Raw genomic sequence first — 123,814 nt, forward strand, 5'->3', positions numbered from 1 at the left:
CACAGCCGAATATAATAAAACCTCCTCGTTTTTTGGAAGTCGGTTAAAAATATGGTGTGATGTCTTTAGAATACGCGCTAGACCAGTCTATGTCGTCCGCATCGTAGATAACGCGTTCTTGGGCGCTGTAGAGTTCTTTGTAGAAATCTGTTGCAATTTTAATAACAGTTGGTAGCATGATATTATTAACCATTAAATATTCGAAATCGACTATCGTGCACAAAACGTGTGGGCAACAACGGCATATCATTCGGCATCAGACAACACAAATCCACAGGCACAAACATAATACGTACCACACGCATTTTCAACACACAGAAGGCAAACTGGACTCAGTGAAGGCAAACTGGACTCAGTTTCGTGAGAAACTGACCCAGCTAATGTCGGACAGACAAATGACTCCACAAGCGATTGACTCAATACGCAGCACACAACAGATAGATGACGAAATAGACAGATACACGCAAGCCATAACACAAACATGCAGAGACACTATGCCGACCAAAAAACACGCACAGAAATTCACGTTGTCGTGGTGGAATGATGAGCTCGCGCAGATGAAGAGAGATGTCGCTACGAGGAGACGCAGGATCCGAACCGCTGCACCTGATCGCAAAAACCGCGTGGTAGGACTGTACCTGGAAGCGAAAGAGAAGTATGAAAAGGCAGTGAAAGATGCTCAAGTGGAGAGTTGGAAGGAGTTTTGCCGGAAACAGGATAGGGAGGGCATCTACAGGGTGCTGAACAGAGTCGGAGGGAGGGAGGAAGATCTGCCCCTAACAAGGGGCAGTGAAACCCTCGACGCCCGAAGCTCTGCAGAACTGTTGGCGGAGACCTTCTACCCCGCGGACCTGGAAAGTGATGAAAGTGAGGAACATCGCGGACGCGCCGGCGTGCGGAGTCCCTGGACTCCGAGCCGTCGACGGGTCCGGATGACCCTCGTTTCATCATGGAGGAGTTAAAGAGAGCCGTAAGGTTCTTCAACCCCAAGAAGGCCCCTGGAGCGGATGGTCTCACAGCCGATATCTGCCAGCACGCTGTAGAATGTAACCCGGAATGGTTCCTTGCTCTGCTGAATAAGTGCCTGACTGTCGCTTACTTCCCCGGACAGTGGAAGCAGGCGACAGTGGTGGTGCTGAGAAAGCCGGGCAAGGAATCATACCAGGTACCAAAAACCTATCGACCGATCGGCCTTCTACCTGTTCTCGGCAAAATCTTCGAGAAGATGCTGATAGCCCGACTCAGGTTCTACCTGTTACCCAAAATAAGCCCCAACCAGTATGGCTTCATGCCCCAAAGAAGCACCGAAGACGCCCTCTATAGGTTGGTGAACCACATCAGAAGAATGAGGGAGGAGAAGAAAATTTCTGTTGTGGTATCATTGGCCTTTGATAGTGCTTGGTGGCCGGCCATGAAGGTTCGGTTGGATGAAGTTGTGTGTCCGGAGAACCTGAGGCGGGTTCTCAGTAGCTACCTGAGTGGAAGGTGTGTAGTGGAAGGTGTGTGAATGTTAGATATGCCGGAGTAGAAGTGAACAGGGGGACCGACAAGGGGAGTGTACAGGGATCCATAGGCGGTCCTATTCTGTGGAACCTCTTGTTGGACCCCCTGTTAAGAATGCTAGAGGAGATGGGTGTGTACTGTCAGGCCTTCGCTGACGACATCGTGCTCGTTTTTGAGGGAGACTCGGCTTTAGAGGTAGAGCTTAAAGCCAACGAAGTGTTAAGCGTCCTCAAAAACTGGGGCAGAGCCAATAAATTGAATTTTGCGCCGCACAAAACCTGCGCATTACTGTCGACAAGGCGACTAAAATATGACACACCGCGTTTGAGAATGGGGAGTGTAGAAATTAAATACTACAGCGAAATAAAGATTCTGGGCCTTATAATCGACAAAGGCTTGACGTTTAACGCCCACGTCAGCAGCATTTGCCAAAAGGCAATCAAGCACTACAAGCAGCTTGCCAGGGCCGCTAGAGTAGGTTGGGGGCTTAACCCCCAAGTAGTTAAGGTTATTTATACGGCGGTCATAGAACCAACTATTTTGTATGCATCGGCAGCGTGGGCACCCACCGTGGAAAAGATGGGGGTCCAAAAAAGGCTCAACTCCGTCCAACGGAGTTTTGCCCTGAAGATCTGCAAAGCATATCGAACCGTCTCCCTGAACTCTGTGCTGCTGTTGGCTGGGATACTCCCTCTTGATCTCAGAATACTTGAAGCATCGAGACTATATGAGATCAAGAAGGGAGTGTCGTACCCGGCATTGAGGAACAGGGAGGTGGAACGAATGGCTTCCGCGATTGAGGACCCACATCCGGCAGAGCAGGTAGAGTTGAGGTTCGGGATGGTAGATGAGGACTCGTATGCTGACGTGGTTGACAGCCACATCCATAGGATCTATACGGACGGCAGCAAGATTGAGGGTCGAGTCGGAGCCGCTCTCTCCGTATGGAAGGGTGAGGCCGAGACGAAGGCCGTCAAGCTTGCTTTGTCGCCGTATTGCACCGTCTACCAAACCGAACTTCTAGCGCTCCAAAGAGCAGTAAGTATAGCCTGCAAGAGTGGAATGGCGAAGGTCGGTATCCTTAGCGATTCCAGATCGGCTCTCCAGGCTGTCACCCTAAGTTCCCTTCATCCCCTGGCAGTGCAAACAAGGGCGGCCCTCCGAAAAGCTGCATTGCAGAGGCGGGAGGTCTCCCTGTTTTGGATCAAGGCGCACGCAGGGTTGAGGGGGAACGAGAGGGTTGACGAATTAGCCAGGGATGCCGCGCTGAGATTGAGAAGAAACCTGACTACGATCTGTGTCCTGTTTCATTCGTTAAGCGTATTTTGAGAGAGGATACGATTGAGGAATGGGACAGGAGATACGAAGTGGGAGGGACGGCCGGAGTTACGAAGCTCTTTTTCCCAAGCACTGCTGCTGCATACAAAATAGTCAAAAAGATAGACATCACGCACCACACCACACAAATTCTGACTGGACACGGTGGATTCGCCTTCTACTTGCAAAGATTCAAGCTGAAGGAGGATCCGTCGTGCCTGTGTCAGCCAGGAGTTGAGGAGACGGTTCCCCACCTGTTACTCAGAGTGTCCAATTTTTGCTAGCAATAGATATGATATTGAGCAAAAATTGGGCACATCGATGACGGATGAGAATCTACCTGCCATTCTGGGGGGTAAAAAGAGAGATTTGTTCCTCTCTTTTTGTAAGAGGATAGTGTGTGTAACAAACAAAAGAAATTGTAGTAAATTATTGTGATTGTTAAGCTGTGATATTAGGGTAGTTGAACGTTGTGCTGTATTTCATATTAATTGTTTTTAATTTTGACATTTTTAAATTGTAATTTTTATCGGAACGGAATTATTGAATCGTCCTAATATTCTGGCTGTAGTCAATTTTTGAAATTTTATATGTAAGTTAAGAACTTTTATGTAGTACCTATGTTATAATAATTGAATATTTTATGGTATAATAAGTATGTAAAGATAAAAGATAACAACAAGCCCTGACAACGTTAGGGGGACAAGAAAAAAAAAAACGTGTGGGCAAGTGATCATACAACTTCAAGAAACGTGCTATTTTGTGTTCCCTCCAAAACTCCATCGAAAGTTTTAGTAAAGGGTCTACCACTTTACTAAAACAACTGACTTGACTCGTTGACTTTACTGACTACTTTTTTAGACTTTTGCTAGACTTCCGACTTGACGATAATCTGGAAAAACGACTTTAAATTTTGTAAACTTTTTACGAAACATTTTTCTCCCGCCATATTGTACTTGATACTGGCCATGGTTAAAACTAAAAGCCGAGCGCCACAATAAGAAAAAAAGTCAGCTGTCAACTGTCAAGTCAATCTTGTTATGTTTACGAAGTGCAAGTTCTGTGGTGCAATTGTTTACCAAAAAGTTGTTAAATGTAGTTTCATTTTCACTTAAATTTAAGTGAATTATAAATTAAACTAGTTTATTTCGCAGCATAAATAAAGATATGGTGAAATGTGTTGTAGGATCGTGCAAAAACACATCAAATACTATTTATAAAAATAACCGGAATTATAAAGATGCGATTTCATTGCATCGGTAAATGAAAACTTTTCAAATTATACTAATTTCAACCATTACAACATGCGCATAGTTTATTCTTTACTTCTTTTTGTTTGTGGTAAATACTTCACCTCCCATATCCGGTAGGAGTATTAGTGTTCTGTGCCTCCCATTCCCAGCCACTTATTATGATCACTGTAAACTGTAAAGCATTTGTGTAAAGCATGTGTGCCCACAAGTAATTTTTTTGTTGAGCTGTGAATACAGTTTTGTTCTAAATTGTTGTTTACTTACAGATTTCCTACAGACGAAGTTAGGAAACGAGAATGGGAGATAGCTCTGAATTGTGAAGAACAGTCAGACAGTGCTGTGTGTTCTGAACATTTTGATGTTGGGGATTACTACTACACTAAGAGTGGTTTACGAAAATTAACAGCAGATGCTGTGCCCCGGATCAAACACAACAAAGTACATGTAAGTAAATAAATATGAATATTTTTCCTTCGATCGCAGATTCTTGGAAATACTATTGTATTCTATTTGTATTCTATTTAAGTCGCGATCACTCTTATGAGGCTTGAAGGAATAAAGGAGGAAATGTATGTATGGTTGTTTACATGGAATAAACTATAAAGATTAATAATTTTGCTATATTTTTGTGCAAGTTTTTTTATGCCAGTTCTTCTTGCCGTGTTTGTTTGTGTTTTATTCTTACTGTATTATTATAAAGCAGTAAATAAACAAAATGTTCAAATTCACACTTAAAATAAAAATAAATAAAATATGAAGTTGTCTGGTTTGCTCAATGATTTAACTGTAATATTACAATTTTAAGATGATTGTTTTCTTTTTTTTTTTTCTCCCCTTGGACATCTGCAATCGGCTAATTATAACCATAATCAGATATTATCTATTATTGAATTGGGTTTTATTTTAAGTAAGTCCAAGTTTGCTGTATTGGCCATTTTCGCCTTATCTTTTGTCAATATCCAGTATATTCCACTTTTTTAATCGTGATTTAGTATTACTAGTAATGAGAGCTCTTGCTAGTGTGTTCACATGTTCATATAACCTCTTTTTGTACTCGGTACTGTGTTGTTTAGCTTCCTCTTTGACACTTAAGATGTTAAGATGCTCGTGGATTTCTGTATTGCGTGTGAACCAAGGTGCATTGGTAATGGTCCTTAGGGCCTTGTTTTGAAATCTTTGTAGTATTTCAAGGTTCGAGTTACTTGCTGAGCCCCATAACTCTATTCCATAGGTCCAGATTGGTTTCACAATACTTTTATAAACTAGTATTTTATTGTGTACAGATAGCTGCGATGATTGTCCAATAAGCCAGTTAAGATAGCTGCAGATTTGCCTCGTTTTTCTTGGTTTTCAGGTGTGTGGTGGACCACACACCTGAAAACCAAGAAAAACGAGGACTTACCTGGAGGTAAGTCTCCTATCCAGAGTGAAGCCCAGATATTTGACGGTTGTCTTGTGTGGTAGGACATCTCCATCTAGTGTAACTGGCTTACAGTTTTCTTTACAGAGAGTAAAGGTAATGTGGGTAGATTTAGTGCTACTGGCCTTGATGCGCCACTTTTCCATCCATTTTTGTATTTTTCCTATGTGACCTTGCAGTATGTCTGAGGCTTTATTTGGGTTTTTATCACTCGCGAGGCAGGCTGTGTCATCTGCATATGTTGCTGTTTCTACGCCATCAGAAGTTCTCCCAACTTCAGCAGCAGCGAATCAGCAGTGAATAAGGAGTATAGGACTGGTCCAAGTACAGAGCCCTGGGGTACAGATGCTTCTATATTATATTGCTGATAGTTCTTCTTCAAACTTGACTTGGTATTTTCGATCCTGTAGGTAAGATCTTAGGATCATAAAAAGTGTATTAGATAGGATGCTTTTTAGTTTAAACAATAGTCCTTTGTGCCATACTTTGTCAAATGCTTGTTGTACATCCAAGAACACCGCTGAGCAATATTCTTTGTTTTCCAGGGTCTGCCTGATTTTATGGACTACACAATGACGTGGGAGAGTCATGCTTCGGCACGAATGGGCCGGCTCGACCGGAGAAATACCACGTCCTCACAGAAAATCGGCGTGAATCAGCGCTCGCGCTGTGTTTCGCCGAGTGAGTGAGTTTACCGGAGGCCCAATCCCCTACCCTATTCCCTTCCCTACCCTCCCCTATTCCCTTCCCTTCCCTTCCCATTCCTACCCTCCCCTATTACCCAATTCCCTCTTAAAAGGCCGGCAACGCATCTGCAGCTCTTCTGATGCTGCGAGTGTCCATGGGCGACGGAAGTTGCTTTCCATCAGGTGACCCGTTTGCTCGTTTGCCCCCTTATTTCATAAAAAAAAAAATTAACCTGTTCTATTGTGGAATGTCGAGGTCTGAAGCCAAATTGGTGATCTGGAATTGCTTTGTTCTCTTTGATTTCAGATTGAAGTCTTGTTAGTAACACCTTTTCAAATACTTTAGACAAGATGGGCAAGAGACTTATGGGTCGATAGGAGTTTGGTTGTGTTGGTGGCTTTCCAGGCTTCGGGATCATTTTTACTATGGATACCTTCCATATGCTTGGAAAATGAAGGACTCTCATTATACCATTAAATAGTATTGTTAAGAATACAATGGCTTTTCTGGGTAGTTTCTTCAAGATTTCTCCGGTTATCAAGTCATATCCAGGTGCTTTCTTATTTTGTAAGGTCTTAATAGTTCTTACTACTTCCGCTGGAGTCGTTGGTTTTATAGGAAGGCTTAGTTGTTGGTAACTGTTTATTACTTCATCAATTTCCTTCTCAAATTCAGCTGCAGAGGACTGATTTGGAGTAAATACACCTTTAAGATATTCTGCAAATGTGTTTGCTTTGTCGATGGGTTTCTGTGCCCATGTACCATGAGGTCGTCTTATTGGCGGAATATGTTCTAAAGGTTTTTTTTAGGTTTTTGGTCATTTTCCACAGGGAGTAATTACTATGTGCTGTCGCAGATAAATTGGTAAGTTTTTTCTTGAGTGATTCATCTTTTTTTTTTTTTTTTTTTTTTTTTCAGCGTCCTTAATTAATTCTCTCAATTGTCTTGCACATTTGTTTAGAGCAGTCTTGTCTTCCGACAGTCTGCTGAGATGCCATCTTCGCCTGATCCTCCGTTTTTCCTTTAGTTTAAGTCTGATATTTAAAGGAATATCATTGTTACGTTGTTTTGTGTTTATTTGAGGAGTAGCTTGCCAGGCAGCTTCTTGTATTTTATTTGTAATATAAAGCGCTGCTTTGTCTATGACTTCGTTTGTTTTTAGTTTAATTTTTACGTCAATTTCTTTATGTAATATATCTGCAAACTCATCCCAGTTAGTGTGTTTATTACATAAGGTAAGTGGTTGTTCTTTTTCCATAGGGACATTGCTGAATACACCGATGACTGCTGAATGATCCGACGACGTATCTAGACAAGATTCTAGTCTGATGTAGTGTTCTCCTATGCCCTTGGTTACGAAAAAGTCGAGGAGATCAGGAATTTTAGCTAGATCAGTTGGCCAGTAGCCTCCTACTGGTTCACCCGTTGAGAATGTTTTTAATTTTATAGCATCAACACACTTTTTGAGTTCTCGTCCTCTAGTCTAGAGGACGAGAACTCAAAACTAGCCTAGAGCCCCAATGTTTGTGCTTGCTGTTCCAGTCACCTCCGCTGATAAATCTTGCTCCAAGGGTTCTAAAGTATTCAGTGAACATTTCTTGTTTAATGTTATGTCGAGGTGGACAGTAAACTGAACTTATTTTTATGCTACCACCATGCTTCTCTTCAACAGTAACAGTGACAGCTTGTAGAAAGTTTTCCTGATATTTATTTTGTAGGTAATGTTTGATACTGTTTTTGATAACTACTGCAGCTCCAGCATGACATGTTCCATCGGGATGATTTGCAAAGTAAGTATTATATCCTTTAACGTTAGATTTTTGTTATCATTCATATGCGCTGTGACTTCTTTAAGTCATCTGATACGATATTTGTATGCTTTATCTTTTGATCATTTTTTACTATTTCGCTGTAGCGTGGTCTACCAGGGTATAAGTTATTTTCTTTATTGAAGCATTCTTCAAAAGGTGTGCTGGGGGTGGTTACTTTTATATTATGATTATAATTGAGTAGGTTATCTTGAGCATGTGGTTGTGCTTTTTTTGTGATGTGTCTGTCTTCCTTATGTTTAAGTGGGGTTTCTTTTTAGATGATTGTGGTCTTAAAATTGTAATATTACAGTTGAATCATTGAGCAAGCCACAGTCATTTAGTCACAAATGTAATACTATGTAAAAGCTAATTATCCATATTCATGTTTTTCAGCCTCACCAAACGAAGGGTCCAAAATTATCTGTGTCTTTGCCACCAAATATAAGACCAACCGACTCACAAGAAGTTGTGAAACTGAAGCACAGAGTGAGAGGATTGGAAGTTGTAGCGGCAAACAGAAAAAAGAAACTGAACCTGATGAGGCAAAGTAACAGAAGATTGAAGGATAAGTTAAAGAGGATGCAAGTAGTAATTCTAAATCTAATAAGGAAGGAAGGGAAGGATAATGGGACATCAATTTAAGCTTTATTATTTATTCTATATCAGGAATAAGTAGCTAAATATAATTTTTGTCATGATAGTACCTGGTACTTTTAGCTTATGATATTGATTCAATTTGTTTTTTAACCGACTTCCAAAAAGGAGAAGGTTATTAATAGGTATCAACAAGTGAGAAGTATAAAGACTGATTATTTAATTTATTAGAATATTATTTATGAAATACGAGTGTACATTAGGCATCTAAGGTAATATCATGAAGCTAATACAGAGGGTAATATTATGAGGCTATCTGTGTTCATAGATGATAGATATTAGCATAAATCTCTGTAGACAACTAGATAATAATGATTACATCATTAAAACTGAAAGTAAATTATAATATACTATAATTTTCAATAATGTTACAAAACTGTAATATAGGCAGTGACTGGTATGCAATATAATATAACAGTATTAAGTTAAATTAATATTAAATCAACATTTTCATTTATTTATTTACTTTTGGATATTATATTTTAATAATAACTAGGCTAGTAACCAAATAAATCACGAAATGAAGTAATTTGTTTATGATTTTTATTTGATCGCATGTCGCAGCTATCTGATTCTATCGGCTATTTGATTGAATGACTAGCGTGTTCATTGAGTGACAACTAGGCTGAATGTTAGTCGAACAATTATCACTCAACATTTAACTAGTACCTTGAGTGATTATTGTTCGGTCAACATAACATTTAACTATATATCTTTTGGTTGCAAAAAACGAGAACAAAATTTGTATGTTTGTGAGCTATGGTGCTACAAGCCAGACACGTAAACAAGTCAAACTTACAGATAGAACTCCTTAGTAAGTTAAGTAGTCTTCCTTAGTAGTACCATGTAATACATAAAACTTAACGTAATACTAGAACCGATTTCCATGCATCATAACTGTAACTACTTTGATATAATAGTCGAGCAGTTAAGATAATGTCCACAATAATTACGACTCTTGTACGGTACTCGGGCAATTTGGTTGACCGCAATACTTATCTCGCGTCTGGTGGTTTAGAAACGGGTGCAGCTGACTGTTCAGTATTATTATGCCTCTGATACGACCCTTATATCAATGGCATAAGAGTTATAGAAAGTCCAGTACAGCTGTTATTGTTTTGGAGCGTCCATTGAAGCCTTGCGCGCGCGCAGTGGGGATGGCCAATCGCGCCAGTACCTTCGCTTCAGCGACGAACGACGCGCGTGTTTATTGTGAGCGTACCCTCAAAACTCGTATTCCCAAACGTGTCCGTGCTATGCTAATCGTGTTATTGTGTGCTTTAAAATCGAACGTGGATTTATTTTAAAGGAAACACCGACGAAAATGTGACTGCTGACAGTTAAAATGGCCCCCGTTGACTCCAAATAGTTTTGTAATGTGCCCCAAAATGTGGGAGTTTGTAAGGATCACCTTGGTGTGTGTGTGTGCGTTGCTGCTGGTGCACCATGGATTTTGTGATGATGAGAGGTCCTCGGAGGTGCTGGACGACTCGAGGACGGAGGACCAGAGCGAGAAGACCTTCAGGGCTTCTATACCAGGTGGGCCTACTAGCAGCTTTGGATTTATGTATACTGTATAGGCAGTATAGGCCATGGCCCATGGCGTTTTAAAGCTGCCTTAGCGTCGTAGGATGGCGGCAGTGTTTGTACATAGGGACGGCATTCGGCAAAATAAAAGCTATATTCATAAAAAATATAAATCCGTCCCTATCTACTAGTGGCAGCTGTAAACAGCACCATCCGAGTACTGCAGAAAAAAAGTTCATCATTATCGTCTAGACCAAGGGTGGTCAACACAATATGCTTTATCTACATAAAGTGGGGCTGACTTTAGAATAACGTACTTAGCGCCCGATAGCCGCGCAAACTTACCTATATTTTTGCCGGGAGGACGCGGCAGCCACGGGCCCGGGCTGCGGCCCGGGGTAAAATTCTACTTCCGTATTTTGGCCCAAGTTTCGAAAAGGTTGGCCACCCTTGGTCTAGACTCTAGTGTTATCTTCATATCGAATTGAGATTTTTTTACTATCTAGCACTGCAAGATAGCGGCACTGTGTGACTTGAAATAACAAAGGACACTAATGATGATATTATGTACCTATAATTTAGAACATAATATCAAAAACATCGGTCATAAAAACAATACTTGTTTTTGTAGGAATTTCCAATACGCATACAGCTGGAGATAATAAACAAATCACAAAACATCTCACCTCAATGCCGAAAGGTGTTAACGGTTACCGTGGGATTCACTTCCACGAGAAGGTACAAAGTTCAAGAAAACCAAATCCATTCATTCTGTTAATGATAGGAAATTGAATAATAAACCGGTTTGTTGCATTAGGAAAGTTCTTCGGATGTTGTTGATGCTATTAAGTATTAACGTTATGTAAACTTTACAACATTGTAATATACAATAACAAAACATCATATTCAGCAAGATATTGAAATCGTAAGTTTCATCGTGCTTAGGTAAGATCGTTCGAAAGGTCAATAGTTTATTTGAAGTGTCTTTGGTTTTTCCTCATAATATTTCGTTGGACGCTACTTCTTGAGTAACAAGTGATTAGGGTGACTTAAAGTTATTATGGGTCACAACTCACAAAATAATTTCTTAATAACTTATAGATTTCGAAGTAAGAGATATTTTATGACAGAAAAATAATATTGCCTACTGGAAGGATTAACAAAAGACTAGCGTAAAATGATAGGCTAAGTAGGCGCCTACATGGGAAAATGCTATGCATCCCTGCGGATTGGCAACATCGACTGGAACATACAATGGGACTTCCCAGGCGCCGGGTCAACCTACTAAAACTCTTGATGTTCCACTCCGTGCTTATGGAACAATCGCTGAAACCGTGATAATAAAGTACATCATCAAAATAACACTTAAGAGGAGTCCACACCGCCGTTTTTCCAAACAAACGTTGTCCCCTGTTTCCTCCCTGGATAATGCCGGTAGAGTTATGATTATTAAAAAAGACAAGAACGTCCAAAAACCCAAAAAATGGCCAGATTTTCCTCTGTGTTCAAACACCCAGAAAACAAAACTGGCTAGAATATCCTAAAAAAAAAAAACATAGGAATACAGTTCAAGCCTTGCTTTAATTCTTAATGAAAAAAGTACTTAAATCGGTTAAGTTTTGGAGAAGGAATCAGCGGACAACAAATCGAAGATTTTCTGTTCTTTTATTAGAACTTTTGTCGTGTTGTCTCTATCGCGCTCTGCGGTGGGAGGCTTGAGATTGGTGAGATAGCAATACATTTTCAAATACCTATTTTCAATTTCTCTCACTCTTGGTGTATCCTCTTAAGAACAAGCTAGAAAGTGCAAGACTCTACCATCATGACTCCACCTAATATTATCGTCGTTAATGTCGTTATTCTACCATCAAAAACCATATTTAAGGCATTAAAATGCAAACATGGTTGTGACGGAGCTATTACATAAGGTGATTTGCATCTACTGTAGAAAGTAGATAGGGTCACGGGCTTATTCTCAAAACTTGTATGTTTAATTAACTGAATGTAGGTTGTTGATATCCGTTTTAATCTTGTTTTAATTTAATTAACTATTTCAAATGGATCTAATTCAGAGCGAGCGTTAATCACCAATCTATAATTAATTGACAGAATCAAGTTTTTAAATTAAGTTCTTAGAGATGTTGTTTAATCTATAGAAAGATAACAATATGCAAAACGATCTTTCTATAAATTCAACATCTTATATTCTTCTTCTATTTTCTATCATTAAACCAACCAGGTTTCCACCAATCCTTTACTCATATTAACAACTTTTACTCATAGTAAAAAGGCTTTGAATTCCTAAGTTTACCTAGGCTATATGTAACAACGACATTTATCTAAATAAATTGTAAGAAATTAGTAATGCCTGGAGGAGCTACTGGTCCATGAAGACGCTGATGAAGGGGGATTTACCTATCTCCCTGAAGCGAAGACTCGTCGACATGTGTATTCTGCCCGTCCTAACCTACGATGCATAAACTTGGTCATTGACCGATTTGAAAAAGTCCTAACTCGGGGTATGCCAAAGAGCGATGGAGCGCAGTATGTTAGGAGTTAAACTACATACTGCGCTCAAAAACGGGAATCAAGGACGTAGGAGTAAAGACGGCAAAATTGAAATGGGATTGGGCAGGACACGTAAGCCGCATCGTCACATCATCCCGACCGCTGGGCAAAGATCTCAACAGAGTGGGTACCGGAAGATGGACGCCGCCGACGTTGCCGGCCTAGAAAAAGATGGCGCGATGAGCGGGAAGTATACCAGCCAGGCTGGCCAGCGGTGGCATAGAAGCGAGCACAATGGAAGACCTTGAGGGAGGCCTTTGCCCAGCCGTGGGACAGCACAGGCTAGAAAAAAAATCAGTAATCACTCCAGCATTCCTAGTCCTTAATCTAGTGAAATTGAGTCTCAAATTGACCCGATTCTCAAACTATTTCCCTCATATAATCCATTTCAAAATTCCTGTCCCTTTTATCGCTACCTCTAGATCCACAATCACCTTTGCCATTGGTCGTTGGTTGTGTAACCCGACCTCAGTATATGTGAACATCGTTCGCGTGCACAATAAAATAAATACGCTTCCTAAGAAAGCGTATAAATATTTTTGTTTGCGTGAAAGGAAGTATTTTTTGCATGTGCAAGTAGCGGTATAAAGTTTATGTAATTTCTATTATTATAGAATAGAAAAAGACAGACTTTTTAGGTTGATTGAAAACCGATGCGGAAGAGTGGCGAAAAAGCGATACAACATGCTTATCCGATGTATTATTTTGCTTTATGATTATTGATTATGTTCCTGACTATGATGAAGAGGCTGCTCTTTTTTGTCAAACGTTTCAGTCAATAGATCTGTCGACTGCCAGAGTCATACATTTTTCGCGGTTCGCTGCGTCGGTTAGGTGTGCAAACAACCTACATGCAAATTCATAAAGGCTTTTGTAGCAAGGTACTCGTTGACTGTTTATTAGTAGCTAGTCTCTTTTAAGGTATAATCAAAATAACTAGGCGCAGAAAAGACAAAAAAATTGGCTTTAAAGTCCCAAAGTTTTTCTTTCTCTACATGAGAATGTATTTTGTAGAATCAAGATGCTGTAGCAATCATCAGGAAAAAACGTGCATCACCAAGTATAGTATCGTCAATATAAGTGACTAATTCATGTCTAAATGCTAGACAGAGTACCTATTGTTTTGTCATAAACATACTAATATATAATTATCTACAGTTACAATGTTACTTAATGTCATTAGTAAGTAATATCAGCCCGTTGTCGATTGAAGCCTGAGTAGGTGACAACAGTTAATATCGTTAGCAACATTCTATGATGATTTATAGGTTCTTGATACAACACGATTTTCTCCTTAAATCAACATTAATTATTCTAAATGAGAGTCTACTTCTTTCTGCTGCAATCTCTGCAATGTATAATGTATTATAATTTACTATTCATAATTCATTATAATCATCTAAAAAGCACATAGGAAAAAAAACAATTATTACTTACTTATTAGTTGTGACGTGGGAGAGCCATGCTTCGGCACGAATGGGCTGGCTCGACCGGAGAAATACCACGGGCTCACAGAAAACCGGCGTTAAACAGCGTTTGCGCTGTGTTTTGCTGAGTGAGTGAGTTTACCGGGGGCCCTATTTAATACCCTCTTAAAAGGCCGCCAACGCACCTGCAGCTAGTGTCCATGGGCGACGGAAGTTGCTTTCTATCAGGTGACCCCTTTGCTCGTTTGCCCCCTTATTTCATGAAAAAAAAACTTATTTTCAGAATTACAGCTGAATGCTGATGCGACTTTGAGATTTCTCAAAAGAAAAATAACTTAGGCACTTCTCTGTTAAGTAAAAGCGTTGTTATAGGTAGAGGCTAGAGCCCACAGAAAAGCGAAGTACTTTTCCTATTAATTTTGTATTTTCTCTAGTTTTGTCTTTACTGAATATATAATACTCCTCGTGTCGCAAGGTTTACTACTTACTACTCAGGCCTTAGACCCACGTACGTGCTGAGAATATCAAAGGAGCCATAACGTTAGTACCACATTATTAATAACGGTGCGTTACGCAAGTTCGCCAGTATGTTTGCGTCGTTTCGAAATAAGATTTCAGATAACATTAATATTACTCCAATTAGCGAAGTGAAAAGATCGTGTTCATCGCTTAATGTTGTAATTGCACATAAAAGCATTTTTGCCGGTCAGTAAAATATAAATACTAAGTAAGAAGCTTTGAAATTTCGTAAACCGGATCAATTTGAAGTAAATAATTAACAGGTACATTAAGTTGATGGGTTTCGACGGTTGAGACATGCTCAACTTTTTCAACGTAGCCACTAAATATTTTAAGGCATTGATGAAATGGCTGAATTTTAACTTTAGAAGACCTCCCATAAATAATTTATACAAACACGAGCTTTTGCCCGCGGCTTCACTCGCGTTAAGAAGTTTTATTATATACAAACTTTCATCCCCTATTTTAACCCCTTGGAGGTAGAATTGATCAAAATCCTTTCTTAGCGGATGTCTACGTCATAACATCTACCTGCATGCCAAATTTCAGCCTGATCGGTTCAGTGCTTTGGGCTGTGCGTTGATAGATCACCATGTCAGTCGTACGTTTTCCCATGTGTTAACAGGTTACCGGTCATCTGGTTGTAAGGCCGAACCGTGAAGGCACACCCTTGATAACTCCATGAAAATTTTGTGTATCAACTAACAAATTACACAACCACATATTATTAAAACTAATTCAGGGGTCTAAGCTAGACTTAAACGTAATAGGCAAACACACTTTCGAATCCACAATATTAAGGATTTTTATGAAGGCTGGCAGACTGCCATAGAATCTATGGAAGTTTCACCACATCTCCGGCAAAATAACCTCAAAATTTTCAACGATCGGTTGCAAAACAATCAATTACCTATTGTTAGGGTACTAGCCTTCGCACGTCAAAGAAATTCTGTCCGTCTGCCATTACATTGTGAAACATGGTCACCTTGTTCCATCTGCTTGATCGATAGTGATCAAGTACTTATGCTATTTAAAATACGCCCAGAATTTGAATATTTCGCCATATGATTGCGCTATCAAAGATTGTAGGTCCCTCAAAATCTTATCTGCATTTTAGCCATCTAAAGGTGCAAAAGCTAGAGAAAAAGTACCGGGTAATATTTAGAAGTAAAAACTATTTTTGGAACCGTCGTGTTCTTATTTTAGGATGGGTAAAATGGTTAAAACTCGCGTCCAAAAGTAATAGTTTATAAAAGAAATAAGTAAACTTTTTTTTTATTGTTGTATTGGTAATGCTATGTGTATGTAGGTTTTTAAAAAGCATAATGCCGCAAGTCTACAGAGCGTTTTGCTCCCTGCTACTAGCTAGGGCTTAGGTATATGGGGAATTAGTACCCCGGGCTAGCCTTCGAATGTAGTTCCGTGAAGAGCTCTGTTAGAGCAATGTGCTGGGAGAGCATCGGAAGTTGTTCGATAGAGTCCCGTGGCTCTCCCACATATCCTACCAATGTATCTTTTTGAAGATATTCCCTGCGTCAACAAAAAAAAAGGTTTTTAAAAAGCATGCACACAAAAAGCACAATTTCAGTAACAAATTTTAATGAGGATACTAGACGACGTCGGCAACTCCGTTGCGCCAGAATTTTGGTGCGGATTATCACGCGTGTACCGTGCATTTTTCCTGGTTTAGAAGTATCCTATGTCCTTTCCCGAGACTTAAAGTGTTTCCATACTTAGCAAAATCGGTTTAGCGGTTTGGGCGTGAAGAGCTAACAGAGAGACAGACATATTTTCACATTTTAATACTGTATAGTATAATATAGATTGCTTTAATTTGACTTGCATATAGCTACAACTCTGCTGTTTAATTTTTAGAGCTAGTTGGTGTTATGCAGCATATTTTTTGCATCATATCACTGTTTAATGTTTATATTCCACTTATCGGCCAACTGCACACGAGTTCGTTTCCGGCTTGCTGTGAATACTAAATGCTTTCTATACATGACATGCCAGAATCGATCGTGCGATTCTCTATTTACTGCATTATACGGCTTTGATTTTTGAGCTACTAAAAGAGCTGTTTGATAATAGTTCAATAAAGGGTAAACTCAAAAACTCTACCAAACGATTATTATAGAGATAAAGTTTTGTGTGATAACAAGAATGATGAGGTGTCTAATTTGAGGAAAATTATCTGGTTGTGTTATGTAATAATTATTGATTAATTTTTAGAGTAAATTAAAACGTAGAGCATAGCTCAGTCCAATTTCTGCATATATCTTTTTTGCAGACGATTGGACCAAGTTTTGTCTTTGTTCTTTGTAATTACAAAAGAAGTTATGAAAAAATGGTACATGCAACGCTCTATGTTTGCCGTCTCTTACTAGTTACTATAAATGGTTTTTACAATGTGTGAACCAGTCCTAACTATTTATATTGCAGTGTGAGCGCAGCCTAAGTCCGTGCGTGTAACAATGAGTCTGTGATTGAAAAGCCAGAGAAAACGCTCCCATACGATTGTGCCCATTGTGTGTAAACACCGCATGCCTGCGCATGCGCATACTCCGGCTACCGTGCATTGTGCACTTGTACTTACTATAGTTAGTAGGTATTTTTATATATACAGTACAGAAAAAAACTGTATGATAATAAACAAAATAATTTTTACAATGGAATAAGTATTTTCTATATTCCAGAGTTTATGACATAAGTACATAGATACTAGCTGTTTGACCGAGCTTTGCTCGGCATTCGATAAAACACGAATAAAATTACATTTTCTAAAAATGATTCCTAGCTAGATTGATTTATCGCCCCTGAAACCCCCTATATGCCTATTAAATTTCATGAGAATCGTTGGAGCCGATTCCAAGATTCCAATTATATATACATAAACAAGAATTGCTCGTTTAAAGATATGAGATTATAAGTAGGTAAGTTATGATGTTCATACATCGATGACTTACTTCAAACTTTAAGTGAATAATAATATAATATTATATATGTATATAGGTATGTAGTAGATCCTAACAACATAATATTATGAATAGTTATGATTCGATAGTACAAAAGACATCAACGAGATCCATTTTATTTTGAAAACAATTTCAGAGCATTTTTCATAAACATATTCGCCATTAATTTTATTGATTGACGAAGATTTTGACATTAACTCCATATTCTGTCAAACTATTCATTAAATTAAAATTAAGTGATAATTAAATGTCTTTAAGTGTGGCCGGTAATTTTTTGGGTAAAGTGGAGTAAAATATGAGAATGAAAGACGATAATGCACCCGTTTGATGCCAGCTGCAGCTGTAGTAATAATGGTAACCCGAAACATTGCGTTAGGTGTAACTCATACGTTCCGTTCACTAGTCAACCGCATTGCATCAGATTCTCAAACCGAGAACAGGGTTACTTGTAACCCGTGTTATTTAGTAACTAGATGACGCCCGTAACTCCGCCAAAAGTAGTTTTCGCGTCGAAACCGTACATTTTTCCAGGATAAAAATTATCCTATGTCCTTTTCCGGGACTCAAAGTATCTTCATACCTCAGCAAAATCAGTTCAGTGGATTGGGCTTCACAGACAGACACACTTTCGCATTTATCAGAGATATGGTGACCTCTGTTTATGTTCAAACGCAGGAAAAGGTCGTTGATTTTCGGCCATGTTGTTTACTTTGATAGATAGTTTTTTTTAGTGGAAATTGTCGTTTAGAAGCGTCTAGCTTTATTTTACCAATATTTTACTCTGGATAACGTTGGCTTATAGGACCAATCGGAGGTAAGAAAACTGAAAACTGTTTTAAAGTAAACAATAATTATTTAAACTTACTGAATTAATATTCCTAAAATAAAGTCACATTTTCAAAACCTAAATATGAATTACGACACGTCATGAAAAATTATAAAATATTTATGTACTTACTTCACATTTTAAATTCTTAGATACAATAGGTATACTACGTATTGCATTGCATAATATTACATGAAATAGCAAAATTATTGTTTCCTGTTCCACATGGCTGACTTTTGATATCATACTGTATACTTAATGTGACATACGATAAGCCTCAATAAGATTTTCTGTATATACCTAGGTACTAGGCATATTCCTCTGTATTCACGTAGTAACACGATCATTAGACCCAGTTTCATCAAGCAATGTTAAATAAATAATGGCTTGTTAAATCAGTTAATGGCCTGTTAGAGGTATCGAGCGTTCCACCATGCCCTAATGTCATGTTAAATCACCTAACACGATGTTAAATTTAATTCCTGCTATGGAGGTCCGTTAAATATTTAATAGGCTATATGAGTCAAAATAACAACTTTCAAAGACAATAATATGCAATATCAATAAAAGAATCTGTTTTGACTTTTGAGTCTTTCCGCCATGTTTCCGCTACGTCTTTATTATTCATTATTTTCATGGTTATGAATAATTATTTATTTTCACTTTGCCAAAAATTCAGCCCTCGGATTTTCCTTGACATTGCAAATATACTAACTTGTATCAAAATTACCAAACCGAAATATGTAAATAAAAATTTGTATTATGATTCATGTTTTCAGCTTTGACAGATAATAATTATTAACCTGGTAAATTAAGAAGAACTATTATAGCGTAACAAATGTATGCGAACAGTGATATTTTAATTTGGTCGCATTATCTACTATTATACTACTATGGAAGAAAGTGACACATTGCAGCAAACATGTCGTATTAATCTTGTACATTGCAATTTCGTCGCCTTTTAACAAGAATGAACGAATTGATAGTTGTTCACATAACATTGCATTTACTAATCCGCTGTTAAATTTTTACTGTGGGACATAAGAATTTTAACAGTCTGTTTAATTTTCTAAGCTCCGATAAGTAATGCCTCGTTAGGATTTAACAAACATAGGTTGGTGAAATTGGGTCATAATATGCTTAGCAATTAATCACCAAGAAAGATGTTTATTTCTACGTTATAGAAGACAAACTTACAGGTTGACAAAGGAAATCTTTCAGTGTTTCTATTTTGCATATTTTCTCTAGTGTGACTGGTCATGCTAAGCCTGCTAGAACTAACTAAAAGTAAAAGATTTATTGTAAAAAGTGTACAAGGTAATTTGCCTCCATTTTCTGTACCAAATTTAAGTATTTATTATAATTTTTCAGTGTCATTAACTAAAGTAATCGCCGAGTAATAAAACTTTCTGAAATAAAAGGAGTTTAAGCTTTCTTTCAATTTTATTGCTATCGGACCGAAACGGTACGGAACTGGCTACCTACTGCAGTAGGTAGCCAGTTCCGTACTTACTTCAGTATTATTTGATATACGATACTGGATTTGTTTCGCCGGATTTATTGTAGACGTAGACGGAGATGAATTCAATCTGCATTACAGACAGCAAAGTTAGAAATCAAAAATGTATGGGATTTGACATAACGAAGCCTAAGCACAATAGATATAACGACCAGTAGTTCGACTGCAAAGAGACGGACGGTATCATTCTGTCTACTCTGGCCTAAGTTACGTAGCAACTATTTTTTTATATGTAGCCTAAGGCTCGATGTACGACTACGAGTACAAAAAGTGTAACAAAACTAAGTGATAATACTTCAGAGTGTGTACGTGTTCCTTGTTGAGAGTTCACTGTGAAAGTAGCAGCGCTGAAAGACCAATTTTTTTCACTTGTATGGGCAAGCGCCCCAGCGTCACGAGTTTCCCCATACAAAAGTGAAAAAAATTTGCTTTTTCAGCGCTGCTACCTTCACAGTGAACTCTCTACAAGGAACACGTACACACCCTAAAGTATTATCACTTAGTTTTGTTACACCCTGTATAAGTCCGCGTTAACGAGCGGTTTGGCTACACCGTCGTCACATATTTCGTGAATTGTGATTGTTGCTCGCTCGTTCAAATATAACTACCTAAATCTATCCGAAGTGGATTTTATCTATTCAAAAACGATGCTGATCGGTTGACATTTTTTTACCCCCGACAAAGAAGAGGTGTGTTATAAGTTAAGCGTGTCAGTCTGTCTGCGTGTATATGTCTGTCCATCGCATCGTATCACCTAAACAGATGGACCGAATTAGGTCTAGTTTTCTTTGTTTGAATCCTAAAACGATCGAGAGTGTTCTTAGCAATTGATAATTATTATCATCAGGTTTTTAGTCTAATTAATTTATTATTTAGGTATTCTATTAAAAATAAATATCCGTTTATTATTATTTTTGTTATTTATTATTATAGAAGGTTTCCGTTATACAGCCTGGCTCTGTCGCACTGGACCGAGGTCGACGAGTTTTGTCTTCACTAATACTCACATTAATATTCCTACTAATTTTTATTATCTGTATTGATTTTGATTGGAATTTCGTATTTATCAAGAATTTTGGTAGCATCAAAGACAAACGTGTTGCAAGCTACATCATTTATCTATGTATCTTTTTCCTCTTTTACTTAATTATAATTGTGAATAATTATCTTTAATGCATTAGGTACGTTTTAGGCTCCGTTTTTCTATTTCTATCTTCCACAGTCCACTTTTTTTTTCTTTCTCTTTCTTTTTGTATCTATAATGAGATACACTTAACCTGTATGAAACTTAATAATAAACATAATTTTAAATCCTAATTGAATCTGTGATCAAAATAAAGAGTTAGAAAATTTTAAATTTAACATTTTATATAATGTTTAATTGTACTTCGATTCGCTAACATGGACTTATACTTATATAATGTGTTAGGTGACTGACTGTATAATAATCACGTTAAATGTCGATCCTTGATAGATCGAAACGCGACCTTGCGATCCTCGCCATAGTGGGCGAACGAACTTGGCGCACCTGCTCGCATGTGATTCAAGAGTATGTAATAGTTAATACTATTAGCATGTGATATGTCCTTATTGTTATTACATAAAAGGTCGTAGTCAAGGCAAACACTATACATTTTCCAATTATTAGAGACCGGTAAAATTAAGTACACACTAAATATTCATTAAACACTTTTTTTATGAAATAAGGGGGCAAACGAGCAAACGGGTCACCTGAGGGAAAGCAAGTACCGTCGCCCATGGACACTCGCAACATCACCAGAGCTGCAGGTTGTCGGCCTTTTAAGAGGGAATAGGGGAGGGTAAGAAAGGAAAAAGAGAAGGGTAGGGAAGGGAATAGGGTAGGGGATTATGCATCCGGTAAACTCACTCACTCGGCGAAACACAGCGCAAGCACAGTTGCATACTTTGTTGCGACTGTGGACTGTCATAATAGTAAGACCTTACTATCTAAATTTTTTTATATATAAAATAATAATATATTATTATATAAAATTAATATAATATGTAATTGAACTTTACTAGCATTCATAATATATGTGTAATTTTACTCTTATGTGAGAGTCTCTACTTTACTTACGTAAAGACTAGAGACCATGACTCTACTCACACTTGGATCTAAGAAACTACTTTTTCAAACCATAGACTATAAAGCAGGGGTTCCCAAACTTATTTTATGTTTAAGACTAAATTATGTTTTAGCGCCCCCATTGTTCCAATTTAAGATGCATCCAGATGAAAGAAATCACCCCCAGCCTCTACCAACGCCCCCATTTTTTTTTCAGGGTCTCACACCGCTCCCCTTTAGACCTTCAGCGCCCACAAGGGGGCGTTATCGCCCACTTTGGGAAAGGCTGCTATAAAGTATACACCGTGAAATTTAGTATATAGGGCGTTTCGGGGGCGATAAATCGATCTAGCTAGGAATATTTTTTAGAAAATGTCATTTTATTCGTGTTTTATCGAATACCGAGCAAAGCTCGGCCAAATAGCTAGTATTATTTATTGGCGCAAATCAATTTGATTTATAAAGCTCAGTATGAAGCTTTATCAATCAAATTGAATTGAAAATGACACATAATAATGTTAAATGTAGAGCTACACAACATTCCTCAAAATGACGTATCAATTTATTATTATTATCTATTAAACACTTATGTACATATTATGCATTAATTTGAGCATTTTAACATTTTCTCAACACGTTTCTAAGCTGTAAAAATTCCTTAAACGGCATCTTGCTCTACTCTTCAGTAAGCAAAGGAAAAACAATATACATAACATGTGGGTACATAATATGAAAACGAAATGCGTAATTTCGTTTACCAGTATCTGAGGTGACCTCCAAAGTCCATCGCACCACGTCCAAAACGCAAATATTGCTTTTGTAAACATAATATCGTCATGTGTTTTTGACCTTCGCGTCGTTGGTCCATTTGAGAAATATTTTTCGCTGCTGGACTAAGATTTTACTTCCCAAATGAGATGTAATGAAAAAGAAGCAATATGGAAATACTTTTAGAGAGCCCAAAACTGCAGTATCACATCACGTAAAACTTGACTCTGTGTTGCAAATGTGTTTTCAAGAAGAAGGTTGATGCAAAATTCCGTTAAGTACGGATATTTTGAGCAGAAAAAATATTGTTCTCTACAAAAATACTCTATACGGTCTAAAGACAACTATTTTTTGTTATAACGTCTTTAATATTATAAGTATTTGCATTATATTATATATAATATGTAACATATTACTAATTTCCGGAGAAATACCACGTCCTCACATGTACGTGGGAGACCCATGCTTCGGCACGAATGGGCCGGCTCGACCGGAGAAATACCACGTCCTCACAGAAAACCGGCGTCAAACAGCGCTTGCGCTGTGTTTCGCCGAGTGAGTGAGTTTACCGGAGGCCCAATCCCCTACCCTATTTCCTTCCATACCCTCCCCTATTCCCTTCCCTTCCCTTCCCTACCCTCTCATATTTCCCTATTCCCTATTAAAAAGCCGGCAACGCACCTGCAGCTCTTCTGATGCTGCGAGTGTCTATGGGCGACGGAAGTTGCTTTCCATCAGGTGACCCGTTTGCTCGTTTGCCCCCTTATATCATAAAAAAAAACTGTATTGTGTGATATAGTTTAAACATTTTATTTTACCTCAAAACTTTTAAAACATTTTCTTGTAGTGTTTATAAGAGCAAGAATCACGATTATTAACATTTCTCGCGTGCAATAATTATAATGTTGTGAAATATTCAACCTAAGGTTTTTGCCTCGGAATACCTCCAAAATTATTGAACGAGTTTGGACGTGGAATGCTGAATTTTTTTGCTTTTTTGTTGAAATACAGGTAAAGTTGCAAAAGTAATACAGTAATTTGTAACTGTTAAGAGTTTTTATTTATGAGATAACTTAAGAAAAAATTAAACTACTAAAATAAATTACAAAAAATCTTATAAAATTACAAAAACCTATCGCAAAATCCATACTAATATTATAAATGCGAAAGTGTATATCTGTTTGTTCTTCACGCCCAAACCCATGAACCGATTTGGATGAAAATTGGTATGCAGAATGGAAATAATTTGAGACTCGAGAAAGGATATAGGATAGTATTATCCCGGAAAAATGTACGATAATCAGTCGAAAAACAATTATTATTGTCGGCGCAACGGATTTGCTAGTGGGTAATAAAAACGTACAGAAATGCTGCCTACTCCGCTGCGGAACATTATAAAATGCGCGTATAATCTACAGCTTCATAATATTATGATTGTGTCAAAACAAAATTTCCATTAACTTCTCGAATCTTCATATTGCTAAACGATTTTAACCTTTACGCCGCCCTACAAAAGGCCCGAGCCCTCCGATCGTAGTTCGAAGGTCGAATTTTAAACTCTGCCCACAGTAACTTGCATTCTTGTCGATCGTTAAGTTGTTAATATTGACAACGTTAACAGATTAAGGTCGAAACAGGAAAACTGTTTGTCATTCGTTAATTTATGAGTCTGTTAGAAGATAACCAAGACTTACTTACTTACTACGATGGCTCAGCGACTCAAAGTGGATCTTGGCCTCCGACACGAGTTTGCGCCACTTGTCGCGGTCTTGCGCAGTTTCTTGCCACTCTGTGACTTGAAGATCGCGCAGGTCCGACTCCACGACATCTAGCCACCGGTACCGTGGACGGCCGACAGGTCGTCGCCCGATCGGACGTCCAAGAAACGCCATTTTAGTGGCGCGATCCTCCCCCATTCTTGCAACGTGACCGAGCCATCGAAGTCGCTGGGATTTTGTTACGCCAATAATATTGGGCTCGGCCATGAGGTCTTCAACTTCAGCGTTGGTTCGGATTCTAGTTCCTCCATCTTCTGTCTTCACCGGGCCCAAGATCTTGCGGAGGATTTTTCTTTCAGCTACCAGTAATTTATTCTCTTCATCGAGTGTAAGCGTCCAGGTCTCGCATCCGTACATAAGTATTGGCCTTATTACAGACTTGTAAATGGCGATCTTAATTTTTCTACTTCGGAGATTGGACACTAACACTCCGTGAAGTGCCGCGCTGCATCGTAAGGTGTTTTGGATGCGGGTGTTTATTTCCTCCTGTCTCGTGTTGGTGTCGGTAATGGTGTAGCCTTAGTATTTAAATTTGTCCGTCCCTTTATAAGAAATCCCTCTCACATTCAGGTCTTCTAGTTTTGTGCGCGTGTTTTTATAGCGTTTTTATAGCGTGTTATTATAGCGTATTCTGTTTTCTTGCGGTTTATATTTAGGCCTACCTTAATAATAATAATTTTATTTGCAAAATATGGTAAAATAAGATTTACAATTTGTCTCACATATTTTGGTCGATATTTTTTCGACGTGCAAACATTAAAATTAGAAATATGAACAATGGTCACAGGTCAGGATTCAAGTTGGTACTTTGATGGTGTCTCTTGTTGTTGTCCAAATATTATCTATATTTGTGTCCTCTACAGCTAAATCGTTAAATGTATTTTTTAATTGAATTTGAAATGTTTTCCTTGTGGCATCATTCTTAAGATTTTCTATATTTATTCCTAAGTTGTTGTGAGATTTTTTATATGTCGTAATTTTAGCTTTTATTTTAATACCCGCGCTGGGCCTACACAGCGTAGGGGGGCGTCCCCCGGGTGGCGGATGGGGGGAGGTCGGTAGCGCAGCCTAGCTAGCTACCCGGCTAAGTCATATTGACTCGCCGACCAACGTAGGATGCGGTCCTCCAGCATTTTGGGGGTTGTGCGGCGGGTTAACACCCCGCCCACGGAAAAATCACACGTTCGGAAACCGACTAAGAGAAATAAACGATCTGATCCAAATACCGATGACCCTTGGCGAAGAAATACGGACTTTCGATTGGCCTCATGGAATGTACGTTCTCTGTTTAGACCCGGTGCTATCTACCAAGTAAATAAAGAGATAAATAGATATGACGTAGGTATAGCAGCCCTCCAAGAAGTAAGATGGCCTGGTAAAGGTGAATGTAACATAGATAATTTATAAATGTAACATAGATATTTTTTAGCCTCAACTTTGTTTTACGGCGGCGGTGAATCTGGATGCCATACACGCGGCACGGGCTTTTTAGTTGCAAATAGGCTATTAGGGAACGTGATTCGTTTTGAAGTAATATCTGACAGAATCTCAACTCTTCGTATTAGAAGTAAATTCTTTAACATCTCTTTAATCAACGTGTACGCCCCTACCGAAGTAGCTGACGAGAACGAAAAGGATGAATTTTATGAACTCCTCGACTTAGTTTACGATCAGCTACCAAGGTATGATACAAAAATTATGTTGGGCGATTTTAACGCTAAGATTGGACGTGAGGTTATTTTTGCACCAACCATTGGGATGCATACCAAACACGAACAATCTAACGAGTAACGACAATGGCCTACGACTTATAAGTTTTGCAACATCCAAAAATATTGTTATAAAGAGCACTATGTTTCCACATAAAGATATATATAAGGGCACTTGGAAATCACCGGATGGAAAAACTGTCAACCAAATCGATTACGTCCTTATAGAAGGAAGACGCAAAAATACGATTCAAGATGTAAGATCCTACCGTGGCGCCAACTGTGATAGCGACCACTACATGGTGGGTATTAAAAATAAAAGAAGATAACCAAGAGGACACTTTTAATCATGTTTATGCAAAGGTGTATTAAAAATTCAATAATATGTATATTACCAGTAATCATAATGTTAAAAAATGTGATGTCCAGATATTACAGTTAATTGAAGTAAATGCTGAGTGTGAGAAGTAGCACCTTTCACAGTGAGGACTTTAACTAGATTTCGTATAACAATGAAAAAATATAACGCCCCTTGTGTCAAAAAAAGTAACTGACACATATTCAATAACTATAATATACTTTGATGTATTCTATAACAATGACAAATACTATAATGGAAGAGCCAATACAGAAGTAATCACTGAACAATTTTATACTAACTTAGGATGGGATTAGATGACGCAAATCATAATGCACACTGCCTGCCTTGTACTACTATGTGTTATTAAATATTATAATACTAGATGATGATTGACGTGGGAGAGCCATGCTTCCACGTCCTCACAGAAAACCGGCGTGAAACAGCGCTTCCGCTGTGTTTCGCCGAGTAAGTGAGTTTACCGGAGGCCCAATCCCCTACCCTTTTCCTTTCCCTACCCTCCCCTATTTCCTTCCGTACCCTCCCCTATTCCCTTCCGTACCCACCCCTATTCCCTTCCGTACCCTCCCCTATTCCCTTCCCCACCCTCCCCTATTACCCCTTAGAAGGCCGGCAACGCACCTGCAGCTCTTCTGATGCTGCGAGTGTCCATGGGCTACGGAAGTTGCTTGCCATCAGGTGACCCGTTTGCTCGTTTGCCCCCTTAATTCATAAAAAAATAAAAGATGACGGCCGTAACTCCGTTGCGCCAAAACTCGTTTATCGCGCGGGAACCGTACATTTGTCCGGAACAAAAAGTATCCTATGTCCTTTCCCGGGACTCAAAGTATTTCCATACCAAATTTCAGCAAAGTCGGTTCAGCGGTTTGGGCGTGAGGAGGTAACAGACAGATAGACAGACAGACATACACACTTTGGCATTTATAATATTAGTATGGACTATGGATAATTTGATTGCGGAGCTATTATTTTGTACATTGATAGAGAAAAGAGGCTTCCTATGTAATATTTATGGTTTTAGCACAATATACAACCTTTACTTCAGGATTTGAATTCCCACATCTTGTAGACTTTCTAAAACGACCTACTAAATAATCAACTCTAACTACACGATGTAGAGTTTAAAATTGCATAACTTAGCTTTAGATTGTTCGTTATATGTGTCTAAGTTATATTTATTGGCCTCTTCCTTCGAGTAACCTCGTTGATAATATCAGAACTTAATTGCAGCAAGATATCCCGTATTGCAATGCAGTAGAGTTCATTTTACCGTCTCCAAAGTGTTCAGGTTTCACATCATCCGGTTTCCTGGAGGCTTACTTATTTAGCATAAAGGCAGGGATCAGAATTGATGATGGAACAAGCTGAATGGTAGATGTATCTGCTATTTCCAATGCATTCAAAGGCAGCCATTATTGACGTATCAGTAAGTTGCTTATGCCTGATCGGAGGTTTTCCAGGAGTTTATCTATTCAAAAACGTTTACTTTACCATATTTATCTTAGCCAATCCCAAGCAATAGTGAGTAGATAAACTCCTGCAGAAAACCCTCAACCCTCCCTTCTTCATTTTTGTAATTTTTCATGATACGCTAGGAAATCATAATAATTTGTTGTTTCTTTGGTCTTAACTCTTAATTAAGAACTTACATAAAATTAATTTTAAAATAATAAAAAAAATCCCGACACAAAAAGCTTAACTACTCTTCAAAAAGTAAAAAATAATAAAATAAAATTAATCCTAAAGTACCTAAAAGTTCAAAATACGCGCTAAAAACATAACCCTCCTGGCAGTCGGGTAAAAAATACGTCGCGTCGCGTTGGATACTATTAGCAGAGTAGACAGAATGATACTGTTAGGTTAAGTTACTAATTAAATTGTTAGGTTTGGGCGGTCCCCCAACTCGAAGTATTTTTTTGAAATATAGGGTAGTACATCCTAAACTCTAAAGTCTAAAGTATAATCACTTAGTTTTGTTACACCCTGTACATAGTATATTTTTTTATGAAATAAGGGGGCAAACGAGCAAACGGGTCACCTGATGGAAAGCAACTTCCGTTGCCCATGGACACTCGCAGCATCAGAAGAGCTGCAGGTGCGTTGCCGGCCTTTTAGAGGGAATATTGTAATAGAGGAGGGTAGGGATGGGAAGGGAAGGGAATAGGGTAGGGGATTGGGCCTCCGGTAAACTCACTCACTCGGCGAAACACAGCTATTTCACGCCGGTTTTCTGTGAGAAGGTGGTATTTCTCCAGTCGAGCCGGCCCATTCGTGCCGAAGCACGGCTCTCCCACGTATAAATATGGCTTCGCTTCGTTGTTATAATGTGCGCTGCTGTCTCGTCAGTTCCCACGTGGCGTTGCGCCAGTCGCGACAGACTGGAGGTGATCAACATTCGCTCAACAATCGCGATAGGTGTTTCTAATCAGTTTCTGAGAAACAGGAAACGGTTTGAATTAGCGAGGTATTCGCGCTAGTTAGTACCTCCAGTTTTAGTTGCGACTTGCTAGTTACGATATAAGTTTTTGAACTGTACGATACGATGTTTTAGCCGCATGGATATATTGCAGTTTTATTTTTGGTTGTGAGTAACCAAAACTGCAATATGCTGTTGTGAGTAATATTAGTTTTTGTGTATTACGATACGATATCTGTTCCGATCCGGTTGGGTATAGATGGACTATTGTAGATTCGCAATAATCAAACATTAACTGCAGCTGTCTACTTGTTACTTATTTACTTTAAAACTGCTTTTATTTTTATATATTTTGTTTGACAAAAGATTCCGAGGACAAACATATTAGGAAATATCGGATTAGGGCATAAATTCTGTCTCTACTTTAGTAGAGCACCTAAGTAGGTATAAAGTGTTTTCTACGTTCTTTCTTTAACGAAATAGAAGTATTCCATGTAGTTCTACGGAACCCTAAAAAACTTATTTTATACAAACATGCCAACATTAGATATAAATATCCATAACATAATAATAACATCATAGTATAAAGTCGTAAAAGTCGTGTCGTGTAAACAAGTCGAAGACGGAAATTAAAATATAGGACGTAGGTGTTAGCTGGATCATAATTGATGAAGTATACATTTACTAATACACCGTGACGTGAATAAATAGACGTAGTCAAAACTTGTGATGAGGGATTAGTCCATGTAGAGATCACAATAGAGAAAACAATGTTGATAAATTAAAGATCTACCCACTTGGTAGATCAATGTCAAAACGAATTAGTCTTGAATATGAAGTTATAGAGGACAATAATATTATTCTAGTAAATCTGCGATGATAATGAGAATCCCCAAGCCATATCTGGTTCAAGAAGACCTTTACATGGGCAAACTTCGGCATTAATGGGTTGGTGTGACCTGAAATACTAAAACCATCAGAGAAATTGGTTCATATGTCCACCATCTACGTAAGCGTAATGTCAAGCCCAGCTGGATTCACGATTAATATGAAGTTGATAGAAGCCGACCAAATTACGTTCCTTCGTAGGTCAGCTATCTATCCATACATCTATACTAATATTATAAATTGCGAAAGTGTCCTTTCTGTTACCTCTTTACGCCCAAACCGCTGAACCGATTTTTCTGGGTATGGAGATACTTTGAGTCTCGGGAAAGGATATTTTATCTTGGAATAATGTAAAACGTATAGACATCTAGTTATAAATAAATTTCATTAATAGTACGAGGTGAAGTCATGAAATCTTTTTTTCATAAGGAAAAATTATTTTCAGTAAAGGTATCACCATTGGAGGTGATGATAATACTGACTACTGACACACCCAAAGGCAGTCAATCTGGTACTACCTAGGTATAGGCAGAATTTCATACCAGTTTTTACATAACCATAAAATCTGAAACTCGTCTTTGTATGTCTTACATAAACGTATTTAATTGCTCAGTTTTTGTCCATCATAAAACTCGACCCGGAATATCAAATCATTGTAAATATCAAATAATCTTTTCGCTTCTGTTGGCGTCATACTATTTCATAGAAATCGGCAGACGATATTAAAATTCGGGTTAGGTATTTGAGTTTAGAAATTGTGTATTCCATAAAATTTCAAATCGATTTCGTCCAAAATTAATACTTGGAAGATAGTTCAATACTAACTTGTGTATCTGTGTGTGTGGATGCGAAAAAAGTCTCAATTTTTTCCGCATCTACAGTCCACACACAGATAAATAATTTTCCAGGTTTTTTTCACTGTATCTTCAGTGCTATTAATCGAAGTGTGATATTAGATAGCTTAAGTAAAGCCTTTCTGGTAATCCAATGAATGCAATTAAATTCAATTTACTAAAGACCTTAACGGTAAACAGTGGGACAGTGAGCATTGTTGGTGGTGGGACAGTATTACAATGGCTGGCATTGGCGATGCCTTGACCCGTCTCATGGGACTGCGAGTGCTGGTCGTTAGTATTGTCAGCATCATCTTGTTTAAGTGATGGTTAATCATCATTAATATTGTCAATATCATCGTTATCAATAATTGTACTTAGATGTATACTTGTGTATGTAAGTTAATCATCATCACTGTGAATACCAACATCATCATTACCGTACGCATAACTTCATCACTATTGTCTGTATCGTTATTAAGTTTGTATTCTTTTTTTTTTTTTTATGAAATAAGGGGGCAAACGAGCAAACGGGTCACCTGATGGAAAGCAACTTCCGTCGCCCATGGACACTCGCAGCATCAGTAGAGCTACAAGTGCGTTGCCGGCCTTTTAAGAGGGAATAGGGTAATAGGGGAGGGTAGGAAAGGGAATAGGGGATAGTAGGGAAGGGAATAGGGTAGGGGATTGGGCCTCCGGTAAACTCACTCACTCGGCGAAACACAGCGCAAGCGCTGTTTCACGCCGGTTTTCTGTGAGAACGTGGTATTTCTCCGGTCGAGCCGGCCCATTCGTGCCGAAGCATGGCTCTCCCACGTATTCATTATTTAATGAGGACAATCAGTCCTCATAACTTTCGTTATTATAATCCTAATGATTATAATCATTATTTGCTCCAAGCCCCTAGTTTTGTTTGTTTCGTCACTCTTACAGTATAACGATTAGTAACTACGGCCAATAATCCTATAATGAAATACGAATGTAATACGAAACCTGATTAAGACGAAAATTACTAAAATATTCGATAATTAAAGATTAATTTCATTATCGCGGCCCGTGATCCGTTACGCGTGTAATTTCCGATCGAATCTGTGACATAACCCAACGTAATAAGGTCCAAAGTGGGTTGACACGAATTGCGAAAGCATAAACCATCGTTGCACGCAATTAGATGTGCGCGGGCTCCTTTCCCGACTTTCTCGCGCTGCACGCGTGACGTTGACAGAACTGTATCCGTCCTTGTCTTTTGTTTGTTATTAATATCGTCGTCTCAAGTTCGAATGAGACGATCATTGATTGCTGTTGCAATTAAAATTTCATTAACAATTAGTTCAATGCACACCAGAGGAATTCGTTGATTGCTTTAGTCATTTCAGATAATATGTGTTGTTACATGATTTACAATATGGCTTTTAACATTCCTTTTTTTTTCCCGCCCAAACCACTGGACCGACCGGGCTGAAATTTGGCATGCAGATGGTATGACGTAGGCTGCATCCGCTAAGAAAGGATTTTGATCAATTCTACCTCCAAGGGGTTAAAATAGGGGATGAAAGTTTGTATATAATAATTAATAATACTTTTTAACGCGAGCGAAGACGCGGGCAAAAACTCGTATTATATAATTTGTCAATCAAAGCTTCCAATAATTATTTGTTTGGACTAATTTAATTATTAGATATTAATTATCTGTCTCTTTGTACTTGTACAGACCTTTACTTACGTATGTACTTATAAACAAATCGACGGATTTAAATTTGGTTTTTAAATATATATTCCTTCACTGGTGTTCTTTTTTGGAATTTACCTCAAATCTGCTTAGACTACAAATCAAACTTTAAATAAAATCCACGCAGAATTTAGTCATAGCTAAAATCTAGCGATTTGATAAACATACATAGTTGAATTTCTGAGAAGTACGTTAGTTGTTAGTGTAGATACACTATCTTAGAAGCACATGTCAACCATATGACTATGATAATAAGGTCCAAAAGTGCTACACCACTTATGACTCCGACTGTACATGATTAATGCTGGTGTCGCAAACATCACGTCTTCAAATATAGTCACGACTGTGCGATAAGGCATGCTGTGTACGTGGCCAAGTGCGAACCTGTTATTACCTATTAATTGCCGAGGTTTTATTTTAAGCATCATCGCAACATAGTTTTGGCAGCAAAATTTGCAAATCGTGCGGCAGCCATTTTTCTCGTGATAAAAACTACTGTATGCTTTGCTGGGTCTCAGATTTTTTCATACCTACTTAATTTCACAAAAAAATTAGCGGTTTTAGCGTAAATGGGTAACAGTAAGTCGAGACAGACTGACATACAAAGATACACTTTTGCTGCACTTATTTAAAATAGTTTCAGTAAAATAGTGAAAAAAAACTTCAGCGTATTAACTCAATATTGTCATATCAGTACAATTTGAAGACAGTATAGTAGGTACCTACTTGTGAGAAAAATGTTTTTGTAATAATGTTTTAGTTCGTTAGTAATTAAAAAAATAGACTTTTCGTGAGACTTTGTAGGTTATATACTCTATAGGCTAGGCTAAGACTCCATAATTCACGCTCTACTTACAAATGGCACATCAAAGCCAAGTAGGACTTGGCATTAAACATTCGGCAAAACCCGTATGTTTTGTGTGTTGTATACAAAAGTGAGACCTACTGACCTTTTCACTAAATCACTGTGTCCTAGTGCTCTCGATGCACTAGGTGAACTGACTTAATACCTAACTGTGAAAGGAGGAAAATGTATTTTTTTGTCTTTATAATAATAATAATAATATCTATGGACGCTTCACACCACGTCAGTCTGGCCCCGTGCTAAGTACCTAAAGGACTTGTGTTACAGGTACCAGACAACGGAAATATATTTAATACTTTTATACTATACTTAATATATTTAAGATTTTTATTATATGATACACATATTTAATACACATCCAGACCCGGGAACATTGAAAACTTTTTGTTCCGTCGGCGGGATTCGAACCCGCGACCCCCGGCTTGAGCTACCAACGCGCTCACCACTGAGCCACAGAGGTTATATGTGATGTGACTTCTCTGTGTTTTGTTGGTAGAGCAGAATGCCCGTCCTTTGTTTATGAAAAATACTTTTGTTTTTCGCCGGTTTTGGAAGATTACATCATCAACATCTTCCTTTGCTTAAAAATATTATTTCTCCACACCTGTTTTGTTAAACCAGAATATTCATCCTTCCTAGCTAAAAAATCCTCTTTTCCTCCTGTTTTTTGTCTGAAATTTTCTATATACTTACATCAAAGATGAATGAATCATTTGGAAATTTCTCATTAATCAACAGAATTTATCTTATCATTTTTACTGCCTTTTAATGTGAACATTACGTAAATTTTTTTATGATTTTATGCTAAAAACTTGCTAAAATGTATATTCAGCTTACTTTTGCTTTCCAAACTGAATACTAAATGCAAACGTTATGTTAATATTGTCGTTAGATAAGTGCTAAAATAACTTTATTAATTTCTTAAAAGCGAAAGTTTTATAATAATTTATGTTTTTATTTTATGTCATTTTGAGTGTCTGCTAATGCACATGCTGGTTGATAATCGGTCAGAATATGTATGGCGACTTGCCAACCTCCTTTAAAAAACAAAAACTGCAGGCAATCTTTAACTAAGTAATGTAAGTATTATAGTTCACTTACCATTAGATACTCAATAAACTCTTTAATCCAGATATTATTTAAGCTTAATATAACGTAACGACATTTGCGTCGGACTTTCACCAGTGAAAGTAACCGGGCTAACTTGTCCTACAAGTTTAACTCGCGACTCGGCGCAGACCGGCCTCAGATCGCCGTAGCTTGCGACCGCTAATAAAAATGTAGCAGGGTTTTGAATGCAAAATACCAATATTCCCAACCAAATAAATAGTATTGGTTACGAGTACTAATCTGGGTGTAGAATTTGTTGGATATTGCTTAAAGGACCCATTGCATAAAACATATTATTATAAGTCGCTTGCCGCTGCCTGTCCCTGTAGCTTTAAAACTGCGCAACGAATTTTAGGGCGTTTTTTAATAGATAGAGTGAATCAAAGGAAACCGGAAAGGTTTTTTTTTAAATGAAATAAGGTGGCAAACGAGCAAACGGGGCACCTGATGGAAAGCAACTTCCGTCGCCCATGGACACTCGCAGCATCAGAAGAGCTGCAGGTGCGTTGCCGGCCTTTTAAGAGGGAATAGGGTAATAGGGGAGGGTAGGGATGGGAAGGGAAGGGATTTGGGGAGGGTAGGGAAGGGAAGGAAGGGTAGGGGTTTGGGCCTCCGGTAAACTCACTCACTCGGCGAAACGCAGCGCAAGCGCTGTTTCACGCCGGTTTTCTGCGAGAACGTGGTATTTCTCCGGTCGAGCCGGCCCATTCGTGCCGAAGCATGGCTCTCCTACGTCTAAAAACAAAGTTTGCAAGTTTAGTTACAAATAGAAAGAAGTCGCTGGCGGTCGTGGTAAAAGTGGCCCGTCTGCGTAGCTCGCAGTTAAAAAGACCAGTTAATTGAGTTAACCCGGACGCCGGCGCAGGATGTTAGGAATTGTTATGATTGACGTAACCTCTAGTTTTTCTGAGTTTCCAATATTTCGAGGTTATGTTTACGTTTTTTTTTTATGTGTAGTAACGTTCATAGACCTGAGTATTACGTAAGTTACTTAGTCGAGGTTTTTAATATAAAGTTGTTAATACTATGTTTTCTAATAATATCTCTATATTTTCTAATAGTAAGTTTGTACTGTCTAAGTACTGTTCATTTCGATCATTCGATTTTTTGACCGACTTCCAAAGAGGAGGAGGTAATACGTACCGTACGGTTTGGCTGTGTGTACCTTTTTTGATAACAAGAAAATTAAATCCCCTTTATATAATTTATATAAACTGTTTAAAACTTTTATCTACGCATATTTTTTGTTTACATTAAGTTGATAATCGTATTGTCCATGACTGCATCGTGTCTGTGGAGTGTGGGGTCAAAGTATGGAAAACACGGAAACAACAATTTCACATGGGCGCGGAATGCCGTCAATGCCAGCGGGTTGACCGCTCGTTTTGATGGAAATTAATCGTACCCGGCAGTGCACAATTGCGCACACACAAGGACGACTTAGCCCTGCAATATTTGTAAGTAGCCACCATAAATTATAACTACTAGTAGTAGTAACTGAACCGAGTTTTTCAATACGGCTCAACTTAACATTTTTAAAACGTTTAGTTTAAAACGTTTAAAAACTTAACGTTTTTAAAACGTGTTTTAAAACGTTACATTTTTAAACGTGAATTTTCGTAGTAATTCTTTGACTTCAGCCAAAAATCTTCGGAAAACTATTCTTTTTAAATCAATTAATTAGCAATTCTTAAATCTTGAATAAAATATGTCGTTTGTTTTTTTATAGTCTTTGTTTTTTTATAGTCAGAAAATATCTTACACATCACTTTCTGTCGGTTGCTTTCTGTCCATCGAATTCGGTCCAGTCGTCCTGAAGCCAATGCAAAGACTGTTAGGAAACAAACGACAAACATTATTTAAGATTTAAGAATTGTTAATTTAATTAAATTTTTTTACAAAATAGTTTTAGTACAGTCTCTATATTTGAATTAATAAGTAAAGAACATTGTCTCAAACTTATAATCAGATTACAATGATGCATCGCTAGAGATGAACGTTTAAATATCATCCACTGCGCAGTGTATAGAGTAACTAGCTCTGTAGAGATTTAGGTCAAGATAGAACGTAGAGCTGACATAGATAAATAATAAGCTAAAATGGCTCTCAATAGAAAATATTGTTAATTTGTAGTAACTAAAGGGTCATGTTTGTGCAATGTGCTACTTTGAAATCTTGATCTGATTTATTTGAAATCTTTATCTATATTATTTTTCTGAATCTCTAATGTTCTGGATTTTGAAATTTGGTTATTATTATCATTACAAACAAATATGGAAGCCGCTTAAGTATAGCAACAGCAGCTGAAGCACAGAATACATATGGCTGAAGGGAAAAATTACATGTTTTATGAGTATTATGTGTAATATTATATTGCAGTATGTGCTATAACGCTGGTGTACAATGCACTAGCATTATTCTTATTGTCATCAAGATAAATTGTATTTATTTATTTAATAACGAGTGGCAACCCTAATGTATGTCATTGAAGGCTTTGTATGTCGCATGTATGTGGCGTGTTCGCGGTGTGCCTGCATTCATCATAACTCGAAACTTCACGTCACGAACTTAGAAAGTTGGACTTTCGAGTGTGGGATTGGGTATCCGGGTCCTTTAAAACGAAACCTTTAAAAGGACTGATGAAAGTTTGTTCGGATATTTTGGAGCATTTCTTACTTAACAACGTGACGTAAATCAACTAAACAAACTTAAAAACGGGTCTCGTAAACCTAAGAAATCATCAGATAATAACCAATAACCAAATGTTATTAAAACGAAACCTTCGAAACATCACAAATGACAATCGTAGGCCAATGCACAATAATAATCATTGAACTTTTCTCAGTTATGGGCTCAAGAGTCAAGATGCCTGAAATAAACGATGTTATCACGCTAGACTTCAGCACCAGCATAGTAAGTAAATAAAAAGCTTTGTACTACACTTGAATACGTTTCTGTCAATATTCTGATATGACATATTGTGATCTCGGGTTTTGGTCGGATTATTTACTGCATTATTTACTGTATGTGCCAGTAGCGCACCATGGTCCGATCTTTGCGTACTTAATATTCCCAATTTAATAAATTTTTTCACTATTAAAATTACTTTCATTTAGCATCTTAGTAAATTTTTATTTTTTATTTCATAATTATTCTATTACACATACTTACTTTTATTTAGCATCCGACTTAGTTATTTTTTTATTTATTTAATAAGTATCCTATTTAGTAGGTATATTATTGACCTCAATCTACACCTAATCAGTGATCAGGTTTGTGCATAACCTGATCTCCCCTCTCTTAAAGGTTAATGAGTCAAAAAGGCCGCCTGTAAGAAAATAATACTCACAATTAGTCAAATGTTGTAAAATGATAAACATTTAAAGCTGGCGCCTACGAATCGATTTTGTAATCTGCCTACACAAACTAAACATGTGGAAAACGTGTAAAAATCGAATAATGAAGAATGATTATTCTGGTATTATTATCAGCTCAAAGACAAGAGACAAATGAGGTTACCACAGAATATATAATATTAGTTGACGTTACCACTTACAATTATGAGCTCTATGTAACTTACGAATTTTCGTATATTTTATAATATAAAATAATCGATTATGAAAACATATAAATACGAGAGCAAAGATTGAAAAATAAATAATACTATTCTAATACTATATTATGTTACTTATCACTCTTATCAGCATCTTTGAGGTAACAGTATATTTTACTCTCAATAAAATCTGTCCTTTGTAAAGGACATGATACTATTCGTTATAAACAAAGTTTCAAATTTTATAATAATAAATTCACTGGTTTAATAGTGTACAGGTAACAGTAAACATACATACTTCATATTATGCATACAATTATCTTATACTAGATGACGCCCGCAACTCCGTTGCGCCTAAACTCGTTTATCGCGTGGGAACCGTACATTTTCCCGGGTCAAAAAGTATCCTATATCCTTTCTCGAGACTCAAAGTATCTCCATGCCAAATTTCAGCAAAATCGGTTCAGCGGTTCGAGCGTGAAGAGGTAACAGACAGACAGACACATTTTCGCATTTATAATATTAGTATGGATTATTATTGATAAAATCACAGACCAAACAAATCGTGATTATCACGATTATTTTAGCCGGAAAAATATCTTAATTTTAATACAAGTAAAGGTTAACCGAAGATTTAACTGACGGTTCAAGGTGTTGAGTTAATTAATAATTATTAAGTTAATTAGGTAATTATTGTACGTCCGTGTATCGTTACTGTATCCGGTTGTATTCGATGGTTTAGTTTTGATACAGCTTCGATCGAGTCCGGATAGTATAAAACAAGCAAATAGTCTTCTTATAGGACGGTTATTATTATCAGAATTTTGAACTTTGAACAAGCTTTGACAATTATTGATGTTGGATTAAAATAATAATTATTTTAATCCAACTATGATAATTCCATCACACTCATACTGTTTATGTTTCTAAATGCCGAATTCCAATAATCTCCACAAGGTTTATTTAGAGGTAAACAGAAGTATGATACTTAGGTATTATCCTAATGCTTTCTTAAAACACCTTAGTTCATTATGTTGCAAGGTAAATAACCTCATGTCCACAAAATCAGACAAGAATTAACTTTAATATAATATTGTGTAGTACAATAATATAATTTCAACAAATAATAATAAAACATTATGTTCAGTTTGTTGCAATATATTTAAAGCTACTATGTCAAAATTGCATTCAAAGTTTCGCTCCGCGCATTTTTGACTGTCCTGTAAAATTTTCGTTTTGGCAGTTAATGTTGTATACCCCTGAGGTACAGAATTACACACGAGTCAGCAGTTTGCTACCTAAACCTAATATTAAAAGCAAACTTTTAAAATCATGTAAAATAAAATAAAAAATCGTTTAACGCCAGGAATCGTGCATTTTTCTGGGATTTAAAAGTATCCTATATTCCCGAGAGTCAAAATATCTCCATGCCTGCAAATTTCGGCAAAATTGGTTTAGTGATTTGGGCGTGAAGAGACAACAGAGAGTCATACAGTAAAAGAAAGACAGACACACTTTCGCATTTATAATATTAGTAAAGTACCCATAGCATATATATATATATATATATATATATATATATATATATATATATATATATATATATATATATATATATATATATATATATATATATATATATATATATATATTTAAAACTATGACATATTCGCTGGACTTCGATTAAAATTGTCAGAATCCAATTTTGAAATCTTTATTCTAAATATTTAAAAATAAATTATATCAGCCAGCGCGAGGCACATTCCGTTCATAATCCTAGTGAAACCCGACGAATTTGACAGATATTGAAACCTGTCCGTTTCTTTGCAGTCGAACTACTGGTAGTTATGTCTATTTTGATGGAAGTATGGACAAGGTATATGTTATTAAAAATTAAAATTGAATCAGAAGTTAAGGCCCCACGATTAACAAACACATACAGAGTCGGATATTATACTGTTTTTGTTAGCTGTTTATTTTTTGCTCTACGTAAAGATAGATGGCTGTTGATAACAAAACATAAGAATAGGCTTATGTAAGCCTCATGTTACTTGAATTCAACATGTTTTTATGTTAAAAAGTTGTTGATAGACATAGAAAAATATGTGTTTTCGCACCAACAACATGTTTATTTATATTGGCTGAAACGTTATTATGTAAAAAGTAGATCTACACAAACTTTTGCCGTTATTTTATATAGCTTATTAATATAATCTGTAAAATTATAGAACTATAATATGCTTAGGCTATAGTATACCTACTATCAGTAATTCTACCGCATGCGACACGGTCAGTGACTTCTCAACGGAAGTGCACCGGGAGCAGCACACATCATCAGTATAATGTCAGCCTGACCTTTCCCTGGAGGCGGAAGGTCGAGATGCATCGACCTGAAACATCATCAGCCTATCAACTATCCCCCATCTTGGGCAGCCTTTACCTTTCTTCAAAATATAGTAAGAGTTTATGGGTGTAAGATACTTTCAAATTCTTTTGAAATTTCAGATTCTTTTGAACGATTCAAAATATTTAACGAGTTTGATTAATTTATGTTTCGCTGTATAAGTGAGTTAACCTAAGACTGAAGTGAATATTAAGAAATAGGAACACAACTCACAAAAACACAAGAGTTACGCGTTTTCTTAAGCACTTGTTTTTTTTATAAAATAAGGGTTCAAACGAACAAACGGGTCACTTGATGGAAAGTAACTACCGTCGCCCATGGACACTAGCAACATCAGAAGAGCTGCAGGTGCGTTGTCTTTTATGCTCTTTTCTTGCATTATACTCTTCTCTTGAAGGTTTGTGGGTCGTATTGGTCCGAAAATACATGCGACATTGACAGTTTGTTTAAGTTATTTTCAAAAATATTTTGTCATTCCAGTTATAAATCAGTGCTGAATCCGCCGCATTCACAACTCATATAGCTTCCTAATTTTTTGTTAATCATCTTCATATTAATAAAGTTCACTTTTGTCCACCTTGTATGACGTACATTAAAAATCATCAGAACTCAATCACACACTCCGTATGCACAACTCACGTCGCTTCCTAATTTTTTGTTAATCATCATAATATTAATAAAGTTCACCTTGTATGACGTCTATAAGTTGTAACAGCTACAGCTAAAGCTATTAGCTCGTGTCCCACACAAACGTTTATTCAGCCATCAATCAATATTCTCAATGGGTTTAATTAGCCGATTAAAAGATCGTGACGTCCTACAGTACATACAAAGATTAATTGAGTTGATTTGATACGAAAATATTGTATGTAAATGCTGTACAATTTTTAAATTTTATGATAGTTACTTATGAATTAGGTTTAAGCATAACTTGATGTAACCATGGTATAATCTATACATCTATACATATAAATAAAATTAGAGTGTCTGTTTGTAATATTGAAAGAACCGTTTTTTACACATGCATAATAATGTTTATAGGGTACAGATACCAAAACAACATTTTTTACAATTTTTGTCTGTATGTCTGTCTGTCTGTCTGTTTGTTCCGGCTAATCTCTGAAACGGCTGGAGCTATTTTGACAGGACTTTTTTAGGCACGTAGCTGATGTAGTAAGGAATAACTTAGGCTACTTTTTAACCGACTTCCGATCCGATTCCGGTATATTTAACTTTTTTATAATGGTTCGCGGACATCCCGGCATTTGTGGACCGATTTCCAAAATCCTTTTGTTGTTGAATGAGATGTAGCCCAAATTTGATAACATGATCACAAAAATGGTGATCTGATGATGCAACCCATCAGAAATCGATGGGACTCCTTGAAATTTATATGGAAACACATAATAATTTTACGCTTTTCTGAAGGATTTTAAGCTTAAACTACCAAAAAATAAGAATTTGCGCCGAAGTATACCCTGGTTCCGAAGGTGCTGTACAGAACTCTTGAATCCTTATACCTCTAGCTACGGCATACCTGTTCGGCAATTTCGGCGTTGTTTCAACAACTAAAAGCATACTTAAATGTCAATGTGTCAATTTAAATATCATTACTTTTTTATCATTACTATAATTAGGCCGTGTATCATCACGTTACATTAGGTATTATAAAAACTCTTGTCTTTGATTATATTATTGATTAACCGTTTTTTACTGATTTTCAAAACTGTTTTGTAGCTGTATATGTCGTATATATAACCTGAATTTGGTACAATGCTTACGAAAGTGGTGATATGATAATGGGGCACAAATAGACGCGTCAACTATTTCTGTAGGTATTCGATCTTCATAATTTTTAAGTCGGTAGCAGCTAACTTCAGCGTAATTTCAATATAAAAAAAAATGTAAGCATAGCTCCTTCACCTTTAAGGATAGACATAATATTCTAAGGCGAGCTTTTTTTGTAGATCTAGAAAAGGAACATATTTCCGCCATACGTTCTTTTATTATTACATATGTCTCATATCATAATTCATAGGGCTTAATTTTTTCCGACAACTGGTTACTCAAATGCACACAGAAACTAAACAAATTAAATATGCCTGAACCTACCGAAAAATCATTATTTCGATTGAAAAGAGCATGAAAATCCGTGCAGTGGTTTTTAATTATAAGTATACCACGATCAGACAATGTCTGTATGTCATACAGACAGACAAAACTAAGGATTTTGTTTTATAGCATGTACTTAGTGATTAAACTGATTAATAAAATTTAAATACGTATTTTGTAATCACATTGACGGCAAAAGGCCAAATTAAGGCATTTGTTGTATGGGAGCCTCCTTCAAACACTTTCTTTAAGTATTTTGTCTTTAGTGTTTGTTGCTGTAACGGCAATAGAAAAACGATTAGTTATGTCAACTATCTAGCTAGCGTGGTTCTTGAGATACAGTCTGGAGACGGACAGACAGACAATCTTCAAAGTCTTTGTAATAAATTCCCGTTTGGGTAAGGAACCTTAAAAAGGGAAAATTTATTCTTTTTCACTAGCTGTAGCCCGCGACTTCATCCGCGTTAGGAAAATGTGATAACAAAGATAATAATAAGTATAAGTAAATAATAGATATTATAATATACTCAATAATAGGTTTTCTATGAATCATGATCTAGCTACTCTATTAACGTCCATAAGAACAATTTTTGTAATGTGTATTTTCAATTGTTACAGGTAAATCAATTTTGCAACAATGCGAAGCAATCTCCATATCTTGAAATCTCATTCACACCCCAATAAAATCCTTCGTAGAGGTAAACTAGTTATTAAGTTAGTTTTAATGCAAATGTTCGCCCAAAATGGATGGAATTTTGTATGATGAAAAGTATCCTTAGATGTTCTTTCTCGGGATTTTAAGCATATTCTTCATATTAAATTACAGAAAAATCGGTTCAGCGGTTTGGGCGTAAAGAGGTAGCAGACATACACGTTTTCGTATTTATAATATTAGTATGTAATTATGTACACCAGTGGTCCCCAAACATGTTTAGATCTTGGTGTCGCGGGCCGCAACAAAAAATTTCTAGAGTTAAAAATAACGTTCTTCAAAATATTACGATTTAAAAGTAGAAAAAAAATTCACGACTTTAACGACGACTTTACATTATTTTGCCGGTGGGCGTGAATTTCAATTTTTTAAACATCACGCGGGCCACAGATAAAGTCCCGTCGGGCCGCGGGTTGGCGATAGCTGATCTAGACGCAGCCACCACGCCGGCCCAAATCTTGATATTCTGACTTCTGAAGAGCAGCTTCTTTCGCTAGTTATCTAACTGATCAACTAGCTATGTAATAGTAACTGTTATAACTTTTTTACTAAAGTGTGTCAAAACGTAACACGTAATGGTTTTCCTCTTTCAGTCAAGACGAATCTGTGTGTCTAAACTGATCGAGCGTATTATTAGAACGAGTTGTTAGTCATTACTGGCTAAATAACCTGTGATTTGCTTAACGATTGACTACTGACTATTGAGTTTACCCCGTTTAATATATTTTTAACCGACGACCAAAAAGGAGAAGGTTCTATGTTCATTTGTTGATATTTTGTTTCTAAAGAAAAAATTACCTGATGGCAGTCATAAGATTCTTCCAATTCAATTCGATACATTTTTCTCCATTTAATATTTTTAAGGTTTTATACTGCAAATTTTTTTAATTTTGTTAGGTTGACGAAATTAGAAGTCACAATTATGATTGTCACTTGTTATAAAGCTCAGTATAGGCGGCTATAATGCTACCAATTTTAACGTCACATGGCAATTATTTTGCCATGCCATGTCTATTATACGGCTACAGCAATACATAATGATAGATAATTCGAGTTATTCTGCTTCGCAACCCACACCTCACAATAAATGCGTAACGCACCTTTCTTACGCGCACGTTCTTGCATATTATGCTAATATAGACTTCAGCGGTACACAACCTCTGTTTTATACGGACACAAACACGTTTTAGTCTTAGTATCGCGGGCCGCAACCAAGATTATTTAGAGAAAAAAATAACGATACTCAAAATCAGCGATTTAATAGTGGAAAAAACAAAGTAGGTACTAGGTAGTTATGATAGAATTAAAAATTCCGAATAAACAAATTCAAAACAAGTTAGTAGATATAACCAGCAAACAGAACGACACCCATTTATGCAGAAAAGGATACCTTCCTGACTTCTCTTTCTGGTAACACTCACTGGAATGCACCGTGGCTATTTACCTACATTTTTTTCTGCACGTGCGTCTTCTCATTGCTGGTGGGCACAACATTTAAAATGCTTTACAATTATTTTTCATTTCATTGGCCCACTTTAAAGCCGCGTTGTAGAGGGCCGCATACAGCCCGCAGGCCGCAGGTTGAGCATAGCTGCTCTACTTGCAATACAATCATGCAATATCACTTGAAAAGCGACAAGGTAGCAACTTTTATTCATTAAAAGTAGTTCTAATAAGTGGGTACTAGGCGAGACCAAGTTATCAAAGTAGACAGTTCGAATATGTTCGTGTGTAACTTATTAGCAAGCAAACTTGTGACGAAAATGCCGTACTGTCGTATACTTCGTCATCAACTTGACTATTCTCTATATTTTAATAATATAATAACTAGCTATTTGACCGAGCTTTGCTCGGTTTTTGATAAAACACGAATAAAATGACATTTTCTAAAAACGATTCCTAGCTAGATCGATTTATCGCCCCCGAAACCCCCTATATACTAAATTTCATGAAAATCGTTGGAGCCGATTCCGAGATTCCAATTATAAATATATTATAATTATATACAAGAATTGCTCGTTTATATATTAGATATAAGATATGTATAGTACGGGAGCCCAGAACAATTTTTTTGTAATTAAGTACTTACTATCAAGCAAAATTTTTGTGAGTAGCTTCATTTTGGTAAGATGCGATGATTTCTCATCGCATCTTACCAAAATGAAGCTACTCAAACTACATCAAAAATCTCGAAAGTGGTAGCTAACAGAGATAGGAAGGATTTCATACTTTGAATTGATGATCCTAAAATATGTAAGTACTGTTTGGTATCCTTTCAACAAAAAATAAATCAATTTTCAGTTTTACGTTGCTCTAGATGTAGAGAGTGCTTAGTAAGGCTTTAAAAGTTTCGATGCTACTAATTTTAATTTTATTATTTTTACCAATTAAAAGCTTAAAATAACTACTTATATGAACATATAAGTCACGTTAATTTTGTTGAAGTACAATTTTGTTTTACATTAAATCCATATTAATTGAAATGTAGCGGATTTATTTATTTCCAAATTAAATCTACTCTAATCTTTTTTTTATTTTTTTTTTATGAAATAAGGGGGCAAACGAGCAAACGGGTCACCTGATGGAAAGCAACTTCCGTCACCCATGGACACTCGCAGGTTCAGAAGAGCTGCAGGTGCGTTGCCGGCCTTTTAAGAGGGAATAGGATAATAGGGGAGAGTAGGGATGGGAAGGGAAGGGAATAGGGGAGGGTAGGTAAGGGAATAGGGTAGGGGATTGGGCCTCCGGTAAACTCACTCACTCGGCGAAACACAGCGCAAGCGCTGTTTCACGCCGGTTTTCTGTGAGAACATGGTATTTCTCCGGTCGAGCCGACTAATGGGCCGGATTCGTGCCGAAGCATGGCTCTCCCACGTATAAAAATCTGATCTAAAATTAGTACAAAACTATCTAAAGTCTACTATATTGGTAAGTATCAAGCCATAACCAGCGTAGGGTCGCGTCGTAAAAACCTATATTGCTATTGCTCTTGTATTTGCGCTACGTCGCGCGACGCGCAGATGCATTGAGAAATGCATTTTTACCGGATTGACAGATTTCAACTGCGTGCAGCGTGAGACGTCTGTCAAATCCATACAAATTTAGAAATTCATCTACGCGCGCGTTGCGGTCTGAATTTACCTTTAGATAAAACCACTTAAGTCATGTCCAAGCCTCAACATTTCCGTTTGGCACGTACCCCATTGCGATTACCCATCTCTTACATCACCAATTACAAGACGTGAAATTGTACAGATCTCTCATCTCGACTCACTCCCATTAAATTAGCCACGCCCAAGTGGCGTAAGATGGGCTAGGGCTGAGGATAGTACAGTTCAGTGCTATAAAAGCAGAAGAAGGTACTTTAGATAGGTGAAGCATGATTTCATCTCTCTAATAATTTTAGGAAAAACCGATAGACAATTATGGACGTATCGCTTGCTGCTAGTAGACTTACGTACAGTATACTGTCCTTATTCCTAACTAACATTTTTGAAACTCTTAATATTTTTGATTAGTCTATAAAAATATAATAAAAACGATGTAATATTTACTTTAGATATTAAATATACACACTTTAGATAACATTTTAAATATTAGATGCAGATATTATCGTTATAGAATGTAGATTATATACTGTTTGTGACTAGATCATAATAACTGTACCACTGAATACTGTTTAATTATTATGATGTTTCGTGTGATGCTGGAAATAAAAGTATTCTTATTCTTATTCTTATTATGTTCTAGTTACAGTTAGTAGTTACACGACATAAAAGCTTTTCTAATAAAAAGCGTTCTAAACTCAAGAAATAACTTCCGAAGGTATAAATATTCAACTTATTTTGGCAAATCTAGATGCGCAATGGCAACCCTAATAACAAAGATTCGGCCAAAGCTAATGAACAACGAAATAGCCGTTTTTGTCGATTAGTTTTACCACCTATAATCTTCACAGCATTGCAGATTGTGAAATGTAATTCAGTTTCCATTTCATAATGATACCGTCGGTGCCATGCAAATTGAAATTAGATTGATTTTTTGTGATTATAATCTTTAATGCTGACCAGTTTCTGTAAAGGTTTTACATTGAATCGACTTTCAATGAGCTGCTTAATTTGTTTTGTATTGCTACTTTGTAATTTTCATCTGACTACGCCATAAAGTGGGTTATGTTTTTTGGATTGTATTATTAAGTTTATTGCATGTGATGATGTGACATGTCTGGCATGTTCTGTAGTGCTTAAGTGGCTTGTCGAATTCGAGCTTGAGAAGTATTATTACAATATTTATTATAATATTATGTAAATCCCATATTAGTCTAAAAATAATCCATATTATACGAGTAGATGACCAGCCAAAGTATTTAATACTTCAACTATTAATAATATTATATGATAAAGGTTTATTATTACCACTCTTAGTTCTGACTTGTCTCGTCATTTGGACCTGTATATAAACATAATACAGTAAAGAACTATCACTTTTATTATTTTTATCGGCAAAGTATGGCTTCAGTTCATCGAAAATTGTACGATCGACCGAAGTTTGACAGCCAACTTAAAGTCCGAAAGTACAAACAAATCAAGGTGTGTTTTTGACTCAGTTACTCTTCTCTTGTGATTATTATTCGTAGCTTGAAACATATTATATGCCAATGTCGCAAACATTTCCCAACATATTGTCTCAGCCGACATCCGCCGCCGTGTCGGTTGGCCAACTCTTTGTTGTATTGTTCTATCAATATGCACTTCTTGTGCACTATCCGATTGTTGTCGTTTACATTCATTTCAATCTAAAATGTGAACTCAGTATGGATGGCTATAATGTTTTAAGTATGTCACGAATTAATAACGACGCAATAAATGGATTTTAATCATAATTTGTGTTTTAAAGTTTTTTATACATTTACGAGCTGTCCCGGTGAACTTCGTGTCACTTAAAGACGTCCCAATCCGTTCAGCCGTTTTCGAGTTTTAGCGTTACTAACACAATTGAAAATCTATTTTTATATATATAGATGACGAGCTTTTGCCCGCGGCTTCGCTCGCGTTAAGAAGTATTATTATATACAAACTTTCATCCCCTATTTGAACCCCTTGGGGTTAGAATTTATCAAAATTCTTTCTTAGCGGATGCCTTTGTCATAACATCTATCTGCATGCCAAATTTCAGCCCGATCCGTCCAGTGGTTTGGGCTGTGCGTTGATAGATCACTATGTCAATCAGTCAGTCACCTTTGAGTTTTATATATATAGATTAAGAGGAGCAGTTGACAGTTTCTTTAAAATCAAGATTTATGACTCATCTTTAGACGATAGGCAAACAGTTGGCAAAAGTAAATCTTAGGAAAATGACAAAAATCAGTCATACGAGCCTTGGAAAATATCCATTATATCAAGTTGTTTATAAAATGACAAGTTTAGCCCCGCATTCATTCTTCAATGCCCGATTCCTCGAAGCTTATCATTATAATTTCTGGGCTGTTAGCCACTTTGCTTTATTAATTGTACTGTCTTAGGTCGAAATCAAAATTTTATTATATCCACTATATTATGTTAATAATAGTATATCCCACAACCTGAGCACTTTTGTGGTACACTTTACGGAAAAACTATTTGTGCTTTAACATAGTATTTTTTATTTAAATGTAGATGTGTTATCATCGGTCAGTCAAGGTTTGCTTACTGTTAAAATATACAAAACTGACTTAGATTATTACCACGCAAAAAAACGACGCGAACCCTCACAAAACTCAACTTTTAGCTAGTGATGTTCGATATTATGGCATCGCATGACATGTCATTTAGCGATTTCACGCCATCCTAGCTTCTTTACCATAGCTTCCCCATAAAGCCTTTATTACAATGGCTGCCAACAATTATCAGACCTTGGCCCGTCAGTATTTAATTGGCACGATGGTCGTGATGAAGCCGCGTCTCTACAAACACGCAGTCGGCATAAAAATTAAGACGGTCGATAAGGAGTCGTGACGAAATCTGCAATGGGTCACCAATAAAAATATAATCCACTCACAAATATATATATATACATATTTGCTCGTTTAAAGATATAAGATTAGTTCCTTGTACTGGGCACTAATATTATAATGATCTTCTTTCAAGTTCGAATATGTATTAGGGTATTTTTTTGATAGAAAGAGTTTAGTTAAAGTTTATAAAAACGAATCAAAAGTTATTAATTATTATAGACATCATGGGCATTGGGCATGTTGCATAATAATTAATTTACTATCGGGGCAATTATTCCATTTCATACGAATTCGTTTGGCACGCTTGAAATTCTGTTATTTCTTTGAACACTTTTCCTTTGGCAGCATCTATTGTATTATTTTCTCTAATTATTCTAGACATCTTGTTAGTATGCACCTTAATTACCTGTGACCTGAGTTACGAGTTTACGACTGACCGCACTTCCGACTTGCACAATTATTATGTAATTATAATTATCACGTAGTTCATAGTTGATTGTCTTATCCTTACATAACTTATTATTTAATAACGGGCACACCCGCTTTTTCTATGTCAGCGGTAGTAACAATTAATATAATCATCATTTATGCAACTTCCTTTGTGCGTCCTCTTCAGGAACGTGTTAGAAATATTCATTTTAAATGAGGACCTATATTTTCTTGTATCTATACTAATATTATAAATGCGAAAGTATCTCTGTCTGTCTGTCTGTCTTGCTTTCACGTCAAAACTACCGAACCGATTGTAATGAAATTTTGCACACAGATAGTCTAAAGCCTGAGAAAGGACATAGGCTACTTTTTAACTGGAATAAAGGGTTGTAAGGGGGTGAAAATGCGTAATTTTGTTCAAATTAAGTTACTTCCAAAAATTCATAATAGATGGCGCCGTGCCGTCTCCTACATCGCGCTGACGTTTACTCAAACATCTTTCTTTAGGAGGTGGTATCATCTTGCATTCGATTTTCGATTTTTTCGATTGTTACTTCTTTATTGCGTTATTAATAATTAAATAACTCAGTACTTTATCTATGCAGTGGTACGTAACCTTAAACCTATCAATGATAAATACTAAATAGTTTATGGGTAAAGTTGTGTTATATGGAGGGCTAAATTATACTTTAAAATTTGGCATAAATTAAGTTTAATTTAAAAAAATTAAATAAGTTATGTGCACACTGCACAACTGTTTTTGGGTGTTTTGATTTAAGGGGTACCAGGGTTTTTTTAAAAGCTTTTGACACCAATTTTGTTGACATCGCGCGCTATAAACTGAAGTCCACGCGGACGAAGTCGCGGGCAACAGCTAGTTCATTATATAAACAGAATTGAGAGGTAGTTACCTTTTGAAAGGTATGTGTAATCATAGCAATATTCCAAATGCCAAAGTGTGTCTGTCTGTCACCTCTTAACGTTTAAAACGCTGAAACGATTTTCTCTTTGGTATGAATATACTTTGCGTACCGGGATAGGACATAAGACACTTAATATTCCAAAAAAATTACGGTTCCCACACGATAAACGAATTTTAACCCAACGGGCGACCTATAGTAAAAAATAAACGTATTGACTTATGAACTTCCTCGGGTTTTTCCGTCGGCTTTAACCGTCGGCTTTAAACATATATTTCTTAGTTGTGATGTGATCTTTATGTGCAAAAACACGTCTTTATTATCACAAAATATGATTCCTAGGTACATCCCATCCTCAATAGATAAGAATAATGGATGATTCAGTATGTTTTCTCACGTTATTTGTCTTAGCGACCTTACTGTATACGGCTGTAGGTTTGCATCCGTATCTAATTGTCTATTTACTTTATTAATATTTTTTGCATTTTTCACATGACGTATTAAATTATATGGTTCAAATTGCAACACGAGGTACAAACCATAAAAAACGTCAAAAGTATGAGATGTACTCGTAGTCTCCTCTAGTCGTTAAAAACTCAGTGAGTTTTGCAGGAAAAAATCTAAAGGTGCTCTTGTAATGTAACGTTACAGAATCGAGCATTACATCAGTAAGGGAGGAGAGCCGAGCGTTACAATGCGCACCTTGTAATGATACAAAACCAAGCATTACAATACGTACTTTGTAATGATACAGTGTGTAACATCTTGATACAACTTGTATGTCATTATGGAATCAACTACCTATAGAATGCTCAAAGTCGAATCTAAAAATGTTACATTACAAGTGAATGCTAGCGGTGAGGGAGCGCCATTCGCCATTTCTTAATCAGTTCTTTCGACAAATAAAATTAATTAGTAGATACTTTGATATACACATCACATGACTAAAATGAATCGAAGGCTTTAGGCTATATTATAACAATGTCACGGTGTGACCAATAAGCGAAGAATCAGCAGAAAATGAGGAAATAAAAGGGGAAAATTATGAATTGGATGCGCTCAATCAAAAAATGAAAAAAATCTGTCCCTTGTCCTTCACGAACTACGGTTTTTATAATATTTGGCACAAAGGAGTAGACCACGGAAAAAGGATATAGGCTACACTTTGCGGTAAATTGTATGTTTCCCACAAAATACTTTAAATACTTTATTTTCGCGGGCGGAGCCGCGCGCATCCTCTAGTCACTAGTGCCTTCATTAATAAATCTCAAAAGATATTCACTACAAGTGACTACAATAAGCTGATGAGTTGACTTATGCGTAACCTCTGTCTCAACTTCCTTGTCCAATCACCGTAATTATAGTGCCATGATGATGGTGGAATATGGCTTTTAAATTGTTCTTGTCTGTAATTGTTTAAAAATCTCGTAGTTTGTTATTTATTGTTATTTTAAGTGACACTTGAGTGTAATTTGTGCAATTTTCATGATTATTTAGTCCTTAAGCTTAGTTAAACCGTAAAATGAGAGCTTAGGTTCAAGGTATTCAGCTTGTATACTTTATAAGAATAATGTTTTAATGGTTAAAAGCGACCGCAGACTCACAATTTCAAGTTGGCCAACTAAATCGCATAGCTATAGCGACTTATAAGAGCTCGCACATTGCATCCAACTAAATTGTACAACTAACTTTGACACCGATCGTATAAGAACCGCGATTTCTTTCCGATTACATACCATAGGAAACATCCCTATGGCAGTAAGTGCACTTAACCATGATAATGCCTAGTGTAAACTGAGTCTGATTATGTAATATGGTATGAAATAAATGCATTAGGAATTAAATGAGACAGTAAAATACAAATAAACATGTAAGTACGGGAATTTTTTTTTTTGCAAATCCTTAAGTTTTTGATTCAGACCTCGTTTTCCTATGACCAAGACCCTTAGGCCTTAGGTTATTGGAAAGGCGCAATGACTAAGTCGCCCTTATATCCATGATCCATGTATGATCTAAGGCCTGATCTAAGCTATGCGGAAGATCGTGAGTAGCCCTCGTGATCGAGTCGGCGACATGGCGGTGATATAACTGCGCCTATAGGTGCACCTTATCATATAATGACGTCATTGTCCTTTCAAAACCTTTACTCGATTTGTTAGTAATTAATATCAATTGTGGTAATGAAACTGTAGCGTGTCAAACGAAGCGTAGATATTTGAGATGTAGACTTTAATTTTCTGCGATTCGAATTTTATCAAAAAGTCCATACGCATCAGAATCTAAGATATTATTACATCCATTTTATGTATGTTAGCTATTATCCAAACCATGGTCCTAGTGAAATATATACAGCTTAACTGCTTGCTGTCGTTCCAGAAATCAAGTTTACCTACACAAGCGGAGATGACTGACAATTTTGAATTCTTATCTCGGTTAAAGAAACTAAAAATCGCGTCAAGGAAGACGTTTAAAAACAAGTTATGAACAAACGAAGACCTCGCACGAATAAAAACAAAAAACTTGACGAAAAACATTACCAATCCGGGCAAAAAGTTGAGGTTAGGTTGAGCAAAAAACGTAAACTGTTTCTATACATTTTGTTTATACCACATGGTCCATGGCGATAGGCTTCGTTGGTGATCTACCACGGCCTTGTACAAAACTGACAAAGCATTGTATCTAAGTACCGTTGGAGAAATTTATTCAGATAGACGTGGGAGAGCTATGCTTCGGCAAGAATGGGCCGGCTCGACCGGAGAAATACCACGTTCTCACAGAAAACCGGCGTGAAACAGCGCTTGCACTGTGTTTCGCCGAGTGAGTGAGTTTACCGGAGGCCCAATCTCCTTCCCTCCCCATCCCTACCCTCCCCTATTACCCTATTCCCTCTTAAAAGGCCGGCATTGCACCTGCAGCTCTTCTGATGCTGCGAGTGTCCATGGGCGACGGAAGTTGCTTTCCATCAGGTGACCCGTTTGCTCTTTTGCCCCCTTATTTCATAAAAAAAATTGACATACGTTACTTTGTCTGGACAAATTACATGGGTTTTCTCGTTGGTACACTTCCCTATTTATATTTGCATTTAGATTTTACATTTTAAGGAAATTTCTGCTTGTTATGCTTATAAGCTTAAACTGTTGCAACGATAACAAGACGTGAGTGGAAGAATAAGGTAAGTTACATGAATAAACTTCCCGTATGGAGGCTTCAGGGCCGGAAAATTATTTGAAGTAGAAAAGCTGTGGATTACATGTGTAACCAGATATATTAGCCAGGTGATGAAGTAGATAAATTACAAGTTTTATCAAAATAATAAGGGAATTAAATGAGTTATTGTCCGTATATATTACGAAATGTTACTTGTTCGATTCTTCCATTGAAAATTTATTTGTAGAAAATATAATGTACTTTAAAGTCAAAGGTGGTAGAAATGTAATTCTAGTGTCACTTTTAAGGCTGGAGTCCCTAACAAATAATCGAATTTCGGTGGAGTTGGGGACAGCATCTATTTGCAGTAAAAAACTTTTTTCTTTTCTTACTTTGGTTGGCTTCATTCGATAACAGTATTCAAACCGATAACGCGGTTTAATAAAAACCAGTTTATTAATTAGCAAAATTACCTAAGCATCAGGTTTGGGGTCAGTCGAGGAATCTGGGTCTCAACACATCGTCACACACGCGACAGCCGTGACCAGGGTGCTTAGACAACTTGCATCCAATAATTTCGACAACGAAGTTAAAATCGACATTAAGTGCTGAAATATTACATAGCGTTTCCTCTACTATAAGAGCACTAAATAGCCTGTAATAAAATTGTATTCAAAGGTTCGAAAAAAAAATGGAAATAAAAAAACGTATGGGATTTGATATCGCATCGCAAACTCCCACTGCGTCATATTATCATTATTCATATCGTATTCATCTCTGATTTGTAACTACGCTATTTAAAGCACTAAAGACTAATCAAGTGTGATCAAAATTTATCTGTGCCCTTTCCTCCTATCTGTACAAAATTTCATCTAAATCAATTTAGCGGTTTCATTATATATCAAGATGTAACTGACAGACATATGCTAGTATGGATTGTAATTTAATTATTTCGTAACTCAATTTAATTTCTCTTTAACTGACATTACGTTCTATAGTATGAAGTGATGCAGCAATATCATCTTTATTCATCTGTCATGATTAAAATGTCTCATTAATACTTTCCAACATGATTGTCATGACGAAAACTGTTGCCTGTTGTAATATAGAGTGTATTACGAATATAATTATGATAATACATCCATTGTCGTCCTAACAATACCTTTCGTATGAAGGGATAATACTATCTTATACAATGTGTGCAAAGTTACCCAATCGATTTTTTTACTTTAAAATCTTCTATACGGCTCTATGGCACGACCATGGGTTGTAGTCAAGTTACAATCGTACATTTTTATGACGATGTTAATCAAAAATGTATGCAACTTGACGTAAAGTTCGCATTGGCTTTAATAACTTTGTACCAAATAATTACTATTTATAAGCGGTATGAATATCTACTTCATATTATAAGACTGAAAGGCTTTATTTACAAAATATTGAGATTCAAAACTAATCTAAATAAAATAACCGGAATACAAAGATTAAAAACTGATTTCAACAAAAAAACCGTTAATTTCAGATTTCCGTTCGCCCACAATAGAGCACCACAAAAACCGTATTACCGCAACTAACGTAAAAATTACTCAATAAACATTATATTACTTGAGAATTGAGATCCCAAAAATAATAGTTGGTTACCGGTTCTATCTTTTTATGTAATAGTATTGCAAAGTGTTACAGAATTTCAGTAATTATATGCCTTTCCTTTGATGATGGTTAGTTAGTCTCTATTTTTCTATTCTATTACGACCAGACAAATCGAAAAAAAGAAACTAAAGAACGTTTTTGTACTTGTGCATTATATTATGAAGTCAACGATTAGGTAATAATGATTGGATATATTTTTTATTAATAATGTGATACTAGATGACGCCAAAGATTTTTAATTAAACTGAGGGATGCTTCACTTAAACTTCGTTGCCCCAAAATTCGTTTATTTCGTATCATCAGCGGGGCTAAAATGGTCGCTTTGGAGAATCATATTATGAATCATAACATGATTTATTTTTTTAAATCACAGAATGGTCACTGGGGCCTTACTCCCGAAACTGATATCGATTTCGATTTTCGATTTCAATGGTTTTTGACACTTTAGACATCTAAAATAGCGTTATTTTAGATGTCTCAAGTGTGCTTGCAATTATTCATGTCTAGTAATTCGTACTTATTTGACATTCGTCAGTTTGACTGTTTTGACGATTCAGTTTCTGAATTGATTTTAGAGGAATTGCAAAATGCGACCATTTTAGCCCCGCAGATCGTTCATTTTTCCGGGATAAAAAGTATCATATATCTTTTCCAGGGATTAAAATTTCTCCAAACCAAATTTAAACAAAATCGGTTCAGCGGGTTTGATATGAAGAAGTAACAGAAAGATAGAATATACACTTTGGCATTTAAAATATTAGTATGGATAATGGATAATGCGTTTCCATCTTTTTTTCTAAAGGACGGCCTGAGCCAGTTTTTGATGCCAGTTCTTGCCAGGCTTACTTGATCGGTCGGACCCTTTCTTGGGTGAATGCCCGAAATACCTTAGCCCCAAATTAACATTTTCAATTTGTTAGTTACTATGGCCAAAGTTTAAACTTCGGTTGGATACTACAAATAAGACAACGCGTTTAGTTATAGCAGCCATAATATTACGTTAAACAACCGTTAAGTCAATGTTTGTTCACAATAAAAGGAAACAGAGACATAACAGAGAAAATGGCGAGACCAATCAATTATTATGTGGGATTACTCAACACTCAACAACAACACGATACAACACAAAAACAGACATCAACGACCTCAGTACCGTTCTGTTGCTAATTCAGTTTATAATGTTGAAGTTAATAAAGTTAAAAGTTATAGTAGTAACTATAAGTTTGTTTACTTTTGAGATCTCGGATCTTTGTTTTAGTAATTTAAAACAAAGCAATGAGTATACATAATATTATTATGATAATAAGTTTAATAAATAACTGTCCATCTGAGCTTTACCTTTTAACGATTTAACAACTAAACCGATTATGATGGATATGAAGATATTTTGAGTCCGAGGAAAGTATATATGATTATTTTTATCCCAGTAGGAGTTGTACCCATAGTAGTTATCATTACTTGGACATGCAATAAACCCAAAATTGTGCCATTTAGCATAGATACGAGTGACATAAAAATGCTCTAGTTGCGCAACCGACCGGCCCAAATTGTTACGCTTTGTGTAAAAATGCGAGGTCGCTGTGTGTCAAATACCTCACTTCCTTCTCAAGTTTGATATTTATGGACATCTATGGTACATAAGGTATTAGAATTTTCCCGCGGCCCCAAGGTCGTAAACTTTTTTAAAATTTTCAAAAATTAGAACATTATATATATTATATTATACCTATTTTAATAAAAAAGGGGCAATTAACTAACAAATGGGTTACCTGTTGGAAAGCAACTTCCATCGCCCATGGACACTCGCAAAATCAGAAGAGCTGCAGGTGCGTTGCCGGCCTTTTAAGGGGGAATAAGGGTAGGGGAGGGTAGGGAAGGGAATAGGCTAGGTGATTGGGCCTCTGGTAAACTCACTCACTCGGCGAGACACAGCGCAAGCGCTATTTCACGCTGGTTTTCTGTAACTTAAATAAGGTATTTTGCCTATCTTTCAGTATGATTGTTCAAATATAAACTGACAGTTTTTAGATCCTTCTTCCAAAGGATAACTTTAGATCCCTACTTTTTATGGAAGGAAAATCTTAAAATTTATGTCCATGGGAAATTGCGATTTTTTTGCAGTTTTCCTTAAACCGATGATGACTAAATCGATTAAGTTAAATGAGTCGAATAATGCCGGTGACATAACAAGAGCAAAATGTTAATGTACAGTCGCGGAATTTTGCGGTTAACCACTTTTATGTCTTATTGTTATAGCAATAAAGTTGAATTGCTAGCATTATCAGTGACATACATTGCGGTTAGATCAGTGCTATTAAATTGATGTAAAAAAGTTAAACTGTATTTTATTATTACGTAAATTTTAAATGGTCGTTGGCGCCAATATTCGGTTTGAGGTATTCTTGGACCAAAACGAATAACCATGATTGCGAAGCTCTCAATAGCATATTATGTACATTAATAGGGAATATATTTTTATTTTATTTATTTATTTAAGTTAGGCATCTTGGCCCATATTATAAAACACGTATTGTCTGCGACGTGGGGCGCGACGTGTTCGGAAGTCGTCATTGAAACCTCCCGTAGACAACTCCAATCGGTCAGAACTTCTCCTTCTAGAAGGTCGGTAGATGATGCATCTGGACTCTCACTACAAAAGAGCTAAAATTCACTTTGTGGCGGGACACCTCCAGACCAAGTTTGTCTTGTTCCTGACGTAGAAGGAAGTTGCTCCGACCTTTATTAATATAGACTATAAATAAAGGTCGGAGCAACTTCCTACTTCTCCTATTTTCTTCTGATTAATTTCGTTGCGGCTGTCTTGGACAGCTTTAGCATGTCCCTCGGGCTCCCTGGGATCATATCAAAGGGTTTTCGTGGTTGGATACCGTTGTCGATCCTGGCGACACAGGAGATACAGTAGTGGGAATGTGTGGTGGGCCAGAGCTCGATTAATAAAAAAAAGTCGGAGCAAAGGGTGCTACTAGCATGTACAGTAAATAATCCGACATTACCCACACGTCATATCAGAATTAGTTAATTAGTAGTTACTGATGCCTCCGTGGTCTAGTGGTATAGAGCGCGGCTCTTGACTCGGAGGTCGTGGGTTCGATTCCCGCGTTGGAAACATGTTATTTCCTTTCATCCCCTATTTTATCCCCTTGGGGGTAAAATTGTTCAAAATCCTTTAGTAGCGGATGCCTACGTCATAACGTCTACCTGCATGCCAAATTTCACGAAGACATCGATCATCGGCAATCATCGACAAATATGTTCCTCTCTGCTCTACGTCTAATATTGGTTTATCATGAATAACTTGGACATATAATGGTTAAATCTCTGTTGTTCTTATTTCAAAAGTTTAAAATCATATTCTTTTTTCCAGGTATGTCGCCACTGTTTTGATGCGGAAAGGTAATTACAATACTTGGAGAGCGGTCAGCCATCTTGTTTTTGCACTCAACGGTACTTAAACATTCAATTTATAATTTTGTAAGACGAGTCGCAACAGACAGCGGTTTTTAGAAGATTTGTTAACATTTGCGCAAGGAAGTTTCTATTCATTATAGGAAAATATAAATAAACTGGGAGTTAAAATTGACTTAAAGATTAATTTGGATAAACTAAGAGTAGGGGGATTTTTTTTTACTCTGCTAAGAAGTTGCGCTTTATGTCAAACACATTATGTGTATGTGATATTTTATAAAAGAAAAAAAAAATCCACGTCATGGTTTGAGGTTCTTGACAGAAATTTATCAAGGCGAGCAAGGGAGCCCTAGTTAGTATATCCCATAACTTGAGTACTATTGTGGTACACTTTACGCGCATTAAAGCGCAATCAATACGCGCAATCACCTATTGATTTGTGCTTTAACATAGTAATTTTTATTTATATGTAGATGTGTTTTTAATCAAGGTTTGGTTTGGTTTCTATTAAAATATAAAAAAACTGCCACGCAAAAAAAGGGCGCGAGCCCTCACAAAGCTCAGCTTTTAGCTAGTCCATTAACTAGCGATTTTGATTGGCTGTGATCAAAACATTAACGGTCTACCACAAAAGATTGAAACATCATCATCAACATATTATTATTATTATTATTATTATTATATTAAATCTATTGAACAGTTGTTTTGAGACCATTATGTACCTGCTGATTTATTTTCTAATCAACTGTTCAACAGGTGTTTAAATCTTTTGTAGTAAGACCGTAAATGTCTTAAAATGTTTATAAGCGGACTTATGCTAGTCAAGTAACAGGAAAGGAGGGCTATGTCAAAAGCTTTGACCTTTTGTTACCACTATCTATATTATACAGTATATAGTAGAATATGACAAAATATCGGAAATTTATCCAGCACATAATCTGCACATATAATATTATGATATAATACTAGTCACGAAAACTCACGAATTCGTGACACTGGTGAAGTTTTTTTTTCAATTATGATTAATGGGCAAAATACTTAACGCGGTTTTGTTTCGTCGCGAGTGTTAAGTGCGTTACGATTTGACAAATGGTAGCTTAAAGGTTGATTTATTGAGTTTTAAGTAGCACAATACGGCGGCTTGAGCGTTGCAAAACTGACAAAGAGATTGCCAATACAAAGTACAAACACTGAAATATTAACAGTAATCTTTTAAACGACTTCCGAAAAGAAGGCGGTAGTTTATGCGCGTAGTGGATGTTCAGTTCAGTGGAAAAAAATTACATGATTTGTTTTGTTTGAAAATTACAGGACAGTAGGTATAATAATTATAACTGTAATATTCATAACCTTCAAATTGTATGTTTATAAAACTTCTAAGCAATGGCTTTCGTAAATGCTACTTTTTCTTCCGTAAACAGACCACGTGTTAAACAAAAATACACAGTTAATTGTAATAATTTTACAAACGGCGTATCAGCGCAAAATCTACGCAAAAAATTACGTGCCAAACACATTATTTTCCCGTTACGGCGCCAGCGAAAATAATATGCGCTTTCGAACATAAGATGCTGCAAAATGAAATGTCCTGAATGTCTACATAAAATATACATATTGTAGACATATATGTCTACAATATGTATACAATATACAATATGTCTATAGGGAAATTTCATTTTGCAGCATCTTACAATGCATTTTGCTGCCCAATACTTACTAGCTGTCTGTTCCTTTAAATTCATTTAAAAACGCATCTCGACCCATTGCTATGTTGCAAATTGCAATGCTTCAATGCAATCACTTATAAAAGCTAACGTTGACGCTTAGAAATGCGATGGCATAATGCTCAGAGCTATTTCCTGATATTGTAACAGCCTTCTAAGCGTTATTCACGTTAATTCATTTCACAGGGTTTAATTTTCTTCCTAGGCTTGCAGTGTATTATATATGTAAATCAATACGGGCTTTCTGGAAGGGTTCTCATATAGGTCGAGTTGACGCGGAACCACCGCGCTAACGGGCAGGTAACGGTGCAGCCTGCGCACGCGCATGCCACCGTGTGCGATCGTATCTCGTATATCATATTCGCACGTCAATCTGGCTAAATGGTTAAATAATTTTGACATTTTGAACGGGGCAGAGATCTTGTTATTAAATTAACGATAAATTGTTATTAAAACAGAATTAACTATAGAATATGAATCACATATGTGATATTAATAACCTAATTATGACAACTTTCATAAAATTTATATAAATTTTATGAAAGTTGTCATAATTAGGTTATTAATATCAAAAGCAAATCCCTATTCTAATAGATTGATAATTTTTCGCAATGTCGATTCACCTCTATTGACAAATCTTTGTACGTTTGACGCTGTCCATAATGATTGGCCAAACAAGATACGAACGTGGAAGAACGTATAGCAAGCGATATTCGTCTATGATTGCACGTGATCTAATTGTGCTTGCTTTGCAGCTTAGCAATCATGGTGACAATTACTCATGTTTCTGGGACCACAACAACGTGAAGAAAGACTTTAGTGCCCATAAAGAACCATCTGTCCAATAGTAAATCTCAGTGAAGTAAGTTTAACGTTTAAGTGAGTGTTTAGAAGGGCCGCTCTGTTTCCTTCAACTCGCGCGCACGATGTTGACATTTCTGCCTGTCACCTCCGGCGGTAAAGTGGGGGTATACTGTGTAAATGTGTATAATATAAGATTACGGAAATCCATGCTAATAATAAATGCGAAAATGTGTCCGTCTGTTACCTCTTCACGCTTAAATCGATTTTGTTGAAATTTTGTATTTTTTTACTTCTAAAAGGTATTTTTTTGCGGAAATCTTTAAAAGGTGTTATGATTAATTTTGAATGTAAAAATACATCCTAGTCACCGAAAACATGAATTCCGTCCATTCTCGGTAAAAAGATGTCACCTCCAAAATATTATTTTCCACGGCTCATTTTTGTCTTAAAAAATAATCTTTTTACTTTTAAATATATATTGAAAATTAATGAAATGTATGTATAACTAGCTGTTGCCCGCGACTTCGTCCGCGTTAGCATAGTAGATTACATGACACATCCTAAGTATTATTTATTGTACAAAAATATTCAATGTACAGAATTGAATTTCCTACGATTTTATTACATAAAGATGTTGCGCGCGGCTTCGCATGCGTAATTTAGGAATTTCACGCAACCGTACATTGTTCCGCAAAAAATAGCCTATGTCCCTTCACGTGGTCTATTCTTCATATTTGCCAAATAACATAAAAATTGCTCCAGTAGTTCTTAAGATTTCATATAATTCATAAAATTTCATATAATTTCCCCCGTTTTTCCCACATTTTCCTCTATTTCTTCGTTCTTTTTAGTCTTAGCGTGATAAAATATAGCTTATTACCTTCCTCAATAAATGGGCTACCTAACACTGAAAAAATTTTTCAAATCGGATCAGTAGTTCCTGAGATTAGCGCGATCAAATAAGCCCTTTCATATAATTTCCCCCGTTTTTTCCACATTTTCCTTTATTTCTCCGCTCCTATTAGTCTTAGCGTGATAAAAAATAACCTATGGCCTTCCTCAATAAATGAGCTATCTAACATTGAAAGAATTTTTCAAATCGGACCAGTAGTTTCTGAGATTAGCGCGTTCAAACAAACAAACAAACAAACTCTGCAGAATTATAATATTAGTATAGATATCTTCGCTATCAGAGAAAACTTATAGACGGACCTACTTAACTGGTTCGGGTTATGTAATTATAACCTGTGTGGCTTGACTAAACTCAATCGACGTAAAAGTCAGCTTCGTGTCAGCTACACAATACATGATAAATAATTTAGTAAATATTAAGTACTACTTATATTGTAATTTGTCGCTGACCACTTCTATAGTATTACATATTTTACATTAATTATCCAATCTATGAAAAACTCTCCAAACATCAGAGCTGTCGCAAGAACCGAATAACTGAGTAATTAGGCAAGCTATCCTTATAAGCCTAGGTATTCTAAGTAGTCAAAACTAGGTGGTCAGCAATCTGCATTCTAGTGTCGAAACATGTGTGCCAACTGCTAGTCTAATTATTTCGAATACTTTAAATGAGGTTACATTAACTCCGGATGTAGACTAGACTTGTTTAGGTTCTAAAGGTGGCTTGTCGATCCTCGCGGCAAGTGAATGCGACCGACAAATATAATATTGTGGTAAGTTTTATTAAATAATAAAAAAAAGGAGGATAAATAATACTATATTTTCTGAATAATTCACTAAATGTAATATTATTATTTTTTCTGGGTTATTAAATTCCATTAAAACTTACCTTAAACGTTTATAATTGAGACTTAAATTACAGTGCGTTATATAATGCACATAGTCTATAAAGATTATTCTTTTATCTGGAGCTGAAGCAAAATTAAAATTCATTTTCATTCATTTTTAGGGTTCCGTATTAAAATGAAAAAACTAAACTCGAGAACTCGAGAACGGTTGAACCGATTTGGCTAATCTTAGCCTTTAAATATTAGCGGAGGTCCAGTTAAGGTTTATATTATAATTTATAAGATAAATGATATATATTATGATATCGTTCACCGAGTTGTCGAGTATTATAATAATTATGTATTATGATATTCGATAAAGCGATAGGAGCTACGTCCATAATAACACCAGCTGGGCTGGCACGGCCACCAGTAGAAATGCGAAAGTATAGACAAACTGTGGAGATAAGCTTAAGGTGATGTTCCGATCTTTTTTCGTTCCAAAAAATTAAATTAAAATGCCACTCTATGACAGAATATAGTCCTAAAAATTCAAATAATATATCCTACTTTATGGCAAATATAGTATAGTCTGTCATAAAGTGGCATTTTAATTGAATTTTTGTCGGTCGCGATAAGCCGCGGTAAAGATCGGAACGGACTTTAAGTTTATGTCCACAGTTTGTCCATACTTTCGCATTTCTACTGGTGGCCGTGCTAGCCCAGGATAACACTATAGAACGTTCTTTTAAACGATGCCTTATGAGTAACCATAGTAACAAATATAATTGCAAAATCATTGCGTAAATTCCTCGAAACGTCCAAATATGAACGTAGAACGTACCCTTGCCACGTATACGTTGTGCAACGTACGATTATCTACGTTCAATGACAAACGAATTACCGTTATTAGGTAAAACTATCACAAACGTAATTTGAAGACGACCTAGCCCAAGCCTATTCTGGGATTACGTGACATTAAAATAATACATGACAGATTGTTATCCTTCGTAAGCAAATGTTCATAAAAATAGTCGTTTTTCTATGAGACTAAGCCCCAATTTCACCAACGACTGTTAAAGGTAACACTCGAATTAGTATTACGTTACCTCTTTCGTTTTTCTTATGAATGAAAGAGATGACATGAAATTTTAACAAGCTGTTAACACTAACAGACGTTGGTGGAATTAGGGCTAAACTTTACTAATATTATAAATGCGAAGTGATGTCTGAAGTGACTTTAGATACAATGTGGCAAAAAATACATAAAATAACTAAGAGGATATAATATGATAGTCTTTATCCCGGAAAATATGATAGGAAATTAAGACGAAAAAAATGAATTTGAAAAGAAAAGCCAACTTGGAACCATACGAGACATTTAATGATTGTTTAACATTAATTGGGAGTTTGAGAGTAATGTGTAAAATGTATAACTATGTCGAAATTTCCAAAAAATTGACGTTAAGTATTTTTAAATCTGAGTGCGAGACTCTCATTCAGAGAGTGCAAAAGTGTACTTACCCATACGCTGCTTTTCCCACACTCATACACCTCGGAGACCTAAATAACCTAACCACTAAACCATGAACATTACAGTAACAGTAACCTCAGCAGTCCGCACACAGTGAAAGTAACACAGCGATCACGTAACACGCTGTAATGTTCTATGTGGACGTGCTTACTTTAGAGGTTAACTTACTGTATGAATTAGAAGAAATCCGCCATGGACCATGGCTTTCTCAGACTATTTGGTGAAGGAAATACAGGCACGAATGGGTACAAATTACAAAGATCTTGCAGAAAAGTGGAGTGAAACAATCTAACGATGTGCTTTGTCTGTGTAAGTGAGTGAGGCTATCGGGGGTACAAAGAACCAGTGGACCAATCTTATATCATGAAAAAAATTGTCAATGAAATGTATCAAAATCTTTTCAAAATTAAACTTAAAAATAAAACTACACAGGACTTTCAGAATTATACCCCTTAGGAGGACAAAAACGTCAACGTTTGCTTCCCAGGAGTTACGTACTTCACCAGGGTAAAGCTGCGTTTTAAAGCAAGTCTACTATAAAGTTCATCATGACTCCCTTCGTGGTTTAGACTGAAGAAATATCTTAATCGGGCAATAGCCCAGTACAACTAAACTCAATAATATGACGTCAAGTGGCATATCTATGTAGGTTAAACTAGTTGCAGGTTGAATGGTTCATAAAATAAGTAGTTTTAATAATAAATCATCTCGGACCACGCCCGAATGCTCAGGCATTATGCATAGTATAAATAAATACAGTAGTCCATCTCTATACTATAAAATTATTAACTAAGTATATTGAAGGCATACCTTAGGCATACACATTATTTCCTGATGAGTGATTACAAATAACTTTAGAGAACAGAGTTTCAGTGTAAGTTTTAGTCACTTTACACGACTTTAACAAGATTTTTGGTAGAGTTTTAGTTGTCATTGTTAGTTTCTTAAGAAATCATTTAATTCCTAATATTATCACAAACTACAAAAGTTTACGGTTCTTCTCAGTGTGTCATGAGAAGTGATAAAGACTACACTTGACACACTGAAAAATCAAACATCATGTCGCGTACACTTAATACAGGTTTAAAATAAAACTACAGATTTTTTTAAAGAAATTTGATGTGACGAGTTACGCTACTGTATCTACTATCACTGTGGCATTAAATTTAAAGGTGCGGTGTACATGCACCAGCTATTTAACACTATTTCTGGCGGAATGATAAAATATGGTTACGATTGTATTGACAGCAGCAATGTTGGTGGCATTAAGGTGGTTTGAGAACTGGAACGGAATTTAGGGCGTAGGAAATTAAAAAAATATTTCAAACTCCGCGTGGGCAAAACTTAGTATACTACGGAAACACTGCAAAATTTTTGGAATCAAAGGTAGGTATCATAAACACAGAGCTTAAGCTATCACGTACATTTTTTGCGTGTTTGCGTGAACAAGTAACAAGTTACCATCAGGGCCCGCGTTAGGGTTCCTGGCGCCTGGGTGCAAAAAATAGATTTTGGCGCCCCTTTAGGCAAATTTTTTGGGTCCTTGGTTTTGGCGCCCCTAAGGATGGCAATTTGGCGCCCCTAGAGGATGGCGCCCGTGTGCATTGCACACATTGCACATATGGTAGCGGGGGCCCTGGGGGGTTACCATATACATAATATTACATCCCACCAAAAACATTTCTTGTAAAATGTTACCGAGACGACCACATAAGGCTTACCCTATGAAAAAGATATGAGATTTGATGTAGAGCCAAGCTTCTGAATCTACAAGGCCTAACTCTACTGACCCTAACTTAAACAAATTCTACATACCAGTAAATATATACATATTTACTGGTATGTAGAATTTGTTTAGTAACAAAACAGCCGAGCCATACGGCTCGGCTGTTTTGTTACTAACTTCAGATCAGAAACTGAAACAGATACTTAAGGGTCGAAACAGATACAAAAGGGGGGCTTTTGTCCCGACTCCCGAGGCGTCCACCACTACGTGGCCATGGAAAGAAAACTTAGCTGTTTATGATGATAAGAGCTAAGCTGAAGCTCTTTGTCAAAGCTACGGGCCATTATCCACAAACGACTAGCAAATCGGCACATTCTTATGGCGAAATGAGATACCTAGATTTTGTGGTTCTGCTGATGTTGGAGTAACGCTCGAGGGCGCAGGGAAAGCAGCTGCCGGAATGAACACCAACGGAATAGAAACCAACACTCACGCACGCCGCATGCGCCCGCGCACCAAGCGCCTCTCCTAGTACGTTTGTTTTTTTTATGAAATAAGGGGGCAAACGGGCAAACGGGTCACCTGATGGAAAGCAACTTCCGTCGCCCATGGACACTCGTAGTATCAGAAGAGCTGCAGGTGCGTTGCCGGCCTTTTAAGAGGGAATAGGGTAATAGGGGAGGGTAGGGATGTTAAGGGAAGGAAATAGGGGAGGGGATTGGGCCTCCGGTAAACTCACTCACTCGGCGAAACACAGCGCAAGCGCTGTTTCACGCCGGTTTTCTGTGAGAACGTGGTATTTCTCCGGTCGAGCCGGTCCATTCGTGCCGAAGCATGGCTCTCCCACGTTTGTGTAATGATGTTCCTTGTATATCCTAGTCGCAATACCAATCTGTTTGTTGTCTACTACTACCTACTACCTACCTACGCGTCGTTTCAATTTATTTGAATGTAAAAAAAATATGTGCTAATGAATGTTCAACAGTTTTTTGTTATAGCTGCCCATACTTAATGTGATGAAACTAATGTAATATAAGGGAAATGCTTATTTGCATGGAGTGTGCATTGAAACTACAGGATCGATTTGATGTTTAACGTGGATAATTAAACAGTAAACCAAGAGAAAGGAGATTGACTACCTTTATCGCGAGAAAATGTACGGTTACCACGCAATAAACGATACAAGGTTGCGGGCAACATCTATAGGTAAGTAGTATCATAGGTAAGAGGCCTATGGCGTTCATTGAGAGAGGCCTATGTCCAGCAGTGGACGACTATAGGCTGATATGATGAAGTATCAAAAAGTTAGCTCTTGAAGTCATAGCCTCGGGTTTTTTTAACAAGCGTTGGTATTTTTTTTTTTATGAAATAAGGGGGCAAACGAGCAAACGGGTCACCTGATGGAAAGCAACTTCCGTCGCCCATGGACACTCGTAGTATCAGAAGAGCTGCAGGTGCGTTGCCGGCCTTTTAAGAGGGAATAGGGTAATAGGGGAGGGTAGGGATGGGAAGGGAATTGGGGAGGGTAGGGAAGGGAATAAGGTAGGGGATTGGGCCTCCAGTAAACTCACTCACCCGGCGAAACACAGCGCTAGCGCTATTTCACGCCGGTTTTCTGTGAGAACGTGGTATTTCTCCGGTCGAACCGACCCATTCGTGCCGAAGCATGGCTCTCCCACGTTTAGTTACAACTTACATCTAAGCTTGTTGAAATGCCTTACCATTTGGGCGTTTGGCCTTAAAGATGGACCTCAGATGTAGAGTTAGGGTATCGCGCCGACCCATCTCGTTGTAACAAGACGTGACATTATACCGTCATGTCTGACCGTAGAGGTCAAAATCTGATAACACACATAAATATTTAGGTGCGTCAGAAAACTGAAATATAAGCATTATCTAGTTATGCACTACAAACAAGATTAGCCCTTCTGAACACTACTTTTCAGAGTACATATTTTATTCCAGGAGGAAAAGGTGTTTTTTAGCTTTATCCATATTGTACTTTTTCAAGATAAAATTAGCTTATGTGATAAACCAGATTCTAAGCTACTAATTAATTTGATTTTTTAATTAGGATAATTGGAGCTGTTTTCTATAAGCTTTTCGCCCATATTCTTTGTTTGTCATTATTGTTTTTCGCCCATTATCCTTTGTAATTATAATTAATTTGATAGAAATCCATTAAGTAGGATATTAAGGAGGGCGAAATATTACAGATTTACTATTTCACATTGACCTATATCAAAGTGACGTGGTTTGATGTTTCTTGCTAAAAGTGAAATCATAATCTTAGTTTATTTAACGTTTAAATAAGGCTATGCAAATTGTCTAGCTCCCACTTAAGGGCTTTATAGTTAATAAAACCTCATTTGGACGTGTGGTGTAAACAAGAGCCCCCTTATAAAGACATAAGTAAAAGTTATCTAAAATAACAGTTTATGTCGTAACTGCTTCCCGATCCGGTTTATAACGAAAGTGAATCGCGTAAACGCAAAAATATTAATTACATTCACTGTATTAATTAAACTTCCTTTTAGTCATTGATAAATAATTAAGAAATCCTTTATTTGTTTTATTGGAGTTACGCGTGTTTTAGTTTCAGGTGTTATGGCTAAATTAATAGTGTCGAAAATGGTTTAGCGTACAGAAACTCTTTTGCAATCAATCTAACCCATGTCTTTTGCCGGGACACAACGTTCCCATACTAAATGAAATCCAATCGGGTTCAGCTGTAGTTAAATCAGAAATGGTATCTATTTGGTATCTATTACCTCTTCACTCTGTAACAGATAGATAAATAGATAAACAGAAAGGTAATTTTTTGTTCCGAAAGGTATAAATAGGATAGTCGCCATATTGGTGCTGGCATTATTGTTCCAAACGTCGAACTGACAAAGTGTAATAATTAGTTACCAAAGTGTTCGTGTATAATAAAAGTATTGATCTGATTTGGGTTTTACTTTTTCAGTATCTATTCCCTCTTCACTCTGTAACAGATAGATAAATAGATAAACAGAAAGGTATTTTTTTGTTCTTGAATAATTTTTATGAGTTTTGAACGAATTCAGCATAATATTATATTTTATTTCTAACTTAATCTACCCTGTAAATATTCGGCTATGTTAATCAGCACCGATTAGCTATAATTTCTGTGTAGTAAAGTATGATTCTCATAAAAGAGGTATTTGTTTTAATCTATTTCCATTGTAATTTTGTTATGACCTATATTTAAATATTTGCACGTCGTATGTGGCAGAATGTGTCTGAGCTATTATATATTTTTAAACATCCTTTCATACCATATTCTGGCAAATAAATATTTAAATTTGAAAAAAAAAATTGAATTTGAATTTGGAAATTGAATTTCTCATGAGTCACTCTAGCCACAGACACATAGGTTGCTTCAAAATTAAAAAGAGTCTCAGAAAATAACTTATAATTTTACAAAATATGTTATATAATAAAATTGGTTGGAGCCAGCCACTTAACGTCGTAAAATGTATATCTCACGAGACAATTTGTATGTCAGCTGTCTCGTTATGTTAGAGTCATATACATAATGCCTCCTATCAGTACCTCATTATGTAGTTTACTATGATACATTGTTGTGCTATGTGTTATTTGAGTTATCTATACTTATATTATGAGGAAATGTTTGTTTGTTTATATCGAAAAAGTTGATACCCACAGCTCGCTAAGGATTTCGTTTGTCGCGTGGGAACCGTTAATTTTTCCGGGATAAAAAGGATCCTATCTCCTTTCCCGGGTCTCAAAGTATATCTATAAGAAATTTCATCGAAATTGGTTCAGTGGTTTTAGCGTGAATACGTAACAGACATATATACAGATAAATAGATAGACAAACTGGCACACTTTCGAATTTACACTATATTAGTATAGACTATATATACTATATCGAATATACTATGATGAAAAGCTTGGCTGGGGGCTGGGGCACTGCCGTGCCCCCAGAAACTACTCGATCTATTTTGATAAAATTTGTCACAGATATAAAGTAAACTTCGGGAAAGCACATGGGCTGCGCTCTATAATAATGTACGGACGAATAATGTATGGTTCTCGCGGCATTTAATTTGCATATCTGGAGTTTTTTACTTGATATAATACGGTCGGCGGTTACATAATAGAGTGGTTTCAAGAGCTATCGTATTTACCTGCTTGTGTTATATTGCAATACTAGCTGTGGTTTGACATTCTAAGATACTAAAGTTACGAGTTTACGTAACCTATTATCTATAAATTTATGTTTTTCAATTTATTTAACTTAACGACAAAGTGTGTTGCAATTGATGAAAAATATGGACATTGATTTTAATCTGTGTCGCGCGTTGAAATCTTTTCTTCATAGAAAATTAAAGCATTATATTTCCCACAGGTTTTTTTATGGCTTGGTGATAAAAACTATTCTATATTATTTTCTAAGCCGGAAAGTATCTTAAACCGAAATTCATCTAAATCGATAATGCACCGTGAGATGACAAGCAATTGTTTAGATATAAATGATCGTTTCATATTATTTTTTGGTCCGCTCGTTTGCGCGGACGCGTATAACGAAAACCTGCCTAACTATAAGTACTGTTATATTAACTTTAGCTTTAGCACAGTATTTACTCACCGCAAATAAATTAGTTGTGTATTACATCACAATAAGCTGTTGATACACCTGATAAGGCGCGGCCGTATCGATTACAATCGGATCCCACGACCGGTTCTATAGTGATAGCACAATGGTGGCACAACGGTGACCTGGGCTGGGCATGTTTTGTTTGATGGGGTGTATACTCTTTGATGTTCACAATTCTCTGCCCATGGAAAAAGGCACGAATATGTATAATATTATGTATTCTCATATGTGAAAACTTTTTAATTGGCTTTATGTTTCTACTAGATGTCCCACGCGGCTTCGCCCGCGTAAATTAGGAATTTAACAGAAACCGTACATTTTCCGATAAAAAATATTTCCCCCGTTTTTCCCACATTTTCCTAAGTTTCTTCGGTCGTATTAGTCTTAGCGTGATAATATAATATAGCCTATAGTCTTACTCGATAAATGATCTATCTAACACTGAGATAAGTTTTTAAATCGGACCTGTAGTTCCTGAGATTGACGCGTTCAAGCAAACATACTCTTCAGGTTTATAATATTAGGTAGGTATAGATTTTTTTTAATTATCGCTTGACAAACTCGAGTCTCGATCTAAAAGACTATGAAATGGTATAATATGGTAGTGATGATGATGATGATGATGAATGTAATTTGCATAGTAGCATATGCTTTCCGTTCTTAAAACAACGCCGAAACTCCCAAACTTGTATCTATAAAGAATCTCTTTAACTTAAAACTTGTATCTATAAAGTTCTCTCAGCACCTTCCGAACCACGCTATATACCAGGTATATCTCGGTGTAAAATCTTACTTGTTGGTAGCATATGCTTAGAATACTTCTCACGAAACCGAAGTCACCACATGTTTCCCTATAAGTTTTGAGGAGTTCCCTCGATGACTTATGGATCCTTCATCAGATCACCACCCTACATACCCTACATACCAAAAGAAAAATTTTGAAAATCGGTTAACAAACGGCGGAGTCATCATTGGCCTTTACGTCTGTGCCAGACGATTTACGGCGTATTGGTCTGTGTAACAACTCTTTTCATGGCTGTGCAAGCCGATACGCGAACGACATAGACGACCACAGTAACGACAGGGGAAATTAGAGGTTGATGGTACAGAACTTTGATTTTTGTGTTTTTTATCTTTCAGAGCTTGGAACCAGGCATCATCGCAAATCTTACTACCCTCCATTATCCGTTTGCGCCAATCTGCTCTGTTTTCCGCGAGCCTCTCCCAGTTGCGGTGATCAATTCCGAAAGCCATCATGTCGCGCTTTGCACAATCTTTAAAGCGAAGTAACGGCCTTCCCACATTTCTTTTAGCATTCCATTCTGTACACGTGTCCAAGCCAGCGTAGACGTCGCTGCTTTAGCAGTGCCGTCAAGCTAGGTAGCTGTACGGCGGAGTAATCGTTGAATATAAGAAAACGAACATAACACCTCCCCCATTTTGAAAGTCGGTTAAAATTGTAGCCTATGTGTTATTCTGATGTATAAGCTATATTATTGTACAGTTTCATTAAATCCGTTCAGTAGTTTTTGCGTGAAAGAGTAACAAACATCCATACATACACACATCCATACATCCAAACAAACTTTCGCCTTTATAGTATTAGTAGGATAATTTGTATCCTTACTGAATTTTTTGGCAAGCTGTAAGTTTTCTGAATAATAAAAAAATAAACATCAAAGTTGACACTTGGCTACTTATCAACTTGTTTGGATATACATAGGTTGAGACCATGAAGGAAAATCTTCCGACCGAGTGGGGTGCTATGCTTGTTTATGCTAAAGCCTAGCCTAGCCTGTCGTCATTTCAGCCATTTGAAATCTCAGAAACTTCCATAGTGCAATTTAATATGGTATACGCAGTTTGACTCCAATTTGACCCAATGAGGTATTTTAAGTGCGTGAAATATTCACATAGTATATTGAACTAGACGTTCCGCGCGGCTTCGCTCGCGTAAATTAGATATTTCGCAGACAAATTAGTCCATAAAAAATAGCCTGACGTGGTCTACTTCTAATCTGTGCCAAATAACAGAAAAATTACTCTAGTAGTTCGTGAGATAAGCCCTTTCAAATAATTTCCCCCGTTTTTCCACATTTTCCTCTATTTCTACTCTCCTATTAGTCATAATGCAATAAAATATAGCTTATATCCTTTCTCGATAAACGGGCTATCTAACACTGAAAGAATTTTTCAAATTGAACCAGTAGCTCCTGAGATTACCGCTTTCAAATAAGCCCTTTCAAATAATTTCCACCGTTTTATCCACATTTTCCTCTATTTCTTCGCTCCAGTAGTTCCTGAGACTAGCGCGTTCAAACAAACAAACAAATCTTCCGCTTTATAATATTAAGTATAGATACGTAACAGAAACCAAAACTTCTTCCAGTAGGCTTACCATGGCCACCACCAATGTCAGTTTGTCCGCAAAAACTGTCAGCGTTTCTATTCTTTCGTATATCTACTGTGGCCATGCTAAGCCTGCTATGCTAGTGACTAAGCCCAGTACTTTGGCTTCCCCTCCAACTCATCACGCAGTATGGACATGTAACCTCATTACCTAAGCGACATCCTAGACATTATCACAACTAGGAATCAGCTAACTCGAGAATTTCTAGTGACATAACGTGACTAATACGCCCATTACACAGGTCGCCGGGTCGGCAGGCTACGTCATACTTTCACCGCATTGTTAGAAGTATCGAATTAGCTAATGACCGTAATGAGGTCAATTATCTAACAATCATCCGTTTGACAGGTCATCGATAAAACTGTTTTGGAAGTAGTTCCGGAAAATATCATGTCAGAAGAGATTTTACTACTTACAAGTTACTACACCCCAATAATAATATGTAAAATCACTTTCTTTTGCTTGCACTTTTGCCCGTGTGTTATAGTATTGATTCTGGCACAAAATCAAAAATATATTCTTTAAATTTTCGGGTGGAATGTTGAAAAATATTTTTTTCAATAATTAGATTTTTTTATAACCATTGTTCATGAATCATGACACTTAATTGAACAAAAAAAAAAACGATTTTTAAAATACTTCGGCACTCGGCAGATCTAGAGATTTCGCCACAAACAACACAACGTCACAAAATGTTTTTTTTAATATTTACACATAATATGTAAATATTTAAAAAAAAAAAAACGTTTTTTTTTGTATTCGTCGACCTACTAATCAAATCTATCAATTTGATAGCTGACGTGATCGTTCGCTACACTTTCCTGACCCCTGACCCTGGTTATGAAAGACATTGTAAGGCGTTACATAAGCCATCGTGACTGACATGTCCAAATTGTAACAAATTGCTGAAGGGCTGTGCAATAATGAGGTAATAAAATGTAGGGTCTAGCGAATTTAATTTCATTCCATAACTTGCATCATAGTATAATTATTTATTTATCAATCAAATAGATAACGCCTGCAACTCCGTTACGCCAAAATTAGTTTTTAGCGCGAGAACCGTACATTTTTCTGGGATAAAAAGTACCCTGTGTCCTTTCTTGGGACTCAAAGTATCTCCATACCAAATTTTAGCAAAATCGGTTCAGCGGTTTAACCGTGAAGAGGTTACAGACATACGGACACACTTTCGCTTTTATAATATTAGTATGGAAGTATGCGTGTAAAAAGCAAAGATTGACTGATATGGATGTATCTGCAGTCATTCTTTGCTTTTACAGAAATTACGTTTAGTCACAGACCAAACCCTTTTAGATAGAAACTTAATATTCCACGTTTCTGATGTAGGCGTCCAGCAAGTAAAAAATTTTACGAAATTCCACCCCTGGGAAATGTAGTTAGGGGATTAAACGATTCTGTAAGTTATAACGAAATCCGCCCTGTAATTTCGTAACGTGTTCGAAGAATTTGATCAGTATAGCGTATACGAACGTTTCTCGATTTAGATCATCGTATCATCTTTATTGGCATTATGATATTTACGACCTAACGTGTCTAGCGAGTTTTACTCTATATAAACTATATTTATAGTAAACAAAAAGGGTATCTTCTTGAAAATCAAAACTCGTCTTTTGAGGATCGGTTTATAAATATTAATATTTGCAACAGAATCTTACACCTGTACAAGTAAAAAATTCAAAACGAAATTCTAGATTGTCTACGTCATTAGGTAAAAGTATTTAAAAATGAAAAGTGATATTGTTTAATTAATAAATTATCTACTGCTGCATTTCGTATATTATAAGAATTGTTTCCAAGACCATTTTACCAAAAAACTATATAATACTTAGAAGGGCTCTCCCCTTAAGCTAAGTAGAGTTTAAGATTTCGCACGATTATGATTATAACATGAAAATTACCTTTTCTAGGTAATATAATAATTTATTAAAAATGCAGCCTTAATAGTTTTAGTGCTTATATTAGCTTCAAGGTGGTAACCTAGATTATTTTAGCTTTATATAGTCCGTTTATCGCCAAGGTGTTTGATGACTGATGAGTCATAGCTTTAGATATAGGGAAACACACTTTTCTCGATCTCGACGAAGACTTGATTGAAAGAGATAAAGCGAAAGGTTAAAGGTTAATAGAGATTTTTTAAGGAAAATGGAATAAAAAGGATTTTTTAAAATTTTACATTTACGTTATGTCATTAACCTTTACAAAAGTAAAGTTTAATGGCGTAATGAAAACGGGCACTGGAATGCGCTGGAATGCGATTATTTCATTCCAGTGTTGGTTTACATTTTTCCAGTAGCAATAAAAAAACCGGCCAAGTGCGAGTCGCCCATGAACTCGCCCATGAAGTGTTCCGCAGCAGCAACAAGGTTTATTTTTATGAAATTAAAATGTTTTTGATTTACTTTTATATTTATTAGTTGATTTAATGAAAGTTAAATTAAGGTTTACTTACCATTTATGGCGTATAAAAAACTACTTGCTAGGTCTCGTTCAAACCAATTTCTGTTGTCTGTTCAACGTTACTTGGTCGAATATGTCAATTCAATGTTAATTGTGATCTGTCAGCTGGGTTTTACGTAACGCGACCAAACTAGTTAGGTTCCCGATTTGCATAGGCATCAACTTCTCTGATAGTACATCATATTTTTTTAGACTTATCTTATACTTTAGAAGTTAGAGGGGGAGGGGGACACACATTTTACCACTTTGGAAAAGTCTCTCTCGCACACTATTCAGGTTAGAAAAAAATATATTAAAAACCTCAATATGATTTTTGAAGATCTATCTATAGATTAGATACCCCACACGCATAGGTTAGATGAAAAAAAATAATTGTTTCAGTTGTAACTTGTACCTATGGGAACCCCTAAAATTTTTAATAATTTTTCATTTTTGTATCAAAATCTTAATGCGGTTCACAGACTACATCTACTTACCAAATTTCAATGGTATAGTTCTTATAGTTTCGGAGAAAAGTGGCTGTGACATACGGACAGACAGACAGACATGACGAATCTATAAGGGTTCCGTTTTTTGCCATTTGGCTACGGAACCCTAAAAAGGAATAATAAAAACTGGAAATTATGTTGTCATCAAAATCCACAAGTTTGACATTTGGTGCGATGACGATTTGATTCGAGTTTCTTCAGAGTACGGATTAACTTCGAAGCTGAATTAAAATCAACATCGAATCGGCTGCCTGAAGTCCCGACAGAATCAGAATCGAATCGAGAATCGAATCAGCTCCTTCTTCCTTTTGCTACTTCCGACAGCTATACTAGCGCACGATCGTGCTGCGGCTCAATTTGTGCCTTACTCCCGAACTGATATCGATTTCGATTTTCGATTTCAACGGTTTTTTGACATTTTTTAGACATATTTTAGATGTCTAAAGTGTCAAAAAACCGTTGAAATCGAAAATCGAAATCGATATCAGTTTCGGGAGTAAGGCACGACTCGTCAATCAAAATCGTACAGTTTCGGGGGTTTTCGACTGTAGACTCGAGAATCGAAACCGTATTAGTTTCGAGAGTTAGACCATAGTGTTACCAATATAGTGTTGGTCTCGTTCGTGCAGCTTATAATCGCTAGAATTTGACATTCAAAAGAAGATTACCAAAGAAATATTGTATTTTAATGATAATGTTAGTAATCTAAATTTGTTTATGGTTAAAAATACCATAAAAAGGCAAAAATCTTGACATTTTAATACCTTTTTGGGAAGTTGTTTAAAAACAGGTAAATATATAGGTTATGATAATACGTTTTATATTTTGCTACAGGATGTTTTTAAAAGGACAGGAAATTATAATTTATCAGACTAGGACGTGTTAAAATTATTAAACTATATTACTAAATATTGAAAACAACAAAAATATGTTTTGTTTGTATAATTTTAACCGAATTACAAAAAGGTTAAGGATAAAAAAAAACTTTGGGAAATCATATTCATAAAAATAAATAGCTGTGCTTAGAATTGTGATCTGTGAACTGACAAATTATATTATTTGTAAGGGATAAGGTACAATTTTCAACGTCTATACTCTATACTGTATACCAGGGGTCACCAATAATTATTAATTAGTTTCGCTCGGGGTCCATCCTTCGCGGTCCACACATAAAAAAAAAAATTAAACAAAGGAAACTACGGAAATTACAAAGGTATATTAATTTAATTATTTACGTATCAATGAGAAAAGTGACAATTTTTGTTGCTTGTTTGGAGTGAAATTGGTGCAAGCTATTGACTCATTTATATAATTATGATGTATTTAGATTATCCAAATGTTATCTGTGACTGTGACTAACAAGTAATACTACATTAGTGAATAAATTGTTTAACGCGAAGGTCGCGATGTGGCAACATCTCTCAACGTTCTAAACTATAAAGTTTAAGCATTGCAGTAATTAACCGAATAATTACTTTAATTACAATAACGTTAATGTATTTAAAGTACAGTTCATGATCTTAAATACTTTTTTAATTATTATTATTGAATGAGCGACTTAGTCACTTGCCATCGCTATGTTTTATTTTATGAAAGAAGGGGACAAACGAACAAACGGGTCACCTGATGGAAAGCAACTTCCGTCGCCCATGGACACTCGCAGCATCAGAAGAGCTGCAGGTGCGTTGCCGGCCTTTTAAGAGGGAATAGGGTAACAGGGGAGGGTAGGGATGGGAAGGGAAGGGAAAAGGGGAGGATAGGGATGGGAATTGGGTCTCCGGTAAACTCACTCACTCGGCGAAACACAGCGCAAGCGCTGTTTCACGCCGGTTTTCTGTGAGAACGTGGTATTTCTCCGGTCGAGCTGGCCCATTCGTGCCGAAGCATGGCTCTCCCACGTAAAATGTGTGTTGGTAAGAGCTAATCTCGAGAACTAACTGACTATTTTCGCTTATTATTTTTGAAAATATTTTTGAAGTACGAGAATTGTTTATATGGGCAGAAAAATTAAAAGAAATACGTGAAAACTTAGAAAATAGAATTCTTTGCCACCGTATAGAATAATGTCATTACGTTTTATTAAAACTTCATAGATATGACGGTCGGACCAGCAAAATATGATTTTTAATTTCAATCCAGAATTTTCTGAGATAAGTGTCCCAACTCCCAAGCCAACCTTCTAGTACTATAGATCAAAACAACTTTATTCTAGGTTGCGTTGTGATCAAATTATAGTTGCTTCTAATTAGAAATAATGACTTCAAAGTAATGGAGGCCGAAAATCTAAAACAGCTGCCTTTTAACCGCAAGTACTAAAATAGCTGACTATGTTTGTTTAATTTTAATATAATTAGTTCTAATTTCAAACACAGCTTTAAATATGACCACAAAGCTTCGTGACTTTATATAATCAACTTTTTTCATTTATTTAACATGGAATGTCATTAACGACTAAAAGTAATAAAAATATGTGTCACAGAGTAATAATCAGTTATTTTCTACATTTTACAGTAATTTCCTAACCTTATAGATAATATTTTAATGTCATTATTTGAACATCTGACAATTCATAAGCTAGTGTTTTATAGTTAATTCATAATCAAATCTTGAACATATTTAGTTCTTAGAAGGTTTAGTAATTAGGTGAAAGAATTCAGCTTGGAGATTCCAAAAATGTTTTGTAAATATCTATTTATTCCTGCCTATTAAAATAAGTACCTGTGTAAATTCTGCACCCCAGGAGTCAGGAGTCAGGAGTCAGATGTATATTATAGTATTTCAACTTTAATGCTTTGTATTTCGCTCTAAAACGTTTAATTAAATAGAAAGAATTTACATTTATAACTTGTTGAAATCTAAGATTTATGATTTAGCCTTCAATTCCCAGTTTTAATGCCAAATCGTAAAATAAAATCGCCCGTGTAGGCGTATATCCATATGCAGAGACTAGTGCAAAAGGTTAAATATTTAGATAATTTTTTTTATATTTTTACAATACTGTATTTAAATATTTTGACAAAAAATACTGCTATTTTCCCTTATTTGGGTGGAATTATTGAACTGACGTTAAGGCTAAGAAGTCAAAACTTTTATTCAATAGTCTAATATTTTCTTGGGCATAAAATATCGTGAAAGATACAGTCTGCTGTCTGACACACTAAACTTAGATTACTTTTTAAAGTCTGTTTTTGGACGAGAAAATTCTGCAGGGTTTGCGTGTTTATAAATAGCTTACTTTTCTATAAAAAAGTAAACTAAGGAACTAGGTACGATAGTTCATATACCAATTTTACCCTTTTATATGTACCCAGTATTATTTATGTTCATACACTCACCGAGTTTTGTAATAATAAAATTTCATCCATCATTTTTGACTGTAATTCTAACACACCTTGTAATGTAAGCACAAGGTATCAATCATAAGTGTAACAATGTTGTTAGAAAGTGTTCGTCCTTGGGCCGGTAAAAGTGGAGAGAGTGGTGTTACCGGCTGCCGGCTGGTCATCTTACTGAGTTACTGACCCATAACACTATCATTACACAAGACTGCGCAGCTCTGGCAATAGGATACTCGCGACTAACTCTGACCGGTCCGGTGGATCTCTGTTCACATGAACCAGAACAAGAAGTGATTTTATGACTGGACACCCCTTTACAGTATCCACATTATTTTATTTTTAATTTCACATAATATTTTATATATTCTCTATGGGATGTAGATATATTTTATATATATCTACATTTATGCCTGAAATAAATACCTTTATTTTTTTATTATTATAGAGATGTGGACAGTTCTGAGAGTATTTTACTTTCGATTAGACTAGCTGACAACATCTTAACACTAGAATATTATATGGATTAGTCGTTTCGATTGTTTGTCTTGCTGCGTTTTTGATGAAACAAACAAAAATACAAATATACAATTATTACAAGACTAGATGACGCCCGAACACCGTTGCACCAAAATTCATTTTTCGCGCGAAAAACTGTACATTTTCCGGAACAAAAAGTATCATTGTGCTTTCCTGGGACTCTAAAGTATCTTCATACCAAATTTCAGCGAAATCAAGACAGCGGTTTGGTCGTGAAGAGGTGACAGACAGACAGACTGATACTGTTATGCATATTTTATAATGTTAAGTATGGATCTAAGATTTTCCATGCTTCATAAAAGGTTTAGCATATTGTACCATCAAAGGAATTGATTCCTAGGCAGAAGGGGGATCTACGTCATTTGGTCGGCTTATATCAATTCAATGTTAGCTGTGATCAGTCGGATAGGTTTGACTTAACCGACCAAAATATAGGTCTATGTATCTATAGGGATCAAAATGTTATATAGGGAATAAAACATTTTGATCCCTTTCTTCCTTATAGCAGCTGATTCTGTGTGTGAAACATGCAAATATAAAAATTTATCCAATGATCAAGGACATTTTTTGAAAATCTGCCATCCAAAGCCCTGGTATAGCCCAGTATTAGATCCTGGTACCTTCTATACTTAGGTCCATCTGCCTAAGAATCAACTTCTCTGATAGTAAATATTTTAAGAAAATAATGAAATGAAAATAATAATTTAAACCATTTAAAGTGTGTATTATAAACAAGTATTGTATAATTATTTCTATAGTTTATTAAGGTAGTTTATGTAATTTTTTGCTGACAACAAAAGCGTGTAAGTTCGAGATAAGATTGAGGAAGACGCGAGATCAAGGTTGGAATATAATAATTAAAATATTAATTTATATTAATATACATAGTGCACACTTGTACAGTCGTTTAAATAATATTAATAATTGTTTTAGTGTTACCTGCAGTAACGAGTAGTACTTACTATACTCGTATAACTTACTATACTCGTATAACTATATTTTAAATTCCTAAATCACTCATCATGATAATTATTAATTAGTAGCTATTTGACCGAGCCGGTATTCGATGAAAATGACCGACCTTTGCTCGGTATTCGATGAAAATGACATTTTCTAAAAATGATTCTCCCGTACCCAAGCTGCAGTACGTCCACACATATCAAATTGTCAACTTTTCAAGCCTTTGCATAAATGGTATATGTCTCTAAGTTCTAATAGTGCTGCTGAGTATATATATATATATATATATATATATATATATATATATATATATATATATATATATATATATATATATATAAACACACCAATCGTGGATTAAGAAAAAAAAACAGTATTCTTTATAAAATGTATTCTATATGTTGTCGACTGTATTTTATTTCTTCATAAAGATGCTTACGTTCCTAGTTTTTTGCAGTACGTGTATGCAAATGTGTTTATAAGTTTATTAAACTTATTGGTATATATACATAGCAAGTAAACACTATGTATGATATTGTACCTTCCTTGATGAAAAAGTGAATAATAATACGTATGAAATCATCATCAAAAATAGAAACCTACTTTGTAAGATTTTCCCTATAGTTTAAATAATACGCTGACCAATTTAAGACTTTAATTCATATTTTTTAGGAAAACACAACGACCGAAAATTCTCAAAGAGTCTTAGATTATGATAAAGTCTAATTACAAGTAAAGTAAATAAAACCTGTGGCAAAATGTAGAGGTCCTCCTCCTATTGCATATACGCTGGCTTTAGCGTTGAATATTCAAAATAATAAGTTTAAACTCGGTATGTATTAATATTCTGGATATGTGCGAGGCACGGACATAGTACGCTTTTGGAATACTCATTCGTGGCGGAGGAAAAAAGTTGTTAGTATTCATACATTCTTTGAGCAAACATTTCTAAGAAATATGCCTGATGACTTTATGTTGAAGTAACTCGCCCACCTCATATGAGTCAGTTAAGTATTTGTAACCTGTGCAAAGAAAATTTAAAACATTGAATTATTTTTGATACTTTAACAATAACAGTTTAAAAAAAGCTTCTAAAACTAAGCTTCAGAATCGGTTTTACTCTCCCTAGTTATTATTGGAGTTAACTACGAGTGCTTAATGCTTATGTAAATAGCGTTTGAAGCCTTCACGAGCTTAATACTTAATCTTTGGTTAATCGAAAGACATGATCTATATGCTAACTTATAAAAAGTTGGAAATTATCATTCTAAAAGTTACCAAGATGTTTTCCGACCAATTTACAATAGTTTGTGTCTTTGAAAGACTTATTTTTTTTTCTTATATTAATAGAATCCAATGCGAGCATTAATTTTCATATAGCTTCTAGACTAGAAAGGTCAATGACCGCTGGTGCCACCTCAATTCTTTAACTTTAGTGTTTATAGACCCAGCATGATTTAATTTAGTTTCTTTATTGTAATAAGTCTTATTAGCATCAATCAAATGTAAATTAGTAACTATGCGCCTACCAGCTGTCGGAAATCTACAGTGCGCAGTACAGAATACATTATAGAAAGGTCGACCGCTTTCAAGTGCTGTGATGTGACACGTTCATTAGTGAGAGAGGATTAGAAACTACGTTAACCTTGCACTGTGGCGGTTATGCAGTCCAAAGTCGTTCTGTAAGTGGTTAAAAAAATAAACAAAATTAGATTATTTCAGACCCACAATTATACAGTCCATATAATAAGTGAATCGATGTTAGTATTTATATTATCAATTTTGTTACTTTATTTTATGCCAAGCGCAATATCTACAGTATCTTTGTATAATATTCTGGTTTGAACAATACATAATTTTAAAACGCCGCCCATCTATTTATGATGGTCACCAGTTACATTTGTTCACGATATCTGTTTGGAACAGACGGCTAATGTGAGGCCAACTTTACTTCTTCTTCCACCCAATGCAAGACTATGTAAGATTTTAATATTCTCACATGATCTCTACTCCTATGAAGATTAGGTGCGTGTTTTCCTACATAATTAATGTTCAGAAAAAAACCAGTAACACAGATCGTTAAAATAAATACTCTTCCCTTTAGCTCAATTGTAGTTAATTTGTCAGTGCTTTAAATAGTAGATCTTGAGTAGATCTAACATTTTAAACATGGACTGACATAATACCTAAACATAAACTATATCACCAAACATGTATGTTATCCACACTTCACTGCTCACCTTGGTCGGTAAATTCTGGAATGTTCGATTTCTCTATGGCGTTGCGCCGCCGCACGTGCCCAGCCATGAAACCGTTTCTATACGATGTAGGGGGCTTGCCTAATATTGTGGTTATATTGTATCGTCATCACTCATCAGCCATATTTCCTATTATCATTATTGAAAATATCAAAGTGTTTTTCTATTTTAAAGTTTTTTTCGTCGCCTGATGGACAGCAACTGCCGTCGCCCATGGACATTCGCAACATCAGAAGAGGTGTAGGTGTGCCTTTTAGTTTAAGTAACTATAGGATCCATTTTGATCATAAAATTCATCACAGACTTACAGTATAGGAGAAATACACGGCCATATTTCTGTGGTGGCAAAATGTAGAGTTCCGTAAAAACGATGTTTTCTTCCACACATACTTTCACAGTATATCATGGGAATTGAGATATATTATTATATTATACATATGACTATTAAAATATATCTTATCTTATATCTTTAAACGAGCAATTCTTGTATATATATAATTGGAATCTCGGAATCGGCTCCAACGATTTTCATGAAATTTAGGATATATGGGGTTTCGGGGGCGATAAATCGATCTAGCTAGGAATCATTTTTAGAAAATGTCATTTTATTCGTGTATTATCGAATACCGAGCAAAGCTCGGTCAAATAGTATACTATTAAATATGGATACATGAGTAGAAGAAAATCTTCGTATTGAGAAGACCATTTTGTTTTTAAATTGTTTTGCTGACCGAGCACAAACTAGCCTAGATGTAATTTTCTGCTGTCGAACTTTGATAACGAGATTCCGGATTACGGTGCCAATTATTAGTGCACTATAATGTTCTGCCTCTTAAGATATTCACACCCAATATTAAATTAAGTGTTCTGAATTCTGATTGGTCGATAGTCGATACTGTAATTATATGAATTAGGTATTGGGTTATCTGAGTGTATGCGAGTAAGAGGCTCGACCTCAGCGCGCGACCTCCACACATGTTTATACGGTCGCCGGTCGCTCGTTCACTTACCCGATTATGTTCTGATTTGCTGTTATTAGAAACTACACTAAGTGCCTTAGAATATATTTGTTGTTACTAGGAAGTTTTAGACTTTAGGACTGAAACTGAGGGAGAACTGCAAGGCGTGCAAATGTGATAACTCAACAACTCAAACAGTTCTGCACTGCCTAACAGAATGTCCCATGTACGGAATACTGAGAAGGGAAACAGAAGAAGAAATAGACAAAGTCATAACAACAGACACCATTAGAGATATAATGAAGAATAAAAAACACAGACCGAGTTTCATGAAGATGGCAAGGAAGATTGTTGAGCAAGTGGCAAAAAGCAATAAGTAGCGAAACCAGAACACTGATTACATCGAGTAGCACCGGGAAAAAAAAAAAAAAAAAAGATGCAAGTCTTCCTATGACATAACATAAGACATAAGGTTGTCGGATAATAAACACCGACAGTCACTTTAAAAAAAAAAAAAAAAAAAAACTTTAGGACTTAAGAACAGGAAGTTTTTTGCAGAAAATCATCCAAAATAATTTGTAATTGTACAAACATGACGACCTCTGTGGCTCAGTGGTGAGCGCGTCGGTAGCTCAAGCCGGAGGTCGCGGGTTCGAATCCCGCCGACGGAACAAAAACTTTTCAATGTTCCCGGGTCTGGATGTGTATTAAATATGTGTATGATATAATAAAAATCTTAAATATATTATCTAATATATAAAATTCTCGTGTCACAGTTTTCGTTGCCATACTCCTCCGAAACGGCTTGACCGATTCTCATGAAATTTTATGGGCATATTGAGTAGGTCTGAGAATCGGCCAACATCTATTTTTCGTACAAAAAATATATATATATGGCAAAACAACATTTCCCGGGACAGCTAGTGTATACATAGTATAAAAGTATTAAATATATTTTCGTTGTCTGGTACCTGTAACACAAGTCCATTAGGTACTTAGCACGGGGCCAGACTGACGTGGTGTGAAGCGTCCATAGATATTATTATTATTATAAACACGAAAGTTTGTATGTACGCCTGATTAATATATTCTTTGTCTATAAGTTGGCATGTTAAAACCGGTGATTTGATAAAATTTCATATTATGGAGATATTTTGAGTCTAGAAAGGAATAAAATACGATAGTTTGTAGTGAAAATATTAAAAAAAAACGCCGCGCGATAAAGAAACATTCAATAAAGTAAAAACAAATTGCCATTTTAATAAATAGAACCAGCTATTTGTAACTATTAGATTTGAGATTGCAATCGTAGCTCCAACCTTAAGATCCAATCTAAATTGTAATTACACGTTATCAGGAGTGGAATTGTCTTATGCTGGCTTCTCACGGCGCGGGATATACAAGCGAGCGAGTCGAGCGTCGAGCCAACAGGCGAATACGCGCTACCCGTTCTCACGGCGCGGCGTGTAATATCACGAGCCGCTCGAGCCGCACCTTTGAAATTACCGACTTCAATCGGATCGGACGCGCCTGCTCAAACCAGCCCGTGCCACCTCGAGCCACCCTTAAATCTTAATACGGCGTGTGGATCGAGCTAGCGCGGTGCGGCTCGTGATATTACTTGCTGTGAGAAGCCAGCATTACAATGACTTAAAGATACAATTTCATGGATTGTCGAAATAAGTGTTGCGGGCGTGGCCGACGCTTCGTGCTCAAATCACGGATAATCTTACCTCCATTGTTTAGAGTGAAGAAATTGACAGCTACAGTAAATTATTGTACCTGTTCTGGAATTGTAGGGGTAAAAGTTCCTTATAATGCAATCACAATAATATATCGTCGCGTTGGTGCAAAAATATAGGGAAGGTACGTAATTTACCGAGTTGTCTAATTTTTTTCAAAAGAAAACTTAAGCAAATAGCATTTTTGTATGATACAGCAAATTATTAAGGACTAAATTATATTTTATAAAAAATTTAATTTGTTATTATTTTTAGCAATATTCCGCGAAATAAACTTCCACCTTTAAGTAAATGAGTGAGTGTACGCATAGACATGCGTACAGCACCTCCCTGGCCGGTGGCGGCACTTAACGGACGTTGTTCGTAGAGTCCACATCCTGAGGATGCTCCGGTGTTGAGGCGGAACGCGCGTCGAGGTTTTCAACCTGCATGGTGGTGAGGGGCCTTGCACGGATTTGCCAACATTATTGCTTGTGTGGTGGTGGTGTTTGCAGGTTCTTGCATGCGAGTGTACGCATAGGCAGTGTGGGAGGAGGGAGGTGCTGTACGCATGCCTGTGCGTACACTCACTCATTTACTTAAAGGTGGAAGTTTATTTCGCGGAATATTGCTAAAAATAATAACAAATTAAATTTTAAGCTATGGATTTCCGCAAAGTAACGCCTGATTCCATTAACTATATATTTTATAAGTAAACTTAGTTAAAATATTAAAAGAAGAAAGGTTAGAAAGTAAAAGGAGCTCTATTTAAAACATTTAAAACATAGCCCATGTAACTAAAATGACATTTTTTGTTCTATTTCACGACATCCACAACGATCACGTTTTACCCTTATATTTTTTATCAACCATCGAAAACAAAGCACTTTACGTAAAACTACGTTTCAAGTTACGGTGTCGAGAAGCCAATGTTTTTGTTGTTGTTACGTTCAAGTTACGTGCCGGTTTTACGTTAATTGCAATCTACGTGATCACAGGCGTACTTAAAATTATTTACATTTTTAATTTGGCATTTGTCGTTATTCAGATGATTATTCAAAAGATAGTATTGTCACAATAGACATAACTACCAGTAGTTCGACTGGAAAGAAACGGACAGGTTTCAATATCTGTCAAATTCGACGGGTTTCACTAGGATTATGAACGGATTGTGCCTCGCGCTGGCTGATATAATTTATTTTTAAATATTTGAAATAAAGATTTCAAAATTGGATCCTGACAATTTTAATCGCATGTGCCAAAACACAAACAACAATACGACCAAAGAGGAACACGTCCAGCGAATATGTCATATTTTTAAATTCGTAGGTAACAAGTTAACAACCCTAGCGACGATTTTCGTCATAATACGTCAAATTTAAAAATGTCAACATCAGTTCTACTTCGACATACTCTATCATTCTGTCTACTCTGGTATTGTTCTCTCTTTAAAACAAAGTGAAATAAAATTTTATTCTATGGTGTGTATAATAATACGGTACATAGAGTTCACTGTGATAGTAGCAACTGTATATTTTAGGGGCTCTATGATATAATAATGTCCTAACATATTATTACTTAGCTTCGTTACACCCGGTATAAACTATTATGTCAATAGGTAATATTGCTTATGATTGTAGCTAATAATTTTGATGTATTTCATTTGTCTAGCTTTGCTTTGCCTTTTTAGGGTAACATGATCCTATTCTTTCCACTAATTTAATCCAACAAAACAATTTTTTTAAATTAGCTCCTAAGTGAGTCGCCAATGTCAGTGTAAAGCCCGTCACATACTTAAGCTATAGTATATATTAATATATATTATAGCTAAGTCTGTGACGGGCTTTATGTTGTTTTTCCTTATTAGGATCTTATTAATGACATTGTTAATTATCTTAATTTGTCATTCAAGCCAAATTGAATAACACATGTATTATTAATGTTTTAATAATGAATAATGTCGCAACCCTATCGTATCTAAGACCATAATATGATTAACACAGTCCAAGCGAGATGTACCTTGACTTTTAAATATTTTATTTAAAATTAAGAGAAAAATATGTTGCAATTGTCAATATTATTAACTGTAATAGGTACTTATATTGTGTATTGCCTTTTTATTTCAGTCAAGTCCATCAAACTCCAAATCCATGCTTAGTGCCGTTAATAATAATTAATTCTTTGAAATTTTATTTCCCCCAAAACTAGCGGTTTCAAATTCCTTTTAAATCATAGGTCGATATCCTTACATCCGTTATATCTATTGAATTAAGAGTGGAATAAATAAAAACAAAAAGTTATTAAACAGGTTTTGATAAAGTTACGGTTTTGGCAATAGATAGAGCGTGAATTGGGACTATAAGTTTATTACCGTTAGTTTATTTAAATTTTGTGAATTTCAACATCTACTAAGGTAGGTTATGTCCAAATTTTTTGGCTTACTTTATAGGCGATTTACATAAAACACTTTTGTGTCGATTTACTTACTGAGCAAATTCATTCGCCATCAAATATGTTTATGAATTAATCTGTTGAAAATCTATATATATAAAACTCAAAGGTGACTGACTGACATGGTGATCTATCAACGCACAGCCCAAACCACTGGACCGATCGGGCTGAAATTTGGCATACAGGTAGATATTATGACGTAGGCATCCGCTAAGAAAGGATTTTGATCAATTCCACCTCCAAGGGGTTAAAATAGGGGATGATATAATAATACTTCTTAACGCGAGCGAAGCCGCGGGCAAAAGCTCGTATATTATAACTTTCATATTGTTTTAAATTTTATTTTACAAACAATGTCCCGTATTAAAATAGGTGTTAATTATAAATAAAATAATTATCTTATTATAAAATTATTGCAGGTTAAAATTACATAATATAATTTACAAAATGACAGAAAAAAGAAAGAGTAGTTTATAATATAAAAAAAACTAATTGTAAGTCGGAGGCTGCGGGCATTGTACCCAAGAGTAATCTACTAGATAACAGTGTTATTTTGTAGATAAAACGTTAGATACAAATTACAATAAACTCAATAAAAGTCAACTTTCAAGGTTCAAAACTCGTAATTTATTTTACGCGCTGTGTAATTACTATTTTGATACGATTTTTATTCACTTGAATCAAATTCATTAAGAAATATAAATCACTTGTTATTTGTTTTTATTTACAAGTTTTGGGGGTTTGTCATTGACAACAGCCTCGTTTGCGCCGTGAGAATGATTGTTGTAAGCCTAATCCTTTATTGTTAAGTATTAATTTCTTTCGGCGTTATTCTTATGTCAAGAGGCTTTCAATGCACATCATTCTCTAGTCTCTATCCAGTAGTCCGGTTAACGAATGACTCAAAAGAGGGTATTGATTATAGAGTGCGTGAGCGGGAAGTGGGAACCTAAGCGATTTCTGCTGGAACTTATGCAGGGTGATCGGGGATAAAACATACTAAAAGTCCTGACATCTAGGAGGTGAGCCGGAGGGAGGGGAGGGCAACAAAGGTCAAAATTTTTGGTTTTTTGTCAATAACTAAAAAACTATGCGTTGTAGCAAAAAATATTCTATGACGACATTAAAGCTTATTAAATTCTATATATATTAGATTCTATATACTTTTTCCAAATTCTCATCCGTTTTCGAACTACACGCTCAGGAAAAGTGAAAATTAGAAAAGCTTTATACTAAAAGTCCTGACGTCTACGTTAGGACTTTTGGTATGTTTTGTCCTTAACTACCCTCAATAAGTTTGTGCAGAAATTGCTTAGGTTCCCGCTCACGCATTCTATAACTACTTTGTTGACTGAGCTACAGGGATTATTGAATTTTTATGTTCTACCTCAGCGTCTAAAGTCTAAAACATTCTAAAAGATTCGAAATAATGCTTACAGTGACTAGGGCCTAGTTAGTTAGGGCCTATTTTAACGCATAGCCTAGTCACTAGACTTCGCGTAAAATTAATTTTTGTCTGAATGCAAATAACACTCCCTTATTTTGATCGAGTTTAATTTTTTTATGAAAATTTTTACTTTTTAACTTTTGTTTTTCATTACTTACCACGTCTTCTGTCATATTATTTAAGACCAGGTGATGCCCGAAACTCCATTGCGCCAAAATTGGTTAATTTCGCGGGAACCGTACATTTTTTCATGATAAAAATTGTCCTATGTCCTTTCCCGGGACTCAAAGTATCTCCATAACAAATTTCAGCTAAATCAGTTGAGTGGTTTAAGCCTGAAGAGGTAACAGATAGACAGATACACTTTCGCATTTATAATATTATGTACTATACTAGTATAGATGCTTTGCTTTGTATCTAATGATCTATATTATAAGGTCAGTTCTCACTCATATTGCAATAATTTCACTTGACCTATACCATGATTGATCTGTACTACTCCCAACACGTCCCCGTATTTCGCAAGTGATTATCGCGGTGCGGTGTAGCTGCGCTGTACGCTGTACATTGCGTAACCACTGGGATCGTATTACGTCGGCCGGTTAGTATTCGCTTCACACGCAGAGGTGTAACAATAACTGTTGCGAAAGAACGGGGTCATAGTGTTAAGACTATCGATAGTAAAGGTTATTGGCCGTTATGCCGTATGGATTAAAAAATTATCAAGAAAAGATCGAAGATATAACAGCCTTTTAAATTTTAAAGACTACATTACAATTAGGGCGCATGGCATTTTAATTTTTAATATCATATTTGCCTCAGATATTTGTGTGCGATTCGACTTCGCAGTTATGCGTCGAAGTCCTTACTTACACTAGTAATTAACCGCCGTACTCAGAGACATTTAATTGAGATTAACCTTCAATTTAATGAAGAGTTTGACAGATAATGTATGGGGCTTATGTCAAAATTTTTAAATAATCCTTCGATCGTGGATCCTTGGAAATCTATTGTTGTTCTATTGTGACTCGCTCACTGGGCTATTATGGGGCTTGATGGGTTAATTACATTTAAGTAATTAATGTTCCACTCTGACTGCGGCAGTAAGACTTATAAGCCTTAGTTATAAGTCAAATTACTTTTCATAACGTTAAATTTCTGGAGGGAGTAATATTAGTATGAATTTATCTCGATATAATATAATATAAGATTCTACCGCTGCATGGTGCATACCGGTACTTGGTAATTTGTACAGCTGGATATAAAACCTGTGTATGAAATCACATCCATAAATACTGTATGAATAGGCGGAAAGTGTACGGAAGTTGACAATACTCATACAATACCATACAGAATCACACAATGCGGTATAAATCATCAATTTTTCACGCATCTCGCTTTCCTGTGATCTGCCTACGCGTGTATGACTTGTATGGCTGTTTTTGTATGTATGTATATGTGTGTTGTGACACTGCTATTGTCTGCAATATTTGCATGTTGTATGTAATATGTATGAACAAGGCTAAGGGTGTTAAAGGAACAGTCTATAATTTAAAGACGTGGTTTTGAGCTAAATCTGTACATAATATTGACGATATTTTTAATAGCTCGCTTAAACTGTTAAACTGAATTTGATGAAGCCCTAAAGGGCAAACTTATTAAAGGACAAATTTATTATTGTAACGCGTTGAATTTTTTTCAATGTAAATGATTTAATAGCTTTTAATTTGTTACAGGTAAACAACTAGCCCGGCAAAGAGCTGTCACATTCTGATACACTGGTGGTAACATTATTAGATTATAATTAGGGTTGATTCAGACCGCAAAGCGACGCGTAGATGCATTTCTAAATTTGTACTGAATTGACAGATTGGCATGTCACCTCGCACAATTGAAATCTGTCAAACGAATACAAATTTATGCAGCGCCGCGCCTCGCCTCATCACGTAGCGGTCTGAATTGACCCTTACTTGGAAACGAAGAAAAAGGAGAGGAGCTTAGGATTTTCCTGCAGTGAAAATTCTTAAAAATATTAATTTTAAATTTGAAAGGTAACTTTTAAAAAATATTCAATTTTTGGCACGCTATTTTGTCATGCAGTTACGAAACTACCTTAAAGATAATACCAAAATAATCGCATGTCATTTTAGTTTAAGCTCTGCTATTAAATGTGAATTAGTGTCTAAATCTTGGGTCTAGAATCTAGGTAATATAGATTTTATTACCCAGTAACTTCGTACGAACATAATAACCTGTACAGTGGTTTGGATAAATGCTTCTCATAAATAACAGCTTAGTTGGTGAGTTTCCGGTTGATTATTTTAATGTGATAACAGCAGTAATTTTTGAGTCTCAACAAATTTTATTAAAAAATGAATTACTTATCATCCTTCTCATTTTGTTCTGTGGAAAAGAAAAACGAAAGAGATAAAACGATACTACATCGACAACTAGCTTTGAAAGTAATTGTTGAATTGGACTTAGTAGCAACGACTGGGCTACGAACACTAGATTATATTATAATAATATATTACCACAAGCAACTATGAAACTGTAGATATTTGTATATGATTGCCCTCAATTGCCCATGATTGACGTTGGCGTAAACTGTTTCGCAATCATGGTTACCTATCATGCCCAAAACTGAATCCTTAAGGAACAGGCAAGTGTCAATTGACATTCTCATTTCATCTGTAATCTGCCGTAACTGGGGTATTAAGTTAACTGAATACATTACATAAAGTTAAACATACATTACGTCACAGTGAAAGCACCGGACACCTTCCCATGGCCGGGGGACGGATGCCGACAATGGCGATTATGCTCGGGCCACGACACGTGTTAAGTGTTGCATTATCTCCGTTGTCATCATCACCTTTATCATTTTCATTATTATCTTTACCATTATTATCTTTATCATTATCATCGCTGTATTATCATTAGAAATGAGAAGTAATCTCTCCGCTATCATTCTCCAACTGATGTCACAACATCTACCTTGATTTCATTATTTTCTACCAACACTCATAATGTTATTATTATTTATTACCTACTTCGGTCCAGTTCGAATCCTATCAAGAGCTAGTGTTGTGCTATGTTGAGTAAAACGACGGATTCTACCTTGATAATACAGTAGCAAAATAGCAAGAGTACAGTGGGTGGCCAAATTATTATGCTCAGTGTGCAGAATGATTTCAGTTGTTGCATTCCTTTGAAAAACCAAAGTTTACCCAGACAATGCCTGTTAAACGATTGGCGTTTGCTAAAATGTATAAGCATTAGACTAATGGTAACAAGTTATTTTAATTGCATTTTTTTAAGTTATGAAGTTAAAGGCGTAAACTTACCCCAATTGACTCAGATCTAGAGGATTTGACAATTCCCAGTTTGTTCACCGAAGGCGAATTGAAAATTTTGATGAAAGCTGTGTTGTTGAACGAGTGAAACCTTTATCTTTCGTCGGTTACGATATGGGGCGAGATTAGCTCAAAGGGGAATGGTCGACTACATTTGGTTGATAAGGAACCATGCGTCGAGACCAATACCTGCGAGTTTTGCAAACCCTCTCCATCACCAGACGGCTGAATAGTAGCCAGACGGCATCTGCATAATTATCCAGGACTCTACACCTTACCATAACGCAAAAAAAAATATATTTTTTAAAGATTACAATGTTACCTATTAGACACAAAATTGCACTTATTTTCAAGTAAGTATAATAATTTGGCCACCGATGGTATTTGGAAGCTATAAGAGTATTTTACATTACTACTTACTACAATGGCATTCTCTTAATAATTATACTCAATTTGACAAACTACATTCTCATAATAAAAGGACACTTATTTTACGATTGATTTGAAGTTGATAGTCACAGTTAAATAGTAGAAACGAAAACGTGCAATATAAGACAAGGTAATTTACTTTTAATGTATTTGGAGCTGATGATGATGATGGTTTCCATGTACCTGTCGTAAATATCCATCCATTAATCCATCGATGTGAGATAAGATACGGAGATTGTCCCCATATATTAAGCCGTTTTCCTCCCACTACTGAGAACCGCTGGCAGCGAGCCGAGACTCGGCGCAGACGAAATATAATGTTTATAAATATACTCCATTTAACTCACTAGTAGAATAAAAATACAAGATTGCGGACCTACGTAATTTAGTAGGGTTATGCCAAGGACATCTGACATATCCAACTAATATTGACTTGACCTAACCCGACCAAATAACGTAGGTCCGTCATCGGCCCATGAACCAATTATTTCTCTGATGAATTTAATTGATATGACAGATGTAACATCGCAAGGTGATAATATATGGTTAATACAAGGTGATACTGCGTAAAATTTTAATGGTGGTTTTCCCGCAGTAAAATGATTCTATCTCAGTAGTACAATAGATTTGTGAAGTTTTTTTTTAATTCAAAACAAATAGAATTCGGCCGGGTCATAGCAGCTCGCGCTTATCGGCATAAAGTTGCCATAGTACGTCATATACAAAATATTTTTTATTTTCAAAAAATAACTTGTATGATACGATAGTACTACTATAGGTAAATCGTTCTGCTCCGGGAAAACAACCACTAAAATGTCACGTTGTATATATAGATTATAGAGTTCACTGTGAAAGTGGCAGTGCTGAAAGAGTTAGCTAGCAAAAGCACCGCTTATGATTGAATTAGTAGATTCATAACACAGGGGCATTTCTCTTAGAAACATACACATCTCTTTACTAAACAAATCCTAAATAATTATCACTTGGTTTTGTTAAAGCCTGAATATGAAACGTTATTCTTAATCTCAATATTATACCTCAGTCTATAACAATGTACTTATTAAAACACAGCAGCCTTATTCCCGAAACTGATATCAAACTGATATCAGATTTTTGACACTTTAGACATTCTATTTCTTCATATTTTTAGATTGTTTAAAGTGTCAAAAATCTGATATCAGTTTCGGGAACAAGGCTGCAGGTGACTTACTCCCGAAACTGATATCGATTTCGATTTTCGATTTCAACGGTTTTTGACACTTTAGACATGCTTTAGACATCTAAAATTTTAGATGTCTAAAGTGTCAAAAACCGTTGAAATCGAAAATCGAAATCGATATCAGTTTCGGCAATTGGTCCTAAGTTACACCTAAGTTATTCTTTGCAAATTTTAGTAAAGTCTTCAGTAATTTTAACCAAGCTTAACTGTAATCGCTAAAGGATGTAGCCACACCATAGTTCAAGGAATTGCTACGCGGGTCACGATGTATTACGCAATTTTACTGTTATTAGTGAGCACGCGAAAATGACTCGAAAATTACTAGGTTCAAAGTTTAAAATTGAACGGCACTTACATAATGAGGAGGTAGAATAATGTAAAGAAAGGAAAACATTGGAGTCCAGCTTGACTTTTACAACTTTACTATTTTAAGAAACACGAATATAATGTACTAGCTGTCCCGGCAAATGTTGTTTTGCCATAAAAAGTACTGGAACTTACGCGCGGCTTCGCCCGCGTAAAATAGATATTTCACAGACAAATTATTATTAGTCCACAAAAATAGCCTATGATCCTTCACGTGGTCTACTTCTTATCCGTGCCAAATAACATAAAAATTGCTCCAGTAGTTTGTGAGATAAGCTCTTTCAAATAATTTTCCCCGTTTTTTCCACATTTTCCTCTATTTCTTCGCTCCTATTAGTCTGAGATTAGCGCGTTCAAAATAAACTCTTCCGCGCATAGGTACAGTAAAACAGTACCAAAAAGTATATTTTGTTTTTACACGTTTCCATGGACTAAATATGAACCGGTATTCCAATTGCTAAAGACAAAAGTTGATAAGTAGTAGAAATAGTTTTGTTGAAGAGAGAGAAAACCAAGAAAAAGTTAAAGTTCGAAAGTCAAATCTTTTTCTTTCTCGCTTTCTTATACTGGACTCTATATTTCATGTTTTCTTCCTTGACCTAAAGGCAATAGGTATTATAGGTAATCTAAAGGTCTAGTCCACTTATGGGAATTGAACTAACTTCCTCTTGACTGCAAGTTATTATTACATATTTCCTTTAATTTTAGTACAAATTATACACCTCGTACAAAACTTAAAGGTCGCACGCACGTGACCTTCTACTCGCAAAATTCATATCCAAATGTCACTGCATGTGTTTCTATAATTAAGGAAATCCTCATCAATTTGAATACGCGGCTTGTTTTACGCTTGCCTCTTATTATGTTCTGTGAGTTCGTTCTGTGTTCCTTTGGGTGAAGCTTTAGTCAAATATAACCCGTAAATGATAAAACTCACAATAATATAGACAATTTATTTATAACTGAAAAAATATACTAGGATCTACCGTAAGCATTGTGTAAAATTTCCGCCGATCAAGAAACTATAGCTTTCGCGTTAAGAACTTACTTATGAGAAGGGAAGGGAATAGGGGAGGGTAGGGAAGGAAATTGGGCCTCTGGTAAACTCACTCACTCGGTGAAACACAGCGCAAGCGCTGTTTCACGCCGGTTTTCTGTGAGAACGTGGTATTTCTCCGATCGAGCCGGCCCTTTCGTGCCGAAGCATGGCTTTCCCACGTTGGATGTATTTTTCCATACAAAAATAAAAAATATTTTTACTCTTTCAACGCTGCTACTTTTACGGCGAACTTTATATAATAGGGGACCCATACATACCCTAAAGTACTTTTTAATGTTAACTTTAGCTTAATGAATGACATTATTTCTAAAGTACAGCTTTAATCGCTACAAGAATTCAATAATTTTGCAACTTACAAACAACCAATGACAGTCTGAGACTCTAATAACACACGCAAATGTTTCGGATGTTCCCAACTAATAATCTTGTATCCTTTATAATTAGCGCTTCCTGGCGACGTAACATCCTGCAGGATGCCTGTAATACATGCCGTAATGTTTACAACCTCCTGAATGCGTAGGAGGTCTTTAACAACGTACAAAATTTACTTAAACCTTACCTTTTTTCTAGGAACAAAAATCCCAACTGTTTCCAACCCGTATACTCATCACATGATGATAATGATTAAGCGTAATATTATTATGTAATTAGTTCTTGATTGGTGGATAAATCAATCTAAAACCTGACAAGTCTTTTAGGTATCTAAAAAGCCAAACATGCACTTGAAAATCTTTTGTAAGCTTAATTCTGACACAGTACGTTAGAAAAATATTGCACTTAGCATTAAAATGGCATTATAATGCTATTTACAACGAATCTAAATAATAAACGTGTACACTGTACGTGTTATTTTTTTTTAATAACAGATACAAATATTATCATCTTCAAATCTAGGTTTCATACAACAATGCGTGTCTAAATATTATTAATATAATATTAATATTTATATCAACACAACAAAGGAGGCCTTGGCTGATTATGTATAAACAGGCCGCACTCGTCATTTGAGTTCACTAACAATGATCAAGATTGAAATCATAAAAAATACAAGATCATACTGACAACACAGTATAAGTATTGTACAGTAGAGAAATATGGTGTCCTTGAATTCTAACTCGTTTGATACAGAAACAAGTGTTAACAACCGTGAAAATAAATTGTATTGTTTGTCTACCTACGGCCGTACTCCTGAAATCAAAAGTCATAAACTTTTGATTTCAGGAGTTGCTTAGCAAGAGTTTTGACGCAATCACTAAACATTATCTGGTAAAGTACCTATAACTATTTTAGTAATCATTAATTAATATCGTCTAAGTGTCTAACCTAGCTCAACACACTAGGCCGAAGTTACGCGGCGTAAAGTCCGCATGATTACGTCCGCAATGTCAAACGCATACAAAATACGGACGGAATAGTGTGTCATCGGTAATTTAAAATACATTGCGGGCGTAATCATGCGGAATTTACGCCGCGTAACTTCGGCCTAGTGTGTTTGGACACTTAGTGTGGCTGTAAGCGATGTAAATTGAAATTTTGCCTGTCACTCAAAATAAAGTTTATAGACAAACCATTCCAATAACCAAAGAAAATAAACAGTCCTTAGCAATACTTAAAACAGTAAATACTATAGTACATAATACTAACAGTGGTAATACATAGTTATGCAGAATTTTCTATTTAACATAATATTTTATCTTATAAATATCATCATGAAAAATTGATAATTTATTTTTAACAACATTACATAAAATATGAAGTGTCGGTATTAGCATAATGTTGGTATCGTGACAAATTGCACAAGTTTCCTGTGGCGCAGTAATCACTGGCACGGGCGCGGGCTCTGGCACGGGCACTGGCATGATCATGACACCGATTAGGAACAATGAAAAATATACATTTGTTGTTAATTATTAACGTATTTTTCATAACTGTTAACGTTATAGTTATGAAAAATACGTTGTTGGCCGTTGCACGAATTCGGATTTTAAGATAATGGTAGAGTTACAATACTGTTACATACTATTTATGTGGCATCTTCGTGGGCTTAAATAGAGCCGTGCGCCCGCGCACTACAATTATTTGACAAGTACATAAACATTGCAATTGTAGACTAGCGCAAGCATTGCTACATTTAGGGCCTGTTTCACCACTTCCTGATAAGTGCCGGATAGGGTATCTACAACTTAACTTGACAGATCTAAGGGTATGGAGCATCTGTCAAATGAGTTGTGGATAGCCTATCCGGTACCTTATCAGGAAGTGGTGAAACAGGCCCTTAATGTTATATTGCCAGCCTTCTGGGCTTCTGTCCGCATTTAAGCATGGCATTGTGGAACATTACTTTAGTGGGATAAAACTATACATTACAGATAAGCTTTTCTGTTAATTTCTAGATCCCAAACAAAATTGTCAAAAATGTTTATATAAAGTGGAGCTAACTCAGAATGTTTGCAATTTTAATATAAGTATAATAATAATATTATTATGCGTCATACTATCTCATTTTCATGCTATTAAATGTTTGATATGCTTATTATGCCCGCTAAATATTATTAAATGTATTTAAATTCAACAAATGCTTCTCCCCTCCCAACCGTAACTAAATTCATTATTATTATAATGGTTGCAAAAGGTTAATTTTTTGCTCTACCTACAGTCATTAATCATTTGGTGTAGGTAGACTTAGATTTTTTCCTGTCAAAATACCTGGATCATCAGCATCCATCATTTTAATAGTTTTGTAAGTATTTATAAAAATTATTTTGATGTAATATTTTGTCCGAACAATTATTAATAGCTTTAGTTAGAGGGTATAATGCAGGGGTTCCCAAACTTATTTTGTCCACTGCCCACTTTTAGAACAAATTATGTTTTAGCGCCCTCATTGTTTCAATTTGAAATGCATCCAGATGAAATAAATCACCATACGTGGGAGAGCCATGCTTCGGCACGAATGGGCCGGCTTGACCTGAGAAATACCACGTTCTCACAGAAAACCGGCGTGAAACAGCGCTTGCGCTGTGTTTCGTCGAGTGAGTGAGTTTACCGGAGGCCCAATCTCCTACCCTATTCCCTTCTCTACCCTCTCCTATTCCCTTCCCTTCCCTACCCTCCCCTATTACCCTATTCCCTCTTAAAAGGCCGGCAACGCACTTGCAGCTCTTCTGATGCTGCGAGTGTCCATGGGCGACAGAAGTTGCTTTCCATCAGGTGACCCGTTTGCTCGTTTGCCCTCTTATTTCATAAAAAAACACCCAAGCCTCTACACAATGCCCCCATTTTTTTCTGGGTTCCACACCGTCCCCTTTAGACCTTCAGCGCACCCAAGGGGGCGTTATCGCCCACTTTGGGAAAGGCTGGTATAATGTTACATTAAAGCTCGATGTTTATGCATTCGCTCGAACCAGCGGTTTGGCCGCCATAGTACGATACAATTGCTTGTGAATCTCAAAAAATTGAGATATAAACCGTGCGAGTTTTTTGCGCCGGTTCTTCTTGCCGGGTTAGTTCTTGAACCGGTGGTAGGCATCTTAGTTTCTACGTTCTTCCTACGACTTTCAAAAAGTGTATTCATGATACCCATTTTGAGTAAAAATATATTTTATTTATTTATTTTATTGCTTGTGATCTCGTGGTATAGCGGCCAAACCGCTCGTTCCCGCGGACGCCTGTAAACCGAGCCTAAGGTATTAGGGTAGACCGTATTTGCAACTTTTTAAATTATTGTTTTCAGACTTACTTGAATTACTTAGACTACCTATGTACAGTCTGTCAAGAAAACGTAGACGCAGTGAAAATTTTCTTAACGAAATCAAGCTCAAAAGGTTTTTTTTCTCTTTGTATTCCCACAAAAAACGCTTTTATTATACACTTTAAATATTATCACCTAGACACATTTTTAACCTAATTTAATAAGGTTTTCATACTTTTATGTGATTTGTTTTCTACTCATTTTTGACACGTTATAGTATGGCGTTCAGATGTAAATTCTTATTCACTTGTCTGTATCCGATTATTTACCTGCCGTGACCTCAACAGCTGCTTATGTCGCACGAGGCTTATCACGACTGTGCATGTCTATGATGGTAATCTATTCATATTTTGTTATGTACCTACACTATCCTAGTCTTAAGTCCCAGGTTTAAAGTCTGGCTCTCGACTGGCTGACTGGTTGATCACTTAAATGCCTAACTAGACATGGACTACGCGCGTATGGACAATGGACATGTACAAAGGTCCTCATTATTATATCTTATGACGGTAAAGAGATAGAGAGTGCGGGGGTACTGTGTAAGGGAAGGGAATATACTTGGGCATTACAAAAATAACTCCTTCGTAGTTAACCTTAAGGCTTACCGAAAAACCGGCCATCGTCACAAGAAGCGGTGTGGGAGGCATTAGAAACCGAACTACGTTGCTACTGCTTCTGCTTTAACATCTATTCTTCTTTATGAATAAAAATGAATTTTCATTTTTTAGCCTCTCTAAAACTCGAGAAAGGTTGAACCGATTTGGCTAATTTTAGACTTGTAATATTTGTGGAAATCTAGGGAATGTTTATACAGTGATTTTAGTAAATATTTTGCATAATATCATCCCTAAGGACGTATGAACATAATAAATATTATTACCTAACATTACTTTAACATTATGTAAAATGTTTGTAAATGTAAACATATTGCAATTTGCAACATATGCGTAATATCCTTTGGGATGTTATTATATCGATATTATCTAACTGTTCTAACATAACAGCGCGTCTGTATAGGTTTAGAGTGTGGCTTTTGACCCAGATGCCGTGGGTTTGATTCCCGCGTTAGAAAAATGTAGTCTTCAAGTTAGGACAATGCAGGCTGACCACCAGACTGCCCGACTAGATGATCCATGTGCATCGAATGTAAAGTTAAAAGTCGGTCCAGTACCTGATCTTTCGCCGCGTCTGCTATTCGTCCCACTGGGTTACGCAAGTAAATGCACTTGCTCCTGTGTACTGTGCATATACTTAGACCACAATAACATGCGTATGCCTGACTTCAATAAAACCGAACACCGTCACCGAAATCGGTGTTGGAGGCATTATTATCTAATGCTTACATTTCGTAACCCACTCAGGGCGGTCTCCACTCCATGCGTGCATTATGCGTGCATGCGCATGCTAAACGTTGCGACACGGTATGTAATTAGCGCACTAGAATGTGCTAAGAATTTCAGACCGTGGAATGTAAAGCAATGCTTAGCGAATTTAATTATTCACTAATTATTTAGTTAATTTTAGACATTTTTGTTATTATATTTTTCGCAATAGGTAACCATTCCCGGAATTATTTTATAACTAAAGGTATGCAGTCTAGCAAAAGCGTCTATTCGAGCTAGACAGGTTAAAAGTAACATACAATACGAGACATCAGACAATATAACATTCGCTTCTTACATTTTAATTTCAAGCCAAATCCATTTACCAAATCACGGTATCATACTCAACCATTCTCAAGCAGTATGGCTATTTACTACAAAGTTTCATTAAAATTAGTCAAGCCATTTTACGGATATCAGGCTACTATTGAGTTGTCGCATGCGCTGCTGCCGTGCGGTTGTGTATCGCTAACGTATACGATCGGCTTTATTCATATATTGTATCGTTGTTAAAATTATATTCGAGCCGTGTCACAAATCACAATGGACAATAATATTTGTGGAGCGTGTGGTGATGCATTGTCGGATGGAGTTCATTGCACAAAATGTAATCAAGATCAACACTATCACTGTGCCGGAATCACCGAAGCTGGATATCGAAAATTAGGCGACAGGAAACTTACGTGGCGTTGTATAAAATGTAAACAGGCAGCCGTAAACCTCGCGACCGGCACTGAAGATACACAAAAATCTCCAAAATCGCCTCGTCATGAACCTGACTCTGCTATTCTCCGTGAAATTCGTGCACTTTCTAATAAGCTTTCCCCGCTTGAAAGTTTAAAAGATGACATGTCAGCACTTAAAAATGAATTTTTTAACCTTAAATCCTCGATTAATTCGAGATTTGATGATATGGTTAAAGAATTTAGCAAGAAACTGAGTGATATGGAGCAGCGTGTATTACAGCTCGAGCGAGTCCGAGCCCAAACAGACCAGCTCCAAAACCGCCTGGATGCCTTGGAAGAAGATTCTAATAGTAAGGAACAATGGGCACGTATGAACAACGTCGAAGTCAAGGGCATAAAACAAGTGCATAATGAGAATCTGTTTGATATACTCGCCAAGATTGGTACCAAAATTAGTTACCCGATTAACAAAAGCCAAATAAACTTCATTACGAGAGTACCTACTAGGGAGAAGGAAATAAAACCTATAATAATAAGTTTCTGCAATCGATATGCCAAGGAAGATTTTCTAGCTGCCGCCCGACTCGAAACGAAATCATCTCCCATTATGACGAGCCATATTGGATTGCCAGGAAACCAAAAAATTTATGTAAATGAACATCTAACTTCAAAAGTTAAAACCTTGCTATCTAAAACCAAGAAATCGGCACGTGAAACAAATTTTCGCTATGTGTGGGTAAAACATGCCAAAGTTTACGTACGCAAAACGGATACCTCCCCCATCATATTTATCAAATCGGAAAAGGACCTATCAAAGTTGGTGTGAAGAAGGACCTGACTGTAATAATTGTTTCATTATGTTTTACAGAAAAACATATCTTATTGTTAGGTTATGTTATTGTATTTTATTGTGGGAGTGGGTCTATTGTGTATTGTTTTAATATTTTATTAAGTTTGAAAAATAATATTTTATTTTTACCTAAACTTGGGTACCTAGACTCTCTGGTTTGTATGAGTAGTATAATATTAAAATGTCCTATCGAATTAGAATTAATTGCGAACTTCTCATTCTTAGGTCAATGTCCTCATTATGTAATAGTAATTCCTTGCAGACTCTATCACTTTGTAAATGTTCTACATATTAGTGTCAAATACAGTTTTACTTCAATTGGAATAGAAAATATTAATTACTACTATTGTGCAATGGGTAAACTATGTCAGATCTTGCTGTGCCTTATAATATTATGTACTGATAAATCGAATTTCACCTATGTTGTTTGTCTTGCACCTATTACTTACCTGACTAACATAAAATTGAAACAAACATCCTGTAATATATTTTACTACATAACATATGTAAGAATAAGTAATATTTACATAATATATTATTATAAAATAAAACTAATAAACAACATTATTGTTTTATTATATGTAGTTTTTATTTCCTACCAAATATTATTGTATATCGTAATCAATAAACTAAAATGTATTATATATATTTCCTTTTCTAATTTGCGTTTAATACCTTGTCCTTACCTACAATCAATACTAACTAACAAAATAAATATTAAATGGTATAAATACTGTAACTTACAATTAACTTTTCGCTATATTAAACATAAAACTATTTACAAACTTAAACTTAGTCACTACTATAATAGTTTCTTTAATATCTATTTAAAATCACTCATACATCTACTTTTTTACTTATCTAAAGTTATATATTTGCATGCTATATTAGGTAAAATAAGACACCTATGCCACAGTAGTTTCTTTAAATTATTCATGATAAATTTTTATAATATAATGTTGCAAATACTTAATAATACTTTTACAATCGCTGACGGATACAGCGTAATTGAATTGCTACTCATTCTAATGATTTGTATAATAATTATCAATGGCAGCTATTAGTGTGTACTACCAGAATGTTCGTGGGCTACGTACGAAAACAAATACACTTTATCGTAACGTGTGCCTAAACTCGTACGACATTATCATATTCACAGAAACATGGCTAGTTGATAGTATCCTAGATAGTGAACTCTTTGACGATCGATATATCGTTTGGAGGCGCGACCGAGATTACTGTCGTACTTCTCAGCTACTAGGTGGTGGCGTCCTGATTGCAGCCAAGCGTGAGCTGGTCGTCATAGGTCGACCGAGTTGGGGCAGCACTGCTGAAGACATCTGGCTAACACTAGTACTCAGAAAGTCTCGCCCGTCTGTCACATACAGCCTACATATATGTGCGTTATACCTTTGTAAGGAAAATCAAGGTAACTCGTATAATACACAGTTACTTAACTTTACTAACAACCTTAATCAATTAATTGCTACTCATCCATTGGATAAGTTTATAATAGTTGGTGATTTTAACTTTGGTGGTGAAGTTGAGTGGTTGTATAGTGCTGATAACACTGAACTACTTCCAACCAACTTAGGCAACCAGTTTACCATTGAATTCTTTGACTGCATGAATTCTTGCAACCTATCTCAATTTAACAATGAACGTAATATAAATAACAGGCTGCTTGACTTAGTTTTTTCTAACGATCAAGTGCAGGTATCTGAAAGTCATGATCCTTTAGTGCCTGTTGACGCACACCATAAGCCATTGATAATTAGTGCTGATTTTGTCGAGATACATAATCTTGAAAACAAATCATGTATCAAATATTTATTTTCTAAGGGTGATTACACATCTATTGAGTCGGAATTAAACAAAATAAATTGGGTGGAATTCCTTTCTGATAAGTCACTTGACAGTGCTGTTACAAAATTTTACGATAAACTATATGAATTAAGAGATAGATATATACCACGTAAGTCGCGTAAACAAATGTCACATCCCCCCTGGTACAGTTCTGCTTTAATCAAAATCCTCAATGAAAAATATAAATTTCATCGGAAATTTAAAACCTATGGCAACGTTGCTGACTATTACTCCTTTTCATTGTTACGTAGTAGGGCTACAGAATTAGAAAAATCTTGCTTTGAGACCTACATGGATAAAATCGAAGCGTCAATAATTAAAAATCCAAAGCACTTCTGGTCGTATATCAAAAGTAAAAAAAGTAAGGGTACTTTTCCCAAAATTATGTATTACGGCGAAACATCGTCTGACAAGGGTGAAATAATATGTGATCTATTCTCTGAATATTTTCACTCAACATTTTTAGAACCTACCCTAAACTCTAATGATCCACAACCTAGTGACGTTGATACTATCGCATGTATCAGTTCGATTGAAGTGGATAAAACTTATGTGTTAAAGTTACTCAAATCTCTAGACCTCTCAAAATCTGGCGGGCCTGACCTTATACCACCTGTTTTTATAGTTAACTGTGCGAGTAGCCTAGTTGAGCCAATTTGTATACTTTTTAAAAGATCTCTTTCTCAGGGTTTGGTTCCAAAAATATGGAAAGCTGCATTTGTCTCACCTGTGTTAAAAAAGGGGAATAGATCTGATGTAACTAACTACCGCCCGATTTCTAAAATCTGTCTGTTCTCTAAGATTCTTGAACGTGTAGTTTACAGTCAAATGTATGAGGCCATGAAAAGTGATTTTGGTGATGAACAACATGGCTTTCTTCGGAAGCGTTCAACCACGTCTAACTTGGTGCTATCCCACGACTTTATATCTAACGGCATGGATCAGCGTGAGCAAGTCGACGTGATCTATACTGACTATAGCAAATGCTTTGATCGTATAGATCATCGATTGCTGCTAATGAAGCTATACTCTAAGGGTATTCACGGTGATTTATACAGATGGTTATGCTCTTATATTGACAATCGCACTCAGGCTGTAGTTCTTCAAGGATATACATCTGGTTGGAAATCTGTGCCTTCTGGCGTGCCACAGGGTTCGATCCTTGGTCCTCTTTTATTTCTCTTATTTATTGCGGATGTTAAACGATGTTTTATGTATTCATATATTTTACTATTTGCGGATGATATGAAAATTCACAAAATCATCAAAAGCATTTCTGACAGTTACTTACTCCAAAGTGACCTTAAAAGATTCGAAGATTATTGCTATCGCAATAAACTTCAATTAAATGTATCAAAATGTTTTTATGTTACTTATACACGACAGAAACAACCAATTGATTCTAAATATACTCTGGATAATCAATTCATAACTAAAGTTAATAGCATTAGGGACCTAGGAATTATCTTCGACAGCAAGCTTCTATTTGACCAACACATTGACCATATCGTAAAAAATGCTAATAAAGCACTCGGCTTTATCATGAGACAGTCTGCTAGCTTCCGATCGATTAAGACTATCAAAATCTTATATTGTTCTTTCGTGCGTAGCCACCTGGAGTATGGGTCTCAAGTCTGGAATCCCCAATATGAAATTTATCGATCACGTATTGAGGGTGTTCAAAGAAAATTTTTGAGATACCTTGATTATAAGGCACAGCAATGTTCAGATAGCTACTTCCAACGCTGTAGAAGGTATCATTTTTTGCCACTCAAACTCAGGCGCCAAATCAGTGACATATGTTTCTTAGTTAACATCGCAAATGGTTCCATCGACTGCCCTGAATTACTCTCAAAAATAAATTTACGAACCAACCGACAAGGATTTCGTCACCGGCCTCTACTTGATGTACCTTCTGCAACAACTAATAATAGAAATAATGCATTTTTCTTACGAAGCACTTATGCTTTTAATAAAGTATCGCAGGACATGGACATTGACCTATTTTGTACTAAATCTAACGTTGTAAAACGACTATTGGCAAATTCATTCTTTGATTAGGATTGTATAATAATTGTGTTTGAGGTACTTTGTATTATTACTTGGTTTTGCTCATAACTCTCATTGTATTATTATTTTTTCTCTTGTATTTAAGTTATTTGTCTTTATCTTTCCAAAATTATTTAATATAAGTATATTTAAGATCAATATAGTTTGACACATTTCTGCTGATTTGTATAATGATTATCTTTTTACATACATGTGGAGGCTTGTCATTAGCTATTTAGTTATCTAAATTTTTGTACTAGCTATTTAAGTTATTTGTCTGTAAGCCTTCTGAATATAAAATAAAAAAAAAAAAAAAAAATACTTCACACAACAGCTTCCTCAATCACGGAGTTTACCAATGTCTAGACCCCATTGTCGGTCAGCACTCGCTGCAGGTGCAAGCTAGTGTGGTACCAGTCGATAAAATCTATCGATATTTACTTTGTGTTTGCGTAGCTTGCTTGAACGGCAATTAAAATCGATTACTTAGTTGTGTGTTTTCTTTGATAAATATATTATTCATGATTTTTTTTTACTTTCTAAAGCCTGTAATATAATATTATATATATGTCACGAAATATTGTAACGTAAACGTCAACAGTGCAAATAAAGGTTTGTAAATGAGAAATTGTTGCAAACCATCTTGTATTGTTATTGTAAAAAATAATATTATTTTATTAAATATAGTAAGGGTTAAATGAATCTCTACCAAAAACAGCAAAGTTTTGTACAATTTATCATTAAAAGAGATTGATTTTACTGAAAAATTTGTAAGAAAAATTAATCTAGGCAATTTATTATGATAGTGTTCATTTACTTTTGTATACGCGTTTAAAAATATTAAAATGATACGTTATAATATATTTGAATCGTTTATTGCAATTAATTTATTATGTATTTAATTTTATAAAATAAGTGTAATGCCTTAATTTATCGGCAACATGCACTATGCACATCACTATAATAACGGTGCGCACTACTAGCCATGCAACAAGCGCGGACGAGCACGCAGCGATTGTTATGACCTACTAATTCTAGATTATTATCTAGTACCTGCTTTCAGACCTTATCTTACTGATATAATCTGTAAGAGGCTTAGCGCTTATTTCACTGCCTGTTGGATTATGAAAGGTTTTAGATTTTGTAATCTAACAATATTCGTAAGGAACTTTTTCATAGTGTCTGATTAATGGCCGGTTATATTATTCCAATTAATTAATCCAATCCAGCGCTGGATTGAATTGGATTACTTAACTTGTTGGACTGAAATGACGTGAACGGGTACCGGAATGCACTGGAATGCACTGGAATGCATTGAATTGTATTCTTGTAAATGTAAACCGGCTATGAATCTCCGGCTTCAACTTTAGTAACTTTTGGCTAAAAATAATCATGTTTAACCGAAATTGGCTTCGGTGTAAATGCGTGGTTAAAGCCGACAGTCCAACCCAACATGTTATTTATTTCGAAATCAATATTATAGATAATTAATATTTAAATTTCAAATCAATGCTTAGGACTTACTAGCTGTAAGTCTTGAGAATAATTCTTTAGACGTTTGAAGCGGCTGCGCCTTTTTCTTCAAAAATCGGCATTCAGCCAAGCACATGTTTTTCAATGATTTGATACATACAACAAGTGGGATAAATAGATAAGACAATGTTGGATTTCTATGTTATTTGTAAAATTCCAATAAATAATGTCAAAAGCAACAATATATGAAAAAAGCAGCCAGATGACGAGAAATACATCAGAAAACTGCAGGATAGTCTATTTGTCTGACAATAAGCGTTTCTCATTGGATAATACACTTTTTGTCGAAGTCGGGAAATATCTGTTGTAAGTGGGAAAATTGTTGGGAAATTGTTTTTGTCGCGTATTGTAATGGAGAGTATAGTGATACCATATTTAGTAATCATTATCAGTAGGCACAGCTAATTAAAATTTACTATTTGATTCTATGAAACACGCGTGATAAAATACTTGGAAAATTTAATACGCAACTCTCCTTGAAAAAGACTTCAACGCGCTTGAGGTTTTTTCTTATGTATTATAATACTAGATGACGTCCGGAACCGTACATTTTTCAGGGATAAAAAGTATCCTATGTCCGACACTCAAAGTATCTTCACACCAAATTTCAGCAAAAACGGTTCAGCGGTTTGGGCGTGAAGTGGTAACAGACAGACAGACAGAAACACTTTCGCATTTATAATATTAGTAAAGAAGTAAGGATATGAATTAATGATGTAATATTATGTTTTTTTATGAAATAAACAAAAAAACGAGAAGACGGATACCTGATGGTTAGTGACATCCGCTATGGATACCCGCAAAAGAGTCATAAAACTTTTTTTTTATAATACAAGTTACGTTCAGGTTTTTTAAAATAAACCTTACGATTACTTCAACTAAAACAACGTAAGAATTCCACGCTGGTTTTCTATCAGGCTTTGTTTAATCTGATCATACCGACTCATCTTTTACGTACGTTTTATTATTTAATAACGAGTATACAATGTTATTAATAAGGTGTTTATTATCACAGTCGAACATGCGTGTAAATTACTATCTTAACCCAGTAATCATAAATAATTGAATAACTGTTTGCCTTGAGATGCCCTTACCGTACCTCATGTTATATAATTTGTTCTGTAATGGTGAACTTCCTTTATTCTAACCGCATATTATAAAAATAGACGATTATTTAATAAAACCAAATAAAAAAAATCAATAGTCACAAAAATATCTCTTGGTATATTGACTTTTTTAGTTTTCTCAGGTAAAAGTAGAATAAATAAGAGACGCTTACTTGAGAAGGATATTTATTAATAACATACGTGTGTAACAAAAATAAGTGATAATGCTTATAGGTAGGGTGTATACGTGTTTCTTGTAGAGAGTTCACTGTGAAAGTAGCAGCGCTGAAAGACGAATTTTTTTTTTCACTTTTGTATGGGCTAGAGCCCGAGCGTCACGAGTTTTCCCGTACAAAAGTGAAAAAAAAATTTGGTCTTTCAGCGCTGCTACTTTCACAGTGAACTCTCTACAAGGAACACGTACACACCCTAAAGTATTATCACTTATTTTTGTTACAACCTGTAGAAGTAACCTGTCTAAAGCGAAACCATGAGGAGCTATTTGCTTTACAAAATATTCATTGCAAATACCAACAGAGTAAAACTGTACCTGTTGGTTACTTTACCAACCTAGTAAAACAAGAAGGCAATAGATCTCCTATATAATATCTCCTATAATCTACATATTAACGGCAATAGAGCCAATAGGCTCCTGTAACTATTGATATATTACGTGGTAGAGCCATGCTTTGGCACGAATAGGCCGGCTCCACCGGAGAAATATCACGGGCTCACAGAAAACCGGCGTGAAACAGTGCTTGCGCTTTGTTTCGCCGAGTGAGTGAGTTTACCGGAGGCCCAATTCCCTACCCTTCCCTTCCCTACCCTTCCCTATTCCCTTCCTTACCTCCCCTACCCTGTAATCCTATTCCCTCTTATAAGGCCAGCAACGCACCTGCAGCTCTTCTGATGTTGCGTGTGTCCATGGGCGACGGTAGTTGCTTTCCATCAGGTGACCCGTTTGCTCGTTTACCCCCTTATTTCATTAAAAAAATCATTAAAAAAAATTAAAAGTAATTTTTATCGAAGTCCATATTTTTGAGAACCTAAAAGCCTTTTAGCTATCTAAGTTTTAAATCCTCTAAGTTTTTTTTTTTAAATGAAATAAGGGGGCAAACGAGCAAACGGGTCACCTGATGGAAAGCAACTTCCGTCGCCCATGGACACTCGCAACATCAGAAGAGCTGCAGGTGCGTTGCTGGCCTTTTAAGAGGGAATAGGGGAGGGTAGGGAAGGAAATAGGGGAGGGTAGGGAAATGAAAAGGGTAGGGGATTGGGCCTCCGGTAAACTCACTTACACGGCGAAACACAGCGGAAGCGCTGTTTCACGCCGGTTTTCTGTGAACAGTAAATAGTTAAGGGCCTGTATTCCCAGAAACGGACGATTTTCAAGATTTAGGTAAGGAAGGGAATAGGGTAGGGGATTGGGCATCCGGTACTATACATACAAGTACTGAACATACCACAGTAGCTCGGCACCACTATCACGCTATCATCAGTGATGTCGTGACAATGGTCGGCCCTCACCTCAAAACAACAATGGCGGATAATTACAGCCCGTGCTTAGCGCGCCGTCTTGAATTATATTCATCATTAGTTTGAGAATAAATCTGAATAATGAGATGAATTCTCCGAGGTGGCTTTATTTTACACGTAGGCAGATAAAGCAACTTACGTCCAATTTAAAGGGGCCAGTAACTAAAAACTTAAATGTTCCAATGCATCAACGTTTTGTCAAAAATATTAAAAGAGGATGTTGGATTTTTCCATAGACCATAGTCGAGCACGGCTCTACACACAGCTCTTCAGCCTACGTTTCCACGGAGCTTGCGCGAATTATACAACGATTTTTGTGTAACTTAACCCAGACATAGAGGGTTATAGGAAAGGACATATTATAACCCTACTTTTTGCGGTGATTGTACAGGTTCCTAGGAACTATTCATTTGGCCGGTGGAGCCGCGCTGAACCTCTAGTGCTTAAAGGGCCCACTCACGGCTGGCCGCCGTGCAGTCCGCCGGCTTATGCAGGATAGTGAATGGTGTCGCAGGCCTGCGACACCATTCACAATCCTGCATAAGCCGGCGGACTGCACGGCGGACTGCAATGCAGGATAGTGAATGTGCTACTTAAATGTACGACGACCTCTGCGGATCAGTTGGTGGGCTGTTGGTAGCTCAAGCCGGGGGTCGCGGGTTCGAATCCCGCCGACGGAACAAAAAGTTTTTTAAAGTTCCTGGGTCATTAATGTGTATTAAATATGTGTATCATATAGTAAAAATCTTTAATATATGTATAGTATAAAAAGTATTACATATATATCCATTGTCTGGTACCCGTAATACAAGTCCTTCAGGTACTTAGCACGGGGCCAGACTGACGTGGTGTGAAGCGTCCTTTAAGAAAAAAAAAAGAAAAAATGTGGCGCCCTGATTATAAAATACCATTTCTTATTTCCAGGCAGCAGACGCACCACGACACAAAGCTCTAATGCGACGCGCGACTCGCAGCTGTACTCGCTGCTAGCAGCGCGGCGACGGCAGCTGCTTACCGGCCGTCTGACCACGCACATCAACACCATCGCCACCCTAGCGCACAAGCCGTACAAGTGAGTATTACCTTCTCAACGAGCTACTTACGGCAGCAGCTGGTGAGTAGAGCAGCTGTTCTTACAGCGGCAACTAGCAGTAAGTGCAGCAGCTCAGAAGAGCTTCTGAACTTCTGAACTCACTGCTAGCAGCTGCTAGCAGTGAGTTCAGAAGCTGTACTTATAGCAACCTATGTACTGGTGCAGGTGTAACAGCTAGTAGCAAGAACAGGAGCTGTACTCATTGTTAGCTTAGCTAATTTAATAGTAAAATGCTTCAATGATATCTTTTAGTAGAATTTTATTTGCAAATTTTAATATCTGACGAAGGTTGACGTTAAATAATAATTACTTCATTACCTTTTTAAATTTTTATGTCACATTATGTAACATAATTTTATATAAACAAAAACAAGCATAAATTAAGGATTTTTTAATTAAGACATTTATTCGCTTTCTTATCTTATCTGGTCATTAATGCTGGTTCCATTATTTCTTATCATAATAATACCATATTTCACTCACAGCTTGATAACATTGACTTTTATTTGTTTAATTAAATTAATTCAAAACGTTTCGATTTCAGGGGAAACACGACGTTTGCACAACTAGAGATAAGAGATGCAAACAGCAGTGTAGTGAAGAGGATCACCTTTGAAAATTCAAGCAATGAAGCGATAGCACCAACACTAAAACTCATCACGCGTGAGGGAAACAAAGAAACACGACGAGACTTAAAACCCCATGAAATAAGACAGTTTATACCTAGACCGTACCAAGATATTAAAAGCAGAGCGGGGTTTTTGAACAATAGGAAAAGAGACTTCAGTAACAGAAGCTTATTTCCTGAAACTACCACTGAGAGTGTGGTTATTTATGTTCCACCTGAAAAACTTGAAGGCCTTGACAAGGAAGTGGAAATAGACCCTGAAGAGGAGTTTCAAGTAGACGAATCAAATCATGGACTGTATTTACTTAATTACTCCGATACTGATAATGTTACGCGCAGTCCAGTAGAATCCAACAAAACAACATCAAACAATGAAATAAAAGATAATGTCTTCGTTGAAAGCACTACAATGACAAGTACTGAAGACACAACCCAAATAACAACTCAGGCCAGTGATACGGAAAAAGAAGATAGAGTTGACGCCAACACCATAGCTAACAGCACCTCTATAAATAATACAAAATTAATTAAAATAGAAGATAAAGAAAATGCTAACCAAACGTTATTTATGTCAGAAGAAATATACAACCATTTCAGGCCCCTCGAAACAGAATTACCCGATGAAGAAATGGCACCGTTTATTTATTTTGGCCAGAAACTAGGCGGCTCTATTATTAGTGACAGTTTAACAAACTCTCCCTCTATCTCAGCATCTACAAAATCAGTGAATTTTATTGCTCCGCCAATAGAAAAACGTAAATTCAACTCTAGATATTCTGCAACTGAAAAATATAAAAATAATAGTGCGGGAGAAGAAGAAATCAATGAAGATATGGACATTTCAGTGATAAAAAATGTCATAGAAAAAAATAAAATTCGCAATACAGTGAAAGGACCAGCGCCAGCTCGCCATGTTGGATTAGTAAACGCTTATAGAAAATTTTCAAGTACTACCCAATCGACTGCAAAACCAACCACACCAGAGCTGAATGTGACAGAAGGTGTTACACATAACGAAACATCATCAACTGAAAAAAGTATATCTGATCATAATCTGACTGAGATACATTCTGAAGCACTGGTAAATAAATTAAATATTACATCTAATTCACCTGACACAAATGTAACAGAAAGTGTAACTGTAGCTCCAAAAAACTTTACTCGCACCTACACTAGTTTACGTCGTCGCCCTTCGAAATTAACGACATTAGTAAGCACTGAAAATACTAATGTGGAAAATAACAATTCCACTACAGAGAAGGCAGCTACGTCAGTTTACACAGCAGTAGTTACTTCAGTTTCTATAACTTCCTCTGTCAAAGGTCAAAACAAGACGGATAACGTTGCAGGAGACAATAGTACAAATGTTCAAATTCTTGGTGACTTGAAAAATATTACCGAACAGAAGTTAATTGTTAGTGATAATGAAACAATTACTTCAACAACTTCAACGACAACATACAGGCCCTACAGACACAGATTTAGAATTAAAACTTCAACAACAGAAAATTCAATAAGTTTTAGTCCAAATCCTACAATAATTGCGAATTTAGCACCAGACGCATCGTCTGTTGGAGATAAAAGTAATAACGAATATAAGCATGAAACTACGACTTTTAAAATATCTGAACGAATTGCGACAACATTTAAAAGCGAAATCGAAAATACGCCTACGGGATTTACTCTACGACCAAAGAGAAGAAGACGTCCAACTACAACAACTACTACTACTTCTACCAGCACCTTCTTACCATTTTACTTATCATCGGAGCTCACTACTCCAATAGTCTTCCCAACAACAGAGGCTAGTGAAATCGCTCTTACGACTGTAGTCATAACCTCGCGTTCTGCATCTGAATCTAAATCCAAATCTCATACACTTACTAAGACTGGAAATGAAACAGATCAGAACGATACAAATACAACTCACGTCATCAATATCAATGAAGAATCTCAAAATGAAGAAGTTTTGATCGAAGCCGAAAAAACGTATACCGCTTCGTATGTTCTGGCAGGTCTAGGTTTCTTACCTGTTATAGCCGTAGTAGCATTCGTGTTCCGAAATCTCCTTAAAAAGAAAACTAAGGAGATCGATGCAGAATACGAAGGCTATTTCGACGACGGTGGTGATATCAAGAAGGAATCACCGATAACGCCGGTAGCTCGTCCTCCTTTGCCAACACCCTCCAAGCCTGATCAGAAATGGGAGTTTCCAAGGAACAAACTAAGACTGCAGACTTTATTGGGTCAAGGCAACTTTGGTCAGGTAAGTAAAAAATAGTTATTGGTTACAAAATAAGGATTTTTTATTTATGTTGCTAATAAAATATTTTATATTTTGAGGTGTGGAAAGCGGAAGCCGATGATCTGACTGGCCATGATGGTCTAACGAGGCTAGTAGCAGTTAAGACAATCAAGGAATCCGCCTCACAAAAGGAGAAACAGGAACTTCTGCATGAGATCTACATCATGCAGAAGATCGGCACGCACCCCAACGTAGTTACCCTTTTAGGATGCTGCACTGAACAAGGTATATTACAATTAGTATTTATTTTAAATGAAGCATAAGTGTAAGTAGTGGCGTATCTGTTGCAGTCGGATTGTATAGTCTGCCGTTTAGGCTAGCTGTTATCAAAAATAGGACCGTTTTGAAAAGAGGCTTTTTTTTCGATTAGTAATACGGCAGATTACATATTATACAATCCGACTGCGACAAAATATTATCTACTTATGATAGCGCTCAAATTTTCTAGTGCATCTTGTTTTTTTTTTTTTAATCTTTTTATTTTACAGAGGCTTTTAACACTCAGTGTTAATGTCAGCCTCATAGGTGAATACAGTGTTCCCTACATAAGGGACAGATCCATATAACTATATAATTTTATTGCCTCTGGGGACAACGGCTCCGAAAGTACACTATTGATCCCTCCATTGTGCAGGCAGCCAAAGTCACCTAAGAGCCTTGATCTTAGCTCTGCAGTCCGAGCACACTCCAGCAAAACATGATACAGGTCTTCATCGCAATTACGCGAAGGCTTAATTCCAACCAAGTAGCAAAATTTATTTGCTGGAATGTGCCCAGATCGTAATCTAAAGGCTGACACCAACAAGTTTCTCGATAAATTACACGAAATAAACCAAGGCTCCCGTACTGGTTTATTCTGGATGGTTCCGTACCAAACTCCAACACCTCTTTGTAATTCCTCGCCGAAATGGTATTCCCATTTCTCGAGTGCCTTCTCCTTAATCTGATGACGAAGTTCATTTACAAAAGATTTAGAACAGACCACGGGACCATCCATAACTGCACTCTTGGCAAGCGCATCCGCAGTTTCGTTTCCAATTAAACCGACATGGGCAGGAACCCATTGCAGTTTAATTGAAACTTTTCCAGAAACATGCCGGAGTAAATCCAAAGCTTTGAAGGCTATCGGAGAGCCACATTGCTTCGTGGCGCACCGACGAAGGTGTTGAGCATGTTGTTGCTGATAGGTTTGTGTAAGAGCAGTCAATCGTTAGTAGATCAGTTATCAAAAATTAATATTATTATGATGGCAAATAGAATAAAATAAAGTATGATAATATTTAATGAAGTAATATTACGTGTTTTTTAATAGTGAAATAAATAAAATGTTGATCCTCAAACATGGTACACTTATCCGTGAACTTTGAACCTCAACCTCCTGTAAACAATGTTTAGTAATTTAAACGTACGCTGAATTAAGTGTTTTAGGTGTTACATAGAATTTCTTTGTTTCTGCGTAACCAATTGAACGGTCTTTTTGCCTCCCCAGAGCCGTACCTACTCATAATGGAGTACGTGATGTGCGGCAAGCTGCTGACGTACCTGCGCGAGCGGCGCTCCCGCCCCGACCGGTTCAGCGGCAGCGGCGCCCTCACGTCACGTGACCTGACCGTCTTCGCGTACTGCGTGGCACGGGGCATGGACTATATCGCGTCTAAAGGGGTACGTTGATAAGGCTGTTTATAGGAAGTTTTTTTAGAACTAACAGACAAACTGACAGATTTACTGCCAGAAAATGAAAGAAAAGAACCATTACAAAAAATACAAAATATGGAGCTACAATGAAAATGCAGCAGTAGTCAACCGTCAAACGACAATGTGTAGTTCTTCTTTGTAGTTTTCTTGCTGTACGTAGCGTCATTGTGTAAACATTCTAAAACTTTTTATAAACTTAACTGCAAAGCAGTATGCGAGCTCAAAACGTGCTTAGTTACAATCACTTTCAAAATTGCAATATAACAAAATTGGTTCATCATTTCGGGATTTATTAAAATAGCACCATGACCAAGGAATTTTAAGAAAATGTCGGCACAATTTAATTTTGCGCAAACAAATTCACAAGAAAAATCCACTTGATAATAATATTATACAGCTCTTATATCATCTTATTCCAGATCGTTCACCGCGACCTGGCCGCTCGAAACGTACTCGTCGACCACAACAAGCTCTGCAAGATCGCGGACTTCGGCATGTCGCGGATGAGCGGCGCGGGAGGGCGCGCGCGGGGGGCGCTGCCCGTCCGCTGGATGGCCCCCGAGGCCCTCCTGTACGGGTCCCACAGCACGCATACTGATGTGTGGGCATTTGGGATACTGCTGTGGGAGATCGTCACGCTCGGTGAGTTAAGGACGAAGAGAAGTTGTTGTCGGCGAATTGCGCCGACAAAAACTTTGGTAAATAAAATGTTAGTTTTTGGAACGAAGTTCCTTATCGCGCGTTGCAAAAAGGAGTTGGACAGAAAAAATTAAGACCAAAAGTTGTAACGACACTTTTTGCTATAGTTGTAAGCCGTGCGGCATGCGCGTGTTTCTCTGTTTGTCTTTCTCTCTCTCTCTCATAGATAGTCTCAAGTTTTTTTAGCGATTTTGCGCTAACCTTTTCAAGATTATAAAATAACAGAAACTACGTTGCTGTTCTAATGCAATACAAGTTTACGATGCGAATAGAAATTATTCTATTTTAAAGAATGAATACTTCGCCAACCGATCAGCGCGCATAACCTATAATATAGATTCTTCTCGCTGATATTTTATTTCATATTCTTGTGATGATTTCTTAATATATCATCATTTATTATGAAACATCTCTCAGGGTCCACGCCCTACGCAGCGATGTCGGGTCGGGAGGTGCTCACAGCAGTCACTGAAGGCTACCGGTTGGAGCGTCCAACGCATTGCGCGCCAGCGCTGTACCGCGCGATGTCAAGCTGCTGGCACGCCGACCCCAGCCAACGCCCCACCTTCACATCCCTCAAGGCTCAACTGGCAGAGCTACTGGATAACGAGCCAGCTGAAGGGAACTACGTCGATCTCGAGTCGTTTTACCAGGAGTCGTCTGTGTATAGCGACCCGTCCGCCATCATACACGACGATGATGGCTTGTCAGCGGAGTATGATCGCGAGAGACGCTGCTTTAGAGAGTAAGGCCCGTATTTTTAGTCAGCGCCTCGGCCTCAAGGCGCGGTTCGCCTCTGTGATTGGTCCAAATTTTGACAGCCAAACAATCACAGAGCCTGAAACGTTCCTTGAGGTCGAGGCGCTTCTTAAGTATTGACCAAGAATACGGGTGTAAGTTATAGAAAATGATAAGGACTGTAGCAATGTAAAGCTAATTATAGGCCACTATACAAGCAAAGAAATAATGATGATTTTGACTATGACGTAATGAATATACTATTCAAATAACATATTATAGACATCGATTATAAAATTATGTAAAATATTGGTATCATCTAAATTTTTTTTTAATTAAATTGGACATTAAAATTTATTAAATAAATATTTTGAATATATTTTTCAATTTCAGACTACGTGCAGGACCTGCCAAATTCGACAACAGAGCGTTCAACCTACGAGACGAAGAGCTGAGGAGCAAATTCGGCGTCGGTACGCAGCGGATGGGCGGCTTCGGCATACGGGACGGACCCTTCAATGACAGAAGCTTCGGCGACGGCGAGTTCAATGACCGAAATTTCACCGACAAGAACTTCGGTGAACGGAATTTCGTCGACAAAAACTTCGGCGAGCGGAATTTCGCCGACAAGAACTTCAATGATCCGAACTTCGTCGAACGAAAGGACGGTAAACTGTCAACTTCGAGCTTCCACAGGGAGAGAGAGAGGGAAAACCCTTTAGTTAGTAGAAACAGCTTTAACGGCTTCCCCCGGCTGGGCACGCGGGAAAACCACTTCCAAATGTCACCCGACGGCCGGAACAAGAGAGTTTCGGAATTCGAATGTGACATTTAGGTGACATTCGATACAGATTAGTTTTATCCATGGGGTAATTTCTTAAATCGACAGTTCAGAAATGGATGTCGAGTTTGAAAAGTATCCCATGTATAAACAATCCTGTTTGCTTAGATATTTTTATAACTCGATATCGAAGTTAGGAAACAATAAAATGTTTGACATATCACCAAATTGATCCCGATTTTATTTCTAATTTCGTTATCGTTTCTAGAATTTCTAAGCCCCTTTCGGAATAAGCTAAAGAGGTTCTTTTGTAAAGCATGTACTGATTTGGAATTAGTTAATTATTTAATTCGTTATACAATATTAAATTAGTATCAAAACATGCGAGGTATTGACTGTTTATTTGCACTAATGACAAGTTAAGTGTCAATTTTACTAACGCATGTTTATTGCTTATCAAATCATTTCGTCTCTTTTTATCTTCTTTTTAACGAAAGAGAAGGTATGATACTTGACAATCGAGATGTTTAAAACTAACAGGCGTTAGTAAAATCGGTTCTAAGAATCTCAATTGCAAAGATTGTAAATAATAATTTATAATATTCGTTTTAAGATTAGCATCCGCGTATCGACAGAATTAAAGTATTATATTGTCTACTGTAATCTAAAATATCTTGTACCTGAAATGACGCGGTCTGTACTTATGTAAATAGGGTTGGGTGGAATATGAGCGCACGTTGTTTTGACTATATTTATCGTTTTATAAAGTCCGGGAGTGAAGCAGGGAGAATTTCGTACTGTGCTACCTATCTCTTTCTATTGCTGTACGTAAACGTGAAAGAGAAAGAGAGATATGGGCTGTACGAAATTCTGTATGTTCCGCTCCGCACTTTAGTATATAAGATTATATGCAATGTTAACACATTATCACGTTTTCCGTATTCTATCAGTTTGTTATTTGAAAGTTTCGTGGTGCTGACTACACTCTGTCTCCGATTGAAAATAACTTTCTAGTCTCAAAATTTGTATGATATGATTGTAAGATCTGATTTATTGATAAGTTCTGATGAGTATTTTAGATGAATAAAAGATGTATGAAATATTTACAAATTTTAATTTGCTGTATCCCTTCTTTTACAAACACTTTTGGCGATAAAAGCTCATCGTATATAATTGGAGCCTAAAATCAGTTCAGCAGTTTCGGAACCTGTTCAAAAATATGTTCTTTTTTATTATTTTAAATACAATATAAATAGAGAAACTCCTGGATTCTAAACTAGACTAAAGAACAAATCAAAAACACTGCAGCTCCAAGACACCACAGTGAGTGCGTTCTGCGTAGACAGGACACAAATAATAATTGATGAATCTTCGGGTAGTTAAGCAATTTCAGCAAGTGAATCTGTCTGTCACCTCAGTCCACCCTGCACCCATCGCCATAAGGGAATATGAAAAGTGTTCCTCTACAAAATCCGTAAGTAAATACTTAGTATAAAATATGTATATCACTTCGCCCCTCACAATGTGCGCGAAGCTTAAGAAATTATTAAGAAGACTGTTATTTTTTAGATCTTTTCTTGAAACCCGTACTTAAAACAATCCAAACTAATCAAGTTAGTTTTCCAAAATTCTGTCACAGTGACATACTTAAATAAAACTACAGTACAGGATGTTGCAAAATTATATTTTCTTTTTTATTAAAATTACACAGCCGCATTCCGCCATACCTTTGCCTTTCGACACTAATATACCTATCAATTATCATAATTTATTCAATAACAACTCTGTTATCTTCCCATAGAGTCCATTCTACTATAACACGGTTTAAACGACAGTTAAGTGAATTGAAGACATAAGTGGATGAAATGGGTAACTAAATTTTTTTTTAAATTGTCGTGTTTTGCATAAATGGAGGCTTTAGGATCGGGAAAATGTTTTGAAATTAAAAAATGTAAATTCTATGTATAGCTAGGTACATAATATATTAGCTAGATCAAGGGTTCCCAAACTGTGCGCCGCGGCTCCCTGGTGCGCCGTGGAAAAGCAAGAGGGGTGACGTGAGTCGATCCTCCATCATTATCCGAAACCACAAATATGTATTACTAGCTGTCCCGGTGAACTTCGTGTCACTTTAAAACCTTCCCTGGACTTCTACAAATATTTTAAGACTAAAATCAGCCCAATCCGTTCAGCCGTTTTCGAGTTTCAGCACGACTAACACATTTAAAAATCCATTTATATATATATAGATAAAATTAAATTATAATATTAATTATGTAAAGCTGGTAGATGATTACATATTTGTTTATTACTATGTACCTGTTTAACTTAACTATAATCATTAAAGGTATTTATTTATGTATCTTTTTCTAATAGCTAGGTAGAGTAGGTCGCCGTGACAAAATATTTTACGTGTAACTGCACCGCAGGCTGAAAAAGATTGGACCCCTTTTTCAGCCTGCAGTGCATTGGGACCCCTGAGCTAGATAAAAAACAGGTAAGTTACAAGGTTTGTTAAAATTATAAAGGGAAAAAATGAGTAATTGCTCTTTTGTTGTAAAATGTAAGTTACCTAGTTCATCCGCTCGTATCCTCAATTACAAGCTAATAAGGAACAGCGAGATTAAATGTGGTTTTTCGTCGCGACTCTTTACTTTCCTACGATTGTTACGCCGCTTTGTTACCCATACGGGGTGATGGTAAAAGTTGATTGTTGAATGATTAAACAAAAACCCGTGCGTTATTACAGCGAGATTGAAAAGAAAGTATACAATGTATTGTACTATCAGCTCATTTGAGCAATTAACATCGTCGTAAAAAAATCTTGTGGCGAGAATAAGCGGAGATAAATTGTAGTGAGAATGTGTCGATAGTAAATCCGTATGAAATTGTTACTGGCTTACATTTAATTTTTAAATAGTTATTGATAATAAAAAATAGACTACATATAGACTATCAGTAGTACATTTACACATATGTTATCACTGATGACCTTCGATCAAATATAATTTGATGTCGTCGCTGATGGAACTTTTATACCATGGACATAATATTGGTTGTCTTATTATACCTAAATTCTAAGTTAAAAATAAGTCATTCTAAATAATGTTTATAATCTCCTGGAAAAACAGACATAATACAAAGAAATTATATTTTAATGCTGCATAAAAAATAGAAACACTCTGTATATAGCTGAATATTAGGCGTATAATTCGATGAGTCTTGTGGCGAGGAAAGTGGCGCTAATAAACTATGTCGTAACAACAACGTGCATACTAAATTATCTTCTGTTTATTTTATATTGTTTTAATATTCTATACAATACTGTTACGGAAATTTTGTCCTTTGAGCTTTGTTAAGATAGCAGATGCGCTTTTCGTAGACGTAACTTTTCTAAATGTATCATATCAATAACTTCTTTATCAGACATAACTCAGGCGTTCTAACAATCTTAACACACAGTTTAGAAGAAATATATCATTTATTTCAGGAATTCCCCAAATATGTGGGAGAGCCATGCTTTGGCACGAATGGGCCGGCTCGACCGGAGAAATACCACGTTCTCACAGAAAACCGGCGTGAAACAGTGCTTGCGCTGTGTTTCGCTGAGTGAGTGAGTTTACCGGAGTCCCAATCCTCTAGCCTATTCCCTTCCCTACCCTCCCCTATAATACCCTATTCCCTCTTAAAAGGCCGGCAACGCACTTGCAGCTCTTCTGATGCTGCGAGTGTCCATGGGCGACGGAAGTTGCTTTCCATCTGGTGACCCGTTTGCTCGTTTGCCCCCTTATTTCATAAAAAAAAATATGGTGTCTTTTTAAATTGTATAATAATTTTGTGCTTAGTGTACGGTATATCCTGTCCATAACGGAGTACTATTATAATATATTCTGTGCCCATACACAAATTGTTCCACCAGTTTTAATCTCTAAACGCCGCGCCGGCCTAGATGTACAAAAATATAGATTTATCGTTTGAATTAGTTGCTTCCACACCCTACATTAGCTCAAATGTTTCAATGTGTATCAAGAGTTTTAAACCTTATAAAGGAAGTATAATCCATCGAAACATTTTATTTGCAAATTATAAAATAAAAAGTTTCACATAACAGGACGTACTGTAATATCCGATTTCTACAGCTAACAAGCTTAACTTCGCACCACAAAAGACTTGTGCATTATTGTCTACTAGACGACTTAAATACGACACACCGCGCTTGAGAATGGGGAGTGTGGAAATCAAGTTCTACAATGAGATAAAGATTCTGGGCCTTATCATTGACAAAAGCTTGACGTTTAACGCCCACGTTAGCAGCGTTTGCCAAAAGGCAATCACGCGCTACAAGCAGCTTGCCAAGGCCGCTAGAGTAGGTTGGGGGCTTAACCCCCAAGTAGTTATGATTATTTATACGGCGGTCATAGAACCAACTATTTTGTATGCATCGGCAGCGTGGGCACCCAGCGTAGAAAAGATGGGGGTCCAAAAAAGGCTCAACTCCGTTCAACGGGGTTTTGCCCTGAAGATCTGCAAAGCATATCGGACCGTCTCCCTG

The 123,814-nt window shown here is 36.3% G+C and overlaps 2 protein-coding genes across 2 annotated transcripts; both read left to right on the forward strand.

Moving 5' to 3' along the window:
- The first annotated feature begins 3,899 nt into the window (after positions 1-3,899).
- Positions 3,900-9,040, forward strand: LOC121731021 (THAP domain-containing protein 2-like). Its single transcript, XM_042120317.1, has 3 exons — positions 3,900-4,079; positions 4,340-4,517; positions 8,385-9,040. Exons 1-3 carry the CDS (start codon positions 3,988-3,990, stop codon positions 8,631-8,633), a joined length of 519 nt encoding a protein of 172 aa, XP_041976251.1. The 5' UTR covers positions 3,900-3,987; the 3' UTR covers positions 8,634-9,040.
- Positions 9,041-9,836: 796 nt separating this feature from the next.
- On the forward strand, positions 9,837-120,365 carry LOC121730899 (serine-rich adhesin for platelets-like). The gene is made up of 8 exons (XM_042120105.1): positions 9,837-10,184; positions 112,248-112,395; positions 112,961-115,310; positions 115,388-115,574; positions 116,839-117,011; positions 117,464-117,686; positions 118,161-118,488; positions 118,875-120,365. The coding sequence occupies exons 1-8, from the start codon at positions 10,022-10,024 to the stop codon at positions 119,314-119,316; spliced, it is 4,014 nt and encodes a 1,337-aa protein (XP_041976039.1). The 5' UTR covers positions 9,837-10,021; the 3' UTR covers positions 119,317-120,365.
- The last annotated feature ends 3,449 nt before the right edge of the window (positions 120,366-123,814 follow it).

This window comes from Aricia agestis, chromosome 10 (assembly GCF_905147365.1).
Source record: "Aricia agestis chromosome 10, ilAriAges1.1, whole genome shotgun sequence".
NCBI classification, from domain to species: Eukaryota; Metazoa; Arthropoda; class Insecta; order Lepidoptera; family Lycaenidae; genus Aricia; species Aricia agestis.

Bases quoted from the DNA above. Each gene is read 5' to 3' on its own strand.
- LOC121730899 (XM_042120105.1), top strand. From the start codon at position 10,022: ATGTGCCCCAAAATGTGGGAGTTTGTAAGGATCACCTTGGTGTGTGTG. The intron at 117,687-118,160 runs GTGAGTTAAGGA...AACATCTCTCAG, and splicing joins GTGGGAGATCGTCACGCTCG to GGTCCACGCCCTACGCAGCG. The intron at 118,489-118,874 runs GTAAGGCCCGTA...TTTCAATTTCAG, and splicing joins GAGAGACGCTGCTTTAGAGA to ACTACGTGCAGGACCTGCCA.
- LOC121731021 (XM_042120317.1), top strand. From the start codon at position 3,988: ATGGTGAAATGTGTTGTAGGATCGTGCAAAAACACATCAAATACTATT. The intron at 4,080-4,339 runs GTAAATGAAAAC...GTTTACTTACAG, and splicing joins GATGCGATTTCATTGCATCG to ATTTCCTACAGACGAAGTTA. The intron at 4,518-8,384 runs GTAAGTAAATAA...CATGTTTTTCAG, and splicing joins TCAAACACAACAAAGTACAT to CCTCACCAAACGAAGGGTCC.